General features: G+C 42.6%; 2 protein-coding genes and 1 long non-coding RNA gene across 6 annotated transcripts in view; 1 reads left to right on the plus strand and 2 right to left on the minus strand.

Moving 5' to 3' along the window:
* On the plus strand, positions 24,581-26,037 carry LOC110394990. Its single transcript, XR_002436087.1, has 4 exons — positions 24,581-24,616; positions 24,874-25,008; positions 25,357-25,460; positions 25,586-26,037. It is a non-coding gene; the product is annotated as an uncharacterized LOC110394990 (long non-coding RNA).
* On the minus strand, positions 35,737-107,834 carry FAM49B (family with sequence similarity 49 member B). Its single transcript, XM_021386315.1, is given in 13 exon segments — positions 35,737-36,533; positions 38,951-39,021; positions 39,786-39,912; positions 41,485-41,564; positions 42,717-42,833; positions 42,931-43,008; positions 43,637-43,773; positions 44,647-44,752; positions 46,422-46,543; positions 52,356-52,438; positions 76,992-77,071; positions 107,402-107,465; positions 107,467-107,834. Coding segments are annotated over 13 exon segments (1,482 nt in total). The 5' UTR covers positions 107,820-107,834; the 3' UTR covers positions 35,737-36,469.
* ASAP1 (ArfGAP with SH3 domain, ankyrin repeat and PH domain 1) overlaps positions 135,889-144,179 on the minus strand; it is a 141,443-nt gene continuing 133,152 nt past the window's right edge. For 3 of the 4 annotated variants that reach the window (XM_021386533.1, XM_021386534.1, XM_021386535.1), the window contains 2 exons: positions 140,697-140,819; positions 136,039-138,750 (listed from right to left, as the gene is read on the minus strand). In XM_021386533.1, coding sequence (XP_021242208.1) covers positions 138,676-138,750; positions 140,697-140,819 — 198 coding nt within the window. In that variant the 3' untranslated portion in view covers positions 136,039-138,675. Of the gene's footprint in view, positions 138,751-140,696; positions 140,820-144,179 lie in introns of all 4 variants that reach the window. The other variant, XM_021386536.1, reaches the window with a different exon arrangement.

Consider the following 144,179-nt stretch of genomic DNA (forward strand, 5'->3'; position numbering starts at 1 on the left):
TTTTGACTCCAGACCTGCCTGCATTCTGATTCTCCCACAGTTTAAGCAGAACAGCCCTTGTGCTTGATGTATAAATTTTACTCTTCACAGGCTATACAAAATATTGTTAAGCCTTAAAGAACAGGCGCTACAAGAAAAAGAATAGGCATAAAGCTTCCACAGGAGCCTATCATCTGCCTTAATTTCTTATTTAATTGCAGTATAACTATGCATGATTGAGACATTCCATCCTCAGCAAATTGGTAATTGCAAATAAACAAAATGCTTAAACAGCTTGGATGGTGATCAAAATCTCAGTCCTGCTATCGACTGTATTTGTGTTGTTAAAAGTGTTGGTGCAATATTCATGCATGCAAAATTCATTCAAAGCACAAAAACAGAGAAAAGAGATTTGCTGGTCTGTTAAGTAGCCTTCTTCTTGCAACTACTACTTATGAACATTTTTTCTTCTTGAAAAATCTTTCCTCTTTGTCTGTCACTCAGATCTTTACCTGTTGGCATAGACAAGATTCATTAACACTCAGCTCCAAAAACTACACTAAACTGCAGTAACATTGCTCACATACATTAGACTGAACTTTGTCCATGGGGTAATTGTGTGCACTTCAGTGGGAAGGATGTACAAGATGTGGTCTCAATGTCTGTGTAAGAATGGCTCTTCCCAGAGCACAAAGCCTATGTTCACGGTAGCACAGCCACTGGGGATTCAGCAAAAAAAGAATATAAATGCCAGAATAGAAGAGCTATAGTCCAGTCAAGAGCTTTTTCCAATCTGTAGCTCAGGGTCACTAATCCAATACCTGCTTTCAAGTTTTCAGTTGGTACATTTTAGAAGGGCTTGGATTTCTTTTAAACCAATTAATTTTCCTCCGTGTTTAAATCAGGAGTATGGTAGAAAATGGTACCACCTAGACATTATAGCTGAAAGGGTCTAAGTTACTTGGTTTGAAAAATCTAATCCCAAAGTTTGTATTTCTTTCTATCCTGGCTCATTAAATAAATAAGGCTTAACAGAACCATGTTGTCTGTCAGACAGTTCTTCACCAATAGCTTGAACATGTCAATCTGCATCAATCAAATGTAGGAAAGGAGTAGCAAGCCTCAGAGGTGCCGGATTCCTACAGATTGTCTGGGTATAGGAAGCTAAATGGGGAGTAAGACTTATTAACAACAGCAAGGTCAATAGGCAGTAATTTATTTTAGATGCCAAGAATCCGCTTAAAGGGTACCTCTCATACCCTTCAGTTGACAAACACATAAGAAACTAGGTTTCCTTAGTTATATTGTTCATTATGTTCCTCCATCCATCATGCAATAGACAATACTGAGAACAATCAGAAGGCAAACTGTCTTTTATGTTAACCCAAAGCTGAGCATCTCCCTTCTCTGTTACATTTTATAAATGGAGGAAAAACAAGATCAAGACTGTATCTTACTCACAGTGATAAGCGGCTTTTAACCCAAGTGGCTTTTAACACAAATGTCATGTGACATTGCAGCTACCATTCACACCTGACTGCAGCAAATAGCGAATCCCTTGGAACAAGATGTTATTCAATGTTCACTCAAGTATCAGGTGCTGATCCATAATCAATCCTATCACCAGTAATAGTTTTCTATAGGCATAATTTCTAAATGAAGCCATGTGCACTGCGGTCTCGGTAATTCCTATGCAGAATCTTATTACTTACAGATGAACCACAGACCACAACTACAAGTATTTTTATTTCAGAACTTCAAATAACTAGTCTTCATTGAAATATTTGCCACTGCAAGAACAAACAACCCTATCTAAAGTAAGAAATATTAGACACAAAACATTATTACTCAGTGAGAGACCTCTCTAGGTAACATCACCTGAATAATTATCAGCAGCACCTCTGGTGCTCAGGATTTCAGCAGACAGATGTGTACAGGGGTACTTGTATCACCCCTTGACCTTGTTTTGCAACAGCAATTACTTGTTCAAACAATACACTACTGGAAATCCAGGACACTCTCACAAAAGTGATGAAGCACCATGTCAAGGACATTCAATGCTCGATAGGATTCTCTATCAGTTGTAGAATCCTAAGAGGATGACTCCCTACACTCACAAGGAATTAAGGAGAACTGTCTTCCTTCAGTACTCTTCATATAGACTTATTTGATTATGCATTTTGTTGCTGAGTTGTTATTACTTCTACCACAATTTTGGGAGCTTGTCTGGGAAATGATGCTGTAACATTCCAGGAAGAAATTGCAAGAACAGAAGATTCCTCTTCCTTTCACCACCCACAAAACAACTCACAGGTCATTTCAGAGAAATACGTTTTTGAGTCCTGGGGACCAGTGGGCAGCACTGGAGGGAATTTTCCTGCTTGAGAAGTACTACCTCTTTCAGTTCACTAACGTCCTTCTCCTATATAGAGATATTGGCAGCATTCTGAGAAGTCAGCAAAAATACTCTGCTTCTTGGCTCTGACATAAAATGCAAACAGAGTACGCCAGGAAAAGCTCAGGAAAAATAGCCGAGAAAAACCATGACCGGATGAAACATGCCCATAAATTCAAATGGAATGGCCATGCAGTTTTCTTCAGTTTCACTAAGGTATCTGCAGAAGAAAGACCACAGAATCGTAGAATCATAGCATCATAGAATGGTTTGGGTTGGGTTGGAACCTTTAAGATCATCTAGTTTCAACCCCCTCCTATAGGCAGGGACACCTCCCTCTAGATCAGGTTGCTCAAAGCCCCATCCAGCCTGGCCTTGAATGCTTCCAGGGCAGAGGCATCCACAACCTCACTGGCCAACCTGTTCCAGTGCCTCACAGTGAAGAATTTCTTCCTAATATCTAGTCTAAATCTACCTTCTTATCATCGTGTCATCTATCCAACATAAAAATATCCTTCCTTCAGAAGAAGCTAAGCACTGGTGTGCTACTTTGTTGTAATTATTATCTGTACAACAGAAGGACATAGAGGTCTCCATATGCAAGGGTTTTTTTGTGTTAGATTTTTTATACAAGCATTGTAAGACAGAATATCTACTAAAAGGTCTTTTAAAATAGACAAGATAAACATGGGGAGAAGGATAGCAGTAAAATTTTCTTGATGAGGAGCAGAAGAGAAATTAAGAACTGTCCCCAAAGACATTGCAGAAATCACGTGCAAGGCACTGATGTGATCCCAGCTTCTTGGTCACAGTCAGTAGTAGCTGACTACCAATACAGCAACCACCTGGCCTCACACAATAGCCACATGATCACCCACCCTGACTATAACTCACTCTGTTACACAGATCTCTAAAGCCTAAGAAAGTAGAAAAAGAATAAATTGTCCAGCAAAAACTAAGCTGCCACTAAGTTCTAATAAGAAGCGCTTATTCAAGTTCTCAGATATTTTCTTAATTCCTGCTCCTAAAATTCTTTGAGTACAAGGCCACCAATATTAGGTGCTCACCAAATATTCCTGCTTATCTGCTGTATTACTCCAAACATTTCACTCCCTTAACTAAAATCTGAGGGATCTGCCCATATTCTTCAGGTGACTAGAGCCAGTGCAGTGACTGGACCGACTGGTTCAAGGAAAGCAAGCAGAATTATGCCCCTGAAATACACTTTTCAAAAGGCAATGAGACCATGGTGAGGAGAGCCAAGTTACTTTCTGCTCTGTCCATCCTTGGGGGTTTTGAAGACCCCAGTGGATAAAGCTCTGCTGCTCTGATCTCACAGCTGATCCTTCTCTGAGTAGGAGGTTAGATGAGAAACTTCCTGAAGTCCCTTCCAACCTGGATTTGACCCAGGAATTTACAATTGGGCTGTGTAAGACATTCTCCATCTTACAGAAAATTTATTCTTATTTTAAAGCTGCACTGAATTCTGCAATATGATTCAGTTTAAATCACATCACACTAAAAATGACAGAAATAAGTACGACTTTTCTGTCTACTTAAATTGTATATTAGGCACTAAGAAGTCATTTGTGTTCTTGATGCCTGCAGTGGTGTTTCCAACATCCATCAGATAGGCTAATCACTTTCTAATATCTAATAATTTTTCTGAACAGGTGTACAATTTGTGATAAGAAATTTGATAGCAGCATGGTATACAGTGTTGAAATCTGACCTCCTGACCCATACTGCATCTTGTGCACCCCTTTCTGTCTGCCTGATGTATCAACTCGCACCATCCAGCAGAGCCACCTACAGCATCAAAGCCCAATCCTGCATGTAGGTCTCTGATGCAATATTTGCTGCACAAACCTGATGATCTGCAAAGTATGTGGCCAGCAGAAACCCATCTGCATCTTTTCAGATGTCAGTCAGGGCTTGCCAAGGCAACAGGCCACAAACTCATATCAGAAGTGGTCTTGACTTATGTAGACACTTTAAGACATTCAGGGCAGCCTTATTCTTTCTACAGGGTTTATGAAATGCCTACTAGGAAGCATTCTGAATTTTGACTAGGTTCATTCATTAATAAACGATATATCACAAGAGCACTTAACAGTTCCTAATCATCAAAACATTTTTTTCTTTCTTGTTACCAGACATGTACATGTAATATTGCAAGATGCAGAATATTATTTGACTCTGGAAACATTTCCCAGAATGATATGCATCAACTGCATGGTGCATTTCATTGATGAAGTGTTTGCTGGATGATATGCTATGAGTTGTGCTATGAGCTGTGGCACAGGACTTTAATGCACAGAGTCTGGTTGGGTTCATTACTTTCACAATAGGTTGACAACTTCAAAGTTGACTCAGATCTACCCATGCAATTCTGATTTCAGTTTGCTGAAATGTGAAACCATCATATTTTCTATGGACACAGTTTAGTATGATGCTGCTCTATAAACAATCTGCATCATATTAAAAGAGAGAACATGGGCTGCCAATGTGACATCCTTGACGTTACACCACTTCACAGTAGCTGGTAGCCTTACTGGATACTAATAAAATGCAGGACTTTGTGCACACAGCTGAGAAACAGTGGCTTTATTAGTTATCAATACTCAGCTGAATTGTGGAAACTGTCCAAATGATAGCTTATGCACAGAGATGTGGAAATGTAGTGTAACTTCAATGCTTTTATGAAGTTTAAGATAAGAGACCTGACCCCATAGTCCAACAGTATGTGCTCTGAAGGCTCCTAGGTATCAATATATCCAACTGCCAGGTCTCCATTGTGTGTTTGAGCTCTGGGACTACATAGGCTCAATTTAACCTGCTTGACTTCATTATCTGAGATCCCAGTACAACACGGAGGTGCAGCTTTCCACACCTTCCAGCACACCTGTGCAAAATCACAGATATCAGCTTTGATTTTACAGAGATTGTAAAGGAATCCGTAAAAGCAAAGATATGTCAAGAAAAACTGGGACATCCCAAGGAAATCACATTGTGCAACTATTAAGAGCTAATGATGATCTACAGTCAAGGGTCTGCAAAAAATGTAACAGCACTTAGAGCCACTGCTCTTTCTGTTCCCCTGAGCATTAGAAAACACATCAGATACGCACCAAGAGTTATGTAATAGGAAGCAATAATTTCCGGCAATTTCCACATCAGCATATTATATAATGAACACATTGATGTGGAACTGACCAACGACCAAGCCACAGAAGGACGTAACTTCAGCAAGTGGATTTATAACTCTTCAAAAAAAAAAAAGAGAGCGGAAGAAGAAAAAACGTGTTAGCTCTCATGCTTTTTCAACTAGAAATATTCCAGGCACTCTGCAACCATTGTGCAACATAGTTCTACAAAGCTCCAGGAAGGAAACTGAATGGGTACAACTGTCCCCATTTCATGTTTGTGTAAAGGAAGAGGAGGATTGGAAGTTGTGAGATACTGGAATGAGACTGCAGGAATTTGTACTCTTGTGCCAGTTCAACCAGAAATACTCAACCTGACATTAAGAAAGCTGCTTTACTACACAATTCAAAGGCATTTTAAAAATTTTGATTATCCAGTAAGATTTTCAAATACTCCATAGCTGGAGTCTAGTGGTTTTAAGGGAATTTAGTGCAGAATCTTTTCAGGAATCTTTTAAAAAAATATACCTTTGGCATCTCCTGACTCTGGCACTGGCGGTTTGCCCCAAGGCTACATGGACATTTCGTATTATAGATATATACATATGCCAACTTGAGGTCTCACCGAGTTTGTACTTAGATCTCTCTTTGCAGAGTTGCTAATATTGTCTGCTTATTCAGTTGTCTGTTTGGGTGTTTTCTGGAGCAAGGACAGCCAATAACCTACATGTTTATTCTATGCATAAAATTTATAAAGGAACAACAATTCTATAAATAATAATAGGATGCAACATTAAAAAGATGAGTCCTGTTGTCAGTCTTTAAAGAGTCAACCTCAGCTTAAACATGCTTATTCTCTGGCTCTGGTAATCACAACTTTGCCCATGTGAAAGATCTGATTCAAAGAGAGGGAATATCAAATGGAACAGTTAAGGTTCGTAAATGTCCCCTTATCTCTCTGGGATAGTAAGGATTCCTAGGACAGGCCATAGGAAGCCATAATCACTGAAACCTCAATTTCAGATAAAGTAGAATTCACTGGACTTGATTAACACATGCAAGAGTCCTGGTCCTTCTTCTAGGACAATCAGTGGAAGTGTTGCCCCTAGTGCCAGCAGCAACCAGTGAAAGGAAAATGTCCTTAGTCTTGTGCTTTTTTGAGCAATGATTTCTACAGCCAAGGCATGATGAGCCAGAAAGATCAGTGTATTAGTATTTATTTTGAAATGACAGCATCAGGTTTGACAAGTGATGGACTGAATGCAACAAGTCTTTGATTCTGGCAGGCAATTCTTTTCCAGAGTCCTGAAGGTTACACAAACTAAGAGACAACCATTTTTATATTCAGTCTGCAAGTCAGAATTCCAGGGAAATTGTTTTGTTTTACCTTAAAGTCTTTGGAACATTAAATTTTACAGACATATACACATCTGCTTCCACACTTCTAAGACATTTACAGGTGATCCGACCTCTTTTCAGCCTCATTACACTTACCAGATAATTGCAAGCAAACAATCAGACCCTTTTGAAGGAGAAAAGTATTCAGACTAAGCAAGTAGGATGCATTCTTAATTGGTACATCCATGCACCACTGAATATTGCTTGGGCTCATTGCCACTGTGTGATTTAATGCAGCAGTCTGTACTTCCCCATGTCTGATAGTAACGTGACAAGGGATTTTAAAATGTGTGTGTCTGGGAAGCATAATAAAGTAAAAATACTGGGAAGAAAGCAAGAAAGGAATGTATATTTATAGTAGGTTTTGTACAAGCAAAGCCAAATCACACTTCTAATGAAGTATGAAGCTGGGGAGAGGGTACTGCAAAGCGGGATTTGGATAAAACTCCAGGTAGGATGGGGCCCTGGGCAGCCTGATCTGGTGGGTAGAAACCCAGCCCACGGCAGGGAGCTAGAACTGTATGGTCTTTAATGTCCCTTTCAACCCAAGCCTTTCTGTGATTCTATGAAAAGTACATGGCTAAGGAATAAGAGAACCTGTGGATACTTAGATCCGCTGAAAATGAAGCCTAAGAGTTTCAAATAGGGGACTTAAAATACAGGAATCCAAAAATTGAGATTGCTTGAAGATAAAGTTAGTAAGAACCTTAGTAAGGTCCCAAGTGGATGGGATGTGCACGAAGGAGTGAAATTCAGGGCTCTGTAAACATTCCCACTTCAAACTGGCAGTGTTTCTACACACATTTCTCTCATGCCATGCAGAGCTCAGGAGGTGATATCAGCAAAGATATCCATAAAGCATCCATCGCATCACTGGAGGGAAAAAGAAGGAGCCTGGAGGAGAGGAGACATCTGAGCAGGTGGGAGGCACACAGGAGCAGTGCTCCAGGAGGCATGCCAGTCCAGGGCTGCAGGAGGGGCCAGAAATCTGTAATTCAGTCTCATTGTATTTAAGCTCTGGAATGCCCTGCAGTCTAAGACCCAAAATGTCTCAAAATTTCCTTCAGCTCTCATGAGGACAAAGAAGGTTAACAGCAAAACTCTGGGAATCCCACACTCAGCACTTTGAGTTTTAACAACTGTTAGCTTAGAGCAGCAAGAAGATAGAAAAGACTTTCTCTGTTTTATGGGGAAGAGAAGATGAGGAATGTGAGGAATATTTAATTCAGCACAAGATCTGGTTTCCTCTATTTGGCAGCAGCCAGAAGCAGGAGATGGAGGAGCTGAGAGAAACAAATTGGTCCAAGAAGGGGTTGTTAAGTACTGGAACAGGCTCCCCAGGGAGGTGGTTGAGTCACCATCCCTGAATGTATTTAAAATCCGCTTGGATGTGGTGCTCAGGGACATGATTTAGCGGTGGGTTGCTAGAGTTAGGGCAGTATGGTTAGGCTGTGGTTGGATTTGATGATCTTGAAGGTCTTTCCCAACCTGAGAAATTCTATGATTCTGTGATTCTATGTGAAGTAACATGCCTCCTGCAGACCATGTTCTTCTCTGCTTTCTAATGCAAATGCATCACAAATCAAAACCCATCCCAAATGCCTATAGCAGTGCACTTCCATCTTTTTTCTCTGACATTATTTCTAATTCTTTGGAGATTTGGTGTAGACAATCATGTCTTATATTTCTTCTTTTTGAAAATGAAAGGTCTAAACATGATGGAAGTCAAAAGGAGTTTTCAGCCCTTGATGGGATCTGGACAGCAAACGGCAGAATAAGGCTTTTTTTCAGGGGAAACCCAGCAGGCACTCCATGACAGTGATCAATGGGTCCCAAAGCAGAAAAAGAGAAAGATCAGGAATACTGATCTCATTTGGCATGCAGACAGCATCTTCGTTTTGCTGCATGTCCAGCTCAGTGGCAGAGCGACGAGTAAAGGTCGCCCTGCTGACCCCAGTCTGGATAATGTCCCCATATGGTGCATTGACACACAGACCTGTACAATGAGCTGTCAGGAGGAAAGACTGGACACTTCTTCACATTCAAATTGCACTGTCAGAAACTTCAGACAGAAACGTATTTTCAGTCTTAAATCACACTGCTCAGCACATACTAAAAAACCTGGTGGTTGGAAGGCTTTTTGAGGTCTTCTCTTCATAAAAGAGCATAGAGTTATGCACTAAGTCCCCCACATAAAAATATTTACATATTATAGCTGATACAGTAAGATTAATTGGATGAGATTACGGAGAAGTATAGTATCATTTATATAGATTACTCCTAATAACTACAGAATTACTTCAAGAATGAGATTCTTAATAGGGGTTGCTGAAATCATCCTGGAGAAGTCAATAACAATACAAATATCAATTTTTCATTCACATAGGACAGTCAGGAAAACACGGCAGATGCTAAAATATCTCTCCTTGCTCGCTGTAGAAGGCTGCAGATAAGGAGATACGTGCGTGGTGGCAAGGGCTTATGGATTTCACAGTGAGACAGTGCTGGTAGGGAAAGGGGTGATGGGGAATTCAGGGTGCTTGGAAACCCTAGTCCATTTTTCCAGAAAGCACTCTTTATCTTTGGATGTCCCAAAAGGACCATGACAAACCTTCTGGGGGAGCCCATCCTGAATCCCTGCCTGGCAGGCATGGCCATAGCAGTGGTAGTGCCTCCGTCTCCTGTAGGCTGGAGAAGAGCTCTGTGCCCAATGGCACCAGCCAGGACATTTCTGTTGGAAGAGGAACTCAGGGCGTTGAACACTGGAAGGGCTGAGGACAAGGAGCAGTTTCCAGCCTACCTAAAACATCCTCTGAATTGTGACCATTCTGCATAAACCCCAGCTGCCGGCACGCAAGGGAGAGCAAGGTCCCCTCGGTGTCTTTCTAAATCACTGGCAAAGTCTTCCCAGGAACCGGTCCTGGAAGAGCAGGCTGGAGCCACTTGCACTACACGTTCACTCTTCACGATGATTAACTCCTCCGTCACAGAGAGGGACACAAGCATCCATCTCTGCTCGGCCAACTGGAATCACTGGCCAGCACACCCCACACCATTTATCACCAGCACTTACATGGGACAGACCGACAGCAGGTGCCATTTGTGTCAACATCGCTGCGTGAGCCGACTGATGAATTAAAGCCACTCGGCCCCCAGGCTGCTGGGAGGGTGAGGAGGAGCAGGAAGGATCGTTTGTTAGCTCTCCCTTAGCGCTTGCTGTCTCCTTCAAAGGCCCTCTGAGTAGAAGCACTCAAATCCTGCAGTGTCTTGGGGTCATGGATGTGGGCAGGGTGAGCCCCATAGGGAACAGATATGGATGTTTGTGGATGTCCATACCCAAGGAGGCGGCATGTGGGCTCCACAAACTCACCCCACATCCCATAGCCATAAACATATGGCTTTAAAAGAAGAGTCAAGAAGGAAAAATAATCCCAGAAAATGCTATGATGATTAAACAATTGTCTCATATCCTATTAACAAGGAATCTTTATTGTTCATAGACCAGAGCTGATGGATGCAATAACATTTCTTTTTGTTCTCACAATACAGATGCATCCATCCAGTTTCATAAACTCTCACATTACGCTCAGTTCAACCAGTTCCAGTACATCTGGACAAATACTGATGCAAAGGAGTCCATCACCAGACTCTGTCACACATTTCTCCAGCCTGTTCTGGAACAGTTCTAAGTGACAGCCCATTTATCCCCAGGCTGGGTAAATGACTGCATGAACCACATCTACATGATGCGTCACGTAAGGGTGAACAAAGGAATGAAGTCATATGGGTATGAGGCAGGTCTGACTCACTTAGGATGAGATACACATTGTACCAGAGCATCCATTTGGGACTGTTATTCATCAGTGACGTAAGGACTCCAACTTGTGCAGCATCATGTGCCACATGGGACATAGAGTTCATTAGCACCAGCAAAATTAGGGTCGCCATGGTTCCTAGAGGCAAACATCATGGAGTTCAATCCGGAGCACCGTGTTCCATTCATGGACTCCCAGTGTCTGGCAGGGGAGACATGGCTCAAACAGCAACAGAGGCTGAAGCACTGGTGAAGAAGACTAATGGAGACCCCATAACTTGAGTCTAAAGCCAAAAGCCACTTTCAGAGTCACAGGCTTCCAGCATGGTTGAAGTTGGAAGGCACCTCTGTGTACATCTGGCCCAACCCCTGCTCAAGCAGGGACACCTAGAGCAAGGGGCCTGGGACCATGTACAGGCGTGATTTGAAGATCTCAAGGAGTAGATTCCACAGCCTCTCTGGGCAACCTGTGCCAGTGCTCTGCCATCCACACAGTACAGAAGTGCTTCCTGATGCTTCCAGACAGAAGCTCTTGTGTTTGTGTCCATTGTGTCTTGCTCTGGCACTGGGCACCACTAAAAAGATCTTGGCTCTGTCTTAGAATCATAGAATCATTAAGGCTGGAAAAAAACAAGAAGATCATCTAGTCCAACCATCAACCAATGCCTGTGGGTGCTTTAGACAATATCACTCAGTGCAACATCAATGCTTTTCTTGAACGCTTCCAGGGACTGTGACTCCACCACCTCCCTGGGCAGCCTGTTCCAATACCTCACCACTCCTTCTCTGAGAAGAAATTTCTCCTAATATCCAAACTGAACCGCTTCTCGCACAGCTTAAGGCCATTCCTTCTTGTACTTTTGCTGTTACCTGGGAGAAGAGGTCCTCATTGCACCTCCCTTCAGGACAATAATAGTGTACTGTATCTGCTTAATAATTGCATGTCCTGTTGGGTACTATCATCGAAGATGGGAAAGAAAGGCATCACAAATATAACAGCAAGACAGTTTGTTGTGTGTTCCCTGCAGTCCCTGAGCAGCAGAGAGGCTCCTGTGCACCTGGGAAGAGGCAAAGCCCTCCACGATGCTCTATGCAGTGCCACCTTGGGGTATTGTACAATCCTAGGAATCCTAGGATTCCACGAACGGCAGCTCAATTCCAGGTCGCACCTGGCTTACCCGGGCAGGGACAAACCCCCACAAAGTCGATGCACTCCCCGCAGCCCCACTGTCTTGAGGACGAGTCCTCGATGTCTCCCCATGGGCTCAGCCCAGCCCACCCCCGCCCCCCTTGCCCTCGCCATCCCGCAGCCTCTGCTGCCACCTACAGCCCCTCCGCTCGGGGCCGCCGTGCCCCCGCCGCCTGAATAATTCATGGCAGTGATTTAGCTCGGCCAATTCGCCCTTTTTTGTCTGCAGGTTTAATCATTCGGAGATAAATCGCCCGCATCCCGGGCTTCCCGGACGAGGAATCGTTAGGGGCCAGACCTGCAATTCATTATATTTCGGCAGAGCGAAGGTTTAACTGCTGCGGGGTGGGGTGAAGAAGGAAGGAGCTCTCACAAAGGCCGTGAATTACTGCTGCTAAATACCGCTAATTCCATGCGTTCACAGGAGGAGAGGTTTCAGTTTTTGAGGATGGAGGAGAAACATTAGGTTTTTTCCTGGATTCTAATCGGTGTTTTTATCATTGGTAGAACCTTTCATAGGGATTGTAGTCATCACCTCATCAAATATAGTTTGGGTGAAACTCTTTGCAGGAATCTCAATTGGTGAGATACAAGAGACTGTAATTCTCCTCTCTGGCTGCTCCTGCACCTTCCCTTAAGGGAAGTGCTGCCCTGTCACTGTCAGCAACAGGACCCGATTCTCTCTTTAAATGCCATGCTTTGCTCTTTCCTCCTTAACCTGAAAGATCACAACAAAAAGAAGAAAGTGGAAAAAGGCACATAAAAGAGCCTAAAAGAGGAGAGGTGAGCCCCAGTCTCATGGCCCTGGTCCTCACCATCATTAGAGCTCTACTACGTCAACAAAAATGTCAACAACTTCTGTTTATTACTGACCCACCAAGGTGATGTGCCATCGTGGAGTACTGAATGTAGGCAAAGGCCTACTCAAAGGGAAATGAACCCAGGGGAAAGAAAAAAAAATATCTAAGGAATGACACTAAGCAAAGCGTGTAGGTCTCACAGAAAAGTCTCTCCCCCAGTGAAGAGTAAATGGACAAAGACAAATGCTTTCCCTTCACAAAACAACACCAGGAGTAACATAAAAAGTGAGGTAACTTTGCTAGAGGATCCCTCACACTTGTCTGGCCCTTACCTGATCACCTGCATGCTGTCCCAGTATGAGCACATCTCTGCCAGGTCACAGTACCATCCACTACCATCACAGATGTCAATGCTGAGATATCCCTTTTTGTAATGGCCTTTGCTTAAAAAACTGCATAAGGCATTACTCCTCTCCATACCTGTGTCTGTATCCCCAGAAAATGCTTTCTATACTCTCCATTCAGAATAGGGCTTGTTGCACAGAACTATCTCCCTTACACCTCTAACCAAGACTGCAAAGGCTCAGGCAGCCATTGGATCCTGGGAGATATCCATTGTTGGCAGCCAGGCCTCAGTGAGAGCAGCTTGAATCTGATCCCAGCACTTGTGCTGATTTGGCCTGAGCTGGGATCTGGATCCAGGCACTTGCTCATGTCTTTCTTTTCTCCAGAGAGAAACAAGAGGAGAGGAGAATTTCTTGCCACACTCTCCAAGGCTCTCTTCAAGGCGGCTGAAAAGCATTAATTGCTAGCTGATCTGATGAACTCTGTTTTATCTCTTTCGGTGTCTTAGGTGCTAGAAGGAGATTCTCACCTTTGCAAAGGACAAGTTTCTGGTTTCGCAGAGGTTCCAGGGAGGAGGGAAATGCGTGTCACCTGCAGATGCCAAAGCGTATAAAACAGACACTGCCTACATTCAATAGTAAGAACAAAAAATGGGTGGTTTCAAACGCACTGGAAAAGAATTGGGAATAATGTGCAATAACAACACCAGCAGCACCTATCCAAGTAAGTGTGCTTAATCCATTCAACTGAAAAAAAAAAAAGAACACACAAAAAAAGAGTAATTGCTGAGCATATGTTTTATGCAAATAAAGAAGAACTTCTTTACGGTAAGGGTGATGGAGCACAGGAACAGGTTGCCCACAGAGGTTGTGGAGTCTTCTTCTGTGGAGTCTTCTTCTGTGGAGACATTCGAAAGCCAGCTGGATGCCTACCTGTGCAACCTATTGTAAGGTATCTGCTTTAGCAGGGGGGTTGGATTCAGTCTTTTGAGGTCCCTTCCAACCCCTGCAATTCTGTGATTCAGGTGATCATGAAGATAAAGCCAAGTATCAGATTACATTAACTATCTTCAGCTTCTATTCATTAATGTGAAATAAAGGCTTCAGGGTCAGCGAAAAAGACAACAGAAGAATTCATTGACTCATTTGGCCATATGTATATTGACATTTGTCAGTTGAATATGTATAGAAGATGCAAGGAAAAAAAAGAAAGCTTTAGGGTAACTAGAATAACTATTAGTTGTATATAATAAAAATGTTGTGCCTAAAATACTAAACTTCTCAGATCTTCAATTAGCAACTTCATAACTTTTGCTGCAAGAAATAATTTCTCTGTATTGGAGAAAAAGAAAAGCATATTTTGAACAGAGGGAAGAAATTCTCTCTTATGTTTCTTCTTTGTCCGTTTTATTCTAAAGAGACAGAATTAAGACTTCAAGCCTTGGATTATCAACAATGCTTAGTATTTATGGAGCCTTTCAATATATCTAATTCATAATAAAGCTGTGTGTAATATACTGTGATAAGTCCTTTGCTGATGCAAATTTTCATCACTTCATTAATTCCATGTTAAAAAAGGATTGCCTGATTTTCACTGAGGAGAATGACTGGTCATTCGCTTACCTGGTAGAAAGCTGGTAGGTCAATTGTAGGAAATTTGTCATGCCAGATAATAATACTGGAGAAGTGAGAAAGGCAGATAAAGGCATTTTGCACCTGTAGTGACACTCCAACTAGTCTGGTATGTAATTTAATTACTATATAGTAGCAGATAATCTAATTTCTATGTGCTCTGGAAACCAGCCAAAAGTAAAAAAATAACAAAGGAAAAAACAACATTTATTTCAAGCATCAGATCTGAGACTTAAAGAATAAAATACCAATATTTTCAAGTGGGAGAAAAAAATCCGTCATCAAGGAGGAAAAATGCTTACTCTATTTTTCACCATTTTTCGTAATTTTCCAACTCACATTTGGGCAAATCAAATCACAGGGTGCTTTGGCTCTGTAGAAACCTTCTATGCCAAATATAAAAGCAAAGGTTCCCCCGTTGGAAAAGACATTTGAAAGTGAGCCACATCCACTTCAGTATTGTGGAGTTCTGCACGGGAGCCCGACAGCTGAAGCGCCAAAGATATCTCGGCCAAGTATTTTCGCTTTGGTACAGGCTCTGAAGTTGTCCCACATCTTGCTGGGGATGCCAAGTCAGAACTTCAGTGCGTGTGCATCTGCCTAACATCTAACCTAAACCTCCTCTCTTTTGGTTTAATGGCACTCCTCCTTGTTCCATCACTACTAGAACGTGTAAAAAGTTGGTCCCCTTCCTGCTTGTATGCTCCCTTCAAGTAACTGGAAGGCCACAACAAAGTCTCCCCGAAGCCTTTTCTTTTCCAAGCCAAACAAGCCCTATTATCCCAACCTTTCTTCACAGGAGAGGGGCTCCAGCCCTCTGACCATCTTCATAGCCCTCCTCTGGATCTGCTCCAACAGCTCCACATCTTTCTTGTGCTGGGGGCCCCAGGCCTGGACGCAGTTCTCCATATGGGGCCTCACAGTCAACAACAAGGAGCGTTGTGATGCTGCTCTCACAACACAGTCCTGCCCTGGGTGCACCCCTCAGGAACATAAACTGGAGCAGAACTAGATATGAGTGTCACTACCACACAGAAAAGAAGCTGTCAAAGGATGAAATTGTTCACCGTAGCAAACAAGCAGATCACTTACAAAACCCAAGGCTGTATATACCATTGAAATATAGTGTTTTTTCTTTGTAGAGAGGGAGGCAAAGTCAGTATCATACAGGCCTATAATCTCTGCTTTGACCAGCCTGTCAAATATTTATCTCCAAGGCTATGATTATTATCATTGGCTATTTCTGCTATTTGTTTCCCATATCTGCTACAGATGTCTATGGCATGTGTTTAGCTCTTGCTGGGAAGCTCTTGCTTGCAGCTCCACACATTTCAGATGCAGCCTCCCCAGTGACGTGAGGAGCTCCGTGCACATCTTCCTTCAGATGCCGAACCCACAGACCAACCCACCGCCCCAGCGATCTTTGAACCAAGCCCATCCCTTCAGGGTTTGCACAAACACGTGTGCACAAGTGGGCAGAGAAGCCCAGGGGGAGCGAATGTCTCCCTTCACACACGCTCAGCTCAGAAGGGGATGACAGAGGCCTGCGTCACTGCCGGAAGCGAGCAGCGGACCACAACAAACAGTGCGGTCTGGCATCCCGTTGGAGGTCTTGTGACTGCCATCTTCCCCACAAGACAAGAGTCCCCTCTTTGTGTGTCTGCCCCGTGCTGCTGTGGGGGTCTAAGGCCTGATTCAAAGTGCGCAACACAAGCGTGAAATACAAGCAAGAGCTGGCTGCAATCCAGGGATTCATCTCGCTGCTGTCTCAGCTGTGCCAGTTGGAGTTAGTTACAGAGGAGGAGCTGCAGAACTGCCACAAGAACGGAAGGGGCTGGAAACATCATCTGTGGCGTAAACAAGAACCGCAGTGCCTCAGCCGGGCCGTCTTGGTGTGGGAGAAAGCAGGGTGCAGTTTGCTTGGGCGTGGTCTTCATCCTGGAAGGGAACATTCAGGGACTGCTAATGCAGATGGTGCTGGGGTAAAAAGGGAGGCATTTAAAAAAAATAATCCAAAATATTTGGATTATCATCTTTCTGCAAAGCAGTGAGCCTCTTTCCACCTGTTTCGTCTCTGGCTTAGGCCAGATCACAGGTCTAGACCAGCCACAGGCATGGGCTGATGGTCAGACTAGATAGCGGTCTTTCCAACCTTAATGATTCTGTGATTCTTTGCCTGCTCCTGAAGGCAAGGCCTCCTCACCTACTCTTGGTGGGATAACAAGCCAAAAACAGGTCCTGCAAACTCCAGGCTCAGTCACGAAGCTATTTTTGAACCTCAGACCAGCACTGATGCCATCCCTGAGAGCTGCCAGCACCTAGGTATGCAGATGGCTCCTTGGGGTGAACCATCAGCAGGTTGCAGGTTTTACCAAGGTGGGACAATTCCCTGCCCTACATGCAGAGATTCTGTGAATTCAGTCTGACTCTTTATGGAAGGGGCAGTTAGAATCATAGAATCATAGACTCATTTGAGCTGGAAGGGACCCTTAAAGGCCATCTGGTCCAACTCCCCTGCAATGAACCTTCACATAGAGCAGGTTGCTCAGAGCCCTGTCCAGCCTGACCTTGAATGTCTCCAAGGACGAGGCATCCACCAGTTGGTATAAGCAGGAACATGTATTCTCTGTAAACTCCCATAAGGCACATTCATGTGCCTTGCTGGAAATGTTCCCAGAGTAGGTAAAAAGTGTTTTCGGTTTCTTTATGCCCAGCTCACTGCAGCATCAACAGCCTGCAAGCAGCCAACCAGCCCAAATGTAATGGGCGAGATGCAGACCTCAGACAGCTTTTACAGGCTTTCTTCAGGCCCCCAGACACGTGCCCTGCAGATCCTAGCAGCACTCATGTGCACAAAGCATCACCAGCAATCACGGGCTGGCGTGAAAAGGAACACTTTGACCTCCTAGATGCTTTAAACTCTGTGCAGCAGCAGAGAAAACATATTAGTCAATAATATGATCTTCTTGGGAGACCTAAGATGAAAAAGAGTAAAATGCACCATTTAAGTCTGACAGTTGTTACCAAACCTACACATCTCTCCTTACCTCCCTGCCACTGATTTATGAATCAGATGCCTTGTCCTCGGACAGGCACACATGTTTCACATTGACGCAGGTTTTCTTTCCCACTCGTCTCTGTTGTGGAAACTGACCATTTGAACTCATTAATTTACCATACAAAGTGAGTGTGTTCTCCTAGCTAGTGCCCTACAGAGCTCAGGCTAAGGGCAGGAGAGTGGAAAATACTCTTGGTTTGGGGAAGAATAGGGGGAGGGAAGAAAGCATGCAGAAAGGCAATACTTTAACCCAGAACAACTTGCCTTCTCTTCAGCCACAGCATATGGTGTACACATGACTTGAATGCAGCAAAATAGCTCATTGCTTCACACAAACCAGTCGAGCATTCCTGTAGCTCTGGCAGTAGCTCCCTCAGTCACCATGAGCTTGGAGATGCAACCACCTGCAGCTCTTCCTTACCAGAGGTATCTAGATGACTCCCAGACTCTCACAGATTGTTTTGTTGTGTCACAAGCTACAAACTCTGAAAGCAGAGAGGACTCAAATCAGCCAGATGAGAGCAGATTTCCCTTGGCTTCACCCTCTACTTCTCCTCTCCCTGTCACCCACACACCCTCAGGAAGTCCCACTGGTGGGACACTGGCAGATTGTGAAGAACAATGAGGCTGCTTCACTCTCCCATCTAACAGCACACATTTTGGTACGAAAAGGGGAAGAATTTGTGATGGTGCTGGGGCATCATGCAGCCTCAGAAGTGAAGCACAAGCTCCAGGCTGCTAGTACCCCACTGCTCCCTGCTCCACTTCTCCATGTCCAAGCCCCACCCGAGATCCATCTGCATGGCATCTGGGCCCACCTAAAGGCCTTTTACTCCAACAAGAGGCTAAAGGACGCTCAGAGATCATGCATAATATCCTCCTTTCTTCCCGGAGAAGTTGGTGAAAAAGCAGCATATTTGCACTAACTTCAGACTTACTCTCAGATATCACTGATATTAGAGGTTGGGAAGGAGCATGCTTGTGGCCAACAAAGTAATGGAGGGGAAGAAGCAGCAAAAAGTAATTGGTGGGTAGATGCTCTTTTAAGGAAATACATGTATGGTTAAAAGTAATTTCATGGTCAATAAATCATTTTTTCCAGGAACTTCAGAGGAGAAGACATGTTCATGAAGAACCAGGGAAAAAGCAAAAAAAAAAAAAAAAAAAGCATATACATGTCTTTGTTAAAGCCCCAAACATGAGCAAAAACCCAGTGAACTCTGGGGTTCCCTGTAAAATGTCACAAAACAGCATCTGCCATCTCCAACCGGGATGGGAATGAATGACGTGAAGATGTTCTGTGCTCTTGATTCCCACTGACAGCCCTCTGCAACTGCCTGAAAACCAGGCCATAATTAGTAGCCACACACTGTGGATGGAAAAAGATCCCACCATTACTAGAATGCAGTAAATATTATTTCCAACGGATTTTGAGACACATCCAGAGAGAGAGAGACCTGACTCATTTCTTGTATTTCGTTTTTGGCAGGAAGGAGTGGGGAAAAGGGGCCGGACTCAAAGGGACAAATAGCAAAAGAAAAAGACAAACTTGCCATGCAGAGCTGGACATAGCAGATCACTACGAAGCATGTGGGGAAATCATTTGTGTCCCTTCCTCACCAGTTCACAATGCCAAAAACCTCAGATGATGTAAATTATCCCTTCCCCTCCGACTTCAGTGGCATTGTGCCAGCTCCCAGCAGCTGAGGATGTGACACAACCATTTCTGTGCTCTGTAAACGTTGACAAAGTTATGCAACAATTCAATAAAAAGCATTTGAAAATTAACTGGTTGTGAATTATGTCCTATTTGGGGAATTTACTTTTAAACTCCACATAGGAATTTGAGGTCTAACATCCTGCTGGAATGATGCTGCTGGTGGCACTGGTATTTAAATGAGCCCATAAAATAGGCTTTTAAAATCTTTTTTTTCTCCTGACCTTGTGTTTAAGGCATTAACAGCGGTGGGTGATAAACAGGCAAATAAATTGTTATGGCCAACAAGAAGGGACCATCACCGCCACACTACTGCTGAGCCTGGGTGTTATCTCAGGCAATCAAAACTTTAAAGGGAAAAAGGCAGCTGCAGCAAAACCGCAGGCTGTGAAAGCTGGCCTGTCCTCACACCCATATGGCCACAGCACGCAGGGAGAGGAAATGCCTGTAGTCCTGCCACCAGCCCACACGGGGCCAGCTCTCCCAGCACAGCTCTGTGTTAGGGGGAGAGATATGTGTCCTGCACAGCCCCCACAAATGGAAAATCGCCTGTTGGAGAGAAGGGTGGCTGCAATTGTTTGGGACAAGGTGGACAGGAGGAGCTGCCATCCCCACCCTTCCAACTGCCCATGGCCATTCCTTCTCCTAATGCTGAGATGCTTTTAGCAGAATCACAGAATCATTAAGGATGAAAAACAACACTAAGACCATCTAGTCCAACCATCAACCCGTCACCAACATGCCCAGTAAACCACATCCCTAAATACCACATCTACATGATTCTTGAACACCTCTGAGGACTGTGACTCCACCACCTCCCTGGGCAGCCTGTGCCAGTACTTGACCACTCTTTCTGAGAAGACATTTCCCCTAATATCCAACCTGAACCTTCCCTGACACAACTTGAGGCCATTACCTCATCCTATCACTGCTACCTGGGAGAAGAGGCCGACCCCCACCTCGCCACAACCTCCTGTTGGGGAGCTGATGCCCTTACAAACAAGAAGGTGAGCCCAGCACACCTCCCTGCACACTGTGGTTAAATCACACTTGAAAATTCAGTGGTGAGGAATTCATTTAAACATCTCAGAAGATGCTGGTCTTCACCGTGCTGCAGCACTGCCTTCAGTGCCTGCATCTCTGCAGCCAGACAAATGGGGACTGAGTGGCACGTTCCTGAAGCAGGTCAAAAAACCTGGCTTTATTTTTCTTATAAAGCAGAAATCATAGGGGTATAAAAGCGCTTCAATGACCAGCCAAAATTTGATAGACGTCTAGTTCTCTAATATTCCATTGATGCAACTCCTTTAAGCATCTGCAAGTGAACACTTTCTCCCATATTTCTACAATTGTGAATCCTTTCACTGGAAGCAAAGCTAACCACAGTGTCAAAGGAATTCCCACTTCAGCAACAAACTGGAGGCCCAGGGGGCTCAGTGCAATAACCAAGATAACAGTAGAGGCTTGAGGGAAATAAAAGCCAGTAGTCCTTCCTTCCCTGTGCCAGTGTAAAAGGTATTTCTGTTGTGAAGAATTTTCTTGTGTACTTCTGCAGTACCCTCATACACCTGTGAAATAGTTCTAGGAAACAAAATGATACAGAAAATTCATCATCTATGTTGTTTTCACATGTCCAGAACACCAATGGCCCATCTCTAACATCCCAAAGGGCTAAGCCCTAACTTCGTATACTCACTTGAAGCAAAAGCATCCATTCACCCATCTACATATGCACACAGTGCTTATGCAGAAGGGAATCCTGAACGCTTTGTCTTCTCAAACATCCCCAGTGCTGTTTGTTTGTTTCTCCAATGGCACAGGTTTCCTAGCATGTTACCTCCTTTAGGATAAAGGGAATTGTTGGAGAGCAGCCATGTGAACGAGTCCATCCATTTGTGGATGAAGAATGCGAAGGGCCAGCACCTCCAGCCGGCCAGGAGGGGGCTCAAAGCACTGCTGGAGGGGCATTAATCCACCCCCAGCCTGCAGTAAAAGCTCTGCCTGGGCACTCTGTGCCCCACTTTGCAGCGCTGCAGCCATCCTCCCTCCTTACTGCAGCGACTTCTCATCTCTGGGCTTTCTTGTACCGCACTAATGTCAGTGCCAAAACTCCTTCTCCAAAATCTCTTAGACACAGCCACAATACTTGCCAGATGTCTGGGGGAGCCACTGACTTCACGTGGTGAATACACAGCAGAAGTCCTGCCTTTTTAACATAATGTTTAATTTTAAAATGTTTAATTTCCTCACACCAGCTGCTTGATTTCTCAGCTGGACAAAACCTGTGCAGCTGGGACAAACCTGCTGGGCATGTGAGTTTTGTGCGCAGAGCACAAATGGTGCGGGGCAGCAAAATGCAGTGTCTGAAGGGCTGGGGAGGCTGCTCCAGCCCTGGGTTTTCTGTTTGCACCGTCGTCTCCACTCCAAGGCCTGTGTCCTCAGCCAGCAGATGCTTGTTTAAGTCATGTCAAGATTTTGGCAGGCAGTCTGACATTTTCAGAAGATAAGTGCAGTTAATAGCACAGATCTACTTAATCACTTCAGTCAGGACAGAATGACCCAGTGTCATCTTCTGATCTGATTTATGAAGTGATGGCATCGAATGGTGTAAAGGAACTGGCTGCTACAGTGTCAATGACACGATGTTTCTGCAGTGCTCAAACACATGGGGAGAGGCAGGAGGAGAACTAACGAGGCTGCAGAGACAGACGGTCACATCTTCCTCAAGGGCCCCAGCCAGCCACATTAACATCCCAAGAAATAACACTTAGAAAACTTATTTTCCCCACAGGGAAGAATTTTACTTTGAAAACTTGCATAACTACCCTAAGGGAAAACCTGAAGGCAAAAATAAATAAGGCTAGAGATGATGTACTAATTGTTTCCAGCCTCTCTTTCCTTTTAGTTCTCCTTAGCTACTGTCCAGAGGGCACCAACCCCATTGCGCTCAGCTCACCATCACCCCACTGATAGTTAATAGACATGGCTGGATCCTCACTACGGGGTGCACATGGTCACCTTCAGGCCTGCCCCTTCACAGAAGTGGCCCCGTGAGCTCTTCCATAGACTTTGAGATCTTCATCCACGGTGAGTTGGAAGGGACCCTTAAATGTCATCTCGTTCAACTCCCCTGCACTGAACAGGGATGTGTACAGCTAGAACAGGTGCTCAGAGCCCTGTCCAGCCTGATCTTGGGTGTCTCCAGGTATGATGCATCCACCACCTCTCTGGGAAACCTGTTCCATTGCCTCATCACCCTTACTGTAAAAATCCTTTTCCTTATTTCCTATAATGTAGCGTGCTTCTAGCAGCACATCCATCCTTGGCTGCTCAATACCATGAGAAGCACAGGGCAAGCTCTGCAATAGCCTTTTGTTGGCAACAGTCAAGCAGCAAGACGCAAGAACTAGGAATGCATCCCATCTTCCCAGAACACCATTGTGCAGAAATTTCCTCATAATTGGCCTTTATGGTTTTTTATTAAACCGTGATTAATTTTTACTGCTCTTATTTTTTTTTTTCTCTGAAAGAATCAGTGTGCTAAGCACACAAAAGTGTTTGGAGACCACAATCACCATGAGATTATCTAAGTGGAGTTCTGAATAATGAGAGTCACGCTATTGCAACCACTGACTATTACAGAAATGAAAGACAGAGGGAAAAATATTTTTCATCCCAGTCCAAATACTGCCCTAAAATCTGGAATGGCCTTTTTGTATTCTTGTTTGCTGAATCTTCAAGTTTCATACCATAGAAAACCATGTTAGGAGATCCCTGCACAAGATGCCAGACATTTCCAGGCAGGCTGTACAGACCACAGTGTCATTAATTTAATCTTCTACAATTCGACTCTTCTCCTGACTGAAAAAATCAGTGCTAATAAGGAGCTTTGGGAAAAGAGTGTGCTGATGTCTGATCTCGTATGGACTAATTTTAACCTGCTATCAAACGACTAAGTGGCTCTAAAGAACCTATAAACCCAACAAAGAGATATTTTAAATGTCTCTTTCCCAAACGGTGCTCTCTGCTGATGAAGACATCTAAATGCATGAGGATAGGTTTATGTGCTCCCGCAGCCTCTCCGTCAGGAACGCGGGGAACGAAGGCCAGAGCCGCGTCCCTCAGCCGTGCCAGCCCTGCGCCCGCGTGCATCCGACAAAGAGCAATTTCAGGCAGTCACAGACACTAATAGCATCTGAATCAGCTGTAGCTGGAAGAAAAGAGCGTGCTGCTATTTGCTCATTCGGATAAATTGCCTGCCAGAGCAATAACGGGAGCCTGAAGAAAGTGTGGTTTTAAGCCATAGTTAAGGTGGGTTAAATAAAACCAGTGTGAATAGTCTCATCCCCGAGCATCTCCCTCAGCGCTAATGTGTGGTGTCTGCCTTTCCCTGCAGGGGCTCTGGGAGGCATCCCGGGGGTCACAAGGCGTCCAGGAAACCATTTCCCAACTCTGGGAGCTGCAAGACAAAGCTTTGCTGGGCCACGCACCCTTTTCCCACCTCTTAGCAAACTGCCCATCAAGAATAGCCACCCAGCTGCACTACCCTACCTTAAATCGTGCCGCAACGCCTATTCCACCTGCAGACACTAAGTCACATCCAGGAGACAACAGTTAGCTGAATGAGGATATTATCTTTTCTGAAAAATGCTCTTCATTTTACAACCAGTCAGTTCTTCCACTTCATTTGTCTCCTCTGCTCCACCCTGCATCCCAGCGTGTGACCACTGATCATGTTGGTCTGATCGCCAGAACAGCAGCTCTATTTCTTATCCCTTTCTACAGCCCCTAAAACTATGAGGGCTCAATCTTTAAATCGAAAGTGCTAAGGTACTGCTTGAAAAAAAATAAATGCACAGACACTGTGAGCAGATTTGCAGAAAGACATGGCCAGTTTTGTTTTCTGAATGCACATTTATTGGTATTACAAACTGATGCAGAAATGCTAAGTCATGGCCTGAGGCAGTGATTGAGCATCCAGTGGGAAGGCAGGGCCAGCCCAGGGGAGCTCAGCTGCATGCAATGCAGTGCACCTGTGTGACCAGAAGGTGGATCCTGGCTCCACCCCTTCCCAGACCTCATTTAAGGGTTGGCAGGGTATCTCTTGTGGGGGGATTTTTTTGTCTGCTTGAGGCTTTCTAAGGGTAAGCAGCTCTTTGTGCGTTCCTGCCTGCCTGCTGCATTTGGGCTTGTTCTCATTTGCTGCAGCCAAAGACTTTGCCACCCTGCTATTATTGTGGTACTTTCCATCCCACTATAGGGTTACACAAACACTGGAAAGTGCCAATGTATTTTTTCTTTGAGCAAATGCAAGGCCATCCTTACAGTGAATGGGTTATTCACTGAATATTCGCTGAACTTCAAAGTTGGATTAATTTTCTTCTCTTTTTTTCTTCAGTAGCTTTGGCCACAAAAAGAGAGATACGGGAAAAGGTAGATACAGATATTCGTTCATCCAGAGAAGAGCACAGATCCTGTTTCCCTCCTTGTAAAAGAGGTCCTCCATACCTCATTTCACAATTCCCTCCTGAATAGGGTAATGCATTTATAATACTGCTTGCTATTAATATGTATGAAAATAAAAAGAAGAGAGGAGAGGTGAAGAGGAAAGGGAAGGGAAAGTGGAAGGGGAAAAGGAAAGAAACACTGGAATACAGTAGTTTATCCCAACTAAGTATACTGCCTTAACCACTTTTATGAGAGTGAGAGGGAGCTACTACATCAAGCCAGCTTTTAACACTGAGATCCCTCACTGATAATATCACAGCAAATAGTTTATCAGCAAGATCTCACCCATTACTACCTCCAAACAGGGAGTCTATGATGAAGTTATCATCCTGACAGAACTCAACTTCATTTTCCCCGTCTCTCTCTCTCTTCCCAGTAATAACAGCCCTGACAGAGTGACCAGCCCAGACCACACATGCTCAAGCCTAAAGAGGTGAAGGCTCCTCAAAGGCTGCAGTTGTCTTTTCTTCTCTTGCTACAGTAAGTTATATGGTATGGAAAAGAACTATATATAGGAAAAATTGGTTGTTTCTGTCTATTTCCCAAAACAGCTTCCATTCTTTTTTTTGGTCATCATACAAATCCTTGCTCTCACCCACCCTTAGGTCATTGTGCAGCAGAAAATTGGGATGAAGCTGAAATATGACAACACCCTGGCAAGACTCCAACCATGACTGGGCATTTCAATGAGTTACAAGCACAAGCAGAGTTACAGCACTAAATATCTAAAGTTCATTTTGAAATGAAGTCTCTGGAAACATATGAACTCTTATGGTGTGAGGCATTATCTAACCTCTAATTACAGAGGGAATGGGAGGAATGGAAACTCTTCTGAGATAAGGGGTAACCTTACTGCTTGTTGTGGGGTTTCTTGGAACATCCCTTAACAGCCCTGCTCTGGTCATTGTCAAATGCCTGGGCTAGAAGGCTCACTGGTCTGAGCGAGACTAGATGTTCCTCAATTCCTAGAAAAGCAATTGTAACTTATATTCTGATTTCTATAAACATTGATTTTCTCAATGAAAATACAGAAATATATGATTAGGTATATGAGATGTTTTGCTGCAGGCAAACCATTACCATAGCAATGTGTTGTTTTGTTTTTTTTTTTCCCATTAGGAGTTGCAATGAATAATTTGTCCGTTACAAACATCTGGTTTTTATTTATCTCATATAGACTTCTATATGTATCTAAACAAAACTAGATACAGTAAAATATTTGTGCGTATAAGACAGCTCCTAGTATATGAGACAGTTGAAGTGTAAAAACAGCTCCCCAGCACAGAATTGTGCTCCAATACCTTTTCTTAGCTTCCTTGTACAATTTTTCCATAAAGTCCATAGTATGTACTGATTTATCATATTATCTATTCAATTCACCAAAGCTCTTTATTATTACGCCTGCTTTACTTCTTGTAGCAATCAGAAGGATCAACACGATGGAAAAGGCATTACAAAAGAGGTGGAAGGACAGCGCAATAGCAAGGTGCTACAAGGGAAGGGAAGTAGATCAATCACCTGGATCAGAAGATGCTAGGTTTACAAGGAGAAGCTTCCACCAACGAGGGATCTCCAGGAATAGACCCTTCCTCAGTGCCAGTCAGCCCTTAGATGAGGCCTAAGAGGGGTCAAGCCTGGCTCCCCCCTTCTGGTCACACAGGTGAATTGCCTTCACCTGTGCTCCCACGGCTGACTGGCTCTTTCCTCCAGGTGCTCAATCAGTGGTTCAAGCCATGACTCAGCAGTTCCCATACACTTCTCATTCCTCTTTGTAGTGTTGGAGCCATTTATTGTTTCATTCTAAACTTTTTGGAAAGTTATTTTCAGTACCAATTTTGTAATAGCCATGGCAGCTAATAAAAAAGTCTCAAGGTATCTCTGAATTAGGGTCAGAATGAATGTGAACAGGTCTTGGAGTGAAGCCCCACCAGCATCTATGATGCCAGGTATACCAAAGCCAGGGCAAGACAGATGAAGCAGAAGTCAGCAAAAGGCAGGGAAAGAAAGAGAACTCACAAGTTCAGCAGCAGCAGCCAACCAAGAAGCAAAGATCAACTCAGTGGATTACCTGTGATCATAGAGTCATAGAATCCTTAGAGCTGGACAGGACCTTTAGAGGTCATCTAGTCCAGCTTCCCTGCAATGAACAGGGACATGCACAGCTCAATCAGTTTGCCCAGGGCCGGATCCAGCCTACGGTTGAAAGTCTCCAGGGATGGGGCACCAACCACATCTCTGGGCAAACTGTTCCAGTTGGTCAAGCCTTCTCTAAAAGGGGTCCAAAAGATGCTTCACACAGCTAGGAAGGTTGATGGTGATCCTTAGATCAACGTTTCACCTCTAGCCCAGATGTGTTTCTCTTACTGTAGCAGGCCAAAGGAATTTAATGGCCAACCACAAACTTCCATCCCTCAACATCTAATGTTCTTCTGGTGATCATAGTATGATCTAGGAATGGTGACATATTGGAACAGGCTGCCCAGGGAGGTAATGGAGTCACTGTCCCTGCAGGTGTTCAAGAAAAGAGTGGATGTTACACTGAGTGACATGGTCTAGAGTGGTCACAGGCATGGGCTGATGGTTGGACTAGGAGATCTTAGTGGTCTTTCCAACCTTAATGATTCACAAGCTGTGGAGAAGAGGTAAAGTGAGAAACCAGCACACAGGGCAGGAGCCAGAACAGATCATAGAATCATAGAATTAGCTAGGTTGGAAAAGACCTACAAGATCATCTAGTCTAACCATCCACCTACCACCAATAACCCCACTAAACCATGTCTCTCAACGCTATATCTAAACGTTTCTTGAACACCTCCAGGGACCGCCTCCCTGGGCAGCCCATTCCAGCACCTGACCACTCTTTCAGGAAAGTAGTGTTTCCTAATGTCCAGCCTAAATCTCCCCTGGCGCAACTTGAGGCCATTCCCCCTTGTCCTGTCACTAGTTACAATGATGTGCTTGACCAACCAGCACTGGCTTGGCCCAGTGACACAAACCAAGGCTTTTGCACTGCTAAGAGGCTGCACTGAGCTGTGCTCAAGCTGGAGTAGGACAGCAGTGGATGGGTTTGCCGTTGCTGTTCACAGTGACAAGTCACCTACAAAAAATTCAAAATGTTGACCTGGAACACTTCCTCAGCAGGACAGTCAGCAGCATCAGACACCTCCTACGGGATGGGAAGCAGCATTTATCACCTATCAGCACTCACACCATCTTCCAGAAGAGGATTATTAAAGAAATATCATCCCTTTCACCTAGCCTAAATCCAAACTCCATATGTGTAACGGGAGATTCTCAGCATCCCTAGAAACTACCACAGTGCAAATTTGTCTGCTTTCCCCATTTACAGCTCACCCCATGCTCGGCAGCACACGTTATCCTTGCGCAAAAATCAGCTTAAGAAGAATACCCCAAACTGATCCGTGACTTATGCACACGGACATCACTTGGACTTCAGCCCCTGCAGTCGCCCTCCCGCAGCGGAAGCGGTGCAGACTGCCCAAATTCCGATCCCCTTACGCAGCCCCAGAGCCGCTCTGTGCAGCCCGGCACACAGTACTCCAGCACCCAGCCCTTTGCTCACAAGAGAAACCAAGTGTCAGTGAGGGGGAGATAGCATTAAGCGGGCTAGCTGGGCGCCAGTAGTTTCTCTGTGTGGGATGTAGTCTTGAGTTGGGTCTGTTGTTACCGACACTTAAAATTGAAATTTAAAAATCAGTTTTGGGAAAAAATGCAGCCAAAGTCCCGTCCCAACACAGAGGTGGGGAGATGCAGTACGCTGCTTGCAGAAGTCACTGGGGTGCACAATATCAACCCATATCTGCATCAGAGGTTTTATTGTAAGGTTAATGCTTACCGTAGTGATATGGCAGGTTGTTTAAAAAATAATTATAAATCATATGTATGTTTATACATGTGTGTGCACATACATACATAGCCACTGCTGTTTGCTGCATGAGTCCCTCTATCAAAAACTCAAATTATTTCCACTCGTTTTCCTGGAACATTATTCCTCAATGAGACAATCAGCAGTACTCACATACATACATACATATGTCTATGTCTATACACACTGCTGCAAGAGGCAGCATCCCCAAAGCCTCACTGATGGGACAATCACCTCTGCAAGGGGTGAAGGAGGACAGACACTGAAGATGATGGTGCCCTGTGAGGCTGAAGGTACTGCAGCAAAGAGCCTGATCAAACCTCACCTGCAAGAGCTTCCCATGCCACAAAGACCAAGACAGCATCTCCCATAAGCAAACCCATCCTTGAACAAAGTAATTAAAATGTTTAATCAGACTTTGATTAACAACATATTTCAGAATGAGAGACCCGCAGAGGCAGAACTTTGGGTCAGGGCTGCTGGTTCTGTACACACGTTCCTCGTTGCAGAGCAGACATGCAGTGACACTGCAGCACCAATCGTTCCCCACTTGCAAAGGCAGAGCGGGAAGCAAGTTGTGTTAATGTGTCGAAAGGAGGGGAGAAATAAAGAGAGCAATGGATCAGCACAGCACGCCTTTGAAGGGAAAAGTAATATTGCAGTAATTTATAGAAGGGAGAGGTGGTGGGTGAGACAGCCGCTCTCAGCAGCGTTTGGCCAGAAAACAAGGCTCGGTTGGGAAGAGCATCACTGCCATCTTCAGGACGGACGGGTTCTCTTCGCTGAGATGCAACTGCTTTCCCAGGGCATCTTTTTTATTCGTGCAATACCATAGAAAGCATTTCCTGCAGCTCCTGCCAATGTTCCGTTTGTAGTTATTACGGGCACTCTGCAGAGCAGGGCTTGGTCCAACACCTCTCCGCTTCTGAATTTTGACACACGGGATCAGAGAGACAGTTTCCAGTGTAAGCTTCAGTTTAAGATGCAAAGGGCTGGTTCAGCCCACGTCAGTGCAATATTACACCCTAACAGGCAGCTCTCGCCTCTTCTTCAGTCTTGCTTCAATATTTCACAGGAGCCACCTTCTTCCCCATCTCTTGCAAGATTTTTACAGTAGCATAAGAGATGTGTTAAGAAACGTTTGACACCAGCCACCTTTCTTTCCCTTGGTTTTAAGCCATTATTTGTCTAGCCTGAGCACAGCCAGCCAGCTGGTGAGCCTAGAACACGTTTCTAGCCTGGGTCTCTAAGATGCATCAGCCCAGAGAAGCTGTGGATGCCTCATCCCTGGAGGCGCTCAAGGCCAGGTGGGATGGGGCCCTGGGCAGCCTGGTCTGGTGGGGGGCAGCCCTGCCTATGGCAGGGGATCGGGTGGGCTTTGATGTCCCTTCCAACCCAAACCATTCTGTGATTCTATGATTTCAGACTCACTACAAGCCATTCTGGAGAATAAAAGTGCTAAATTCAGAGTGCATCACCTTAAAAACAACAGTGAGAATGCTAATTATGATAAAGGCAATTGCTTAAAAGCTGGGGAATAGCACAGTTAAGACTTCCACATTACTTAAGCTCAAGACTTTCTGCAAATGCACTCCTACACTGTTGTTAATTACCCCAGTGCTGATCAGAGGTCACACAGGTGGTTATGTAGAGTCAGCTTTACATCACATCTCTCCTTCCCCAGTAACTGGAGGCACGTCTCATGTCCTTTCACGTGATGGGTACATTCCCAGCCACACAGGATGAGCTGGATGGGCACATGGACTCCCTCCCCAAGTCTAGGCACCAGGCTGTCCCTTTGGCCAACATCTGAGCATCACTTCAGCACATCCAACAGGAAGATGGGTCATGGATCAGCACAGATGCACGGTCCCACCCCACCAGCTGTGACTTGGCACTGTACTGGACTCCCATGACTGCACAGCGTGCCTTCTTCTCTCTGGCTCAGTTGACAGAGCACATAGTAACCAACTGAAAACAAACAGAAAACCAACAAGCCTTAAAGGCCAGATCACAGATACCACCTGCAGCAGAAGCTTCTGCAGTTGTGGATGTCGGTGCCTTGGTGATTCACTTTGGATGGTGACGGAGGGGAGAGCTTGCAGAGAGACCTCTGGAGACGTCAGGGTCAAAGATTTGCCACCACTAACAAGGAATCTCAGGGCAGAAGACAAGAATGGGCACAGCTCTCCAATGTCCCGCTCCAACACCATCAGCCACAGCATTCTGTGACTCCCTAGTGCATTTGTCAGATACCTCCAGCCCCTGCCGCCTTGTGGATAAGGCTCAGGCAATCGAGCACAGTATGCCCAGGTCAAGAGCACACTGTCCTTCTAGCAGATTGCTAGAAGCAGATAGCTCCTCCTGCACACAGTAGAGTCCCAGGAGATAGCCCTAGGTCTGTTCCTCAACCACTCCTATGCACAGGAGCATTGCAAGATAACAGCACCAAAGCTTCTCCATATACATTAGACGAATGCCTTTTTTTTTTTTTCTCATTTGTTAACAAAAGGGAAATGAAGTTTGCACGTATCACACAGAAATGGCAGTAGGGCAGCAATGGAAAGGTTGCAGATGAAACTGGCCCTGTGATGGACTATTACTAGTGGCCCTATTACTGATGGACAGTCAGCTGAATATGAGCCAGCAGTGTGCCCAGGTGGCCAAGAAGGCCAGTGGCATCCTGGCTTGGATCAGGAATGGTGTGACGAGCAGGACTAGGGAAGTCATCCTGCCCCTGTACTCAGCATTGCTGAGGCCCTACCTCGAGTACTGTGTTCAGTTTTGGGCAACTCAGTACAGAAAGGACACTGAGGTGCTGCAGCAGGTCCAAAGAAGGGCAACAAGGCTGGTGAAGGGCTTGGAGAATATGCCCTACAAGCAGAGACTAAAGGAACTGGTGCTGTTTAGTCTGGGGAAGAGAAGGCTGAGGGGAGACCTTATTGCTCTCTTCAAATACCTGAAAGGTGATTGCAGTGAGAGCAAGGCTGGTCTCTTCTCACTGGTGACAGAACAAGGGGAAATGGCCTCAAGTTGCGGCAGGGGAGGCTCAGGTTGGATATCAGGAAGAACTTCTTTCCAGAAAGGGTTGTTAAGCACTGGAACAGGCTCCCTAGGGAGGTGGTCGAGTCACCATCCCTGAACGTGTTTAAAAACCATTTGGATGTGGTGCTCGGGGACATGATTTAGTGGTGGGTTGTTAGAGTAGTATGGTTAGGTTGTGGCTGGACTTGATGATCTTGAAGGTCTTTTCCAACCTGAGCAATTCTATGAGTCTATGATTCTATGAGCTCCAGGACCACCCGCACCCAGGACCTTGTGGCCACAGTGCTGCAGAGTAAAGGACAGCACTGTTGCTCCTTGCCATCCAGGAGTTCTCCTTTAGTAGAAGAGATAATAACATCAAGGTTAGAAGACATTAAAGGAAATAAATTGGGATGAAGAAAAAAATAAATGCATTTTGTTTCCAGGTAGGGCTGCAGCACTTTTTTTCTTCTTTTAACCTTAAAGCATTTCCAAAAAAGCATACAAAAGCAAGGTGACAAGCAGCATCGCCTGAGTCAGCACTGCACTGTTGCTTTTGAACAAAATGCCTCTGTGCTGAATACCAGGAAACCTAAGAATTTATTTATTTATTTATTTTTTAAGAGGTAGACAAGAAGAAAGGAGTTGAGAATGAAGAGCTGTCCCTGAAGAATGGACATGAGCAATTCGAAACAAAGGGAATCTTGTGCTTGGTGTCTACTACAGGCCACCCAATCAAGCAGAGTCTGTTGCTGAAGCCTTCTTCCTCCAGCTACAGGAGGCACTGCGATCACAGGCACTTGTCCTGCTGCAGGACTTCACCCAGCCTGACATCTGCTGGAAAAGAAGCATGGTGAGCTGTAGGCAATCCAGGAGGCTCCTGGAAAGCACTGAGGTGAAGGATGTCAGGAAAGGAAGGTAAGGGACTGGCATGGCTGAAGCAGGACCTGCTCAAACTGGAGAGCAAGAAGAACATGCACAGGCAGCGGAAACAGGGACAGGTAACCTGGGAGGAGTATAGGGATGCTGCTAGGCTGCGTAGAGACAGGGTCAGTAAGGCCAAGGCCCAGCTGGAACTGGTCTTGCCAAGGAGTGCAACGAACAAGAAAAGCTTCTACAGGTACATCAACCAGCAAAGGAAAGTCTAAGGCAGCATACCTTCCCCCCCCCCCAGTACAGGCAGGTTGGTTACATGGAGAAGGCTGACGTTCTCAGAACTTTTTTGCTTCATCCTTCATAGGTGACTGCTCTTCACACGCCCCTGAGGCAGATGGGTCGGGAAGTGGGGACTGGGGGACCAATGTCCCTCCTACTGTAGGCAAAGGTCACGTTTGTGATCACCTGAGGAACCTGAACATCCAGAAGTCTATGGGTTCCGATGAGATGCATCCCAGAGTCCTGAGGGACTTAGCTGATGAAGTCACCAAGCCACTCTCAAGCAGTGAAATAGGAGGAGCAAAGCCATATCCCAGATCCACAGCACCACGCTGGATTTAATCACCCTGTTTCAAATACCCCATGTGATAGCAATCCACTACAAAGTCACCTGTAAGCATACCATAAACTTTCAGTTGGCATTACTTTATTCCTTGCTTTGCTAACATGGAGAGCCGCTGCTGCTGATCAGCAAACAGACATTACACAGGGCAGCACATCAGGAAAACAGGAAAAGGAGTGGAAAAAGTTTTGGGCCATTGAGAAAGACCCAAATAAAGGCCACGAGCAAACAGCCTGGTAATGTGGGGCTACCTCTCTGTTTTGATATTAGAAGCTGTCTCACCTCAGAGTTGTTTCCACACACACTTTTGAAATTCGTATTAACTGCAAAATCAGTGTCCTGTGGTTCCACAGAAGGCACCCGGGCTGTGAATTTAACACCTGAGAGAACACAGCAAGAGTTTTTCAGCATACTCCGAGAAAGAACGTAAGGAAAGGGTCCACCCAGAGCAGCTCCCAGGCAGCTGCAGCAGCCCACATCAGAGGAAAATGGCTAACTAGAGCAAAGCATTCATTTAAAGCACCTCGTGCCAGCCATCCTAGTGCTCTCAGACTCCAGGCTACGAAGAATTAAAACACAGGGAGAAGATGAAAGAGTGCTTTTGCAAGGAACATGCAACAAAGCTCAAGTATCAAACACCCAGCAGCACTAGCCCAGAAATGTGAACAGCTGATACCTCATGCAGCAAAGGCCTAATCATCTTCTCTTGGAAGGCTCACATGGAGAGAAGCTCGCTGAGTTGCAGGCCAGCCAAACGGAAGGCATGCCAGCTGTAATCTCCTCTCCCAGCTGTGTACACAGAGAAACTGCAGAATGCAAACACCGGAGGAAAAAAAGGAAAGCTCCAATTATTCTCAGACCACAAGAACAACCATGTCTAAAAGCAGAGACATTGGCAGGGTAGCAGAAAAGAAGAGCTGTCCAAAACAGTCGATGTAAGAAATTGTATTGTTTTCATTCGTAGCCACTGAGGCAGACAAAGAAAAGGAAATCCATGTTGCTAGGCCTTCAATAACAGAGCCAGTCTGGATTTTCTGTCAAATACCCAAGTTATACTTGAAACTTATTCTCTGGAAAATACATTTCCTCTAAAAAGCTTTAATAACAGGGCACAACAAGCATAACTGTTGCTCCTGCAGTTATTAAAAAACTTTCTTCTATAACAATGTTGAGGAGAAACACTTTTTTTCCCCCTATCAGCAATGAACTCAGGAGGGCAGTTACCCTTTCAGATACACACAATAGTTGGTTGCATGCAGACTTGAAAATCAATACAATTCTGGGAAATATATATACATATATTTAAAAAGAAATCAAATCAAGTTCTGTCCTTTCTCAGACAGTTCCAACTATGACACTGCCAAAAGAACTAGAGATTAGTACCTGGTCTAAGTAAGAGAATTTGATTCCTGTATACTGCACAGCACATGGTTTGCTTTCGCTTTAGCAGGGGCTTCTACTAAGAATCCTCAACATTAAAAAAATGAAAAAAATTAAAAGGAAAATCTTTCCTGATGGTGCAGAAGTGTGACCACAAGAAATTCAGCACAGTCACACTGGTATGTTAAAGCTGGAGCTAGCATGCCATGGAAAGTTACATCATTTCTTCAGCAAATAAAGCTGAAGGTGTTCTTGTTTGTCTGCAGGTTTTAAGTCTCTTTTCCAGAACACTGACAACTTGTTTTAAGCATAATCACAAAACAGATACGTACAAGGTGCATTGATGTTTGCCCATTGATGCAAAAACATGCCATCTTCCAGATGTTCTCTCCAGCAGTTTACATTTCTTGTTTTCCCGTCCAAGTTTTTTCCCCTCCCTAAAAGCTTGGTTTTCCTCACCAAGGTTCAACACTCACTGTGGAAATACACTAGACTAGCACCAAGGCAACATTATTTAGTATGTTAAGACGACTCAGATCTTACACACTGTTCAAAAATCCATAGATCTGTAGAAGTTTACGCTAGTATACACCCGGAGAGAAAGTAAGTGATCTTCCCTCCACAGGTATGGGAAGAGCTGAACTGGTAGCTTGATCCAGAACGCCATTCTGACAGTTGTGCAAGCCAGCAGGGGTAGTCAAAATGCAGTTTCTTCAGCAATGTTCACCAGGACCTACACAGATTGAACAGTATTCTTCCCCCTTCAAACCCTGGGGACAAGGAATCAACGGAGAAGAAAGCAAGAACCCTGATACGTGCTAGGTTTAAAGTCTGTGCACTAGACTCTAGTGGTTACTGGTAATGAAACAGCAGAGTTTTCACTATATAAAATTTATAAATTTATTTTTTGTAAAAATCCAAAGAGCACGAAGACATCTCACTCAAAATACCGGTAAATCAAACCACACTTAGAAAAATGAAAGCTGATTTTATTATCTTATCCACAGCCAATCATTTGACATGAACATGCATACGTAATTTTGCTACGCACACACCACAGTTTAACGTTAGTTATTAAAGGTTAAACATACAACATACATCCTTACAAAAATGAGTCAAAATGCAAACGTAACTTTTAAACAAAACAGTTTTTACTCATTTAAAAAAACCTTTGTGTTGGGTACCATTTTGTACAAACACAGTTAATTTAAACAAATCTGCTTTTAGTTTCCTCATGGTTGCACATGAAAATAAGCTGCAATAGAAAATGAAGTCATCAAGGGATTTTTAAATAGCAGAAGTAGGCAGTCTTGCCATGCAGAAGAAGCAATATTAAATATTAGTTTTTCAAAAAAAGAAAAAACCACAAGTTTAAAAATATTTAGTTCAAGTCACAAATCTTTCCCCAGTACAGAGAAATCCAAATACAACGCATAATTAGCTGCCACTTAGGATGGCTATTCTGAAATGTAGAAACTTTCCAGAATTGTAATTTTTGATTTGGCACAGAAAAGAAGTCTGAGCTTACTTAAGAACAAGAAAGTGATTAAAAAAAAAAAAAAGGGTAAACAGGAAGAGAGAAAAAAATACAAAGCAAGAATGAATGAGATAGTAGTTGCAATCACTAAAAAAAAAAATCTGTGCATCTCAGTCATTGCAGAATACTGTCTGTCTACAGCAGGTGCGAGTTCCAGGTAATTGTTATTGCAACATGGATTTAATTTGCTTGGAGGTAGTCTCATCATTCAAATGCTTTGTTGTGTACCTAAGCACAGAAATAAAAAACAAGTTTAGAAGAACACAGAAACTATTTTGTTTTGGTAAGAGAGGCTGAAGCATAACTGAACAAACTGAGTTTAAGCTACAGAACACCCCACAGCCACTGATTATCACCCATTCCCGTTACCAAGAACGCAAATTTGACTTTCTGTTCTGAAAGTGCTATTATTATCAGATCTATACCCCAGCAGCCTTGCACCAAGAGGAAATAAAAAAGCCTCAGCTGGATGTTGGCTCGTGCTCATATGCCATTTCACAGTAAAGTCACATTTCCAGTTGTGAGAGCCAATTATGAGCACTAAGACTGACTCCAAGGTCTCTGTTCATAGGCAACATCTTCCACTAAAACACTGCTTCAGAAATTTTTCTTCCAAACTTTCAATAACAAAACCACTTAAAGATCCCTTAAAGGCAATGGCTTAATTCCCTGTTTACTTAACTAGTTGTGCTAATGACATCTATAAAAGATATATATGCAAGTGTTTTTTCCTTTCTTTCCCTTCAAAATTCTCTAGGGCATTTTTATTTTTTATCATCAGAAAAAACTTTGTCCAATCTTACGTACTGTGCACACTCCATGTCGTGATCTGTGCACAATCCCCGTCCCTGATCTTATTAATAAAAAAATCTTACTCAGCATCTTACTTTACGTGTTAAATAAGCACTTTGATTGTGATCCACAACTGCGCTGATATTTTACTTGTTCACTAGCAGAATATACAATGGCTTGGTTTTGAAAATCATCAGTATAGATTTCAGGACGTTTTGGGAATTTATAACTTCCACATGAGCCCTAAGCTCTCCTAAAATCTAGAGAAGTTATTACACTTGGTATTTTGCCCACGCGTAAAAGCTGAACACAATTTAAGTACCTATAAGAATTTAATTCCAAACAGCTGAGATCTTCCCAAAATCCATACTACCTTCCATTTGCTTTTAAGACACATGATTTCTCTCTTAGAAAACTTCCAACCAAAATCCTCCAAAATCAAAGACAGACTGACTTAATTTCTCATGACATTATCTTGAAATCCCTTCCACCATGCATGCAGAGCAGCTCAGTATCTCTTCCCAGCAATTGCAAACGTATTTTTAAAAAGATTTAAATATCTTACAGAAATGAATCATCACATATATGAAAAACCCAGATTGTCAAAATATCCAGGTAAGTATGAAATGGTTAGTGTGGTGAAATGTCAGCATGACAGCACAGACTAAACACAAAGTAATAAACAATGGAGTGAGGACCTGAACAACCTTTTGTGTACTTTGCTGGGCAGAAAATAAATATTAATACAGTGTTTTCTCCCTAGAAACTTGCTTCCTTTTACTGATTACCATCACAAAGGCTGATTACTATCGTGAGAGGTTCAGAAATGAGTAATCATGGAGTGTTTCTACTCAGAACTTTCCAACAAAGACCAGATTTTTTTCCCCCCATCTTTAGCTAATCTGAAAGAAACTTGCCCAATTAAGCCACCTGTAATACTGTATTATTTCACTTCTTACAACAGCTGGACACGAAGAAAAGGAAAAATAAAACAGTTTCACCATTGATAAGAAAAAGCCATACTACATGCATTCAAGTAAGATCAACTAAAGCTTCCACATTTCAAATGCACAGATGGCCATATCTAATTATAGTTAACTTATACTAATGAATATGGTACTTTTCCAAGTAAGCACAAAAACGAAGCCTTCATCTATCTACTGCATTTCATTATTTCTTGCAAATCCTCTGATGCTTGACACCAATATGAAAACATGTCGAGATACAGCTATATGATCCAATTAGCAGTTTTTAGGCTTCTATACACAATTACTTGTTCATCTCTCTAATTTATGCTTATTACTATTTTTACTCGTCTTGTATATTGTACAAGACACTGATACTCTCACTTCAAGTACCTCTTTATAAATACTTTGCAAAAGCTTTTGGTATGTAAGTAGAAATTGTTCCTCGATCTAATATGTCTGAAGCTATCTGTGAAACACGAAAAAATCGCATTGGATTACTCTCAGACTCTACTAATAGTACATAAAATCATTAAGAGATTATCAAACTACACAGTTGAGGATATGGCCAATACAAACTAATTAGTCAATAATTTTGCCTTCATGTACAATGGCTACTCTGTCACGTACACCTTCACGCTCACTCTTAGCTTTTTACATGCATCAGGTGCATGCAAAAAGCTCTCTTAGAGCAAATGTACCACCTAGCCTTTAAAACACAACAGCTTCTTCATGTGCCCATGTCTCCAAATTCAATGGGAAAAAAGCCTGCAATAACCACATTCACCTTTTACCTCCAACACTAACTGAACACTTCACTGCTGAAAGGAAGACCCTGGACAATTTCTGAAAATTCAAAGATTTCAAATAAAAGAAAAAAAGGAGTACCTGAGAGCATTTAGAAGGCCTTCTACACTGTTAGGAGGCTGGTCTTTAAGAACTTTGATGCATCCTTTCATCTAGGAGTCAAAAAGAAATTTATTTTTTTTTCACACAAATATCTCATAAGCTTACAGAAGTGTTTTATATTATTTGCCAGTGTGAGAAAAGTACTTAAACACTGAACTTCCTTGATATTGGAAAGAAATTAACCTTTCAGTATTCTTATGTTTTCCCCTAACTGAAAAACTTAGATAATTTAAAATCTGTGTATCTTTAGACAACACAACTTTGATGTGAAATTCTGATGTATCAAAACTAAGTACATCTTTGCTTACAATAGATTTATTGAGAACGATTCAGCCAGTGAAATAATGACACGATGACAACTGGGTAATAGTCCATTTCAAATAACCACTAAGCAGCGTACGTTGACAGCATGCATTTCACAGAGTGCTACCAAACAAAAACAAGTTATACCTGAAGACTAGCAAAGAATGAAGCATTTTACAGGAGTAAGGAACAAGCCAGGTGCCACCGTTAATTCCAATAGCTTTGATTTGTACCTTTCAACACAAATGACTGTTCACAAGCATGTCAAGTCATCACCTGAACTCCATCAAATTTTAATGGCCTGACAATAACCACTGTGTATCTGAAGGCCTGTTTTATATTTCTCACTGCTTATGTATATCTTTTGCTGCCAGTTAATACTATCCTTTCACTATCAAACCAAAGGGCACATCTGCTACTGAAAATTGCACTACTAAAATCCACACAGAAGACAAAGAACCTACAAAACAGTTCAAATACTCAAAAGATTACTCAGTAACGAAAAACTTACATCAATTTTTGAAGTTTTGGCAAAAGCGCCCACTGGATGCACGTGGTCATAGAGTATGATGACACCCACCATTACCCTCAGACAGAATGATACTGTTTCCTCATTTGTAAACCTGCTTCTATATTCACTGTAATTGAAAAACATGGAAAATTGTTCATCAGACAAGATAAAGGTAATCCCTAGTACTACCCAAAAAAATATCAAAGAGAAAAACTCTGCACTCTACTTTGCTCTGGTACATCCTCATCTTGAGTACAGAGTGCAGTTTCAGATACAACAATATAAGGACTAAAACTATTAGAGCATCCAAAGGAAGGCTACAAAGATGGGAAAGAGTCTGGAGGGCAAGACATGTGCAGTGGCTAAGGTCTTACAGTTGGGCAACTTGGCAAATGATAAGACATCATGGTGCCCTACAGCTTTCTCACAAGGGGAATGGAACAACAGGACCCAAGGGAATGGCCTGGAGCTGCATCAGGGGAGGGTAAGGTTGGTTGTTAGGAAGAGGTTCTTCACCAGAGGGTGGTCAGGCACAGAACAGGCTGCCCAGACCGGCTGTCACATCCCCAAGCTTCCAGAGTTGAAGGAGAGAGTTTGGACAATGCTCTCAGACATACGGTCTGAAAGTTTAGGTAGTCCTGTGTGGAACCAGAGGTTGGACTCAATGATCCTTGTGGGTCCCTTCCAGAGTAGGGTATTCTATGAAATCCTGCCATAAATCCTTAGAGGAAAGAACAGTTCTGAGAGTTTTCCTTTTTCCTTTCAGCTATCTGACCACAAAAGCAAAACCACTGCTTAGAAAGTGACAGCTGGAAGTTAAAGATTCTCAAATCTAAAACAGCATCCTGCTGCTATGTTTCAAACTTCCCCCTCCTCCCAACAAAGATTAAAACATAACAACTTTGCTTTCAGCATGCCTTATCCTTTCTCCCCTCTACTCCCTAACATACAAGCAACCCAAACTTCTGATGTGGGGAGAGGAGGGAAATGAAAGCCCAACCATAAACTACTTTCTTGAATCAGAAAGATCATTCCCAAACAGAGTAATGATATAAACATTTGGAGATATTAACGTATTTCAAAACATATGTACTGAGGTATTTGGTCTGAACTTCTTTTAATTTGACATCATATCCCCTATCTGGGGAGTTCTACCACTGGGAAATGATTTACATCACAGAAGAAACACAAAGCTTATCTTGACTTTCTTTGTACTCCCAGAGCCTCTCAAATTTAGAGCAGACAATAGACTGTCCTCATGCCTAAATTCATCTTGAATTCCCCAGGCAAGGGCACTGTAACTTTGTTACAGCCTTCAGCCAAGCCAACTCGCGAGGAGATACCATTAAGCAGTTGCTGATAACCTCTCTTCTAGGAGGCCCTAGGCAATCATGCTCAAATGGTATATTTTCCTGAATTATATATGAGAAAACCATTTATAAGAAGTACCAAGAGGCTGTCTAGCTTTCATAGCCATTCTACTTTAAAATATTAATATGTCCAGAAAAGTAGACCACATGATTTGCATGGCTAGCAAAATAAAACCAGTTAGTAGCTAATCTTGACATGAAACTAAGTTGGTAAAAAGAAAACACCAAAATTCCTAGTTAACCAAATAGTTTTCCTCCTTATGAATCACAAGTCAGATCTAAAGAAATGGGTATGATTAATACACAATGTTAGTACTATTCATACTCACGGGGTTTCCAGCATGACTCTACACACACTAGCCATGGTGCTTAAACAATCTGTAGTATTCTCTATTGGTAAATTTTTATTCTGCAAAAGAAGGTAAACAGTTTTGAATTCAATTATTGTGAAAGATTACAATACAAAACATAAATCAAGTCAGTGATCTGTTGGCATGGTAATATGGAGGAATTAAAAACTTAGATACAACTATGGTAAGGTTAGGCCCTGTTGCACAGTTTTGTATTTTTGCTTTTGTTGCTTTGGGTTTCAAACATCACTCTTTAGGTTGCCAGCTATTAATGCAAAGTCTACAAAACTGAAGCCTACCATACCTGTTTTGCTTGCAGAAACGCACCACTGACACTACTGACGTTTAGAAAATTCTAAAGGGAAAAAATCTAACGCATTCTCTAAGGACAGACTTCTTCAGCCAAATACATGCAGCATGTCTTCTCGTGGAAGACTCATTAACTGTTTCAGAAGAATACCTCAGTCACAGAAATTTAAAATGAGAGAGAACTTTTCAAGGCACTTCAACTGTAAAGCACAATGAATGAAGAATTTATTGAAATACAAATACCAGTTTGTATTAGAATTCTAACACAATTAGTTTCATAATATAATCACATAATGCACTATTTTTAATTAAAAATGGTGTCTTCCATTTGAGACAAAACATAATTATCAAGTGTCCATCAGCAAACAACCACTACAATTAAAGTATTATTCATATTTAGATAAAGTGAATCAGGAATGCATTACAACATTAGAATACTTTTCATTCAGGATCCATTCTCCCTCCCATTAATCTCAGTTGACTCTAAATAGCAAAACAGGAGTGCTTTCAGAAGGAGGAAAGGAAGCTGCACTGCAATTCCCTCCCAATTTTAAGCACAAAATCAAACTGTTTCCCTTGAAATTTTATGAAGTTTCTGATTCAAGTACCAAAAAAAAAAAAGCAGACAAACACGCCTATCACCTAGGTACTACTAGAGGGAATCTTTCACTACCAGTGTTGTAATGCTGCCTGCTCATTTCTTCCAAAGCATCCACAAGGTGGCTAACTGACACAGTTTACCTCTACAGCTTCTGAGAAAGGCAATTCTCATTTCTTGAGGGTCCAAAAAAACAAGATGGATTTTCAGATGCAAGATTAAGCCCAGTAGTTCTGTTTCTAAAATGTTGTCTGGCCCTGGAAAGCTTAAGTACATTATCCAACCCGTAAATGTATATTCTTACCTCTGACACAAATTTTGTTGTAGCATCACTTAAGGTTTTCAACATCGGCGTTGCTTCAGCATAAAATAAAGACATTCTGTTTGCCAACTCGTTATTTACTTCATTTTCTCCTTCTGCCTATACAGCAAAAGGAAAGACGAATTCAATTGTTCTGTATATGAAAAACTAAGTAGTAGCATAAAGTTACATTTCGTGTCATCTAAGGGTTACCTACTGGGACATTATTAATCCTCATACGGCTCAGAGTTCTTCTGTAGTAGCTGAAGTCATTCTGTATAGCAGGATTTGTCATCTATGTAGATACGGAAGCAAAAAAGTTGAGACAAACTCCTCAAGAAAAATATAAAGACAAGATTTCATAAAATTTAGTGTATTTAAGTATATTATAATATTTAAGTTTCTGAAATAAAAAGACCTGCGACATTGTGAATGGAGATACACAGAACAAGTCTTTCTTACTAAGTATTCAGATTTTTCAGAACAAGATCTAACAAGAAAAGGAGTAGGTTTTCTAATAGAAATTTGAAATTAATAGGTTGAAAAAACGTTTTTGTGTATTTTATTCCAAGGATCAGACCAATACATTGGTATCATCTGAGCTAAGTTCTTTTCACATTAGCAAGAAAGTACGCGCCCGGCTATTACCAGTAACACCAGCATTATCCCAAGAGATGTGCCAAATTCAACTGAAGAAGCACGATTAAAATGAACTGAAATGTAACAAGTGTATAATGCTGATATGATATTTCTTCTGTATTCCAGTTTAACCTAACTGTAGGTCATGTGAACAAGCCATACATATAGTAGATATCTGAATATTTCCTACATGCCCTATTCTAGAAAAGAACACAACCCAAACTTCACTAAGTAGGATTGTTTTCTTTTTCTAACCTATTTATAAAATTAGACCAAGTTCTTACCTTGAGCTCATCAAATCGGAGGGTAAAGTGAAGAATTTCTGCAAACTGCTTAGCAAGAGCCTGCTCTCGCTCCAGGTGTTGTGTTGGTGAATATGGAGTGCTTGTCAGGGCTCCCAGCAGACCTCTCAATCCTGCCTCTTAAATGAGAGGAGAATGTTTTGCAATATACAACTGCACCTGCTTCTGGTATCTGATACTCTGCACACTAGGCTTAAAATATCAATTTGCCAAAACACCCAGCAATTAATAAAGAGACTTAGTGAATTGTTTCTATGTGTCAATGTCATCAAAAACTGAGACAGGGGAGATTTAGGTTAGATATTAGGAGGAAGTTTTTCACTCAAAGGGTGGTGACGCACTGAAAACAGGTTGCCCAAGGGGGTTGTGGATGCCTCATTCCTTGGGGCATTCAAGGCCAGGCTGGATGTGGCTCTGGGCAGCCTGGTCTAATGGCTGGCGACCCTGCACTCAGCAGGGGGGGTTGAAACTAGATGATCTTTGAGGTCCTTTTCAACCCAGGCCATTCTATGATTCCATGATCATATTTACTTACAAACTGCTATGGAAACTATGCCTAATCAGCACTAATGACAGTGATGAAGTATTTTTCAAAAAGCTTTATTCCAGCTGTGTCAGCAACATGTGTAAGTTATCTTCAAGAAGATACAATGAAATTCAAGATAGATACCTAACATCAGAAGTCATATTTTATTTGTCTATTTTTAAGATAAACTCACACCAAATATCTTAGCACTCTCCCAGGTTACTACAGGGACAGGAGATGTCAAGTATACTCCTATCCTCTCTTCTCTCAGGTATCCACCCACTGAAGTAAGCTTACTTTCACATGAAAAAGGTGGTGCATGGAAAAAATGTGCATGGAAGGGATCTACGCAAAAAGAGTTTTTCTCTTGTAACAAATGGTTGACCTAGATGTGATCTATGTCTCTATATGTCAAGTGTACAAACCTAATGAAGACAAAAAAGTAAGTTCATACCATTCAACTTACCTAGCCTTTGAGAAAATTCATAGAATTTCTTTAGTTTGCCTACTAGTGGAACAACTGCACCCCATGCCTTTTCTTGCAGTTTCTCATCGTTGGGATGCTGTATTGCCTTATATTAGGGAAAAAAAAGAGGAAAAGAGTACGCTTAGATTAAGAACACCTGAGATTTCATTGAAAAACATCTATGCAGAGTGATTTTTTTTTAAGAAGCAGTAATCTAGCTTTCTAAATACTGAGCACTTACTCGTAAAGAGACAAGCCTGCACTAACCAAAGACTATTCCAAAAAGTGCTAAATGTTTGTGTTGAAAATAAGTATCCAGCACAGGAGAGAAAAAGAGTAAAAGAAACAAAAAAACACCTTGAGAAAGTATAAATAAATTGTTAAAAATAAAGCTATTCAGAGTATGAAAATTTACATAACCACATGTAGTTAATTGAAATCAACAACTTCACTTGCAAGCAAAGCAGTTCAGTGATCAAAGCCTCTTTCTAATATTATCGACCATCAATTTCAGAAACTGTCAAGAAAAAAAACCTCAACACATTCACTATGAAATTCAAGCTAAATATTACACGAGAAACATTGTGATACAAGCAGCAACATGAAGATGTGGCATATACCAGAACTTTAAGACATATTCATAGACCTTGTCTTTACAGTAAATTTTCAAGAAAGGTAATACCTTAAATCCAATCTCTCCAAGTTTTTAAGACAGAAACAGGACTTTTCTGCAACTGAAATTTATTAAGAACGCAGAAATAAAAAAGCCTGTAACTCTCTTGCCACATTCTTCAGTCAAGTCTTTGACTGCAAAATCTGTTTCAGTCAACTCTGGACCACAAGTTTCAGCACACTTCTTTCTGGTCCCTAGAAAGCTTCCTTCTGCCTTGCCTACCTCCTCTCAGCTGCATGTCTCTTCCCCCACAGGAACTTCAGCCTTTGGTGCTGAGACACACATTCCTCTCCTCGAACATACTCCTTCCTTAAAGAAAGGAATAAGCCACCTCCCCTCCCCAGGGCTGCACGGGACACAAATACCATTCTTAAACCTAACTTCCGACTTCAGAGAGACTGAATAAAAACCATATGGTACTTATGAAAGCTGAATAGCCCTGAGTTTCTTCAATTTACATGGAGTGAGCAGAGACTTGTGTCTAGTAGGGTTTCTTACAGCACCTTACACTGAGAATCTCCTCACTTTAGGAGCAAAGCAGCCCCTACTCCTGCATCTGAACCAGAAGAAAAGGGAGCTGAAAGAGCATTTAATCCACTTTTTCCTGAAGGTAAAGGAAAAATGGAGTGACATGCTGTACAGAAACCCTGTTTCCTTTCCAAACACCTATGTTAGTAAATAAAAGCCACTTAGAAGGTATTGAGAAGCCTTTTGCATTAGGATTCCCACACATCACTTTCCCAATTAGCACACAAAAAGATGCTGACTTTACTTAATGTTGTATTGCAGTCATGCTGCAATCTTGTCAAATGAGCCACTAACTTGAGAAGAGCTAACCTGGAAATATAAAGGAAACCCATCGCAACAATTCCATAAAACCTCTGAGAAGTATGCTATTACACGTGTGCGTTAATATTACTGAAACAAGTGACATCCATTTTGCTGTTAAAAGGAACATTCCAAAGGAGAAATTCAAGACAGCAATTTTAACGGGCAACATGCTCTGCCAAGACAGCTCCTGCAAGCAAAGTTAAATTCCAGTGGTACTGTTAGGATCAATGAACAATCACAGGCTGTGCACAATCGTAACGCTCTGGCTCACCTCTCGTATTTCATGGCCAGCTCCTCTATATGACTGCAAGTCTTCCAGTATTCCTTCTGCATCCTTTAACACTACATTCACCTGATTATAAATTTCCTTTTCAGATTCTGTAGGTTGGGCATCTAAACAGCAGAACATATTAAATATATATATTTTTAACAACATTATGGAATTCAAGAGGCACACCATCACCTAGGGGACAAATTCTTCATACAACTCACTAACAATTTCTTGCTCTCGGAAGTACTACTGTGTATTAGGAACTCCAAAAGGGAACAAATTGCATTTTAGTAGTTTTTACCCTTAATTTAGCACCTCCAAAATTCCCCTGGAGTCTATTCTGACTTCTTTACTATTAGATTCAGAATAGAAATCCTGGCAGGATGCCTTTATGAGTATTGTGTAATGATAACTGAACCTCACCATAGAGTGCAGTGCAAACTCAGTATACAATAAGAGACTTAGTACACTCACTGCAAATACACTGACAATGGGAATGAACACCTGAAAGTTATCTAGGTATATTGCACCAGGTTATTTTTCTTCTCCCCGCCTCCCCTGCTTGTTATTGGTTGGGAAAGGAGCTGCTGTATCTCTTACTTTTAAAATATAATTAATTCACAACACATTCTTTATTGCACTAACTGTAGAACCAGAGTTAAGAAGAAGATGTAGTGTAAACTTGTTCTCTTCCTCTTTTTTTTTTCCCCTCTTAATCTTAAGGATATACATTGTCTTCCCAGCAGTATATTTGAGTATTTCAGAAAGCTCTATGTGTTTAAAGAAATGTCGCTCAATAGGAAGTATGTTTGGAGAAAACCAAGCAAAGGCTTTAACATTTAAACATAATCACTTAAGTATCTCACACTTGTTTTACATGATATAATTTTTTCTTTTAACTTTAGAGCTTTCATCAGAATTTTAAGTCCTCTTAGACTGATATTAAAAGGTTAATTACCAAAGCTGTTAGTGCGGCTATTTACAAAAAAATAACATTCATCCATTTAAGATGGGCAAAGTATGATATTAAATAAATAACGGATATTTTAATCCAGGATTTTCAATGACAAAAGTCAAGGGATTTATTGTTACTACCCTTGTAACAAAAGCCTTCTTATGGACAATATAGCCTCATAATTTTACATAGTTTAAAAAGCCCAGAAAAAAATCTTAAATGAAAGTGATTTTTCTATGATCCATGTATACAACACTCACTAACGATGATGGAAGTCAGGGACACTTAAGTTAAAAAAAAGAAAAAATCCCAATATCAGTGTTACACAGTAGAAAATCATTATAAAGCAGAGTTTACATCAGAAGAAATTAATTTTCACATGCATTGCCTGTCTGGATTTTGTTTTAATTTTTGCATAATATTTCATGATTTTATCGTTCATCGTATAGAGAGTAGGCATCATTAGCAAGCATGCCTATATAGACTTTGCAACAGTTTAACTGTGCTATTTTGAGAACCATCAAGAATTATCATGGGTAAAATTAAGCAGGTCACTCCTTTAAAAGAAAAAAGAAGTATGTACAAGAGCAGCACATTGATTAGGCATTGAGTAAAAGTGGCCAGTGCTTTTCGGATCATCACAAAGGTCACATTTATAATTTTGAAAGCTGCTGAAGACTGCTGTAAGAAATGAAGACAAAAAAAAATGAAGGAATATAGCAGACAGGTAAGCACAAGTTGACTGGCAGCAGTTCATGCACAAACATGAAATGCTATAGTGAAATACAGACTAAAATGTGAAGTTCTGTAGCATTCCAGATTGTGTTGTTAAATAATGCAATCAAGACTTGCCACTTGGATTGTCTCATGCTGAGAACGCCTCCTGCCTATTTAATTTTTCATTACATTTTTTCTTCACCCTCTCTACTAAGGACAGGCATTTTTCAGCACTGGAGGGTGAGGGGTGGCACAGCAGAAGGGCTCACAGGAACTCCTCCTTCTTTCAAAACCAACAGACAAGAACAGATGTGATACTGTGACCTTCCAAGTTTATAAACAACAATCATCTTCCAAATAAATTACACAGCCTCTGCTGAGCGGCTGGCTATGTATGGCAAGCCCTTTACCTCCACAAGTCTGTTTCACTTTGGATGAAAGACAATTACTGTACTTCGTTTCCATAGAATGTTTCAGGAAACCTAAAGCAATTACTTCATTCGTTGGGAGCGTTCCTTTTATTTTTTATAAGTAACAAACTTCTAAATACACACTTTAAAATCCAGTAGGCACTGGATTATTTCTCTGGCATGTACCTTATTTTGGTACACTTTCAACAGACAAAACTATAACTCGTTTTGTCCCAACTAAGTTCCTCTCCCATCTGTAATTCTTCATTGCCGAGACAAGCAATGAAGAGCTACATTTTTAGTTAGAGAACAGTGCAAATATAAAAAGTAAACCTAACAGGACTGTGGAGTGAATGTAAAATAACTTAGGATGGAATAGGATGGGTTTAAAAAAAATACAGTGTGGAAAACCTTCAAGCTGTGGTGCAGGCTGGCTCAGAGCAATTGGCTTATTGGCTTTGTAAGACACTGTATTGTGAAAAGCCAAGGGAAAAACAGAGAGAAAGGCTCCAGCGAACCTGGAAGCTCCAACAGATGGAGGCAGCATTCCACACACTTGTACCTGAGGACTTAAGCTGTGGGACCTTCATTTGAGTCACCAACTGTGAAACTTGTTTTCCTCACTATGGAGGACACGGAGCAGGAAAGAACAACGTACTTCTGGAATTCATTCTGACAATCGAGAACGAGCAGCCAGTGATGCCAGGCATCCAAACAGCAGCATGAAGGTGCTAACTTTGGGGATTCCCCTGTTCCTCTTACAGGAAATGTAAATTCATGTCACAACTGTATGACAATGCTTTGCTTTTACCTGGCAACATCTCCCATGACAAGAACAAATAGAGCAAACACAGCACAGCATGCTGAGCTGTTCCAAGGCTTGATACTGTTGCCAAGGGAGCTAGCCCCTGGTTACTCAGGGCAGCAATCTCATCTCTAATCCAATAATAAGTGCAGACTGATGTCCTTTGAGCAAATGAGGAGTTAAGTAAATTTTACATTTAATCAGAACATTACTGCACTAAATGCAACATACATTTAGAGTTCAGAATGCTCACACAATAACATGTTAAAGACAAGAGACTGGACTTAAGCAACATACAAACGCTGTCATGTGACCTAAACACTATGAAAATATGACAACGTGTTGCATGCTAGGAACACACATTTTATGTGACTATTTAAAAGCATCTTGGTTGACCTACAGACTAGAGGAAGGACAGAAAATCAGAGTTAAAATTGAATAGTGTTTGCTCTGTAGTATAAAACCAGTATTTTTCTCAGGGAAGAACACATTAAGTCATCTGAAACCAGATGGGACAAAACTCCCCAACATGGCAGAGAGAAATTCCAGCCTGCTGGAGATGAGCAACCCGGTCTAGAGGGAGAAGCCCCTGCCTATATCAGGGGGGTTGGAACTAGATGATCTTAAAGGTCCCTTCCAACCCAAACCATTCTATGATTCTACGAAATTGTTTATGCATCTCTATCATAATGGCTCTGGAGAAAGCCATCTTTGTGGCTTCCTCTGAAACCTAGCCAATGCTTTTGGAGGTAATACAGAATACTTTCAGCGCTAGACTGAGATCACCACTTGCAAGCAAAAGTACGCTGCGGTTTAGCTACTATTCTAATCTAAGTTTGAAAAGGATTGCACTGCAACAGCAGTGATGCCAATATAAGTTCCCCATGTTGTACGCAGCTGTTGAAGTGGTACCGCAGAGACTTTAATAGAATATTTAAAACAATTATTTGTTTCAAACAGCTGAGTTGAATGATCAAAGAAATCTGGAGTTTAACCTGTGTTAATGCAGGGAAAAGCCAACAGCCCATTACAACATTTTTTTGTCTGCCTTATGATAGCCAGTCACTGAAATCATTGCAAACTAGCACCAAGCTAAATAACTGAAAGTCTTGGAAACCAATTTAAAACCTTTCTAAATTCAGCATCTGCATCCCTATAAAGCTTTTCAGAGATTAGATTCTGTCTCTATGCTATTGTGCTAAATAACATTTAACTTGCCTGCTCATTCCAAGGACATACCTGGATTCAAAACCAAAAGATCTAGGCCTGTGTATTACTGGGCCAGGCAGGTAATATAGCACTGGCAAATTTGTTTTTAATACAGAGCTTACATGCTCTTCCCCATAAACATATAATCTTAAGTATCCCAAGATTAAGTGCCAAGTCTTGAAGAAAGATCTTGACTGTGTCAGAGTCAAGATTCTGTCAAGGCAAGCTATCTGAAATAGAGTAGAAAGAAGTATGGGTACATAGTACAGCAGCAGAAACGCACATAGGACAGAATTCAAAATGAATAAAGACCAGTCTAACAATTCAGCCACAGTGTAAGTCACTTAATTTGACTGCGTGTATAAACATTTCATGTCAGCAACCTGCTTATTCTCATGCCAAATCTTGTTCATGCTCAAAACATGCACTTTTAAAAAAAATGTGATGGCTAGAGATAAAAAAACCTTTTAAAAAATTAGCACCAATTATCATCACAAATGACTCTAGAACTACGCCTCTTGTATACCTCGAACTACTGTAGTCCTATTAAACAGTTCGTATTTGCACATTAGGCTGGAGTTCCAACACTCCAATATTCTCCTGCATCATTTCTCCCTACTTCACTATGTCACAACTATTCTGAAATGATATGAAACTTGAAAAAATTCCTAAGCAAGTTTTGTTTTCCAGTTCTTGAACACAGCCCTTGATTATCTTCCTTTAATGGAAAACTTCTATGGCTACTATCATAAAGTAAACTAAATGTTCAGAAAAGACAGGTGATGAAATCAACACTACGGGATAAGGGCTTAGAAACATTCCAACTTCAAATGACCTTAAAGCATAACCATGTTTCTACAAGCATTCCCTTTTATGTTAGAATATAACCAATTGGCACTGTTTCACCAAACAACTGAAAAATAATTTAGGGGAAGGAAAAGATTACGAATCTTGTATTACCCATATCATAATACTTTGTGTTTTTTATTATAGTATTCAGTGTATTTTTGTTACAAGTTAAAATGCACTTGAACATTATTTTTCTTATTTTATGCTAGCTGATGCACAGCTGGGGTAAAGCACATCCCAAAATAAAGTGATTAAACATGCATAGCAGCAGCCAACACCACTTACCTGCCATTCTTAGGCTACATTATATCATGCAACAAAAACTAAAAGCAGAAATACCAACAGCATGTGAACCTTCCCAAGCGCTTGGCATTGATCAGACAAAGATATACCTCTCTTATTTTCAAAAGCAATTTCATCTCTATGCTTGTTGAGCCCCTTTTCAAGGAGGGATGAGGTCTACTGTCAAATTTCAATGCCAAATCAAGTAAGGTTCACATACGCACCTCTACTGTTGTGATGTTGGAGAGCTATGAAGAGCTGTTGTGAGCCCATCAGTATATGCTGCATTCAGCATCTAGAGGCATACTGGAAGTGCACAGAATTAGATTTTGTATTTTGTCTTTCTTTAAAACACGCGTCTCCTTGTAAATTCAGTAGGTCTTCAAAGAAGTCGAGTTCTTTTAAAAATTATTTTTAAAGTTTCAGTTAAAAACCGAATAGAATTTTGCTTTTAAAACGGAAACTGTATCAGATTCCAGCTGTAAAATGTAATTTGAAGGTATTCCCTGAAACAAAGATTTCGCTTTTTAGAAACTCAGGTTACTTTAAAGCAGATTATTACTTTTGTCAAAAGTTCACCGAACTTTTCATAGCTCAGGCATGCAAAGCTGTTAGAAAGATGGCAAAGTGAAAACATACATTTAGTACATGACAAATGCAGTCTACTGCAGGCAAAGAGTAATAGATATATAAAATCATCTTCTCACTTTCAAAATCAAGGAAAAAATTTGGCCCCTGCTCAAGGTCTGTGCATGTCAAAACTTTAAGAAGGTTCCCCATGTTAAGGTACCTGCCAAGACAAGAATGAGAGAAAAGAAAATTTTCCTTTATAAGAAGGAACAGCCCAAATATAGTTGAATGAAGTGGTGGGGAAGAAGACCAAAGAGTTCCATCAGGCATGGACCCGTCCTTCAGGCTCCCACTTTGCCAGGGGGAGGAGAGCCCACCTCGGGGCCGTCCAGCTGGTGATCCCAGAGATGCAATGCAGCTTTCCTGTCAGAAGTGACGTACATCAACATCTTCACAGCCTCCCCTTCGAGAAAGGGGCACAACTCCAATTGGAGGTCTTGTGACTAATTCTGTCCCGGTACACCTTAGCACCAGTGTCCTGAGCAGGAGTACCATACCGAGGGCTAATACCATATTTGCCAGCACTGACATGGTAGTAACACTACAGGATTTTACCTGATGGGACAACAGAGGAAAAGAGTTTTAATTTTGTCAGCTCTCATAATTTTGTCAGGTGACCATTATAGAAAGCTGAATCAAGATGCATCATTTCATTGTGCAGAAAATGACAACACAGGTACATCCCAGTTCTCTTACACAAGGTGCCTAGAACATCTGAGGAGTTCAGGCAATTCTGCATTGGACTTTTGGATGTAAGAACATACATTAACTGCACCATGAATGAGTAAACTGGAATCAGGAGTATTTTAGTACTCACTGGTATATAAGATAGGATTACAGAGAACAACTGCTCAGCACAGATTACCATGGCATACTGACAGAATTTTTCATTGTATGATTACTTGATTTGCAGGCAGATGGATGGACATCACCGACCACAGAGACCCAAAATGACTAAGCACACGAAAAGAAAATTTACACAGTAGCATGATGGTGGCTTGGCTCCTACTGAGAAAAAATAAAACACAACAAAAACACAAAAACAAGGGCAAAAAAAAAACCACATGCAACCCTTTTCCAATTTGCAGATTTGCAACTGAGTCCCCTAGCCTTCATTGCAGCAGGTATAAGCAACCCTCTTCATACCATTTCAAATGCACCAGCTGTGAAGGGCTGAGAGACTTACTTTCAAAATCCAAGAAAAAATGTGCTGCATTGTGGTCTATGTCCCTGGTTAGCACCTTAATGAGATTACCCATGCCAGCAAACCTAAAAATAAAAATGGCAAAATAATTTAGTTCCAATAACCATTTCCTATTATCAGTACACGCCTGGGTTAGCTGGAGCGGGGCTTCCATCCAGGTTTGCACACTGCAGATCCATCACCTTCTGGTGGGAAGTAGTGGACGTGCACTGAACAGTGCATTTCTTCTCTTCTTCTCATTGATTATTGAAAATATGAAGAGTAATATTTTGACAAAAACGCAGTTCTGAATTGCCATATCTTCTCCCTCTTAGCTTAACAGAATTAAAGAATTAAGTTATCTATGATGACTAATTGTTTTGCTGCAACCTACAGCCAATAAAGCCGTTATTACTTAGGAGAAAAGCGACCTTGAAAGTACTAGTCCTGTTTTAAGCCTGATTTTGACTCTCTCCCCATCATCCAAAACAAAATTTGCGAAGTGTCCCAGCAGTAGTAATCTGTGACCAATGACCAGTTCTTCCCATCAAATGAGGTAAAGTTACAAGTCCAACATAAGTTAAACTCTTCCAAAAAAATAGAGAATCAAGTTTCAACAGTTGTTCTTATGTTTGCTGTCACATCGCAGCTAAAAAGAAATGAAAAGTAGGAGGAAAATTAAATAGTCATTAGATTAATCTAGGTCAGATAAGACATTTCAAACACGAGTAGGTTTCTGAAATAAATACCTTCAACAGGATTATGAAAATAACTCTTCATGAAGAGGAAGCCTTTTCAATTACTCTCCAGTGTGCTACAGAAGCTAAAAACACTTAAAATCAGAACCCTGAAATATCAGGAAATCAGTGAGGTACTGCTGCAAGAAAAACTCAAGGTATTATCAATTTAAAATCTTTTGAGAATACATCATCTGTCAAACGTTTGGACTCAAGCATAAAATCTAAAAATCAAGCTTCAAATTAGTTTAATTATGTCAGTCTACCAGTGTCTTCTCTTTTGTCTTCTGCTTTGAAAGTGATGTTTACTTGGAGGGAAGGAGCATGTAAGAATTGTGAGTTTATGAGGAATTTAAAAAAAAAAAAAGTAATGTGATGCCTAAACAAAATGTCTGGCAAACCAAGTCTTCACAACCTGTGCTGCCAGATTTCTTGTTTCTTAAGAAAATGCAACTGGTGTACAAGAAAAACCAAGCCATCAGAAAGTGACTGTTTTTTCAGGATCCAAAAGATTCAATACACGATCAACAAAAGCATGAGAATCAACTGTGAATTAACCCAAGATTTTTGAAAATTACTCAGGGCCAAATCAGTAACACCAATCTAACAACTTCTGCAGAATGACCAAGCAACAGGTACAAATCCAGATTTGTAAAAAAACAACTTTGATTACAGTGGTTTCTGCTCATAAAATTTCATCACTGCATGTGCTCCTTTTTGCGCATTCAACTTCTTCCTTCAAACATCAGAAAATGCAACTCCTGTTTCAAAGTCATTTAACTTCATTCAGAAGTCTGATCAGATATCTCAGCCTTTATTTCAGGAAGTTTCAGATTACGATGTTCAGTTGAGACTCATCTTTAAAGAAAATTATCAAAACAAATGCTTTTCTACAGCTTTCTATTCCAGAGCTTACCAAGCAGCTCTGTGCCAACACTGTGTAAACAAAAGGCACCAGAAAGCAGAGAATTACTTCTCTGCATCTCACAAGCGTATTCTGAAACAAAAGACTGAGTCACTTGGCCCACACCTCAACAAAGACATTCATAATCTGGAAAATGCTAAAATAGAGCCATTCTTAAACACTTTCAACAAGGGCACTACAATAGAGAAGAGAAGGCTCCGGGGAGACCTCATTGTGGCCTTCCAATACTTGAAGGGAGTGTATAAACAGGAGGGAAACAATTGTTCACGAGGGTGGACAGCGATAGGACAAGGGAGATGTAGGTTAGATATTAGGAGGAAGTTTTTCACACAGAGGGTGGTGACGCGCTGGAACAGGTTGCCCAGGGAGGTTGTGGATGCCCCGTCCCTAGAGGTGTTCAAGGCCAGGCTGGACGTGGCTCTGGGCAGCTTGGTCTAGTGGTTGGTGACCCTGCACTCAGCAGGGGGTTGAAATGCGATGATCTTTGAGGTCCTTTTCAACCCAGGCCATTCTGTGATTCTAATTACAAGGTGCCTAATGCCAACTGAGCCCGTAGATTCAGATTCAAGAGCCAAATCTCAAGCAGTGCCTGAAGCACTGCAATTCCAATGTTAACAGAAAAGTAGCAAATAAAAGTAAATTGTATTAAGAGCCTAAAGAGAACTTAAGCTACACCTAAAGCTGCAACATCCACCCATCCATGAAAATATTTTCAATACCTCAAATTCCTCTGTGCAGTTCTGCCTTTATTTTGATATTAACCAGTCTCACACCAGATTACAGAGTCATGCATGTGGTGTAAATACTGGATAACATTACTTCTGAATGTCAAATCAGGAGCAAGCTAGTACGGTTACAGAAAAGTATATAGCTACGGCAGAACAGCCCATCTGATTGAAACTCTACCACTTCCTAAAATGGGGTTAAGGGGTCAGGGACTCAGTTTTGCCCTACAAGTACTTTCACTACGGCCTTCATCTCCCAGAAAAGTTCGCTTATGTCGAGACATCATTTATTTTCTAGGAGTATGGTTAACCAGTACCGAAGCCTAGTGTGAAACAACAAATATAAAACAGATCGAAGCAAAAGATGTGACTGATCTACCGAATGGCAACAGTTGGTGAACCATCTCTCTCAGAAAAGGAGAGAAATCGAAGATGAGAATAAATTGAACTATGACAGCAACAAGATATGCTGGAGGAATACAAAGGGATGTAAAGCTGTACGTACAGGTCTTAGTAATACAGTTCTTAACAGAACTCTCTTGTGCATTAACCGTACTCAATCAGTCTTAAGTCTATATAAAGGCCAAAGCCAACAGCAAGCACTACCACTGACTGCGCTTCCTATCCTGCAGTTTGGCTTTGTTGCAGTGCCAAGCAGCTAACCTAGAACTGGAGGTAACTTTTGTGAGCATTAACACCTTCACCCACAGCTTCAGACTGTCAAGCTCAGTCAAGTTTTGTTACTCTCATTCAGAACAAAGTTCAGTTATAAACCAGCATATTTCTTTTCCCCCTCTTAGGGGTCTTAATTATTACCTTTTTAAAGCACATTGGTCAAAGGTAACTCATTAGGAAAACCAGCAGTTTAAGATTCAGTAGATCAGATAACTGAAGTTTCCTGTTGACACAAATCTATTATCATAAAATCAGAGTAAAAGAAAACCACGTTCCTCGTTTTGGTCCAAAAGCTGAGCATCCCTGTGAAGCTGCCCAGAACCCTCCTGGCACGCTGTGTGCGCCAGCACAACACGCGAGCCACGTGGACAGGTTGTGGGAAATCAGAGCATTAGCCAAGAACATGGGTTAAACTTGACCTACTTGCACAGAGTAAGACATACGGAATGCCACATTTGATTACAGTGATTTGGCCCATTACAGCCTTGTGGGGTTGTATGATTTTGAGTGTAGTGTCATGATCAGACAAGCGGAAAGCAAAGGCATATTTTCAAAACAAGTCTTGCACGCACGCCCTTCATGCTGAAAACATCTCTGACACATTTCAATATTTTTTTTCCTAATCTAAGCCCAGGGGAAATTTAATAGAAAGCCACAATGCAGCTTAATTCAGGCAAGCACCAAAGACATTTCCCCCCTCTCACCTGAAAGAAAAAGAGTACATTAACAAAGAACCTGTTTGCAACTGGTTAACAACTGGAAAACTTACTCATTATCAGATGTAAAATACTAGAAAGACGATCACATGACATTTTGGATTTTGCTTTGTTCTATTAGACAAATAGCAGGCTTCCAAGCTAATAATAAGTTAAATAAACAAATGTTAGAAAAAACACAATTGCTAGCATCAAGGAATGTTTGCTACAAGAAAATACCTGTTCTCCTTTTGAAAAAGATACACTATTCCCATGACTTCTTTTAACAGAATTTTAGACTGAACGCTCAGAGCACCAAAACTGTACCCTGTCAAAACCTTGCATCTGTGCTCTGGAGTTCAAAGGAGGAAGTGAAGCACAACACTAGATGCAAAGTACACAAAGTGCAAACATTTTCTTACACCGATATAAAATTTTCAGTCAGATGTACGTGGTACAAAACTCCCACCTAAAATTTTACCAAAAATCTTTCTAAGTGAATGATGCAACGTGAAAAATATAATATTACAGTATGACACTGAGCACTACATATGAAGCTACAGACTTAGCGCTACCTCAGACAAAAACCTAACTGGATGTCTCCCTGCATTATTTCTCTAGAACGATAATCCCATCAGCCCAGCAATTGTTTCAAGGCTTTCTGAACATTCTCTGCCTACAGTATCTGGGCAGTAACAGGAAAAAGCCAGCGAATAAGTGGCTGCCCGCAATAGTGGAATCCAAGAAAGCCCTTAGCAACAAGGCATGAGCTCGCGAAGCGGATGGCCCATTGGATCAAGTGTTATTTTCTACTCCAATGAAGCAGTTAAGCCTTGCAGTCATTGAGAATACATCTGCCCTCAACCTTAAAAGCCAGCAAAGGCTGCAGAGCTGGAAACAGGCTTGTGAACTACACCACAGGAATCGCTCTTTTCAGAAAGTCTTCATATTTTCCTTGGATCCAAACGTGTTTTTCCCAGTCTAATGCAGATTTATTCCTCCTCTGACCAGTGCCAGGGAAGTATAAATACCTTCTGACACAACCTAATCCCCACTACTGTTAGTGATCATGGTGCTTAAAGTAATTAAAATACCTGGCATTAAACGAAGTCCTAAAATAACACTGCCCAGACAATAAATAATTATTGAAGTAATACTCATTATCACTCAGCCCAGAAAAAAAAAAAAAGACCAGTAAGTGAAAATTATTAGGTTTAAATTCAGAAGTCTGATACTAGTTGTTTGAAATGAGCTAGATTTTGAAGATGGTCTCCAATTCAAGATTCATCATAGCTACAGTAATGTTATTAATATCAAGTGTATCAGTTTGATACTGACATCTGGATCTTGCTGTTGAATCAAACACATGGAAAGTGCCACTCCAGTCACCAGTTCTACATAAGACAAGCTATTTCATTCACCACTGGACAATTTCATCAGAGAGCATTTCATTTGTTTTATACAAACTGTTGCAGCATACTTCAGTCTAAACTTAGGCAAAGATCCACATACTGCTTTTCACTCCTGACCTCTAGTGGAGATTCTTCAACATATCACTAAGAAGTGAAATCAGCCAGACTTTTTTCCCCTGATAAACAGAAAAAGACATACACCACTCAATTTCTGGGGTTTGATAACTGTAAAACAACTTGTACTAAGAAACAAAAGTGTTTTTTTTTTTTATATGGTAAGGAAGTATTCAGGCTATTTAATAAAAGCACAACTTAAAAGGTGTCCAGAGTTGCCCCTGATGTCAGGTCTTCTGGCTATAGTGACTTTGGTACAATTTGGTACAAATCAACTTCAGCTGAAAGCGAGGCTACTTTTTGAAGATCACACATCATCAATAAAGCCCATTTTCTGAACAAAAATGAGTTAAAAATCTGTTATATCAGGAAAACGGAGCCCTGCCAGGGAAAACAGTCAAGTAAAAAAGGCACACATTCCTTGAAACCAGAATTGTAAAATATGGTCAGGTCAGTGTTTATTCAGTCCATTTTTCCATTTGGAGGAAATCAAGGGAAAGGCACTGAAGATTCTGCAGTCCCTCTAGAAAAAGCAGCCTTAAAGCCTTGTTGATTCAGGAACATTTTAGTGGCACAACCGATACTGCATAACTTCGTTATTTTATCAGGTAAGCATGTCATAACATTTCACAGTCAGACCTAATTTGCTTCGAAACATTACTCTTATTTTAAAAGCAAACTGGACTGAGAAGGGGAGAGACTCGGCTCTGGATAATCTACTCTGGTTTATTCTTTGGTAACTGAGCAATCCTTCCAAGAGCAAGTCTAGAGATAAAAAAAAAAAATCATTAGATGCGTTTCCCTTTTTCAACATAAGTCAGACTGCTTTCAAACGTAATTCTGAGAAACACAGAGTTTAATTTACTTTACAACTGTAAGGAAGAAAAAAAGACTTTGTTTACAGCTATTTACACTCGAGTGCAGTTCACACGCCGCTTTGCAATCTTAGAAGTCTTCTGCAGCGCCGCACCGTGTCCAACAGAGGTCGCTGCCATACAATGTGATTTGCCAGATGAGGGGACGCTCCCAACAAACGCGCTCACACCGTCTCAGCGCCTTCCCTGACTGGGAGCCAGCAATTCCCTTCCGGCCCAAATACTGCACTTAACCAGCTGGGACTACCACGGCCCAATTGAGGCTACCAGGCTGTGGTTTACGTAGTTCAAGAGCTACCAAACTCCCTTTTCTTCACCTTCTCTCCCTCCTTCCCCCCCAAAAAACAAACCGAAGACAACCCCACACAGCTGAAATACAATCTGTGTGTTAAGCCCTCCTCCTGCCAGATTTTCATCTCAGTATAGAAAAAAAAAAGTACTACAAAAACACCAAGCCTGCAAGTTTTACTTTTTTTTTTTTTCCTCTGGACAACACTTAAGATATTTTCAATCTAACTTCAAAGTCCAAAAGAACTGATCCACCACATTTTAGTATACCACTGGTGAACAAGCATTCTTCTGCAATCCTGTTTTTAATTGGGAAATGTGTTTGTTTTTTTTTTCCCTCAAAGTAACAAAATTCCCATCTATGTTAATCAGACTGCCATAGACTTCAGTACACAAGCTGGATGAATTCCCTCTGATGCTCTACTAAACTGCCTGGCTACTACTGCCATCTAATGTACTGCTGCAAGGAGTACACTCTGTTGCACTGCTCCTTAGTAATGTTCAAATTAAACATTCTGTTTTGAGCTCGACTCTGAACTACTGCACAGCACCCCTTCAGTGCCTTGGCTCACATCTTCTACACTAACAACGTTATGATATTACCTAGGCATCAAGCTAATGGATATAAATATTCTATTACATATTCTATCTCAAAAAGATGTTTTGGGCACGCCAGTACTGAAATGCAAATCTTGTGTGCATGGAGCTGATGCGGACTGTCAATTTGATAATCCATTTCAGTGATACACTTGCTCTGAACTCCCAAGGAGGAAGAGAAGCCCTCTGGCCTTCCAAATCACATAACTGGAAAGATAGATCCGTGCACTTCAGGAAAGCTTTCTGATTAGCCTGTAGAGCTTTCTTCCTCCAAGACACCAATCAGACAAAGTATGTTTGCAGAATATGGAAGGCTAATGAAACACATCAGGTTCCTGATGGTACAACAGAGAAAGACTAGCAGAATGATAGCCCTTCCTGTCTGTTTTCAGAACAGTAACAAAATCAGACAAGTCTTAGGCTGGAAAAAAAAAAAAAAGATCCCTACATGGTTCAAAATTACATGAGAATTCTTGAAAGACCAATTTTCTGCAGCACTTACTTGATACTTCCAGCCAGTTCAGAATACCTCATGAGGAACAGTATCAACTATTTTGCTGAGTCTGGATATTCTCTTTCTCCCCTCATTAGAAAGCGAGCGTAAAGATGCAAGTCACATTTGGTCCAGACTTCTTTAGCTGTACATCTCTATTGTACGCTCCAATCACGCCTCGGAGTTGTCTGCAGGGGGATGTCTTCTACTTTGTGGTGATATCATACAACCTGCAATCCACTAAGATCAGTACAAGTATGCAGAATGCTACGTGCAGATCTGACTTCCTGCACCAGTGAATTCTACAAATTCGTACCAACTTGCATCACAAAACGTTCGCTCTGATCTGAACTGAAAGGGAACTAAAGTCTCAAAATCAGTAGGTACTTCAGAGGAGGCCCTCCATGGTTTATGAGAATGCAGAAATAATTTAACCTTTTAGGGGAGGACTACAGATTACAAAAGATCTGTTCCAGTGATATGGCTATAAGGAAAGGTATCAAAGTGCAATTAACCGAACCAGTCAGGTAACAGGTAACAGTAATCCAACTAACAAACCAGCTGGATTGCCAATTTGCTTCAATTACTCAAAAGAGAGCTTTTAAAGCAAATTAAGAGAAACTGTAGGATAAGAGGGAAGATCTCTGAATAAACAGAATAAACAGACAAAGAAAAAGTGATAAATTCCCACAATGGAGAGAAGTCACTGGAGGTCTACAAGTAGCAAACCAATATATTGGCAGACGACCAACGAAGGACCAGAGCAGCAAAGGGAGAAAGTCTGCGACCGATGCTGCTCCTCAGGATAGCAAGGAAACATGCAGCAGGAAATCACAAAAGAACCTCACAAGGCTAGTGTCACTTGACAATGAAACCTAATTGTGGAAGTATAAAGTGATGAATCCAGGGAAAAACAATTCTAACTTCATACTGAAGATTATCAGCTCCAAGTCGGCTATTACAATTCTGGAATGAGACCTCTGAGTCACGTTCAATTTAGATAAGGTTTGCACATAATCAAGCTCATGAGCAGCTAAAAGAAACACCAATTACATGTTCAGAAATAGGGAACATCATTATGTCTCACTATTGAATCAGCAATGTACACAAGGAAATTCTGGTCCTTAAATCTCCTTAAGGATATGGAAGAACAGGAAAAAGTTACTGAAAGAGCACACACGATCAAAACTCTGGTATGACTTTGATAAAAGAAACAGCTTAGCTGTTAAATCCTCATCTGAACAAAAAAATTCTGAATTGGGAAAAAATACAGAACTGCACAATCACTAGAGATATGGAGAACACAAAGGTGCAAAATGCAGACTACTAACATGCGCTAGTTACACTGAACAAAACTAGAAGAAACCAGGCTAACAAGCTGATGGCTCACTCTATGCATGTGAATTCACGGGGAGAGGGTACTAGAAGCCTGCAGCAATTTTAAGGGAAAACAGGTACATATCCTGAACTGAAAACCATAAGAAACCTGAATATATTTAATAATTACATCTGACTCAAAAATACTTGATCTGAAAATACTTATACATTAGAACTGTCACTGATATATTCTCTCCTAGTTTACGCTCCTAGTTTCTAAGCATCTGCTTAGATTAAAGGTTCAAGTTTTACTAGATTTTCAGCTTCACCTTTTAACCTTATTCAGGAAGTGCCATATGGTTAGGTTGGTCTCATTCTTTGAAGCTTTCTACAATCTCTAGAACTTTACCACTGTTATCTTACTGCTGTTTTCCCATTCAAAGTGTTGCTTGGGTAGGGCTTCTGCCAGTTCCTTCAAACCCCTTACACTGCTGATTCCCAGCTGGTTTAAGATGCTGTCAAACATTTGGAAGCCACTTTGTCTCAGCACAGCTGGAAAAGGTTAAAACAATAGTCAAAGACACTCGATTTAAGGCTGCTGATGTGCCAGCATCTCTGTTAGTAAGGAATTTCCCTTCAACACCAAAAATATTGTTGGATCAAAGAAAATAGAAGTTTCTTGCCATATGCTGTAGCTGTTCTCTGGACAGCCTTCCTCCTGCAGGCAGTACCATTCCCAGCAGCACCCCCTGAGCTTTGCTAGCTTTGTGAGATGCTCACCTTCCTGAGCAGCTGAAGCACCATCCTAGTAGAGGAATAAGTAAGTGTGAAAAAAAATGAACAAAAGCAAGAGCACACATCCAGGAGGAAATAAAAGGGTGATTCCTGGGGAAAGTTTACTTGGCCAGACAGACCCATGGTCTGACTGGATTTTGTGACTTTTACACAGTACACTTTGCAAACATACAAATGCTCTAAAGGTTTGCAATGGTTGAAAGTGCAGCTTTGCTAACATCCTTATCCATGACTTTGGATGTAAATGCTACCAAGTGAACCTGCTGCTACTGCTAGTACTAAATGTTCTTCCACCCATCTGCAACATTCCTTGCAGGCTGTGAAAATATTACTGCCTGCCCAGATCCTAGACTCATTCTGTAACTCTAAAGAGGCAAGACAGTTGGCCAGAGGGACTGTTTGACCTAGCATCATCATGATCTCTCCTAAAAGCTACAACAAAAAAACGATACAAATCTCAATACAATCAGCGATTTTGCAAAACAATTATTTCAATATATGGATCAGGTATGAAAATCAGGGGCAATTATTTCAGTGACATATATAGTAGCTTATATTCTTCATTTCTCAATGGGTCATCAAAAGTTTTGGATGTGGAACTCAAATGTTGTCCACTATTGTCAACAGAATTGATGACAAATCAATGTAATCATCTCAGAATTCTGCGAGCTTTTTGCTGACTCATCAGAAGTGTAAGGTAAATAAATCCTAATTCACATTTGGTAGCACTACCTTTCCAATGTGACAGATAGCTATGCTGGCACAGCACAATAAACATGGAGTATAATACAAACCTCCATGAAGTAGCTTACATGATAAGTGGAAATAATAAAACAATGTAAGGGAAAAACCTTCATGAGCATATGCCACCACTTCAGTCTTATAAACCTCCTCAGAGTTCTGGTTTCTGGCTTAAGGCATGTGGTTCAGAAAAGATTTGAAGTTAAATAGTAACATTAATAAAGACAAAAATCAATATTGGGAAAAAAATAACGTTATTTCTGCATTCAAATTTTCCAAGAACTTTAAACATGATCTTCCAAGATAAGCTCTAAATAACAGAATGGCTTGTGTTGGAAGGACATTAAAGATCATCCAGTTCCAACCCCTCTGCCATAAGCAGGGACACCTTCCACCAGATCAGGCTGCCTGGGGGCCCCATCCAAACTGGCCTTGAACGCCTCCAGGGATGGGGCATCCACAGCTCCTCTGGGCAGCCTGTGCCAGCACCTCACCACTCTGAACAAAGAATTTCCTCCTAACATCTAGTCTAAATCTTCCCTCTTTTAGTCCCAAACTCTTCCCCCTTGACTCATCGCAAATGTCACTGAACTACACGCTAGAAATCCCTTTTTTGAAACAATGAGATTTCCTCACATTGCTACAGAGAAGATTCTTCAAATCGTTACTACACTGTGTGGTGAGGTACTGTAGGAGCAAAAATCTGAACACTTGCAACATATTTAGCATCTTCAACCACAGAGACATACATATGGCCAAAACAACCCCAGGCAACACTACAAGCCAGGAGCAGAGTGGCTGAAAGACTGGGTAGAAGAAACAGACCTGGGAATATTGGTCGACGCTTGACTGAACATGAGCCAGCAGTGCACCCAGGTGGCCAAGAAGGCCAACGGCATCCTGGCTTGTATCAGAAATAGCACAGCCAGCAGGAGCAGGGAGGTGACTGCCCCTCTGTACTCAGCGCCAGTGAAGCTGCACCTCAAGTACCACATTCAGTTTTGGGCCTCTCACTACAAGAAAGACATTGAAGCCCTGGAATGTATTCAGAGAAGGGCAAAGCTGGTGAAGGGTCTGGAGCACAGGCCTTATGAGGAGCAGCTGAGGGAACTGGGATTGTTCAGTCTGAAGGAGGCTCAAGGGCGACCTTATCGCTCTCCACAACTCTCTCAGGGAGGTTCTGGTGAGGTGGGAGTTGGCCTCTTCTCCCACATAACTAGCAATAGGACTAGAGAGAATGGCCTCAAGTTGCACCAGGGGAGATTCAAGTTGGACATTATGAAAAACTTCTTCTCTGAAAGGGTGGTCAGGTGCTGGAATGGGCTGCCCAGGGGAGTGGTGGAGTCACCGTCCCTGGAGGTGTTCAAGAAGTGTTTAGATGTTGTACTGAGGGACATGGTTTAGTAGGAAATATTGGTGATAAGCCGATGGTTGGACTGGATGAACTTAGAGGTCTTTTCCAACCTTGGTGATTCTATGATTACATATTAGGCTAAAAATGAAAGTCTTTCAAGAAAACATGACAATTTTGCAGAAGTAGCTTCTACAGCTTGGCGAAAATAAGTACTTGAAAACTACTAATATTCAGCACAGTTCATTTTCCTGCCCATATAATATGATTTTCATTCAGGAGAGTTTTCAAGCAGGTTAACTTTCAGTTCTTACCTACAGCCAGTGCTGCACTCTGTTCTTGTCCTCCACTCTGTTTCAAAAGAAAAACAGATTATGAAAATACATTCTTTTGCACCAAAATCTTCAGTGTAATGCTAAGCAGTCCTGCAAAAGCAAACATGCATCTGTTTCAGACATTGCACTATTCTTCAGAATCTACTTCATAATTATGGTTCTGGACCCATATACCACTTTGACTTTAGAACAATTCTGCATTCTCATTTTTTAAACACAACTTTCAATCTGTAGGCATATAAATAAGGAACACAGTCATCTGGCAAATAACTTGTTTCTAGGAAAATAGGCTGCTGGTGATAGTTAATTTGAAAGAACACATGCCGTAACAAATTTAATTACTAGAAGGTCAAAGCCACAATACAATATCAGTGGAAAAAAATTGGATTTAGATTCCCCTAAATTCCACTTACTCTAAGTAACTTTACAAATCTTTTTTTCCCCTCCCCATGACTGTAGACTGCTGAATTCCTACAACAAAGACAAAGCAACAAAAAACAAAACTGGCAGACATTCATTATGTACAGGTCAGAGCTGAACACAATTCATGTTAACAGAAATCAAAACCACTCACACCCAACAAAAAATGACTTCAAAAAGCTAATTTCCTGAAATAAGAGAAAACTGATGTAAAAATCAAATAGAAAAAGAATGCTAACATTTAACAACACAGAAGTTTCTACCTGAAAACAGATTTTTGTGTAGTCAAGAACACTGGTTAAGATGATTTTGGCTGAAAGTTAATTAAGTTCACTGAGCTATTAGCAATCAGGACAAGTCCAAACTCATCAGAATGACTACACTATACAAGTAAATATGAAAGTAACAGTAAAAAAACAAACACTACAGCAGCAAAGGCAGGGATTTTTTTTTTAAAAAGTTTCCTAAAAGAGTTAGCTGATTGTTATACACATGCCTCTAAGCTTCCAACTGGTGCAATTATTAGAAAATCAAGATGTAAAGAGCTGATCAATTCTTTCCACACAGAATATTGCATTTAGAATCATGAGCACTTAACGCTCTTAAGAAAAGTGTGCCAATGCTCAGATAGCTTGTCCTGAAGGCTTCAAGAGAAACAAGTGAAAGCTGATTATTAACACACACGGTCTTTCCAGGACTCTTACAATAAGGAAGGCAGAAGGACAGACATTTAGAGTCATTAGGCAAAAGGGAAACAACTAGCAAAGCTCTAACTCTATTAGATCAGTACTAAATAACAGACAAAAAGATGCTAGCACAGGAATCCAATAACTGGATTCCCATATTTTTCACAAAATTAGAGAGTCTCATAGCTTGCAACAGACCTTCTATATCACCAAATTCTACCGTCAACCTGACCTATGGAGTCCCATCGCTAACCGTGTCCCTTAGTGCCACATTCACAGGCCTCTTACATACCTCCAGGGATGGGGACTTCATCACTTCCCTGGGAAGCCCATTCCAATGCTTGCACACCTCCTCCATGAATAAATTCTTCCCAAAATCCAATTTAAACCCCCTCTGGCAGAACTCAAGGGCATTTCCTCAAATCCAGATACCCTCCTTACTGCAACCTCTGTTCAGTTACCTGTAGAGAGCAATAAGCTCTCACCTCAGCCTTCTTTTCTCCAGACTAAGCAGCTTCAGTTCCCCCAGCTGCTTCTCCTAATTCTTGTTCCCAGCTGCTTCACCACACTGCATATTCTCAAGCAGCTCCACATTCTTCTTGTAGTGAGAGGCCCAAAACCAAATACAAATGCAAGGTATGGTCACACTAGTGTCACATACAAGGTGACAATCCCCTCCCTAGTCCTGCTGGCCATGTTATTTCTGCCAGGATCCCACTGGCTTTCTTGTTCACCTGGACGTGCACCAGCATCCTCAGATCCTAATTTAGTATCAGTCAGTATGCCTTCATGCAAAACAGACTGAGTACATTTGATGTCATGAACTTTGTTTATACTGGCAAGCTGACAGTTATGAAATTGTACAGTGCGAAAATCAAGTATCATGCAATACTTAAAGTTTTAATGTTTGCATGAAGCTATACAATAAAGCACAGTCTAAATTAGTAAGGACTAGATTTGTACATCTCTAGTAGTCAGAGGGGAATCATCACTGAACATCCATTAAAATGGCAGGACATCAGATTAAAGGTGTGATGGATTCCTTACGCGATTAAATTTGTACTTCAGATGCACCTCAGTTCAGACGAAAGAGTACCTGAATAAAGAACTGCCAGCTGTCAGCTTCAGAAGGCATCACTTCCATTCTCCCACTTAGTGGAGATGATACATGAGCTCTCATCTGACCGTGATTCTCAAGGTTTGGATTTAAGACTGATACAGAAAAATACTAACAGGCAAAAGATAAGGCATTTACTATACAATAGGTAGTGAAAAAATTCAGAAAACTATTACCTCATAAAGCCATAAAGCTTAAAGCACAATCAAAGAAAGCTCACACAGAATTCCCGTACTTAGACGAAGCACAAGGCACCCAGGCTTTAGCGTTTTTCAGAGAACAATCCACTTTGCTACCTTCACAGAGAAAAACGTTGAAATTACTCATTTGAAGTTCAAGATCACACTGGGATTTTCCCTTGCTATGTATTGCCTGCTGGGGCTTTGTGCAAGCCAGAGGTGGACTGCGGTAGGCATATTCTCAGTCCAGGAACGTAAGCTACCCATCACAGTGACCAGAATAGGACCTAGCTTGAAGACAGCATTGCTCAGGCATTATGCACACACTCCTGCTCTACTGCTTCAGTTACAAGCTTGAAATTAACTCCAAAAACTGGTTTCTCTTAGAACTGGAAGTATACATCAAAAATATGAAAACAAACGCAGTTCAATACAGAACTGCAAGTCAAATACATCCCACATGTTGTGGGTATTAAAAAAAGAACAGTTAGAAATTTTTAGCAATAAAACGTGATTTTTACCTCAGTAAAAATAACAGATGGCTACGCTGTAGAAAATCAATCACAGCTAAGATCACGTTTCAAAAAGTTTCAGAGCATCTGCAGATGAACCCAGATTCAATGTTAGGTGGACACGAACTCTGCTAAAAACATGAACATGATGCTAAAAAGATTCTGCTGAAACTGCACGGCAATCTGCAGTTGTAGTCCATCACTGCTACATTTTTATATTGGTTCTTCTAACAAAGCAAACCCAGTAGTTGCCTGCTATAAAAGCACCTTTCTGACCTCAGGCTCTTGAAAGCAGTTGGGATCTTTTTTCTCTGTTCCTTCTCTATTATCCCTTTAATGCTAACCTGGATCTTTACAGTCCACGAGTTATACTAAGCCCTTCACAAACACACAACATTTCTCACTACTGTTTGACACTACTACGTATTACTTGCTACTCTCACATCTGTATGAAGCATATTTCAAGGCCAGGCTGGATGGGGCTTTAAGCAACCTGGTCTAGAGGAAGGTGCCCCTGCCTATAGCGGGGGGGTGGAACGAGATGATCTTAAAGGTCCCTTCCAACCCAAACCATTCTATAATTTCATGACAGAGATAGTAGTCTGATATGAAAGCTTTCTTGGACTGTGCTAGGCACCTGCCAAAAGCATGTGAAACACTTTTTGTCCTCTCTTCACTGAGAAAAAAAAAAAGAATTAATGCCAACATAACTGATAGGCTGTGCAACCATATTAGCATTGAGCACTTCATCCAAACATCTACAGATTAAGCTCAGGCTCACACGCTCATCTAGAAGCGTAGTTGATTACGCAGCACCTCAGCTTCCTTAAGGCTTAGTCCAAAGACTTGGCTTCAAGTAGCGTTGCAAAGAGCTGGTTTGCTTTGAATCAAATATTTCGAGGAAGTTGAAGTGCTGCACTATAGATTCAGAAGGGCGGGGTTCAATGTTAAATACATAAAACTTTTCAGCCAAAAAGGGAAGATTAGCAGACAATTGAGGTGTACAGCATAACGATATATTTACATACATACAAGACTAACATTTAGTATGAAATTTAGTATTTCCTCCATTTACAAGTATGCTTCCCACTTTGACTTAGTAGTAACAGTAAAATGAACTACCCCACACTTCATTTCCACATCACGTAAAAAGTTCTACATAGGAAAATAAAACTAAGTTCAAGTCCGAGTACAAAGGATCTTTTACCCAAATGAAAAAGTTAAATTCCTAAACAACCCTTAGCACTTCTCTAAGCAAGTGAGGATATTCAATATTAGACGTTGAGAAAGCCAAGTCAGGGCTTTTAGGAAAACAGAGATTGGACTTTTAGAGAAAAAAATTGAGTTGGGTGTGGGGGAGCATGGTGTAGGTCACAGGAACTGTTATATTCCAGGTTGAGCATCTGTATGTTATACTGCAAGAAGGGAAAAGGGGAGGTTAAAAAAAGGCACGTAGTTGAGTACTGAAGCAAGTCCTGTGTCTAATAGTCAATTATACTAACAACTGAAGTGCTTTTTCTGGTGGCATATTATGTCCTGTATTTCTTTTGAACTTCCCTAAGTTTAAATCCTGAAGTTGTAGTACCACATATTACACGCAAGCAGAATTTTGAAGAGATATCTAGCATTCATATTTTCCCTCCCAGAAAAGAATTCAAGGTATTCAGTACCTTTATAACATTAAGTGATGTTGCTGCCTGCTATCTACTGCACATCTAACTTCCCTATAGCTACTTAACATTGCTATTTTTCTGCAATTAATGCTTCCTTTGAAGTTATACCATTAACACCCATTTGTTAAGTGTTCCTGAATACCAGCCAAGTGATTCAGCAGCTCTCTATGTGAGCCATACAAATGATACAGTTTTCGTTTTTTAAATGTGACAGTTTAAGAGAGAGTTCTGACTCACTAGTATCACAGTAACAGAAACAAAACCGTACTCTGTCCCAGGAAGTTTGCAGCGACACTCATATGCTTGCATAATGAAAACATTAAGACAAGAAAAGGTCAAAAGGGCCTTTCCTTTCGAAATTATTTATTGGTAGCATGTTATCAGCTCTAAGCAATCCAAAAACCCCTAGCTCCATTCAGTAACACTTCAACAGAAGGGACCCCCCCCTTTTTTTTTTTTAAAATCATCTAGACTTCTGAAGAAAGTGGTTTACCCTAAGTATAGAACTACACTAGGACCACATCAGCAGAAGGGAACTTCTATCATGAAAGGAAACAGAACGACTTCACAACATCTTTTTACTGATTTTTTTTTTAAATGAATTTTAATTCATAATTCTCAACAGTATTAGAAATTGAGAGCTGAACTTCTAGAAAGTGCCCCAGCAGGTAGATCCGCAGGATGAATTCAGACCAGAGCAGATTAGGCTGGAACTACAGAAGTACCGAAGGCAGCATTCTCTGCTGCTCGGATGCAATGGATTTATTTATTCCAGATTAAAAGAAAACACACTTTAATCTTGAAAGTCATTCCAATAAAAACTAGCAGCAGTAAACTGTGCCACATGCTTTCCTCAGACTCAAGGGGATACCTAAGAAGCTCGCTTTAACTCGTCCCCAAACTCTCCAGTACTGCCCACTAAGCAATGCTCAGTAGACACTGCTGTCAGAAGCTACTCTCACGCACAAGCCAGAGGCAACACCACGCAGGAGCCCGACCGAATGGCAAAGCCCTGGAAGTGCAGTCTGTGGTGCTGGCAATGGCCACAGCAGCTCTGCCAGAGCAGCTGCTGCACCGTGCTGAGAGTCCTGAAAGCACCTCTGGTCTGCTCAGCTCCGCCTGCAGTTCCACCTCATCTTCTGTACTGAAAGAGCTGTAACAACTCTTACAGCTAAAATTAAAAATAAAGGAAGCTTATCAGCTAAACAGTAATATTCTACTAACAGAAGATCAGGATTACTCCAATAAAAAGAAAAACATGGGTGATCATATGCCAGTGAAAACTGATAAATGAGAATACTCAAAGCAACCATATCAATCACATCTGTCCAGAAAGGAAGAATCTAATCAGATCGTTTTAACCTGTGACCTCAAATGTTTACTGAGCAGCATTTAAGATGAAAGCATGCACAGAAGTTGCATAATGGAAGGTAACAAACATAAGACAGAATATGGGAGCACTGAAGTCTGGGCCTAGCTTGTAAGGACTGCTACGGCATTAAACAGCTTTATCTAATAGACAGGGATAAAAACAAGGAGCCATAGGACAGGGTCATAATTGCTGCACTGTAATTTAATGATACTGAGCAAAACATTTCTGCTCAGTAATTTCCAAAACTACTTCCAAGATGAGATAAAAGGAGGAAAAAAGCTGCAGCTGTGGCCAGGCAGTAGGCTGAGCATTAACCCAGTCAGAAGGAATATACGTTAGGAATCCAGCTAACCTAAAAACTAAAAATTTCATTTAACAAGCATCTAAAAGTCCTCCTATAAGTCAGGAAGTGAAAAAAGCAGCATCTGACATCAACCTAACAGAAAAGACCCTATAAAATGTAATGTGAGATCTCCATCACCAGCCTCAACAAACAGCTTTTCATTAGAGCAACATTTGGCCTGAAAAAAGTTTACATATTTTGCAGGTCTGTTTAAAAGCAACTTTTTGAGAAGTCAAAACAACCCTTAAATTAATGACTTCGGTTTGAAAGTTCATTGAACAAACAGAACTAAACAGTTGGTGTTGTCCTGAGTGATTATTTACAGGTGAAGAAAAACAGCAGCTTCACCTTCATAAACAAAACAGCACAGCTTGAGGCTCCAGCAGAACACGGGCCGTGCTACACAAGCCTTTAATTCAGATTCAAAACTCACTTCTTTTTCAGCTTACTCTGCTAAGTGCTACAGCAAGACTGCTACATGTAAAGTCAGAGTATTCTGGAACAGCTCTACGCTTGATGAGTCAGAAACCTGTCACCGATCATTTGCAGGTTACTGCCATCTTCATTCAAGGTTTTAAATAATGGTACATCCACTGTAGGAGAAAAGATACCACATTATGCTGCATCAGCACAGGCAGACTTTTAACATTCATCGCTGATGGGTACCTGGTAAGACTTTAACAACAAGATTGCACACAAGCGTTTGAGCCTTCAATCTATTTCCATGCTATTGCAGCCAGCCATATTAAACAAGCCACATTAAACAAGCCCTAAGATAAAATCCAGCAGACAAACAAGCTCAGTTAGGCTGAAAGGAATTCCACCAAAATATTTTCTAAGTAAGGGATAACATAAAAGATGTGTGTACCTCACCACCATTTTCTTGGAAAAAATTCAACAAACCCACCATCACACAGACAACAATTCAATTTGAGCTCAGACGAACTGCAAACAATTTTAAGCAAACCTACCACAATACCTTCAGAGCAACACTACCAACGGAGATTTTTTTAAAAACTTGTGGCTCAAATGGGAAGTAAAGGTGGCTTCAGTCATCAGACATTCATTTTTCTTCATGTATTTACAGTATACGACTTCATTCTGATGGATTATTCTTTCACCCTGGCGCTTCTCACATTATCCTACTGCTGCGATCCGGTAGCTCTGCCGTGAAAGCTTTTCATGCTACTCACAAGCACTCGTAACTTCACTATCTCTAAATTCCTTACATGATGTTTTCCTGAAATGGAAAACCTTCTGAACGAATGCATTAATAGCTCCAGATTTTTTTTTTTAAACACCTATTTCCTTGTTTAATCAAGGAAACATTTGGCACTGACCAAAACAGAACAGAACATTGTTTTCTATCTCTAGCAGCACATTTAAGTTTAGCGTAAACTTCCTGACAGTCAGACACACAGAAGTCTATAACACTACAGCTGAACTCAACAAAATCCAGCTTCTGGATCACATCCTTCACTACTAACCTTTTGGAGGCACACAGGTACTGGGACAACTAGAAAAACTTCCTCAGTTCTTTTCAAGCCCAGGGTTTTCCTGCTCAACCTACTGGAGGAAACATGCTTTAGCGGTGGGGGGGGGGGGGGGAGATTCAACTCCAGAGGTCCCTTCCAACACCTATGATTCTGCGATATTATGAGATTTAAACTAAACAACAGAAATAATTACTGAAGACATTTTAACATTACCCACAAGCAAGCAGAACATATGAAATTATGTCAGCCAGACAAATGCTACTCTCGTAAGAGCTATACAAGCCACAAGAAAGTGTTCTCAAAATTAATACTAAGGCGACACGTATGCATTTGCTTCCACTTTGCAAACATAATACTAAAGGTGTTTCCAAATTTATTAAAATTAACATAAACGCTGAACCTGTTAATCCACAAACAGCACAATATCAGTGCTGGGGCAGACTCCACAACACACTGAACACTGCTCAAAACACCTCCCCATTGTCATTCCACTGTAATTACAGGGGAACCATTCTAAGCTGCACAGAAAGATATGCAAATTTTCAAGCACATAAACAAATTCAAGCTGCAGGTGAGAGAACACAGCTATAAATTAAGAATGAATAATTATCAGAGGTTCTACTTCAGAAAAATCTTGATATCTATCTTCTATTCAGAACAATTGATACTCAGAAAAAATAATCCTTTACGAGGTAACATTCTGAAGAAACTATCGCCAGAAAAATAAGGCAACCACTATCATGTTATACGTCCTTTAGAGTCTGTGATAATGGGCTTCTAAAATACAGCCAAAAGAAAACGTGTATCTAGAACAATATCTGGATAAAATAGGCACATGTGCCTCTCATAGAGCCACTTGGAATGCACCACACTAAGAAATATTCAGTCAGCTGCGGGTATCTCAGCACCAAGATCCAGCAAGACAAAGACACTCTTGCCCAAGGAACGTGGTGGTTGTAAATCGCATTCTCTCTTCAGCATATTCCCAGAGCCGGGGGCCGAGCTGAGAACCGGGTCAGGTCTAAAATGTGCTACAGCTCAGCATGTTCTCACCCACTACCCTCCCAGACTAAAGTTAATGCTGGAAACAGTGAAATCAAGTTTGCGCAGCACTACCCCTGAGCTAATAAATCCTGCTTGGTCCTAAAGGAAATACTGAAGGAAGAAGACTGTTTTACCACAGCCATAGACAAAGAGCTCCATTCTAGAACCAGGCAGCTTCACTCAGCACAGCCATCCTGTTTTAAGTTCTCTTGGTAAGAGATGGGAGTGAGGGGGTGGGAAGGGAAGCAGAAGTAAGAAAATGGACAGATGGCCTCTAGCAATCCCCTCACTGCTAGGCCAGTAAGCTTTTCAGTTCGCTGTATATGGCGAGCTATGCACTCAAATTTAGGCAGACATGCATAATTTGTTCATATCATAGAATAGCTTAGGTTGGAGGGGACCTTAAAGATCATCTAGCTCCAACTCACAAGCTGTGGGCAAGGCTGCCAGCCACTAGACCAGGCTGCCCAGGATCCCATCCAACCTGGCCTTAAATGCCTCTAGGCAAGAGGCATCCACAATTTAACTGGAAGACCTGCTCCAGTGTATCACCACTCTTAGGAAATTCCTCCTGAAATTTAATTGAAATCTCCTCTCTTTTAGTTTAAAACTATCCCCCCTTGTCCTAGTGCTTTCAGTCCATGTAAAGAGTTGGTCTCCTCCTGATTGTAAGTTCCTTTCATTGCACTGGAAAGACTGCAATGAGGTCTCCCCAGAGTCTTCTCTTCTACAGGCTGAACAAACCCAGTTCACTCAGCCTTTCTTCATAGGAGAAGTGCTTCAGCCCTCTAACTATCTCCACAGCCCTCCTCTCGCCCCTTCCTAAAAGCTCCACATCCTTCCTGCAGCGGGGGCCCCAGGCCTGGACAGAGTACTCCAGGTGCCCTCATGAGTGCAAAGCAGAGCAAGACAGATACCTCCCTCACTTTGCTTTTGGCCACCCCACTTTTGATGCAACCCAGGTTACAGCTGGCCTTTCTGGCTGCAAGAATGCACTGCTGGCTCAATGATTATCAGATAGTAGCAGTACAGTTCAAAACTGGTGGTAATAATACAGTGTTTCAGCGTGTCAAGCTGTGACATGCTACAACCACATGTACCTTCTGCGGTAAACTGAAGGCACAAAGCCGTTTTAAACTGAGAATATGGGAAGAAGTTTCATACACATTTTAATGTCTGAGGCTACGTTTTTTTTTTTTTAAACACAGAGCTAGGCACAAAAGCTCTTGAAAGTATAGCTCACAAATAGCTGTAACATGCAAACCATCTTTATACAAAAAAGAACTATATGAAGTCAAATGTTTTCAGTATGTCATTTCCATCAGATGGACATATATTAATGATATCAAACTTTTAAAGGCATATAAGATCAGTAGAGCAACAGGATGAAATATGCTCAGTCAACCCTGGTTATTAGCAAAAAGTACACAACACAACTTTATATTACCCTCAATTGTTTATAAAATTTAGGTAAATTAACTGGTGCAGGAAGCTGAATAAAGCATCTGTAAATATTTGGGTCACAGAAGCTTAATGTTTCCTTACTGGCTAAGATACTGCTTCTTTTCACATTCATCCCTGGATCCAGCTGCTCACCCCATGCTGAGATGAGAAATGTCTTTGGGTTTACTCAGCCCTATAGCTCAAAAAGTAGGATTAAACTTGTATAGAAGGTATATAGGAAGTGGTAGTTGGAGGAAAATTGAATGCAGGTGTAGTTTACATCTCGTGGACGTTTCCCCCATACTAAAGACTATTACTTCATTCACTGAGTATTTGAGAAGCGAGATGTAGACCTAGTACATCCTCTGGATGCATATGTGATTTAGCTATGTTAAGTCACACCCACGTCCTAAATTCTCTGGTTTCTTTATGACTGGCTTATAACAGCATGGCTCAACCCCTTAACTTATGGGTTGACAAACTGTTAGCAAGAGGTTATAGCTCTTCATCAGTGATTCTTTTACTGTCCTGAACCACAGGTAACCTGCACGTAGTTTTAAATGCCTGCGAATTATGGTACATCGTCAGTTACATTATCATGTGTCATTTCCAGTAAAAACGTTGCCTCATTGAACACCCTTCAAATCATTTAAAAAACACTAATGACATTTTCTAATGTCATTTTCAAAGCACCTGGAAATTTCAATTAGCATGCTTAGCATGTTCAGCTTCTAAATCAGCTTTCTTTAAAGTCTTCTTTTTTTCCTCTCTCTCAAAGCTCTGGAGCATTAGATTTGAAGTCTCAGTGTTTGCACTATCACACTTCAAGTAAATAGCTCTGGTAAAAAAAAAAGTACAGACACATTGTATTCGCCTCAGTGGAAAATACAAAAAAGACAATGTTTAACATCCCACCACAGACAAAAGACTCCTCTTTTTCCTCTACTACTGGAAGAGCAGGAGTTGAGTCACTTTGCATTTTATTTGAATATCTGCATGCTCTCCACCAATATTGTGCCTTTTGTCTGGTAAGCTACAATTAAGCACAGAAGGATTATTTCATGGACTACTTTCTGCTTTCAATACATCAAAGTAATTTGTACCTCTTGTCCTAGGATATTATAGAAAACACAAATAATTGACAAGCAGACATCTAAAAAAAAGGTTTACCAGTTGGTAGTATCTTCTTGCAATCTTAACGGAGAACTCCTCTTCCCCAGGTTACCAATGCAGCAGCCTGTCTTCAGAATCTGAACAAACAGAAGAATACCATTAAAACTAAACAATACACAGCACTTAAATTACACCAGTCAGTGCAAGAGGTAAATCGATGTTAATCCTGTGATGCCAAGGAACAAATGCAGTTCTTTAGGAATCCAAATAAAACAAAGCACTTGTAATTTTATGGAACTGACAGTACAAGCAAATAAAGAGGCATCCTGACAAACTCTTCTGTGAGTCAGTAAAGTAATTAGCTATCCGTGATCACAAGCATCAGAAATAGAGCATTACATCTCAGCATTACTGAGCTGACTTACATTTATTTGCAGCATAGAAAAGTAGGTCTCAGTTCATACACAGTATCATGTACTGCATATAGGAAAAAATGGTTCATGAGTAGTTTTCACTCGTTAAAGACAAATATGGTCAGTAACAGTATTTACCTTTTAGAACTTACTCTAAGATAATTTTCAAGTAAGAAATCTAAGTAAAGTTTCTGGCTTAGAAATTTAGTCTTGCATAGTACAACAGAACAGCATTTCCTATGGGAATGTTCCATTGAGATCTACTGCAGGTGTCTTTTGGTTCATTTGGAATAGGTTTATACAAACATCCACCTTTTTATACTGCAGTAACTGCATGATAAACTAGCCAAAATGAACACCTTTCCATTGTGGTATTACGTAAATCTGTTCCATGTGAGGTTTGGCAGGCTTCTTCTGTTTCAGGGATTTCAGCAAACGTAAACATTTAAGTGTTTTCACTTAACCTGCCTCCAGAAAACCCACTTCAGCTCCTATTACAGGCATTGCTCCTGCTACCAGAATCCACCCTGTCAATATTTCACACTGGGGTTCTTGTAAGGAACAACCCTCCTATTTCGTACCTTAATTCTGTTTGTTCAAATAGCAAAGTCAACTACGTTCTGCAGTGCATCTGTTTTTAGAAATTGGTTTACAAATTGTTTTCAAAGAGACTTGGTTTAGAAATATAAAATTATCATCACGTCAATGACATCTGCAGATCCAGCTGAAGAGGTATGAAATATCCAATGTTCATTTGTACTACTTCAGCTATCAGCAGCTCCTTTTAGATTACATAATCCTGACTAATGAGCATTTAGCACAAAAACACACTGCTCTGCAGTGAAACTTCTAATCAAAAAAAGCCATAGAAGTACTTATTTGCCCCAGCTTGAGAAGGGGGGAGGGAAAGGGAAGAGCTCTGCAGTACAGAGGCTTTGGGATGATTTTAGTTTTATGAAAACTATCACCAAAAGTTCCTCCCCTTTTCCCACAAGAGAATCCTGTACCCCCAACAGGACCATTAAGAGAAGACAAGGAGTGTAAGGATCAGTAGGAAGTCATTACGCAAAATTTAACTGATAAATCAAATGATCTTACTTCCATCCTGAAGCAAGTCTGCTGCAACAGTTCAAAAATTAAAAAAAAAAGAGTAATGTTATCAATGAGAATTTTCGCCAATTTGTGTCAAAGGCAAAATGAGCAGGTGCCTTGGAAATTAATGTTTTTGTTTTCCCTGCAAGTGTTGTTGCATAAAGTAGTAATTTATTTTCTTGAGGGAAAAAAATCTAAAAAGGTATCCAGGACACCCTACTCACTTTGTAAAAGCACTGGATTTGTCTCAACAATTTTTTTTTTTTTTTTTTGAACTGCCCTATTCTGGGGTTGGAAACAGATAATCTGTAAGGTCTCTTCCAAGCCAATCCATGGTTCAGTTTAAATCATGGCTCCTCCTGCCAAAGAGCTTTATAAAGTCACCAGTTCCTGACAATTTGGTTACAAACCCCTGAATGGAAGCCATAAGGTCTTATACTCACATGCTGCTTGGTATATCACTGAGCAGAGCAGCACGGGTCCCTGCCTCACAACTGTATCTCGAAGTTCTTGTGGCTGAATGACCACTTACACAATTACAACATGCGTAATCTCATTCAGCACTCAAATACTTGGATCCTTCTACCCTGCTATACTACAGTAGAAGTTGCTTCTTATTCAGTACCAGAGAATAGGCTTTTTTCAAGCATGACTGATTATTTCATTAAACCAAAAACTTGTTGTACTTCCACGGGACCAACTCACAAGTCAGCACTTTCATCAATTCAAACTTCATTACTACTTGAAGCAGCATGCAGGATTTTATTTTACCAAAAGCTATATTCAAATCCCCCAGAGACCCTCTCGTCTCCCAACCCCATGCTTTCCCTGCACAGCCCAGCAGTGCTGCTCTCCCGCTCAGCAGCTTCCACACTCCAGCTTCTCCCTGACAGCCGCTCCTGCATGCTGCCCCTTCAGCAACAAGGGGGAGAAGTGCCAGGAGTTGGAGCTCAAGAGCAATTCTGGATGGGAAGAGGCAGAACAGCAGCAGGTACTGCAGAGCAGACAGCTCACGGAAACATCTGCTTCCATAGGAACTATGTGATCTCCTGGTGCTGGGCAAAGAATAATGTCTGGTGCCATGTGAGGAAAGGCACCGCTGTGGGCGTGCATGACTCTAGCAGCTGGGCACTACCACACAGCACAACAGCAGGGGCTGATGTGAGGGCATGCACAGAGCTACTGATGTTTGGTCCCGACAAACACATGGAAAAAAAATCTCAAGAAAAAAATAATCAGAGTACCCTATGCAAGACAGTTTGCAGAAATGCTGTGGAAAAACAACTCTTACTGCCAGATAGGGCAGTTTTTAAGCAGGGACTTAATGTTATCTTTACAAGTTTTTCCAGTCTTTGCTACTATTAATGCAGGAGTCACAGATCAAGAGCACACCGTGTCACAGCAGGCTCCAAGTGCTCACAAGCAGGTAGCAGGGATGGCTCAGGACCACGGGGAAAATGAAGTCCGAGTGTTTCCTTAAATTCTGCACAAGCTGAGAGCTGCCAACCCAACCTCACGCACTCCAGTTCTCTGCCTTACTCTGGTCAGATGCTTACTGACACTGCTGAGGTAACAACCTGGAACAGCTTGAGCTGCCATTTCTGTGATTAGCAGTTTATGCAGCACATTCAAGAGCCCATAGAAATGTGGGTTTCACAGCTTTATGCAGCCAAGTAATTGCAGATAAAAAGCTTTGTCTAAATTACGTTTAGGAATAACAGCACCTAGCATTAATCTATATACCCAACACTGTTGTACAGAAATGAATCACATTCAGAATCATTACGTTGCACTCATCCCTGTGTTTGACTTTGCTTAGGCCCAAATGTAGAAAGCACAGAAGACAGCAACAGAGATTTGAGGTGAAAGCCCATCAGCAGCGTGTCCAGAGAAGGGCAACAAAGCTGGTGAGGGGTCTGGAGCACAAGTCTTGTGGGGAACAGCTGGAAAAGCTGGGACTGTTTAGTATGGAAAGTAAATGGCTCAGAGGAGACCTTGTAGCTCTCTCTAACAAGCTGAAAGGAGGCTCTGGCAAGGTAGGAGTCAGCCTCTTCTCCCACGTAACTAGCGATAGGATGAGGCCTTAAGTTGCGCCAGGGGAGGTTCAGGTTGAATTTTAGGAACAATTTCTTCTCTGAAAGAGTGGTGAGGCGCTGGAACAGGCTCCCCAGCGAGCTGGAAGAGTCACCGTCTCTGGATGCGTTCAAGAAATGTCTAGATGTTTTACTATAGGACATGGTTTAGTGGGGAAATATTGGTGGCAGGTGGACAGTTGGGCTAGATGATCTTGGAGGTCTTTTCCAACCCTGATGATTCTAAAAGACCTTCTTAAAAAAAAGGCAACACATCCAGAGTCGTATAAAAACAGGGAAACCTGTACATGCTAGAATTTGTATGGATAGCTTCCACAGAAAACAAAACTTGAGAACTTGACTGGTCACTTAAATGACACAAAGTATTTTTTTTTTTCCTTTCCAACTTACATTACCAAAACAAAAATTTACAGTTGGAAGAGGAAACTGTCCTGCAATTTTACGAATTACTGGTCAGGGAACTATTAAAATAACCCCAGAAGTTGCTTCTACACAGCTAGAAAGGTAAGTTCTCATTTCCCTGCTTTCAGGAGAGTAATGAAACTGTTTAAGATCAAAAGAAATGATACTAAAACGAGTAGTCAGAGCTTCAACCGGAGATCGTGCAGTCAGTAACGATGGTCCTAACACACAATACATTGTGACTAAAGTGAAGATTATTAATTTGTGAAGATAAACTAAAGTTGAAAAGGCAGAGAAAAAACACTCATACATCACCTTCCATTGTTCCCACGGCAAACATTTGGCACAGGTTTAAAGCATTATCAATCCAAGACAATGCATTAATTGAAGTGTAGTTTACCATATTTGCCACGCAGAACCCTGACCAGCTTTTCCTCCGTTAATTACTCTAAAGTAATAGAAAAGAGTTCCAAGTGTACGCACTTTCTATGATTCTCTCTCTCCTTTCAGTGTTATATTTCTGTTTTCAAACACCATATTTGGCATTTTGAGCTCAGCAGAGCTGCATGGTTTAGCCACCTTCCCTTAAAATACAAGTTCTCAAAACATCTTGAAGTTGGAGGATCTGAAGAGAAGTATAACACCTTTGTCAGTTCCCCCATTCCACTAAGAGGAACAGCACGTGCTCAAGATTCAAGAGTTTGCTGATGCTTCAGAAGATTTGACAGTCGTCAGATCCTTTACCTTTAAGCCCTCACTCACCCAGCTAGTTGGAGATCAGGAGCCTGTGCCACAATTTACCGTAAATGCACCAGCAGAAACAAAATAGACCTCGCATTTAACATAAAACTGAAACTGTAAATACCAATTTCATTTAACCATACAATGAGCATATTTCTTTATTTCACAGAGAAATGTGGAACTGTAAGTACAACTGTACAGATAGGAATCAACTGAATATTCTGACATGAGAAAGACTGTTTAACTTGGAAGAAAAAAAAAGTACTTTACTGTTCCCCTTCAAAATAGTTAATCCTCACAGAGCAACTCAGCTCCTTAGAGTGTCCCTACACAGAGGAAGACAGACAGAACGGAGATGAAGCATTCCCCAACTTCCTTATAAAACAAGTTTCCAGAGCAAGATGAAAAGCTGCAAGTTTATGCACACACTGAAACAACGCAGACATGCACAGAATCATAGGGGTTGGAAGGGACCTCTGGAGATCCCAATCCTAAAAGCAGGTTCTCTACAGTGGGTTACACAGGAAAGCATTCAGGCAGGTTTAAAATATCTCCAGAGTAGAAGACTCCACAGCCTCTCTGCGCAGTTTGTTCCAGTGCTCTGTCACTCCCAAAGTAAAGAAGTTCTTCCTCATGTTCAGACAGGACTTCCTGTGCTTCAGTTTGAGCCTGTTGTCCCTCATCCTGTCACTGGGCACCACTGAGAAGAGCCTGGCCCCACTCTCTTGACTCCTCATCTTTAGGTATTTGTGTTGATAAGATCCCCTCTCAGATGGCCCACAGCAACTGTGTCTTACGCCGTATGTTTTCTGTATGTTATCACAGAAACATCCTTTCTACTATTGCTGAGAGGATGGCTCTTGATACAAGACAAAGGAGGAGGACATACAGGAAGAGAAAACTTTGAAGATTTCTTCATTCTGAAGCAAAGCTGTCGCATCTTCATACTTTAGATCTCAATTATTGCATTTGCTCTTTGATTATATTAGGCCTGGTCAATGGACTGAATAAAATACTTTGTTGAAACTGGGAATTAGCCCATAGGATGAACACTGGATCTTAATTTTTCTACCCTCTACAGAGGTAGAATAAAAGAAGCTCTGTACGTGACATGAACCAGCAGACCAGCACAACCACTACTGACTCTACTTAATGGTTAAATATATAAGCAATCTACAAGAACTCTTCCTAAGCAAAGTTTACAGCAAGAAGATTGCAGTTGCTCATCCAGGCTCCAAAGAACAATTCCAGTTTTGCACTAACAAAGATCCACTGTGAGTTAAGGCTAGAAGTGAGGACTTTCCCATGCCATAAAAATTCCTTCTCACCAGGCTGTGCTCAGCCTTTCCTGGATCCACCCCTCCAACCTCTATTTGCAAAGCGCCCCAGCTCCAGCTGAGCGAGGCACCCGCCTGGCTCACACATCAACATTGACTTCAGGACTCTGCAAACAAATTAGAGTTAGGCTTCCCATGTGCTACAGTCAGCAGGTAACTATGCAAAAGAGCCTGCCTCCTTTGCATTAGGCGCAATTTAAGAACCCTTACTATTGAAAGCAGGTAGCAGGGGATAGAGAACATACTCTGAAGCCCTGGAGCTGGATATCTGATCGGTATATCCTTTTTTTCCTGTTTCCTAATCATCTGGATTTAGACAAGCTTGTTAGTCTACAGAAAACCAGGCATTACTTCAAGCTCTTAGCCATGTTTACAAACCTAACTTTCTCTACCCGATGTTTAAGTAGTCCAGGCTCTTAGCCCAGGTGGTCTGAATGATGTTTTTAGGGTTCAATATTTAATTTTTTTTTTTTTTAAAAGATACCACAGTGCTTCTGTTTGCAACCTTGAGTAGGAAGTCTCACTCCCAGAAAGCTGTTGACAGACTGTCTCAGCTTTTACATCCGCTTCTCACTAGACATTAAAAGCAAGTGGACTCCTATGCTACACAGGAAATCTGATGAACTTTAAGCCGTTCTTACACTCTCACATCCTCCCAAAACTTCAGTCTGTATCTACAGACTAAAGGACCTTTGTTGAAATCATAGTTGGAGGAGCTATCATCTTCAGAGGCTTCAACCCACCTTTCCTCCATATGATACATATGTTACAACCTAGGTCAGTACAGGAGTTCTACACTTTTTCTACACAGTTTTGTACTGGAGTTAAAAAAAAAGTATATGAGGACAATTCTCCTGCAGAAGCGAAACACCAGCATTCAAATGGTCACATGCGTTCTACAGGCTGCAATAAGGGAGTCAGCTCATCTTTTCCAAATCAGACCATCTCTGGAATAGCACATAAGTAGAAAAAAATCTACTTTTGTTTACAGACTGGTCAAACCATAAGTTTTGTTGCTACTGTAAGGCTAGAAATACTTGTTTCAAGATTAATACCTTCTAGGGTACAGAGCTCTTCGTGGGGAAACGCAGTAAAAAACCAGAAGTTAAATACACACAGGAAAGAAAGGTACTTTACCTAATAAAATTCATGTTGGAGAGTCAAGCCCAGCAAACATTTTGGTAGATGCAAAGTTGCTACATGTAACTAAGAGAGCAACAAGAGACCTACAGCTCCTCTGCATCTACTTACCATTACTTTTCCAAGTGGATGCAAGCACATACAACAAGACTATACTCTGTACAAGCACTGTGTCCACTTACAGGACCATGCATTTCAAGACTTAACGGACTGACAGGAATAAATGGCACTAATCATGCATAACTAGACTTGAATTTAAAAATGCCTAACTTTTGCAGTTTCCAAATTTACATCAGGGACTTCATCTGCAAAGTGCTTTAAAGCCATGTGACAAGTGAGCTGCTCTATAGGTGAAATGTGCCCTAGGCAGCTCCAACATGAGAAACCCATAGGGCCCTTACCCACATTACCAACCAGAGGAGAGGCGGTACCGCATATGAGCCAGCGTCCAACCCAACAACAGGCACAGCCTCTCAAGCTCTTCAGAAGCTCGGTGTCTAGAGGAGTGTTGCTTGTATTGTGCAACACACGCCCAGAAGCAAGCTCCAGCTTGGCAAGAGGTGCAAACAGAAGTGTGCACATGCACCGTACATGAATACCTTCTAGGAAGAAACTGGATCTGTCATGTGGTGCTGTGTACTCATCTGCTCAAGGACTCTGATTCAGTGCCTGCAGAGCTGTACAAGGACTATGATTCAGTGCCTACAGGGTGTGTTGGATTTGGTACAGCTGCACTGATTAAATGTACACAACAGACATGCCTGGCTGCTGACAGGGAAGGGCTACACACACGCAGTTAAGAGCGCTCAGAGAAGTCAAATCGTGCTATATAGCCAGCTCTCTTTGCCTTCAGATTCATTCAGTGCAACTACAGAAATCTTCTGTTTTTTTTTTTTGTTGTTGTTTTGTTTGTTTGTTTTTTTTTAAACGGAGCCTCAGAACAAATGAAACTTGTTAACTTCCACGATAGGCAGGATTTAGCTCAAGGCTTGTCACGCCTAGCATGGGATAGCACAAACATTACCTACTAGGGAATTATGTGCGTTGCCATTCACGGACTCATGCAATTCATCAGAGACATCTCACGTGGCACAGACGCTGCAAAAGAACTGGGTGATTTACTGGTGATCCTCCGGCAGAACTTCCTATAGCAGGAACTTTCTGACACAGCAGACGTTTGCCACCAGTCTCAAACTATTAGAATACGACACAAACAAGACAGAGGAAGCGAAGAGATACACATAACTATAGATCTCATTAATAAGATATGCTTGTCACTGGGCCTAAGCTAGAAAATTACTTTAGCATTATGGTACTGTCACAAGCATCACAGAAAAACTAGAACAAGGAAGCTGACTTTACAAGAGCAATGTCAAATCACTTTGGCCAATGAAGTGCCTTTTAGCAGCTTTCTTCAGTCTTTCAATAAATACGGCTTTCACAGATTTAGAAATATTTTGATTTTGCTTCGTCTCTTATCATCCAAATATAGAAATGGATGCTGGCCTTCTGGGCCTGTATCTCCCGTATCTACCGGGTAATACGGTTATATACTTAAAAACACAAATATCGGCAAAAGTAGTATTAAAATTTGACTAATATCTACCAGGTCTAAGAGAAGGAAAGGTTTTCACTTGGCTACACTTTCAGTCAATGTATAATTGCAGAGGAAAATAAAGAGGTTTTCACAGATAATTGTTAATCTTGCTTCTATCTTTCAGATACCTTGTTTTTAGGAGCCACTGAACTCCAGAAACTAAGAGCACAGTAACTAGACAAAATGCACGTTGATAATTTGGTTAAAACTTTTCCATTGCTTTCAGGTAATTACCACTGCTGCACCTGCCACCCGCAGTGAGGCTAATGTACAACACCAAGCATCGCAGGACTTCAGTTAAGTCTTGGAACTCTGCTACAGCAGAAAGACGCTGGCACAGGTAAAATCGGACACATCTGGAAGGGGCTAAGCACAGAACAGGCCGTTTGCTGACCCTTCAGAGAGCCACTGAGGATACATCGCACGAAGCACGCACACAGGGTAACTCTGAGATCTCTCTCCTACTTCACGTTATAAGAAACAAGGTACTGAAACAGCACAGCTCCAAAAATAAGATTCTGCGTTTCTATTTTGCTACAAGCATTCAGGTGAACTCTCACGCCTCAACATGAAAAATAACAGGAAACCTAACCTGAGATTACAAATAAACATTAAAAAATACAAACGAACATATTACATACAACATACATGAAAAAAAAAACAAGTTTCATCTAGGTCAACCACTACAACACTGGTGGTGGTTGTTGGATTATTAGAGGAGTGCCTTAAAATGTTAAAAAGTAATTGAAAACTAACATTAAAAACTTTTATTAGGACAAATTTCTAAGATCAAGAATGAATGCAAAAGTACAATTTTAATTTTACTAGGTGTATCACCAATACTAAAAACCATATATAAATGAAATTGCTCCATGGGCAAGCCCTAGATTTAAAGATAAGTTTGTGTAAATGTTGAGCAAGACTCAAACCGTGAACAGGATCCACCGCCTGCACCCTTTCCTGTATACCACAAGCCTGAAGAATGAACCACCCCTAAAAACACAACCAACTTCTTGGCCTTGTGGTCATCCAGAGCACAGTCAGGGCTCACGAACATCAAGCTTACAACAACCAAGAGCACAGCAGTACAACGACAGAAGTTACTGAGCAGTTCATAGAAATGTGGCAGTGTTCTCAAGATCGCAAGCAGTCAAGGAACCTGGCAGGAAAATAAAGCAGTCTCTCGCTAACCCTAGGGTCCATGCTGTGATCCTAATAGATGGCAGAGGCCATCAGCTGCTGCACTTTCTTTGCTGACTTTGAGATCAGCAAATGAAGTGCATATTCCATTCCTGCAAGTAACTTCCAAAGCAGCACCTTAAGGCATAGAATTTTCCCTGGATGGCATTGTGTCCTACTAACACTGGAAAGGAGCACCACACAGGAAGGCCACTGATGAGAACTGAACTAACTCATGTGAGTTGTAGGAAACGCCTGTGTTTGTCAGGCAGCTTCTCAAGCCTCATTCACTGCTTCTGCACAGCTACAGCACCAGGAAAGCAACCCACAAGTGGAAGCTCAACTACGAGGAGGCAGCTTCATTATTGCCATAAATTCCACTGTACACATTCATAACTTTGATTATCATAAGAAATGTCACAAACAATATTTTACAGACGCTTGGTTTCTGCAACTGAGCACACTGCTGGAAACGCCAAAGAGATGCATCAGCACTAACTTACCTCAAGGACCACTGTTCTGAAAAGGCACAGCAGGGTAGGGCTGAGCTAACAAGACACTTAGTGGGGAAAAAAAACCACCAACTGTTCTACTAGCCAGCAAGAGCTGCTGCCCAAAGGAGTGCCTCAACCTTTTTTCCAGCTGCAGCTCTTTCCTACTCTGTCATAAGCCCATATGCTGTAAAGCCAAAGGTAGAATTACTGATCTCATTTTCTTTTAGACTTCTGTGTCTCTGGTCAGAGCAGCTGAATGGCAAACAGGTCACCATTCAGCACCCCACTTCAAGAAAAATTACGTCCCATTTACGCATAAGGAAATGGAAATTTGAGAGAAACACGAAACAAGAAGAAGCACTCAAGTCCAGAGAGGGGCACAAAAAGAAGAGACAGACACACGGACCTCCTGATAGATACACCTTGATGTACAGACAGAGATACCGTGATCTGCTCTACTTTTCCGAATGCTTCTGTTGTTGGAACGGTTTTCAATGTGGAGTCACAGCACCTGACAGTATCCTGGAGTTCCACAAAGGCGCTGTCACACAAGAGCTGGAAAACTTTCCATTAAAATTGAATTAATATTTCACGATACCAATTTTAATGAAATGCCAGTTTAGTCCTGTGTTTTGCTAAGTGAATAAATTGCTTGAAAGGCATACTAGTTTTGTATCTTACAACATCTTATGCATTTCCAATGGAGAGAAAGAAACAACCCTGAACAAATCTGTGTCAAGACACAGTTGTTCAGGGCTGTTTCTTCTTTACTCTACATTTCACTCAGCCATATCAGTAACTTCCACAAGCTGACAGAAACACGTTCTACAAGGGAACATAACAACAGTTTGGTGTTTTCATCAGAATTTATAACTGCAATTCATCACAACTGAAGAGCTCCCTCCAAGTTTTTTTTTAATGATAAAATATTTTGATAGCTTATGAGTTAACAACAGTTCTCAGTGATTTTGTGTCGCCGTTCTCCAGTCTGTCAAGAGCAAATTTTATCTATCATCAAGCTGCACACTTGCCCTTACCATGCCCCTCTGATGTACAAGCATTGTTATCAGAAATACTCCTATCACTAAGGCATTCAGAAGTGTTGCAACAGTTCAAAGTTGCAGTTATAAACAATCTTGGCATACAAATTTGTAGCTTTCAGTCTTTTCTTTCACTTGCACTCGTGCTGAAGAATAAAAGCTTATTTCTGTCCTGTGTACTCTAAGCTTAAAATGCTGAGTATTTTAAGAAAAAATGAGCACTTCTGAAGTAATTGATCTTTAAGACTTTGTTTCTGCTTTCAAAAAACTCTAACCAAGTGCATTTTTCCCCATTTACAAAATAGATACTCTAAGAGTTTACTAAAATAGACAGTTACTGTAATTTTGAGAAACCAAAATCTGTCCACACATACAGCCTTGGTTGTTTTTTTTCCTCCATTTGTGGAAGCAGAGCACAAGCAGTCCCAGATGCAGCAATTCTGAGCATGCATGTACAAGTAACAGCCACCTAAACCCAATAATTTCCACCCTTGTTATTTGGAAATCAGTGAGCACCAATAAAGCTGCCAAGAAACCCAAGCCACAAGGCTGGCTTTAGTTTGGAAAGACAAGCAAAAACAAATGGACAAGAAAACCCAACCCAAACAAACCTGCCCCTGAATTATTTGAAGTGATCAGGCCAAAATAACACAATTTTGGGAGAAATCTGTGTACTGAAGCTTCACACTTTACACCAAGGCCTTGTCCAAAGTTTCAGGAACAAATCAGTCAAATGACCGATGAAGTCAACATGGAGCTTACCCAAGGCATTATGGAAGAACAAAGAGGTAAGTGCAATTACCAGCCTTGCTCTTATAAATCCTCAAACTCGGACCCATTTAAAACATTATGTTATACAGCTGGACTGTGCTAAAAGTGAAATGCCTTCTTCTGTTACTTTGCTAAAAGAGGATGTTACTACCTACTATCTACTCCTTCGGTCCAGATTAATCTGCTTCTGTTTTAGAACACTGGTTATTCACACAGTCTCCATATAGCTATATTCATAAAGAATTGCAGAGAAGTATTCTTTACTGGTAGGGAGATCTTGGCAGATAGTTCCTTTCCACAAGTAAAGAGAGATGAAAAATAATCAAGGAATGCCACTGCAGATGCTTTTAATGTTGAGGTGGCATATGAACTATGAAAGCAATCTTCTGTGTATATGAACACCACTAATTAGCAAAAGGTTTAATGAAATACCTCCTCAGAGCTGAGGGGAATCTCCATGCAAAGAACAGGACTGAAAAACAAGAAAATGGTATAAATGCACAGAATTGAAAGGCAGGTATCAAGGCCATCGGTCCCATCTTACTTCTGAATTCACACTGACAGTGGAATTGCTTGTGACAGAGATCACAGGATCAGACTTCTCTCCTAACTTTTATGTAACTCATTTGCCTTCACAGCCCCGAAGGGAAGAGAGCCTTTAATAGGCATTTGCAAGACACTAAGCAGTTCCTTGTTTAAAGCTGTTCTGTTATCAGACCCGAAACCACCTGTTTCCACTCCCCACAGAAAAAAAAAAAAAACAGTTGGCCAAAATCACCAACTTCTAAAAAAATTAACCATCTAAAAGCCAGAATGATGCTGGAATTGCCTAAGACAGCTGTAGACGTAACCCTTTCAAGTCTCTCATTTACCAAAACTGGATTGTTAAGAATTATTGTTGCTTCTACGTTGGTCTGATATTGTCAGAAACCTTGAGAAACACAGACCTAAAAATATTGTTATGTTAATTTGCAACTTAAAAACTAAAAAACCTTGAGAAGAATTGCTAGAAACATTTAAGTTTAGAACAACCGGACAGTGATGGTGGCATGAGCTAATACCAACCACCTTATCACTCATCCTCATTATTTTCCCAGGGAGACAGGAAGACGCACATTTTATTGCTGTAGAACACAAGAAGGTTAGTTGTAAGAATTAGCAGGAAATTAAAAGAAATAACTTGATAAGAATTTGGGGGGGGGGGGGGGGGGTGCAGGTTGTTATACCAGGAAAACAGACAGAACTTTTTTGTTAGAATAGGATTGTAACCAGTTCCAGTAAAGCAGGGGTGGTTACAGGTCCAGTAGTACTCTGCCTTTTTACTGAAGCCAAGCTCTCGCCGGCTTCTTGAAGAACATGGCATAACGCACGAGTCCTGCCTGTCAAGCATTCTTGCACAGCTTAATATCTGTGTACACTTAGAGCTTCTCTTCGTCTTTACCATGAAAATAATCTCAGCTTTCTTGTTAGCAACTTTCATCAGCCCCTTTTCATTTGAAAGGCTTTACCATTCATACAAATAGCCATGCTTCAGAGTAACCTCACTCGCAGGAACACTGCAGCCCTGAACTCACAACGCATGACTGCCAGTCAACACATCACCATTACACACACTCAAAGAGACTTCTGTTTAAATATACATACTCAATTCAACACAGTTCCTCACAGCTCCTAAGTATAAATAAGATCTCTCCTATTCACCTTGTCCTTTAAACACTGTAATAGCACCAAGACTGTAAATTCCCTGAAGTTCCTCAGATGGTACGGTTGCACCAGCAGGAACACCAAGCTCACACAGTGAGATTGCCTTATCTTCTGAGTTTCCAGACCAGAGATTTATCGTCAGCTAGTAATTTTACTCATTTAAAAGCCTTCCGGTCTATCTCCCACATTATATCCCTAGTTAATGTAACTTCCAGCTATATCATAGAAAGAAAATACTGTCTGTTCTCATGAGATAGATCCAATTCAACAATGTTTAATGAACACTGAGATACACAAGAGGAAAAACATAGTATGACAGTACACAGAGAAAGAATTTGCTGAAATATGTAGAACTAAAAAATATTTTACCAGGCACCACTTGTAGCACTGTCAACTACTTCAACAGGAGCTAGCACAACAGCCTGCTGCACAGTAGACTGCATATAAGTGCAGCCATGCCCTACTCATCTTAATACGCACAAAAAGCTCCTGCTTGGCAGCCAACATTCTTTTAAGCTATAAAAACTGTTATTAACAGCTATTTTTTCAACCAGATTACTGTTTTGGTTACTCATACAATTTATGCCAGTGTTAAACTAAGATGCAGTTTAGGGTTTGGTCTGGGTTTCTTTGTGAACATGAAACCACTACAAAGATAAGCTACTCAATCATCGTTAAATTAAGCAGTTTGCCAGAATTAACTATGGAGGTCAGTACTCATCTCCAGTTCGCTCTGAGGCAGCAGGACAGTAAAACATCTTAATGACCACAGTGCAGAGGCAAGCACAGTTGGAACAGATTTCCGACGGGATTAGAAGCATAGCACCATTTTAAATCAGATCTGAATCTGAAAGAATGCACAGTTTAACCTCCCAGCAGGTCTCATTTACTAATACAAAATGCAAGTCATTAAAACTCTTGGATCTTCAGGATATCCTTTTCCCACTAACTGCCAGCATCACTTATGGCTACAGTTTCCAGCTATGCCACTTACACCAACAGCACAGAAAACAAGAAGCAGAATTAGCGTGTGCAGCAGAGTTCAACTCTGGCTTACTTCAGTACATCTTACTGCCTTTCGATGTCCTTCCCGTTAGGACAAAGTGTTCACAGACTTTAGTCAGAGAAAGGTTAAGTTCATTTTGATTTAGTTGTATTGGCATATTCAACTACGTGTTCATTAAACTGATCCCCCCTTTCTGACACTAAAGGAGCCTAGAAGGCACATCAGTGACTAAAACACACTGAACCACATCGCACTTTTCTAGGTTGATCTGCTGATTCTGATGACCTACTCACCCTTAGCAAAACCAGACGGAAACTAGTGATTCAGACTAGGAGCGATGAAAGTTTGCAAATTCAAATCACCATCCTATAAAAACTCCTTAAAACAAGCTTTCCCAAGCCACCACTTACTGCTGAGAGGCACCCTAAACTACACGTAGGGCTAGTAGCTTTGGGAAGACATAAAGCCACCGAAGTAACTTAAAAAAAAATCTGTGACGCAGTATTTGAATAAAAACAAGAATCACTTCAACAAAACCAATCTGAACCAAGCCTGCTAGAAGTAATGTCTCATTTTCAACCAGCAAAATAATTCCAGTTTCGTGCAGACAGTATCAACAATTGAGCTTTACAGTATTCATGAAAGGGGAAGAAAAGCAGAGTGTTAGCACTGGAAAGTAACCACCCAATAAGCCATGTGTTATCTTCAAACTAAGCAGAATTGTACAATTCCAGACAAAACAAGACTGTTTAATGCTGAATAACATTAAGAACAGCTCTCTGAAAGCTGCTGTAGCTGCTAATCGGCAACTACGTCCTTCCTGCCCCCACCCCTGCCTCGGCACTATGGGCTTTGCATGAAGTAGAGAGAGAATTTTTCCCCTCCATTCAGCAGGTTAATTCGAGCTTCTGCTGAATGCAGTAGCAACAAGACTAAAGGAAGCCTAATTTCATCACAAAGTTTGGATTTGCGGAGCAAGAGATGCTAGCTAGTAGACAAATGAAAGCCCTGTGAGGAAAAAAAAAAAAGAAAGATATGTATCTGTATATAAACAGCCCCACATCGGTAGCTTTGCAAAGCCCCTCACACACAAGACAGTGGAAAGTGAATAACCCTTTGGCATCTTTACTAACAAGGAGACTACTACAGAGGGATACTTAATTCTGATTTAGGACACCTCTGGAAGCAGCTCTCAAGGCAAAGGGTTTCATACCCAGTGCACTTTATCAAGGCAAGGCAGGTTTCCCTCCTATGTTATTTTTTGGTGTTAAAATGAAACCTCACAATTGATATCACAACCAGCACTAACTTCAAATACAGTGATTTCCAGCACTGCCAAGAGAACAAGTAGTGAAGCGCTCTTATTTTTACAGAAGTTATAAATACAGCATCACTTAAAGATGAGTATCTTCTTCTTACTTGAAGGATTTTTTTTTTTTTTTAAACCTAAAATAATCTTTGGTTTCATATTTGCTAAAAACAAAGGACAAACCCAAGTCCTTAACTTTAAAGAGAAAGTTAAAGGATTTTTATATTGCAGCACAATCCTGCCATTGAACTTGGACAACTATCAACGACACTCACATTGATAGAGCCCAGATGAGGGTTTTCTGGCAAGGGAACAACAGACCAAATGATTCACACCAAATGTCCACCTAGCCCAACAGCAGGTATTTAACAAAAGATCCTTATTACTCTCTCAAAGGTAGTTAAAAGACTTTTTGGACCAGAAGTTGTATCTGCCTACTGAATAGCTAGGAACATCTTCAGACTCTTCAGCCAACACCGACAGCAAGTGCCAAAGTTAAATTAGTTACTGCGTAAAAAAAAAAAGTCTAATTTATTTTAAACCTACTGCCTGATAACTGGATGTCAGCTTCACGTTCCATGAAGAGCTATTCATTCCCCATTAGCTTGAGCCATGTTATTTATTTTATATACCTTTATCACATTACCTCTCAAGTGCCTTGAAATCAAAGCCTAAGGTAAGTGGGTTAGTACCCTATCTCTTATGTTTCAACATTTTAAACGGTTTTCAACATCAACTCGGTCTATGATTAGATTTTATTGAAAGCAGGCACATATTCTAATTCACTAGCCAAGAAACTAGGTCAGCCATTTTCTGAACACCACACAGACTCTCTACAAAAGAAAAAGCTGATGATGGTACAGTAGTGCACTTTTAGTGAAGCCCCTCTTCTGCCACTTACTCCCTTCCCATCTCTGCTTTCCTGAAGCTCTCTCTCTTCACTTCGTCTATTCCTTAAAGAACAAACTTGTCAAGCACCAAAGCAGATGAAGAATAAGCTCATAGGGTCAAAGTCCTGTATCAGCCATTCAATCGTATCACAACTTCGTTTGCACACCAAAATATTGGGCATTCCCACTTTCCTCAGCTGCACTGAATGCTAAGAGGGCTGTTTGCACGGTCGTGCAAGCTTCTTCCCTGCTTGGAAGAGCTACCAGTTGTGCTTTAGAAATAACTAAAATTCTGCCTCCAACAGACAACTTCAGGTGGCAGTGTTAAAGGCAGTTCAGAGACTGACCAATGCTTAGCAAGACTTCCTTGGTCCAGCTTGAGGAGCCATGTTCTGAAAAACAGCAACATTAGTTCAGCTTGTTACTGGCATATGCTATGCATGAAAATCCACTTCACACCTTGCCCAAGGAGCTGGTAGAGCTAATGCTCCAAAGTCACCAGGGTGTTGGGCTTTTTTATTATTTGGGATTTTACTGGTTTCTTCATTGTAAAGCTGCACTTCAGAACACCATTCACTGTGTACAGACCTGCAAATGAAAGTGATTTAGAACTCTATGAAGAAGCAGAGCTAGTGCCATTGCTGCCCTCCTGTCCACAGCTCGCCTGCTTGCTGACGTGTCAGCTGAACTGGATCAACCATCTCTGGCTCCTATCTGACAGCGAGCAGGGTTCACGGCACCCTGTGGTGTGTGTGGAGCGGGGGAACAGGCCTCCAGGCTCCTACAGACTCAAATGGTTTAAATGAAGGGGGGGAGATGCTTTTTGTTTTATTTGCATGCAAGATGGCGTTAACAGCTACGTCTTTTTCATAAAGCCAAGACCATCCACACAGCTATGCTTTCCTTATTTCCCATGAGCAGTTTCACATTTTTTAGCAACAATACTGAGCCCTCTGCAAAGGTCTGCTGTAAGCTCAGAACAGGAGAACAGCTACATTTCATTCTTCCTTCCTTCAGTAAAGTTGAGTCACATCCTTAGGTCTCCTTTTAGAAAGCTAACAAACCATGCTGAAAGAAAAAAATATCTTTAATGGAAAAGCTTCACATTCAAGAGAGCACAGCACTGACACAGGCCACAGTTGAATTCCCTGGCTCATTTTCCACCATGACACAGACAGGAGGAGCGCACACCTTTTTTCTTATCAGAAGCAAAGCCTGCCCCTCTTCACAGACGGTTTCATCAAAGGATTTCACAGATAAATGAAAGGCTTTAACATTTATTAGGAGTGAATTAGTGCAAACCCATTCCTTCTAATTACTTTGTTAAAAACAATCCTCATGTATAGAAGAAAGCGGGAAGTTCAACTACCACAACAGAATGCCTTTCGAAAGAGCAAGTTCAGTATAAAATCAAGATATCCATTTGTTTCCTTCAGTTCCTCTAAAACTTCAGATAAAGTTTTTATCCTATTTTATTTTAAGCTGTGACTGCCAGCAGAAGAAACATTCCTTGCCTTGTTTCTTCCATTGCACCAACACAAACACACTGGGGTTAACATGGGTAGAGTCCCCTTGTTTGAAATTTGGACCAATTTCCCAAGTCAATTTGGAGCAGAGTAACCGGCACATGAACTGGGACAAGCAAAACTATTAAGTCAAAACAACTAAGTTTAAACCTTTGACGGCTACTTCTATTCATGCGATACACTGTTATAATTCATTTCATCAAACCAAAATGGACAGACCTCCTCAAATCATCTAAATAGTGTACTCGTATCATCAGAACAACTCAGCCTTTGGGATTCACCTTCCAATGAGTCAGCATACGGTCAACGAGACACACAAATTAATCACTTTCTTATAAATGTGATAGCTGGACAGAACTGATCCCATTACCAGGCAAACAGACAAGGCATTTCCATCCTTCCTGCTCTGGACAGGTTAAAGGCCCAGATGCACCACTTCACCCTCGGTACACACTCTGGTTTTCTGTAAACTGCACACAGATATAGATCAAACTGATACATGTAAATCAACCGTAATTGGCGCACGGCTCATTAAGCATGAGACAGTTCCGGGGCTGCAACTTTCAGAGGTATTTTCCAAATTTATTTCTCTGAAGTTATTAAACAACAATGCAGCACATTTAAAACAATGAGCACACTATTTCTATTTAAAGATGAAATCAGTGCCATTTTGCAAGGTACACAGTCAATTATTTGGAACAGGTGCTACAGTGAAGGAGGAAGTGATCACTCAGTTTCCTGTGCTGAGGACATGGCTACTCTGTTAGAGATCAACTTCCGCAAAAGTTCTCTCTTCATCATTACCCTACTGATCAAGAGTATATAAAAAAGCCGTCTAAACACTCAGGCCAACCACATTTCCAGAATTACTCCCATGTAACTCAGAACTTTGTTACTTCCTGATCTTCATAATGACAAAGAAGATCTGCATCTTTCAGCAAGTATTATCTACAGCCTGTGATAAACACTATTTATCCATGTTAATGAAAAAATAGGATACTGAATTTGCTTCTACTGCCATTAGAAAAGTTTGAGTTATTGACCTTGAAAATCAGTTTCAATGAAAAAGCAAAAATTATCTTTTTTTTTTTCCCCTGGAAGCACTGTTTTGGAAAGGATAAGAGTATCATAAACCCTACTCAGACCCAAAAGGAGCATCCGTCTGAAAACCAGACTCCTACAGGCACAGTCCGCCGCAATTACAAGTACTGAGAAACCCTGAGAACCACAGTGGAAAGGAAAAAGTCCCCTCCAGCTCAACACGCACAGACGTAACAGAACCCATCCGGCCTTCTGACCAGACCTGCCCTGTGTGAGGAGCCAAAGAGCAGACCCCAATGAGTACACTTCCATCTCCAAACCCGCGCGGTCAGAAGGTGGCAGAAATAAAATCAAAATGGAAAGGTCAAAGACAAAATTCAAACTATTTCCTTTTTCAGGCAGTTCTAGCCTCAGTTTTACAGAGCTGATTACAAGCATTAACAATGTCCAGTGAAGGAAGCGCCTGGAAAACAACCAGGCTTATCACACTACCGAACTAGCTACTGCAAGCAGCAGTTACTCCAAACATTTTGTTGCTAAGAATATAAAGAGGAGAACAAAGCAGAGAAAAGTGTGGCGGGTCAAAAGGAAAACACAAAGAATGTTCCCTATGCCAGACATTTCCTGAGGTACGAGCAAGAAGAACGTTCTAAATAAACGTCAAATAAAAGAGGATTAGAAAGGACAGAGCAATAAGAATGAAACTACCCAACCAGACATGAGACAAGTGCATGAAGCCTACCTTCCAGTTACTTCTATTTCACTGCCCACAAGCAGCACAGACTTCAAGTTTCCATTCTAAGATCATCCTGTAATAGCAGTCTCAGCAAGTTACAAAGCTCGGCACAGCTGACAGTAGTAATGAAGAGATGATGTTATGGACAATAACCAGTTGATGAAATAAAAAAAACACTTTTATTAGGTGCTCTCCTTCAGTGAAGGGCAGCAGATGGAGTGGAGGAACCAGAGCTCCGAGATCTCCTAAGGAAATGGGAAAAAAAGGAATGCCTTAACTAAGGCAGCTTTAAATCAAACAAAAACCAACACAAGAGCGTCCAAAGTATTTTGAAGAAATAGGTCATTTATAAAACACTATCCTAAATAAGAAAGATGACTATTCAGCCATCTAACAAGGATTTTATTCATTATCTTCATTTTTTTCCTCTGAACTTCTAAAGATGAACTGAAACACTAGCTTTCATTAACACTGAACACTGTGCTTCAAAGAAAAATATATTTAAGAATCACCATAAAGCAACAATCATGAGAAAAAAAAAATGTTACTAAAAGTACCTTGTGTTGTTACACGAAGTTTCTCCTGTTTACAAACACACCACAAAAATGAAACACTATCATTTGCTGAGAACAGCAGTTTACCAGGACTAAAGCAAGTATCTGTAGTTGTTTTTTTGTTTGCTGTTTGCTTTTCCAAAGCTCTGATTTAAAACCAGGAACTAGACCAATCCTAAGCACAACAACTGCGCTTTTCATTTTAAAGAAACCATTTGGCTTTGGTACTAGGACTGAAGATGATGCTCCCTAAGAGAGCTGAAGCTTTACAGTTGTGGAAATGAAAATACGAATTACTTGAAGGTATGAAGTGATTTTTAGTTCTTTTTCTGAACCTATTACATATACAACAACAAGCAGTACCGAATCATCACGGCAGTGGTGTAAATCTGACACACTGAAAATTGTACTTTATTGCAGTCAGTGTGTTTTATTTCCTAACAGCTGTCAGCAACGCACAGCGTGCTCTGGTGAGCGTACACACGCTTGTTCCCTGGCAAAACGGATCTGCCCTCAACAGATGGAACAAAAGCATAAGCGAAGCCTATATCAGTGGCATGGCAAGGCAGAGGCCTTAAAATCACTTAAGCATTTTGTCCAGCAATTAAAATATTAGTTTTCTAAAAATACACGTGGTTCTACATCAGCTCAGGTTTGTTTGGGCTCCAAACTGCCCTCCAGGAGTACTATATTAAGATATGGCTAACTATGCTGCACAGTATGTGGACACATATGCTAGTATGTGCGTGCATGTCTGATGCCTATGTATTTTTATCTATATGTATTTACATACACACAGAAAAATAGTTACTCTCCGTATATCTGTAAGATACCAAGTGTATTAGTTTATCGCATTCCCATCCTCTCTTGACGGATGGCTGCTGGGGTTTGTCTTTTTTTTTTAAAATGAAGTTTTATAATGACTGTACTTCCTCTTCTTTTTTTGGGCTGCTACTCCCAGCTCCTGCCTGACTCACCCACACGTAGCCATGCTTCAGCATGTTGCACTTCGTGTTCCTTTACCAAGTGCCACTACAATTCTTACTTGAACTGAAGATACTTAACCCGCATAAATCATCCACAGAAGTGAAGGTGGGTAGAGCTGACAGATCACATAACTAAGCACACAGAAAACCTGCATAAGGCCAGAAAACAGCACCCAAGGCTCTGATTGTTTAAAGTTTTTGTTTCTGTGCCCTTTACAAACATAAACATTACGTAAACATGAAAGTCCCTGTATTTGCTTGTCACATAGCCAGTATCACATCAGCAGCCAGCTGTGCTTCTGAAAAGCCCGGAGAACCATCTGAGTTTTCAGATCAAAACTACTCACGTGATCATTTCCTCCCTAACAGGGCACAGAAATTTCCATGCTGAAGACTCAAGATATTCATTGCCAGTGAACGCAAAGCTTTCAAGAGAAGCCTACAGCCAAAGTGCTCCTAGCCCTGCTAGCTGCAGCTATCGGCCAAACATTAACTGAACAAAAGCCAGCACAGTAGGCCTGGCAAGAAAAGGCAAAAAACCACAGCTCCATCAGAGAGGCTGCTGTTCTTTTCTTTACCCAGGAGTAAACTTTTTTTCCTCTCTTTAAAATACTATGCAGCTTTCTAACCAGGATAAGCTACATTCATAGTACTTATCTTAAGCAGAAGCTCCCCAGGCAAAACTGGATGATGAGTTAGTAGGAGGATCCAAAAAAGAATAGCAAAGGCGTTTTACCCTTCCTTCTAGTGACAGAATAAACAGATACGGCTCTTCTAAGAGAAACGTGAGAAGCCACAGGGCTCTACAAAACAGAAAGCGCTCGCAGTTCCTCCCTTCCCGTGGCTACATATAGCAGGGCTGCCTATCACATTAAACAGCTAAGCAGAGCAACGTGGAAGACTCAAACAACTGAACAATAAAAACAAGCTCATCCCTCCTTCCTCCACCACAGAGGAGAGAAAGGAATTGGTTACCCCAAATTCTGCTAATAAAGCTGCACTACCACCGTGACTTTGCCATACTGCCTGAATACTAACAGGTATCTTTTTACAGCACCTGAAAGTTTGACCCTTCAAGTTCGGCCCTAAAGCTGCGTGCCTAGGGTACAGCCCAGGAATGCAGGAAACAACGCTATCTGTATCCGTATCAAAAGTTTGTGGGAGTTACTAATACCAGGGTATGAGTTCTTGAGAGCCACACAATGTCAGAATTAATCCTTCCTCATTTCTCTGAGCAAGCAAATATCCACTTGCGGAAAAAATAATACTAGAAATAACTCTGCCTTTCTAGCAAAATGAAACAACCCCGTTCTGTGCCACAACAATCTACAAGACTTCGCTCACTGCCACATTCTCCAACTCAGTTACAGTGGCTATAAGTCCAAAGGAACAAAAAAGTCTTAAAATGGAATCACAGCAAGAAAACAGCAGCAAATCTGATAGCAATGTGGCTGTAATATGTAAACTATTCTAAAAGGGCTCAGGTTCCAGTCATTTCTAGCCACGCATGCAGAACTATCTGAACTTCTCTTCTTCTTGCCTTTGCTCATGTGTAAAATAGGAAGCAAACCACTTCCTCATCTCACCAGGCCATTCCGGTAACAAATAACCATACAGAAAACAGCACCAGACTATCCAGAGAAAATTAATTACATTTCTGGAGCAAGATTTTATGAGAATATGACAAGATACTCAAGGACAGAACAAAATGAGCATTAGCCACGTTGTCCTCGGGGGTTAAGCAGGGGTCCTAACTGAAGCAATAGAAACAGTTGCGTAACCAAGGCTGCCTTCTGAGTACTCTATCCCCAACCTCACAGAAAAAAATACAGATATATACCCATAACTAGGAGATGAATGCAGTCAATCCGTCCTTGTAGCTAAGTGGCACGTGAATGGGATCAGAACCATATGCTCCCTGCACTGGTTTCTATCACTTCACCACATATGAGGCTGAAGTGGTGAAGACATGCCATCTACCAATGGTAGGAGAGAAGACTCAGATGTTCTATTTAACTGTTGTCCATTCCCTACAGCTTTTCTGACCCTAGTTTTTCTCCCAAGATATCCTTGTCCAAGAGACCCAAATCTCTCTTGCTTCTCCCGTCAACTCTTCTCTTCCCGTATTTTCTTTGTCCAGCAATTCCCTGTTTCCCTTGATGACCCCAGGCTGCTGAGAGACAGATTAGCATCTCCTACACACCCCCTCAGGCAGTGCCTCACTGACAGCCGTCACACAGCCCACCAGCTCCCAACTCTTTCTCTCCACTACCTTTTGAACAAGTTGTCCCCACTCAGTCCCAGACTCCAGTTCTCACTTTTTCCTACTTTCAGCTCAAAATAAGCTGCTCCTTCTCCTAGCTTACTGCTAACACTCCTCACCTCAGACACAATCCCCATCCAAGCTCTTTTTTTCCCCCCATATTGCTTGACTGGACCAACATTTATTAGAATATGAGTTTTCATGGGACTGTAACGGAGTCAAAACGAGGCATATTCTGTACTAGGAAGGGGAAGAGGAGCAAAGCAAGAGACACAAATCCTGCAAAAACACCCTGCTGCAGGCACACCAGAGCTGTTTGAAGAGCTGTCAAAAAATTTCAAGAATACAGTTAGAACATCTGTTCCCAAGTCTCACATTTGGCAGCTACTGAAGTACTTTGACTGAAATTCTTTTGAACACCTGACACAATATTAACATCAATATATAACAGTATTTGCTCAAAGTCTTAATCAATAGCATATTATGCTGCCATTTCCTAGATGTTACTGCCAGTCTCACCTGCAACAATTACCTCCTGGGACACAACTCTACCCCACACTTATTAAGAAGTACTAGAAGATTCTCTAGGACAAGCCTGAATGTTGCTAAAACCAGAAATTTCTGGAAAGAAAACAACTTTTGATTTGTTCGGATGCTTGAAAGTTCTTGGAATATCATCCTCTAAACTTCAGGCTAGGAGATACCAACTAGGTCACATTATCCTGGTACTACTGCTAAGAGATGGGTTCAGTTCTGAACGCTGAGATGCAAAGGTAAGCCCTGCTAAAGCAGGGGAAGTACTACTTCAGCGTTCTCGAGAGTACAATTTCAGTCAGTTGCATGTGAGCACAAAAGCACCCAGTGTAATAAACCACAAAACTATTATTACAATGCAATTGGCTGTTTGACTGACAAACATCTTTTCACAAAACACAAGCAGGAAATCCGAACACAAAATCAATTCAATACTGTTGACTATCAGTCACCATACAATGCTCTGTCTTGTCCATATGATCCTCATCTATGCAAGAGGTCAGCAATTTTACCTTCAAGATGAACCTTCATAAAGTCTAGTGGTTACATATTTCACTTCCACATTAAGGAACAGTTTCAAATAACCATATGCCTCAGCACATAAAAGGTGCAACAAAAAGAAATGAACTGGCTTTTCAAGCTCTTGCCCAGAACATGCTTTGTGAGAGCAAAATCTCTCAGGCAGACACTAAACAGAGAGGAAGGTTTGGTTTGTTTTTTAAGAAACAGATCTATGAATGTATTCTAGTCATTCTTTTATGTTCATTTCAGTCTATCGGTGCCTTTGAACAGACAGCCTAGAATTCAAAAAACTACACTTCTTGCACTAAGAAAAGATTAATCTTGTACATCAGCAGAAGCAAGCACCTCGTTGTCCAACACAAAGATTTCCTTGTGTGTGAGATGTTACCCTCTAGAGTGCTACAAATCCAAATAGAGAACCAGTAGTCTTCCAGTGCCACACCTGACTGGGAGCACACTCAATGACATCTGACTTCTGAAGTTATACAACTGCTAGATCCACTTGTCACAGAAACAGGGCTTACCAGTCAGCTAATTTACAACTCGGGCTCCTAGGAACTCATCTATTACCTTGTACAGCACACCAGAAGTTACTCACCCTAACGCTTCATTTAATTTAATCATCTAGCGCTGAAGGAGAACCAGAATTGCCTCCTGGCTGAATTTAAGAGGCTTTTGAACTGCTCCAGTTAAACAGAACTCGCTCACAGAGCAGCCTCGTGCTACCAGAGAATGGTTAAGTATGCAGGCGGATGTAAAAAGGGCTTTTAAGGATGTATCTAGGACAGCCTCCTGCCCCACTTCCTCATACATAAAATGACTGCTGGTACAGAACTTCTTTTGCCTGGTGGTCACCAATTCAGGTGGAGCATATGTTGATGAGAATCAGCCTTCCAGACCAACGTATTAACTCCTACAAGATGAGGCTTTAGGGTTTGGTGTGGGTGGCAGACAGAAGGCCTGTTTTGCAAGGCAGGCTATTTTAGTAAGTACAGCCACACCAAACTGAATGCACTCAATCTCGCAAGCTAAGCTGTCCCAGACCCAATTACTATTTGCATAGAGACCACCTGGGAATCCCAAGTGCTGCAGATCTATAAGCCAGAGCATCAGTCAAACACTTCGCAAATAAGACCACAAACCATAGTGTACTTCCACTAAAACAAGAGGAAAAAAAGCCTCCTATAGAAACATTATGAGAGGAAACCAGTTTTTATATACTTGGAGCTAGTACTTATTTCAGAGACGTTCAGTCTGATTTTTCCTACAGACCCATAATGATTCTGTGTAGCTGAAAAAACACTGACTTTGCTCAGTCACACGCTACTTCCCAAATGCAATATTAGAATTTAGGATGGAGCAAATGAAGTAGACGGAACTATTTCCTGAAACACATGAAACAGTGACAGAACACTAAAAAAAGAAGTCTGGTACCTCAAATCATTTTTAGAAGTCATAACTTCATGACTAATCTTTACATTTCTGGAGTTAACCAGAGATAAAAATCATTAAGCATTTAACTAAGACCGTATGATACAGTTGGCAGTAACAGCAAATGAAGAAGACAGCGTAAGCAAATGACAAAGGTTGGAAGAATGGAAGGACACTGTCAGCCTTTACCTCTTATCTATGACTGCCTCTGAACTACCTTGAAACTCAAGAGCAAAAGGCAGAACGCACCATTTTACTTTCACCTTTCAATTGCTTTGCCTGCAACTGGTTTCACTGTCTCCACAGTGAAGGTCTTCTCTGCGTGTCAGGCTTTCACATGACAGAGGAGACAAAATGATAGTTCTAAAAAGAAGAATGCAATTGAAACCACAGGAGACGGGGAACACAGGAGAAAGCGCTGTAACTAAAAATACTTCCAGCTTTACCTAGTCAATTCTAAAGCTATTCATTGTTTGTTGGTGGTTTCTGCTAAGCTCTGCTGTTTATATAATTGCAGTACTTCTACCTCCAATCGGCACTGGAACTGCAAACGTAAAACACCACCGATATAAGACAGCCTGTTACTCTCAGCAAATTTCAGACCACTTGAAACATTCTGCCAGCTGCAGCAGCCAGCTCATGGCACTCAGGAGAACATTCCTGAACCACAGAAGAGAAACTGAGGTGAATTTATAAAAGATCCTGAAATCGACAGCAATCAAACAAGCCACTGTCTCTGTACACATGAAGAGAAAGGTAGACTCGTATCAGAGGTGTTAAATTATCCAATGACAAGGAAAACCATATAAATACTCTTTACAGATTATGTATGCACGGATTAATATTAAAGAAAGACTTATAAAGATTAAATCAACGGTCCTTCCGCACAAGCGCTCTTGATACATGCACATTAATGGGTGTTGAAAAGATGTCAAGAGGTACAGACAACTGGTCACTGCTTACAGCTGCAAAACGCTCTGAAATTAATCTTACCCTGCCTGCCTGATTCACCACTTCCAGGTGCCAGGGCTATTACGTGCCAGCACTTAACTCCTTGTACCATCCCCTCATGGTCATCCCCTTGAAGCCATTCTGAGAGACCAAGGGGGACTCAGCCGGACCAGGACAACTCCCAGGAAGATCCCTCATCTCTGCATCCCAGCGCTAACCACAAGAGTGCACCGCTGCCACTCAAGCCTTGCGGAGATTCAGCACTTACGTTCACTTGGGCTTCACACCTTACCTGCAGCACGTTTTCTTAGCAACTAATACTCCAGGAGATGCAATTTCACAGCTTTGAAGATGTATTTTCATTATTTTTTCTAATAAATCTCATATTTATTTATAGTATACTTCAGGGTAGTTAACATGAGCTTTAAGAGTCAGGAGTGGCGCTTCTCAACTTAAACCTGTCAACATCAACGAGAACTCTTGCTGTAATTTCAAGAGAGCAAGCTTGCAGGAAGAGCAGGCAAAGGTGATAACCTTGACTTACTTTAGCACTATTACTTGAGAAGTAACAACAACCAGAACTCAGTGACTGCTAAAAAACAAATCTGACTTCTTGCATGTAAGTTTTACCTTTCCTTTATGATTGTTTCCATCCATGCCCCTAGCTGGCAGGCAACAACACAACAGTGCTGCAGGCAGCCTGCACATCTGTATTTTCCTAGAGCCAGCGTGGAGGGGAAAAAAACCTGCATTTACATTTACCGCATCTAAGCAGGTACAGAAGCCCAAAGTGGCCCCCTACACATTATTTTCCAAATGACAGACGTCTATTACCGTATCATTCAATAATGCAGTACTTAGCAACACAAATATTCCCCACCCTTCTGTCTCTTTATACAGGTGTCCAGTAAGCATCATTCAAGGCGTCTGTTTACAGACTTCTAATAAAGCTCCACATACCCTTCCCTGAACTACTTTAAGTACTGCATTCATTTCAAATTAATGCTTCTGCTAAGATGTATACTAGCTACCACTCTAGTTACATAGAGCCATAAGATATAATACTTTTTTTTAATATGCAGATGTTACAAAAATGATACAAAACTCAAGAGAAGGAACAGAACAGTTATGTTTGCAAGAACAGAGAGCCAGCTAACACCGTGTTTCTAGAGGGAGCCAGGCTCCTGCAGGAAAGGTTTCAAGCGAGGAGGCAGAGGATTTCAGAAGAGTCTTTCAATAATCACTCACCTCAGGTGGCCTCAGCTAAACTGCAAACAATGAGGAAAATCTAGAGCACCTGATGACAAATGGGAGTTACATAACACAAAGGCTCATATTCGTTCCTCACTTTCATACAATGGCAATGCTTCATGACAGAGGTATTTTAGAACTGATTCCGGGATTGTTTCCTTCTACTGTCCCTATTCTCTGACAGCTAATGTAGGCAAGAAGAAACCTCACAGTTTGACTTCAATAAAACGCTATCTACACTTCCACTAAAAGCTTCTGTTTCAATAATGCAGTGCTCTCTGTATGACAAACAAAAGCCATTCCTATTTCACAGAACAGTAGTGCTTTATTCACATCGTTCGGGTTTTTACCATTACCCTTACAACACAGAGTTGAAGATGTTTTTTGAAGCCCAGCAACGCGTCTCACTAGAACAATATACGTCAGGCTGCAACTGACAGGTCCGGTGCAGGTTCCAACTCTGACAGCAGAACCTCTGCTGTCCAATACCCCTACCTGCCACAGCCACTACAGAAAACACTCATTTACTGTATAGACACGACCCAAGGAATCGGCACAAGGAAATAAAACTGTGTAAAAAGGAAAAACAAAGAAGTTTGTGGAAAGCAAACTTTGCAGAATTGGTAATAGGGCAGACTGCTGTATTAGCCGCAACGTTCTCCAGGCTTAAGGATCAACACGTGTGTTGATGTGACACCTGTGTTTCCACTTTACACCATGAGAAAAATCAGAATGACGGACATAAGAGGTGAGACACTGCTATCACACCTGACAGAGCTGCCACACTGACATCCGTGTGCAGTGGAAGAGGAAAAGAGGAAAACTCCTCGTGAACTGCCACAGCCAGGAGGCTCCCGGTTTCTTTCTCTGGGATGTGCCTGTGAAGAAGGCTGTCGTATTTTACGACCACAAGAAGATATTACACCAGACTGCAAACTAACAAGACAGAACCGAGTTGCACACGCCTGTACTCCCGAATCAAAATTCAGACCAAATTACAACGTGATTCTATCAGCCGGTTAACGAACAGATGAGAATCACCTCTGAACCGCCGTATTCACCTCATCCCGCGGCGAGGCGGCGGCCGCCGTACCGCACCGGGGATACCCCGTCCCTACGGGAACCCGCCCCGGTGCGAGCGCTCCGCTCAGCGCACGGCCCGCCGCACGCGCGGGTGGGAGCCGCCGCACGCCCCCGCCGCAGGTTCCCCCGCCTCGGGTTCCCCCGCCGCGCCGCCGCTCCAGCCGCCCGCAGAGCCGGGCCGGCAGCCCCGGGGCCGCTCCTCGGACCGGCGGGACGGGCGCAGCCCCGAGAAGTTGCGGAGGAGCAACAGATGGGACGCGGCACCGTCCCCTCCGGGCCGCGGCGGGAACGTGCGGGAGGAGGGGGTCGCGCCGCCGAGGCTGAGAGGCGCGGAGGTTGCGGCGAGCCCGGCCCGCCCTCCCCGCACGCCGCCGCACTCACCGAGCCGCCCGGCGATGCGGACGGAGCCGGAGCCGCCGCCTCCCTGGGCCGGGCCGGGCCGGACCCCGCGCAGGGCAGGGGCGGATGGCGACAGCGCCGGAGCCGCCCGCGCTGAGGGGAGGGGGGAGGAGGGGGAGGGGGCGAGCTGCAAAGCACCACAGGGGACCGGCCGTGCGGGCGGGCGTGCAGTGACCCGGATGTACCGGCGGGGAGGAGCGCGGAGGGAGGGGCGGCATCCAGCAGGTGACTGCGCACGCGCGCCCGGCTGCCAGCGCACTGCGCATGCACCTGCTTTGACTCCGAGTGTCTCAGGCAGGGGCGGGGGAAGCGAAACAGGAGCGGGCGGGTGAGCCAGCCGGCCGTAGGTCGCGCTCCTTAAAGGGGCCGTCGGGCTGCAGCCCGTTATGGGGACAGCCATCTTCCTTACAGCTCCCGAGCTTTCTCTGTAGCTATCTAGGCTCCAAACCAAACCTGTGTGGGGGCCTGTAGGAACGAAGGGCATTCAGGGTATCCTAGCCAGGAGCCCTCTGCCAGGCCTCACCACCTCACAGCCTCCTGCTTGCAAGCACAAGGGACATATCTATCTATCTATCTATCTATCTATCTATCTATCTATCTATCTATCTATCCACACACGCATGTATTTATCCTGTCCATCCTGTGAGGTGGCTGCAGAAGCAGGAGGACTCCTGAGCTCACCCAGAGGTACAGCACAGCCCAGAAGGCCAACCGTATCCTGGGTTGCATCAAGAGAAGCATGACCAGCAGGTCGAAGGAGGTGATTCTGCCCCTCTACTCTGCTTCTGTGAGACCCCACCTGGAGTACTGCATCCAATTCTGGGGCTCCCAACACAAGAAGGACATGGAGCTGTTGGAGCAGGTCCAGAGGAGAAACATGAAGATGATCAGAGGGCTGGAGCATCTTCCCTACAAGGCCAGGCTGAGAGAGCTGGGGCTCTTCAGCCTGGAGAAGAGAAGGCTCCAAGGAGACTACAGCAGCCTTCCAGTACCTGAAGGAGGCCCACAGGAAAGCTGGAGAGGGACATTTTATAAGGGCAGGTAGTGACAGGATGAGAAGAAATGGTTTTAAATTGGAAAAGAGTAGATTTAGACTAGGTATTAGGAAGAAATTCTTTACTGTGAGGGTGATGAGACACTGGAACAGGTTGCCCGGCGAGGTTGTGGATGCCCCCTCCCTGGAAGCATTCAAGGCCAGGCTGGATGGGGCTTTGAGCAACCTGGTTTGGAGGGAGATGTCCCTGCCTATAGCAGCAGGTTGGAACTAGATGATCTTAAAGGTCCCTTCCAACCCAAACCATTCTATGATTCTATGAAATTTCAGCTGGGAGCACCTCAGCCCAGGCTTTTGGCCTCATGTGCGGAGAGACAGCCTCCAAGCCTGGTAACGGCCTTCCTGGGCTAAGGGTTAAAGCTTAACACCCTGAAACAAAAAGCCAGCAAGACATGCATCACACCTTAAGTCAGCTGTGTGGCTTGCTTATTTATTTTGTTAAGGCCTGACTCAGGGGTTTTAAACATTCACCGTGGGCAAAACTGTGATGGGAAAGAGCATAAAGCTCCTTCTTAGTGAAAAGCAGGATTGCTGACTAAAGTAATGCATACATCTCCTCCCAGGTGGGTCATGTTTTAAGATGTAAGCAAAAAAAAAAGGGAAAAGTTAAATCCTTTGGTGAGCTCTGAGCTGCCAGAGCCTCCTGCAGAAGGAACATCCAATGGCCAATATCATGCTCTCCATCTCCCATAAAACAAAAGGTATGCAAATTGTGTTAAGGAATACAAAATGTACTTCAATGACATTCTGTTCACTGACTTAGGTAATTTCCACATATACACTTAATGAAAAAAAAATAAGTTCTGAATGTTTCACTTTTTCCACACCCATTTCATCACTTAGGTTGTGGTGTCAATGAACACTGAACATCATTAAGGTTGGAAACGACCTCTAAATCATCTAGCCCAACCGTCCACCTACCACCAATATTGTCCGCTGAACTATGTCCCTCATTGCCATGTATCCATGTTTCTTGAACACCTCCAGGGATGGTGACTCCACCAGTCACTCTGCAGAGGGAAGCTCACCCCGAATTACCTCTATTTCTAATTTGCAAAAGCAGGAGGATAGAATCAATATCCTGTTTTCAGGCCTGCTTCTATAGGAAAATTACACAAATACACATGGAGAAAGAAAAAAGTTACCTGGAATTTAGACAATTATTTTCAAAACTTTCCCATGATGTCTCATCTGACCTTCATGTTGAACAGCTGAAGAAGCCAAAGCTCAGTTTACTTTACTTTTGGTAAGACTGCTCACCTGATCCATATAAAATAACCACCTCACTATTCCAAGAAGGAGCAGGACAGCCAGCAGGAATGCACAGATACAACCAAGACAAAACAGTTGGCTGGCTCACCTTGAAACCTCACACAATCAATCTGAAGAGAGCCACACGCAAGCCACCTGAAAGTCTAACCACATCAGCTGCTTTCTCTTCTGAAGCCAAATGCCAGTTTGAGAACTGTAAAGTAACAGTGAATACTGAACTCCCCCAAACCCACTTTGACAAAGATGAAAAATGGAAAGGACTTCAGAGATTTATATACAACAATGTATTTCTCTTCTTTACATTTTCATAGCTGTATATATGTTAACTTAAACTGATAAACTCAGTTACTTGGTAGAACATAAGAAATACAGCTTTAATAAACTAAAAAAAAAAAGTATTATGGATAAAATAATAGCCTCCTGGGATGCAAAGGATGCAGGCTGTGAGTGCAGTTTAGCTCTAAAATCTGCCTGATGCAATCAAAAGAATTCACTCACTACACTGTAAACTGCGTTCTCAAACAGCGTTCAGAGAACACCATGGCTGGTAAACCACGTTCCTAATTGTCTGCTGCCTCCACCAAAGCAGGGAAAGTGCTCAGAGAAGCCTGGGGGGCTGTTACAGGTTAGCGCAGATTGAACAAATAGGTGAGATGTCCAAGAAGATATGAAAGAAGATTTTCACGGCAGAAGTTTATGAGCAGATTGGCAGAAGACCAGAAGTCCTAGTTCTGCTTCTGTTTGATTTGTATAGGTGGATAGGCTGAACTGAAGTGCTTGACGTGACCTTTCACTTCTGCTGCAGGAAGAATTTTTTGCAATCAGCAGATGAAAAATCTGCACTGTAGGAGATGTATGCAGCCTCCTCCCCAAGACGCTAGCAGGTCACTACCACATTTTCTCTTGTCTCTGTAGTCAGCAGTCTGTGTGCCAGGCAAGGAGAGATCCAGGTCCCACCAAGCTGCGTTCAAAGGAAGCAGAATCATGCTCCAAGTTTATGTTGGACTCATCATCTGCAGGTTTAATGCACCTCTCTTACAGAGAACTTTGTTCTGTTATACAGAGCTAAGGAAACAATGTAGCCAGCCTCAGGAATGAATGAGTTTTGATGTTCATGACATTATACATTGCTTGGGGTTTGGAGTGTTGGGGAGCAAGGGGAAGGGGAAAAAAACATCCTCTACTACTGCTACTATAAGCAGTTTTATAGCAATATTTACACTTTAGGGCTCTCTCAAATTTTAAGGTACTCTTGAGTTGGACCTCTCACCTTTCAAGAGTACGAGTACCCAGAATCTAAGCATTAGCAATGCTTTCACAGCAGCTGCATACTAAGACATCCACATCCCACATAATAATTGAAGCATAAAAATTACTGAACAATCTGGAAAATGTTGCATGACTTAAAAACCCACTAATTTTCTAGTAGTTCTGCCTTTGATTTTAATTTCTTAATTGCTCCTTCTGAATAGAAAATGACTTTACCGGGTTATTACTGCAGTAAATATTAAAAAAAAAAAAAAAAGATGATATTTGCCAATTAGTATTGTAAAATTAGGAGTGGTAACAGACCAAAGTGCTCCTGTGCTCCTAAATGCCCGTAGATTATTTTGTTAGTAGGAGTATTGTTGCCAGGTAAGTAAACTGACCCTTAGGAGAGAAAATGGTCACAGCAGGCTCATAGAGCAAAGATTATTAAGCTCCAAATGCACTACTGGAAATGCACATCTAGTATATGCATGTGTATATATATATATGTACCAGTGACAAAAGATGAATTTATTTTAGATATAGACAGCTACATAGATAAATTAAAACAGAGAAGCAAAGCTGCCCTTGGGTACCACGCACAGTTAGAATAATTCAGCTACTTTTGGGCTTAATGGTAGCCTAGGGGGGAAAGTCCAAAGTAAAAAAGGAAGTCATCTTCTCTCATTTGTATTCAGCAGAGACAACGGCCTGCACTGTCCATTGGCAACAGCATTGTTTGTCTGGTGGGGGAACAGCACTAACTTTTCCATTCTGTGGATGAAAATGGTAAGCATCCCATATCCATACAGATATATGTACACATACATTTCATCTCTAAAGAGACAAGATTTCTTACAGCAACATTTCAAGACTGGAGAACAGCAGCAGCTTTGCAGAGATCCTTTGTTACACTGCTGTGTTTCATAGCACCTTTCAGATCATATAAAGCTAACATCAGGTTCTGCCCTCCCCCATCCAGATTTCTTCACCTTCGATGAGGGATTGCAGAAGCAGTCACATTCACACTGCAGCCCTTTAGGGCTCTCATTTTAAGTAGCAGAAATCCTCTGACATAAATGTAGCTCTTCAGAAATATAAACAGTTGCAACAAAACATGGATGATCAACATAAATTTCAAAACAGCACAGACAAAACAAAAAGTCAAGGTCAAATCGTTCTGTGCTTACAAGGATGCCCGAAGTGCTTCCAGATACTGTAAGAGCAAACAATTACAATGTTTTACACTTGCACTGAGACAAGCACTTGCAATCTCTTTCCCCTCAAAGGTCATTTTGATATTTAAGTGGCAGGTGGAGAAACCAATGCATTTCAGTTCTGTCTTTCTACACTCAACAAACTTGGAGAAACTTAGAATCATAGAATTGTTTGAGTTGGAAGGGACTCTTAAAGGTCATCCACTCCAACTCCCCTGCACTGAACAGGGACACCTACAGCCAGAGCAGGTGCTCAGAGCCCCATCCAGCCCGGCCTCGAGTGTCTCCAGGGATGGGGCATCCACTGCCCCTCTGGCCAAAAGCTGACTGTATCCCAGCGCTGTGCCCCAGTCACTTCACATGACTAACTACGTGAGTCATCTCCTCTTCTGCCTCTACAAAGTCTGAGCTTATTTTCAGGCTTTCTCATCTGTTGATGCAGTTGCTCCCTGCAAATGATCAGCATGGCCTCTTGGTGCAGCATGCTTCAGATCTGTAACACACGCTCGATTAATGAACAGCTCCTTTAAGTCAAATGACGCAGGAGAGTTCAGCGTTGGACTGTGATCAAAGATAATGGGGATTTTATAAAATAAAGCTCTTTTGTTTTTACCTTTTATTGCCTTTTCTCAGCAATGCAGCTTACCCATATAAGACAAGGAAGCAAAAAGAGGAATAAAAAGAAAATGGCAGGTGTTAAGCCTGCATTAGAAAGAAGACTGTAGACCAGTAAGCATAAGGGAAGGTAGAAAGAGGAACTGCAGTTTCTATTTTAATCATATTTTATCTCTGCTGAAAATTGAAAGAGAAATTATAGTAATACACTTGCTACAGAACAGAGCAGAACACAGCATTAGATGCTGAGATCTTCAGGCATCTTTTTTTTTTTCTTTTGTGAAATACAGAATTTCTTTACTAGCCAATGCATGGATACCACTGTGCTCAGTACTTTGAACAACTGCAGTGCTGAAAAACTCTGTTAGCAAACTGGTGAGCTGGACAGCAAGAGGCCTGCCAAGCAGTGGGGACAATCCAGCATTTCTAAGGTCAGCATTATGGCCACTGACTGCAATTTCCAGCTTATGGCACTCAGATGTCAAAAAAAACCGATGCACTGGCTTTTTGTGATCTGTTCAGCAAAAGCCTGCTCCGATTCACTCAGTGCAGTGGCAAAGCAGCAATCACTTCAGCAGGTGCTGGGTCATCACTTCTCTTCATCTGAAGGTACCCAAATGACACTGCACTTATTTACTCCGGGTGGCAGCTAAGAATATTTAAGTGCTTCAGTAGGTCAGAAAAGGCTGCAGACTCAGGGTGCCAGGTGCTTCACTTGACTTCCCATCAGCCCTCAGTCGAGTCAGTTCACAAAACAAAGCTGACCACCAGGACCACCATGGGAAACAAACACTGCATCTGAGCTGGAAGCTCTGCACCAGCCTCTTCCCTTTTTGCACAGAATGTTTCAGGTCAATCAGCAGTGTAATAGTGTTCCAGTTAATGGACAGAATCAATGTTTCAGAGAACAGGAAAGGCAATATTTAAGAAAGCTAAACTGCTTCATTACTCTCTGGAAGAGAAACCAATTTTTGTTTGATTTTAAGCAAAGGTAATTGTGCCACCCTGGAGGAAACAAATTTTCATCGATTTCATTGAAAATTCTACCTACCTCGGGAGCATGACACCAGTATTTTACTTTGATCGCATCATTTATAGCGGTCATCACAGGTTTTTTTCACTTTTTTTTTTAAAAATTTTTTTCCCCCTTTTCCTAAAGTGCTTAACCCAATTGTCATTAGAAACCTTTAAAACAGCATCTGGTTCATAAGTTAGTTTTGGTCTGTATCAAGTTATTACCAAGGGACACTGTCAAGAGACCATTTCATGTTGTCTCAGCTGATCCCTGTGCTGCAGTGGCAGTTAGCTTCCTCTTTGGATCACAGGGAATGCTGAAAACTTTCAGCAGGGAAACTGGTAAATTAATTAAAGCACCTCAGTGAAAGGTCCTGGAGAGTCAGTCCCGGGGAGGCCAATTTCAGAATTCAACATATGAATGCAGACTTCACAGCATGAGAGCGTAAGGCACTGACAGGAGCAAGGACAAGCTAAGGTCCCAGGCTGCATTCCCTGCTGTGGGTCACCTTAATGCCTGGTGGCATGGCCGTGATCTGATGGTGCTCAGCACTTCAAGCCCACAGGGCTGCAGTGCCATTTCTGAGGCTATTCTGTCCTTGTAAAGATCTGGCTGTTCATTCCCATCTGAAATGTAGCATTCAGTTTAGCTGATCAAAGCTTGGGACTGGTTTTGTAACATCCACTTGAACTACCATAAACTTCATTTATGATCTGAGTGATATTAAACACAAGGCTGCTGAATAATGAAAGAAAAAAAGACAACAGTTTAGTTATTGGCTCACCACCTGTATCTCCCTCTTTAAAATACTGTAATGCTACAGTCATCTGCTGTATCTCATTATACCATGATATTCATGCAGCACCATTGTGCTCCTGAAAGCAACAGACATTAAAATAATTGCAGTGTGCCCAACTGCTGAATGTAAAAAGTACTGAAGAGGCCCCTTGCACACATTTTCCTGTAGCCCATCCGACAGCAACAGAGACCATACTGCTCATATAAGCAAAAGTCTCTCTAACTGCAAAGACAAATGTGCTAGCAGAGGAAACAGAAAGCCAGGACTTCTTCCCATACTGTAATCAGTGGGGGACAGACTGGGAGCTGATGAAGGCTGCAGTAAAACAAAGCATTTAGGCATGCACTTCAGCACTTGCTTTGCTGAGCAACAGAAACCCTGCACACCAGACATCTTTTTCTTCCATTTTCCTGAGCATGAACATGGCACCTAGGGCTAAGTCTAGCACTAAACGCAGCTGTGTAATATTCGGTTAGCAAGAAAAGGGAGTAAAGCTGACACTGCACATTTCAATTACTTAAGCATATTCTGAACTCACTCAATGAATGGAAAGATAATATTCTTTCATATACAGTTGGTAAACTCCTCGCATGGGCTGGGAAACATTCTGCTTACACCAAGCTGGATGCAGTCCCACCTGAGATGTGTGGATTCCTGAGTCAGAGCTCAGGTACAGTTTGGTATTGATCAGAGTAGAACAGGCAGCTTCCTACAGTAACCACATTGCCTCTACAGGAAAGTGTCATAAACCGTTTTTTTAATAGGTAGTCATGTGCTCCTCAAGCCAAAGGATTCCTGTCTCAGGCAGCAAATGAGCTACAAAAGTTAAAGAAGCAAAACAGTCTTCTCCTGTGAGGCACCAGGCTGTAACTCAGAAGAGCTTTGAGCATTTTCCTGGCCTCGGACTTCTTGTGCAATATTAAATGTGAACACTCAGTAGACTGTCAGGGGTACCAAAATTCATACCATTAAACTTCAGTAACTTCATAAGTAAAAAACTAAGTCATGCTGTTGACACGACCTTTTATTTTTTAATTCCATCTTATTCTCTTCCAAGCAAAGGCAAATAATAACTGCTTCTCCATGCTTCCATTATGTTTCCATTTTTATTTTAATCCTAATTGTTTATTTGTTGAACTTTACTTTTAAAGGATGGGAGGGATGGATGTACGTCAAAATAACACGTCTATGGTTTGCTCAGAGAAGACTGGCAGGGATGTGAAACGATCAGGGGAACCACGTGGGAGCAGATGAGCATAACTCCTAAGTATGCATGCTTCTAAGTGGTTTTAATGGGGTCACTGCTGTCCTAAGGCATAACACACCACAGGTTCGGATGACAGACTCTGGCTCTGAGCTTGTCAAAGATTCTGCAGATGGGTTTAACAAGCTTGGGTTTAGCACAGAGGGGACTGTGCTCAAACAGGACCCGAGTGCGGCCAGATGGCCAAGAGGGGGATGTGTCCCCACCAGAAGATTGAGTGGTGACCATGAAAGAAGACTGATAGATTGCTGGGTGGGAAAGGCATCATGCTTGGACAAAGGTTTCAGAAGAACAAATGGATGGCTTTAAAAAGGCTGCAAAGGGAGGAGACATTAGAACATAATGACTGTCACTGAGAAGGAATGGCTGCAAGTTTATTCTGCAATAAACATTTAAGTTATTCAATGCAGGACATTTTAAAACCTTCCTCACACACCAGAAGTTCAGCTATTCTATCCAATGATATAGTTTTCTCTTTTCAATATTGTATGTTCTTCTGTTATTGCAGATAAATACAGAACATACATATAAATTAGGAAGCTGCACATTGGATGGATAACGTTCAGCCACCTAGCAGCCGGGAACTCTCCTCCTTCAGAGCCTTTATCACAACCACATCTGTGGAGCCTGTTCTCTCTGCACTACAGTCCTCCCAGCAACAAGACACCGCAGCCAGACATCAGAGAATTTTGTTAGAACTAATCACTGATCAACGTCTTGGAAAGGCTTTGTTTAATTCTGAAAGGTGCTGACATGCATACACATGCACCCAGAGCTTTAGGATAAATGGATTAAAAATGTGGTCACACGAGGTTCTTCCCCAGGGAAAAAAAATACACAAGTATTTACAAGTCAATAAGGTGTGGGGGTTTTGTTGTTGTTGCTTTTTCCTGTTTACTTTATGTAATCTTTAAAAATGCTTAATACACTGCTTGGGAGATGCATGTTTCACTTTAATGCAGATTTAACCGTTGCAATTCATTAATTGACTTTTATGTTCCCATTAAATGTTGCAATCAATTCAGTCTTGATACTCTAACTCTTTTATCTTTGCTATAGAAAAGCTCTATTAGCTTTACTTGGCTCAAAAACAATACAGTGAACTATCGTCAATTATTAATCATCTGTTTCCCCTTCAATAAGGCTTTTTGGTCCTTTACTACAGCCTGATGATATATTTATTTGGTGTGTAGGGATTGGAGCAATACAGCGCTCTCTCTCTCTGGGAAAGGACCCAAAAATAACTATCTACTTGATATCAACCCAAGGGATTTCCTTAGGGAATGCAAGTATCATTTCAGGGCAGGTCATCAGTGGTGTAGAGAAATTGGACAAATCTGTGTCTGGGGAACAGATGCCTCAGGGTTTGTAAATGTGCGAGGGAACCTTTCCCCTCTCGGTCACCAGTTCAGATCCATCGAGCACAGCTCTGACTGGAAGCTATTAAACATCTAATGAACTTCTGGGGCCTCCTAAAGCAAGGAGTGGCATTCCTATCAGACACTTACTTACATCTTGGAGCCGCTCCTACTCAAACTGCAATCTCAATAGAAATACACAGAGACAGGAACTGAATGATTCTTCCAGGAAAATAACATGGCAGACTGAAGAATGTTTCATCTGCTACATGCAGAAAGCAGGCTTCCTCTGGGCTGGCACTCCAGCTTTAGGTTTACTACCACCCCACCCTGGCCTTGAACACCTCCTGAGATGGCATCCACAACTTCTCTGGGCAGCCTGTTCCAGGGCCTTGCCACCCCCTGAGTGAAGAATTTCTGCCAAACATTTAACTTAAATCTCCCCTCTTTTGTTTAAAGCCATTCTCCCTTGTCCTACCATTATCCACCTGTGTAAAAAGGTGGTCTCCCTCCTGTTTATAAGCTCCCCTCAAATACTGGAAGGCTGCAACGCGTTTTCCCCACAGCCTTCTCTTCTCCAAGTTGAACACCTTGCACTGAGCCTTGTTAAACCTCATTAGGTTCTTAAGGGCCCATTTTTCAAGCCGGCCCAGGTCCCTCTGGATGGCATCCCTTCCTTCTGTTGTGTCAACTGCACCACTCAGCCTGGTGTTATCCACAAACTTGCTGAGACTGAACTGAATCCCACTATGTCATTGATGAAGATGTTGAAGAGCACTGGTCCCAAAACTGACCCCTGGGGGATGCCACTTACGACCAACCTCCACTTGGACATAGAGCCACTGACCACCACCCCCTTGGCTGAGACCATCCAACCGATTCTTTATCCACCTAACAGTTCAGCCTTCAAATCCATCTCTCACCAATTTAGAGATAAGGATGTGGTGCGGGACCATGTCACAAGTCCTTGCACAAGTCCAGGTAGGTGACATCAGTTGCCTCTCCTTTCTCCTCTGATGCCATCACACCATCATAGAAAGCCACTAGATCAGTCAGGCACAATCTGCCCTTACTGAAGCTACGCTGGCTGTCTCAGATCACCTCCTCATCTCCCATGTGCCTTAACATCTCTTCCAAGATGATCTGCTCAGATGTGAGCCTCACTGGCCTGTAGTTCCTCAGGTCTTCCTTTCTCTTTTTCTTCAATATGGAAGTGATGTTTTCCTTCCAGCGAATTTGCCTGACAGCCACGACTATTTGTCAGAACCTTTTCTCACAAACCCCATCAGAAGGACTCAGAAGACTTGCAAACCCACACTTGCAGCATCTTGGATCTCAGGGAAGATAAAGGAATAAAGAAGATTTTGATTTCATGTTTGGAGGGCAGCTCTGGGAGGCCTGGGACTCCAGAACTGTTACACACCGATGCAGGTCTCCCTGCACAAAGAGGAGACAAATGCTGAGCACTGCAACCACAGATCACAGCTGGTGATGGGAATTGGCAAGAGACCAGGGAATTCTGGGAAGCATAGATGGCCTGCAGCAGAAGACAGGGAACTGAGTAAGGCTCTCTGACACCGAAGCTCTTTTATTCAGCTCCTGGTGCTTTTCCATCCTGGCATTTGGTTTCTGTGATAGCGCATGGGAGGGACAGCATGGTGCAATTTTATGGTGTGTTCTCCTAGGTTATGTTGGCACTTATTCAGGTAAACATGCCTTAGTGCAGGCTCCAGTCCACTATGCCCCTGGGTTGAAATGATTTGGAGCCACACTGTCTACCTTAGCTGGCTGATAGCTCATTGCAGTTGCCTCCATGTTTCATTTGAGGAGGAGGGGACTGAAGCTTGCCAACTGTCCTCCTCCCTTCTTCTAACACAAGCCAGAGCTGTGCTGAGGAGCACAGATTAGCTGTGGCGAAGCCCTGCGGGCCATCAGCACAGCTGCAAGCAAAAGAACTCATGACTGGGCTCACAGCTCTGTGGTCCAGTATAAGAACTGGAAAAGCTGTAACTGGGCACTGTGGCTGCTGCTCAGCTACAAAACCTCAGACGTGCCCCGATGCCCCAGTTTCTTCACATCTTTTTGAGTGGAAACTCTTCAGGACTCTCTCTGCACTTCTATGGCACACAATTAAACTGCTCAAATTCATGCAGTGGCTTCTGGATAGTGTGGTAATATAAACTGCAAAGAGCATGCAAGTTTCCACGGCGAAAAAAAGCAAAAAGGTATGAGGAAAGACAAGGTTTTCTGTAACGCTCACCCTCTTTTGTTACCACTATGTGCAAATCTAGCTATTGCAGTCCATTATAATCAACTATCTTGCACTCGGTGGCAGGTGAAATGTCATACCTCGGGGTAAATTTTCACTGCAGTAGGCAGAGAATTTGTCCTTTAAACACCCTTTGTATTAATGGGAAATTGATCCAGCAATTTAAACGCCAAGAGATACAAACGTGTCTTGTGGGACCATTTTCAGAAGTGTTGACATTTTGATTCATAAAATGAGACATTTTTAAAAACAAATGCAAATTCATTTCATTCAGGATTTGAGGTCAGCTGGGTGCTGGAAGAGAAGTGTGCGAGGAATGTTTAGTACATTCATCAAGTGTCTTTTAATGTCTGTATACTCAAGGGTTTAAAGCGACATCAGAGAAACCGAGAGCAATTTCTGACGTTCTCTGTATTTACTGGTGCATCTTCAGATGAGGCTGGAGCCTAAATTCACGTATTTTACTTGCAATAGTGCTATTTAGGGCAAAAGAAAACTTTGAGATAAAGGATCAAGTTTTGGTGACCTCTAAAAATACCTCTTCTGCGTGCTTTTATCTCCAAAGAGCCCTGATCCTGCTGAGCAACACCTGGGGGATTTGGCAGTGTTTTGCTGATGTCAGTTCAATCCACTCCAGGACTGGAGCCCAGAAAAACAGTGTACAAACCAAAACAAAATGCACTAAGATGAGGCAGCTCATCTGGGTCCCAGGCAGGGCTCTGGCCGCTCTTCCAGCACAGCCATTATTCAGCACATTGTGCAAAAGACAATCTAAACAGACATTTAGGACAGATCCACAACTGACTTGCAGACAGTGAGTGGCTCAAAACTTAACTTCACCTTCTGAAGTCTGAGCGTTGGTTTGGGCTCCATCCTGCAGAAGAGGGGAGGACAGCTCGGGAGACTTGGCCAACTGGCTGGACCAACTACCAGCACCTTGCTTTGACCAGCATGTGGACTGAACTGGCACAGCTGCACAACAGGCTAGATGGGGGCAGAACACAGGGCTTGTTTTCCACCACGTAGGGGAGAGAAAAGGCTATGATCTTGCCCATGAGGAACCAGCAGAGGAGAATAAGTGCTCTGTAAGTTCCCCTCCAAGGTCCCCACTGCCTTTCCCCAAAGGTGGTTGCATTTCTGGGAGCCACTGCTCAGAGGAAGTTGCACAAATTTGGGCTCTAACTGAGAATGATACTTTCCTCACAGACACATGAACAGCAGCACCCAGCACAGTCAAGAGGAAGCGGAAAAGCCCCAAACCCTATGCAATATGCAAATGACCTTATTCAGCTCTATGAAAACAACTGCCCAGGAACAACCCCAACCGTGCGCAGTGGTTCGTAACTGATCGCCCATGATCTTTTTGGTGGCTTTGCACTAGAAGAACTCCAAGGGACAAGCCATGGGCCTTCTGCCCTTCAGCACACTGCTGGCGTGGGCAGAAGTTCAAAGCTGTCAGAATCAGGCCTTTCCCACAGGACATGACATGGTCACTTGAGCACAGTATTTTCCTCCTGGACCCTGACCCCTTCTCTTGCTGCCTCAGACTGGCCGCTGTGCTGCTGGACTCTGCATCAGCTGCACCATCTCCTGAGAGCAGCCTGCAGAAACATGACAACATACTTTAGCAGCACTCCCAAGCTGAATGTCACTAAGTGTACATTGACCAATTGCTTCTCACATCAAGTGATTAAAAAAAAAAAAAATCCAACAGAACCTCAACAAACTAAAATAAAACATTTTTTTGTATGCATGGCAACTCCAAGTCCTAGACATAATCACACCCTGAAGGCATTATGATTCCTGTGACATCCAAGGATACAGCTGGGTAGCAGCAGACCTAGAACAGGTGCAATGGAACCTAAAGCAAGCTCTGCTCATAAGAGCGATGGCAGTAACACCAATAACCAGATGTCCAATCAGCTGTGGGTATACAAGCAGTCCTGGTACAAACTTTGCAGCTTGGAGCCATTCCTAAAACAATGCATATCCTTTCAAAGCAGGGAAGAAACTTGGTCTCAACTCCTAGAGATTCAAGTGGGTTCTTCATTCATGGGGAATTTGACCAATGTTCCCATCTGACAGGCTGATGTAGGCCACTGCCAGTGAATCTCTGTGACGCCCTGGGAACACTAAAAAGAGAACACTGACACATACAGTAAATAGTTCCTAAGGCCTCTATGTAAGCTGGATGCCAGACAAACCTACTGATGTACTGCAGATCATATTTGGTCATTCAGCCAGTACTTCAGAAGGAGTTTGCCACCTTAGCTTTCAAAGGCAGGAGCACTTGCCCTGATCAGTTCTGCATCAGGCAAAACAGGATGTCACAGAATCATCAAATGGCTTTGGTTAGAAGGGACCTTAAAGATCACCCATCTCCAACATCCTGCCATGGGCTGGTCACCACCCACCAGCTCAGGCTGCCCAGGGCCTGAATCCCTCCAGGGATGGGGCATCCACAGCTCCTCTAGGCATCCTGTGCCGGTGCCTCACCACCTCTGAGTAAAAGAATTCTTTCCTAACATCTAACCTGAATCTCCTCTCTTTCATCTTACAATCATTCCTAGGATTTGGAGCTGCTATTTGTTTTCACTTCTCTAACTTTTCCTGATTTGCCCAGACCTGCCATCATGAAAACCCAAACCCATCATCCTGTGTCTCTGGCAAGGCACAGGGCTGCAGGGGGACACGGGCCTAGGGCACCCTGTGACACGATGAATGGTGGGTGCCATTTTGGGCTGGTCTCTCAGCACTGCCCAGGCCCGCCACAAGCCTCCATCACTGCCAGAGGTGCTGGGCAGGCTGTGGGGCACGCCATGCAGCCCTGCCCGCTCCTGCACCCCATGTGTCTTTGTGGCAGAAAGGTGACAGAGCAGGAGCAGGCCTTGCATGTAGGACTGCTGGCGGCTGAACCGCCTGGAGCTGTTCTGTGAGGCAGCTCCTTGGTTCAACTGCACTGGAACAACGCCAGTGCTTTGAGTAAACTTTTCTAAGCTGCAGTAAGGCATTGTTTAATTTCGATTTCCAAGTGACCTCCAATTCACTTGGAGGGAAGGCAGAACATCCACTCCCAGGAGTTCATCTCCTGGCCAGGGCTCTCGCTGCCTGCTCGCAGCTCTGTGTTCCAGCTTCCCGCTGTCCCCCGGCACAGTTCAGCCACCGAGCCCTGTCTGTATTTCAGATTTCTACAGTTGTAGACTAACTGCAGCTCTCCTGGCTCTGGGTTTCAAAATCTTCCTGCCTCAAGCACATACACAACCCCCCCAAATACACAAACACGCACACACAGAGCTGTACGTCACTTCTACCAGTAGCGCCAAACAACTTCACCACCACCTTGCCACTACAGCTCCCACCCCAGCAATTCAAGATCCCTCTTTTCTTATCATTTTCCCCTCCACTGGGAAGCTTCCACTCTTTCCTAGCAGTCTATTGCCCCCCTAACTCGTGCAAATAAAACTGTTTGCATGGCTCACACTGCAAGTGAAAATGATGGCAGGATGTAAAGTGAAAAGAGAACCTGGCAGGAACCAAGCAGACCAAGAGTTATTCTTGTAATGTGAATTATTTCAGCAATGAGTTTATACTGCAGCCCCATTAATAGCAACACAGTTACAGTGGTGGAAAGTGAACCACATCTGGGGAAATGAAACAAGAGCAAGCGTGTAGGGGACACTTCGCTCGCCCAGGAAACGAGAGGTGGAACCAGTCCCCATGCGGGCTCTGGCTATGAGTGACCCCGGTGTGGTGCATCCATTCATGGCAGTCAGGCAAATGAACTGGAGTGGCAAAAACACCAACCATCGCTGACACTTCACTTTGGCACAGTGTTAGCAGTTTTTGTGTAGCTCTCCATTAACTACTGGCAAAGCTCTGCAGAGGAGAGAGGCTGCAAGGACACAAGCGGGACAAGGCAAAGGAAGTGCAAGCTGCAAACCTCTGCCTGCCCTCCTCAGCAGTCAGCTGAATATTAATTCTCAGCTTATTTGCATAGCCACAGATAGGCCTGTTCCTTCTAATTTTAGCCTTTGCCTAATTTAAACCTACAGGCATGCTATTTTCATGGGGTTTTCCTCTCTTTCTGATGGATTGTAAACTGTCATACGCACCCTGCATAGTTGAGAAATTGGTCTTGTCCAAAGGGAAGTGGGAAACTTTTGTTAGAAATAAAGAAATGGAAAAAATTACCCATTAAAACACGCTATTAAGCTGCAATGTGCTGAGCTGAGGAAAGGAGCGAGGCCTCCAGCCTGGCTGCACTCTGCTAGGTGCCTGGGCTGGGGCTGGAACATGCAGTCTCACACTTGACACGCAAGCCAGCCTACTGCCCTGCCTTCCACAGCTGCACACACACAGACATGATGTGAACTCACACATGGCCATCCTTCCTCTAGAGTCTTCACTCCCTCCACCCTGCTTCCCATCACTTGCTGGTCTGTTAAAGGGCAAGAGGAGCAAAGGCATCCCAAAGCCCCTCTCCTTGCTGCCCACCTTCACACAATCACAGCATGGTTGAGGCTGGCAGGGACCTCTGGGTCCATCTGGCCCATCCTCTGCTCAAGCAGGGACACCCAGAGCAGGCTGCCCAGGACCATGTCCAGGCGGCTTTTGGAGACCCCACAGCCTCTGGGCAACCTGTGCCAGGGCTCTGTCACCTGCACAGCACAAAAACGTTTCCCAGTTCTTGGATGGAACCAGCTGTGTTCCATTTTGTGCCCACTGCCTCCTGTCCTGGCACTACTGACAAGAACCTCTCTCAGTCTTCTTCATGCCCTCCTTTCAAATATCCATAGACATTGATAAGATCTCACTTAGTCTCCTCTTCTCCTGTCTGAACAGTCCCAGCTCTCAGCCTTTCTTCACAGGAGAGATGCTCCACTCCTTTGACCATCTTGGTGGCCCTACACTGGACTCTCTTTAGTACATCCAGGTTTCTCGCCTGTACTGGAGGTCCCAGCACTGGACACAGCACTCCAAGAGCAGCCTCAGCAGAGCTGAGCAGAGGGGAAAGGATCCCCCAGACACATGCAGGTATTTGCTCCCTGCTTCTGCGCCTCCTCTCACCCACAGATCCATTTCCCCTCTCCTGCAGAAGAGAGTTGACGGAAAAGTGTTGAGCCCGCCTGAAGAGGCAGTGATCCTGCACAAAAAGGGTACATGAAAAACTGGTAAGTGCAAAACATTTGGGAGAGGAAGCAAGTGGGTGGAGGGAAAAGCCTGGAGTGAACAAAAATCAACAAATAATACGTTGAAATATGAGCACCGAGTGCCCAGTATGGGTGAAAGGACACAGAATTTACAAAATACTATGCAAATACGGGTACTCTATGCAGACATATGTCTAATGTATGCTAGGAGCCAGGAGGCTCTCCAAGCCCCAATGGAATTATGCCATCTCACTAAGCACAGACACAAATTTTAGCTGTTATTAATAGACTGCCCCTGTACGTTTTAATTTGGTACTTTCAAGTAAAGAACTTTAAAGATAATATTTTTAAAAAAGGGAACTGTTATTTCTAGAACAATCAAGCAGGAAGCCCAGCTCTGCTGTCTGCTCTTGATAGAGCAGTAGTTCCTTAGTTAAGATTTCTCCCAGTCAGATGGAGCAGTGTTCAGACCTAGGGACACCATTTCCAGCATATCAGCCTATTCCTAGTGCATTCCCAACCTGTAAAACCCTCCATCCTTGTCCTTGAGGAACAAAGTTGTCAGTACTACAGTTTCAGTAACACATGGGATCATAGAACAGAATCACAGAATCATTAAGGTTGGAAAAAACTGCTAAGATCATCTAGTCCAACCATAAACCCATCCCCACCACTGCCACTAAACTGTGTCCTTCTGTGCCACATCTACATGATTCCTGAACACCGCCAGGGACAGTGACTCCACCACCTTCCTGGGCAGCCTGTCCCAATGCCTGAACTCTCTTTCAGAGAAATTTTTTTTCCTAATATCCAACCTCAACCTCCCCTAGTGCCACTTGAGGCCATTACCTCTCGCCCTGTTGCTGTTAACTGGGAGCCTTCTAGCAATACCCACAAGATATGCAATAAAGGAAAAGCAAAACATTACAGAAAGTGGACTAATTTCTCTAGCCAACCACAAATAACCAAACTAGTAAATCAATGAAAAGGTCTTTTTTTCCTTGGAGGATAACAAACTTGACTACAAGGGACTGCAGTCAAACCCAGGCCCAGTCTGATTTCTGAGATCAGCCCATGAAGGCTCAGCGCACACTGGTGAGCAGTCAGTCCCACAAGTCACACCTCTAAACAGTCACCAAGCCAGCTGCCTGTGTGCCACAGCCGAGCAGAGGGAGCAGTCACCAGGTAAACAGCAATTAAGGCATGCACACACAGAACTGTCCAGCTTTGGTTGGAGCTCAGTTTCTTCCACATACAGCAGTCAGATCCGCAGGGATTGCCTGCAGAAGGGGTTGTTCCACATGCAGGAAGGCCGCCTGCGCCATTTTAAAAGAGTAACAGAAGTGACCAGAGCATTGTCTGTGCATTATTCCCCAAATTTAGGAGTGGAGGATTTCAAACATACACGCTCGACCCGGCACTGCTGCCTCCGAGGCTGCTACGCAGAGAGCTCTTGGAAAGCAGCGTCTGCTCCGCGGGTTACAGTGATTGCTACTGACAGGTTCTTCATGGTATCACAACAAATTAGGTCACAGATTAGATTTTCATAGTGCAGATTACATCTACTGCCTCTGATTTTTTCTTAAATAGAGCCGTAGCCGAGAGGTTTGGGCTCAGGACTGGCAACAGGGCCCCCCCCGCATCAGGCTGAGACAAAGACTGTCCTAGTGACACTCATACAACTCCTCCTTCGCTGCTGCAGTTAGGAGGTTTGATATTCTTCCTTTATACCCAGCACGCCTTTGAGAAAACAAGAGTTTGTTCACTAGATACCCTGGGGTAGATCTTACAGCATTTCTGCAAAGCAGATATGAAAAGCAGCATTTTTTTTTAAATGCTTTTTTTTGATGATAGAAAAACATCTGGTACCACATAAAAAAATGCTGGGAATGGAAACCAAAGCTAGATTTAACTCGCCTCATTCCACAAGGTCACACATACACCCCCCCTCTGAGCATCTCCATTGCAGAAAGAAAGAAAATTAAGGAAATAAATTCAAGTGTCCCGTATTGAAAATCCCAAACAAATACCCGAATAAATAAATAAATAAACAAACTCAGGGTGAAAGAGTTTTTAAAAATATACCCTGCATGGACCGTGAAACAGCTCAGGAAGCAAAAGAAAACCCACGCTACATCCAGACCCACACAGCGCAGTGCAAAACAAAAGGTTCTGAAGAGCTGGGCAACTGCAGGCACTGTGCAGCATGCTCGCTGCCCATCACAAAGCACAGCCTGGCTGCAGCTGGGAAATCCCTGCTCCAACAGCTGCACTGCAGAAGCCTGGGCTGCTCCAAGGCCACTTCTGCACCTATGGCCTTGCTCCTGCAGAATCATAGAATCATTTGAGTTGGAAGGGACCTTTAAAGGCTATCTAGTCCAACTCCCCTGTACTGAACAGGGACACCTACAGCTAGAGCAGGTGCTCAGAGCCCCATCCAGCCTGGCCTCGAGTGTCTCCAGGGATGGGGCATCCACCACTTCCCTGGGCAACCTGTGCCAGTGCTTCACTACCCTTATTGTACAAAACTTCTTCCTTACGTTCAATCTAAATGTCCCATCTTCTAGTTTGAAACCATTTCCCCTCGTCCTATCACAACAGACCCTACTAAAGAGTCTGTCCCCTTCTTTCTTACAGCCTCCCGTTAGGCCCTGGAAGGAGCGAGGCTGCACGGCAGTCGGAGGCCTGGTTCAGCTCCAGGTGGGACCGCAGCTCCGCATGCCTGCAGCGATGCAGCTGACAGGCCAGTTCACAGCCATGGTAAGCACTAAAGGAAAACTTAAACCAGATGATCAGGAAGATAGGTCTCAGCTGGAGCTAACTTCAGGGACAGACACTGCAGGAATGACCTTCAGCTTACAAGAGCAGTACCACGATGGGATTGCATTCCTCAATACCCTTTGCTTGGGTGCACAAGAGACCCTCTGGAGCACACATGCAGCCTCAGCCAGTTTGTGCCTGTGGAGCAGCCCAGCTGTGTGCTGACCAAACACTGTTTGCAGCAGATGGAAAAGAGCTCTCTTCCTGCTCTGAGTGAAGAAAGAGAAGCAGCACACGATGTTCCCCAGCACAGGTTCGCACAGGCAGCGCTCAGTCCCTTCGCCAGGTGCCAGTGCTGCTGCCCGAACCCCACAGCTGTCACTCCAGAGTGATCTTACCCCTTGCTTCAGCAAAAGTTCTTCACAGGAAATAAGCCTGTGCTTTCAAAATGCTCTTGTTCTTCCCCAACAAGCACAGGAAGTGTCTCAGCTGAACAGCGGCCTTTATTCTTGTGAGCACCGCTCAGCCTCTGACACCTCCGAGAAAAAGAAACACTGAAGAGCAGCCATGCCCTGCACAGCCCATGGGCTGCACGGAGCCTTCAACGGCCCACAGCATATCTCCTCCTTATGCTGCTGCAACATTTAGAGCCCCAGAAGGAAGCCTCATTATTTTTTTTCCTCAAGCGCCCGTGTACAGTGTACATTATTGAAAATCCATTGTACGTGCTCCGTGCTGAACAATCTGGACTATCGATCTCGGTTAAGGAGGCAGTGCCCCACACAGCTCCTCTGTGCCCAGCAGCACCGGGATCTGGGCCCTGAGCGCCCAGGAGCATCCCTGCCAGTTCCGCTGAATAACGCAGCCAAGCACTGAAACAAAGACGGTGTTGCATGGAACCCCACATTTCTTCAGAGCGCTGCTCGCCTTGGGGTTTGGATGAAAACGCAGCATCTTTCCATGAGCAACCACATGCCTAAGGAAACACCTACTCAGATGTACCCCTCACGCGCTTCAGGGCTCGTCTACGTGAAAGAATGATTCATTCCTCAGAAATTTTTAAATAACGGGAGGGTGCTGCAGCTGGGCGCCCTGCAGCCGGTAAGCGCCACGGGTTGGGGGTTGCTTTGTGCCGCTTCCTCTCGATTTCACCACGAACCCTTTTGAAACGCCACCATTTCCTACGAGCGAGGGTGGTTTTCGCACAGCCCCGCTCACGCCGCGCACCGGACCGAGGAGCCCCTCACGTCCGCGCCGCGCCGGCCGGGGGCCGCGCTCGCTGCGCGCTGGGCGACAGGTGCGACATTTGCACGAACGACGGCGACTGCGAAGCCCGCAGCCCGGCCCCTGCCCTGCAGAAGGGGATAACCGAACCCAGCGCCCCGGCAGCCAAACGAGGCCACGGCCGCCGCTCTGAACCCAGCCGGCATCCATCGCAGGTGCAGGATGGGACACCGCGCCGTGGCCTCCTCCCAGCGCCGCGCACCGCGGCTCGGTGCCGCTCTGCCACAGCACGCGCTTGGCTTCCGAGCGCCTGGGAGCGGAGGGGCTGCCGGGCCGGAGTTTGTCCCTTTTGACGCGGCGGCTGCCACGGGATCAGCCCCGCTCCCCTCACGCGAGCCCCTCGGCACGGCCTCGCGGCCGCCCGGCACGCAGGGAAGCGGAGGGCTCGGCGCCCCGGGGCCCCTCCGCGCCCGGGGAGCGGCGGACCGCGCGCACAGCCCCCGCCCCGCGCGGCCGCCGCCCGTCCCTCAGCGCCCCGCTCCCCTCAGCCCGCGGCCGGCGCCTACCTGGAGCGGGGCAGCCCAGCTCGCAGCCCGGCCTTCCGCCTCGGCTGCCGGCGTCACTGCCACAGGTTGGCTGCCGGCGGCGGGCTGCGAGCGCCGTGCCGCATCGCTATAAAAGGAAGCGGCGCGGGGGGGAGGAAGAGGAGGTCCCGGCACCTCGCTCCGCCGCCCGGCTCGCTCCCCGCCGCCCTCGCACCTGCCTCGGCCCACCGAGGAGGGACTGCGAAGCCCCCCGGCCCGAGGGGCAATGCGAGCGGCCGGGTGGGGCGCGGCCTCAGCGTGCGGCTCAGCCCCCGGGGCCGCTTCGCAGCCGTGGGGCAGCGGCTCGCCCTCCGCCTCGGGGGCTGCTCTGCGCCGCAGAGGTCCTGCAGCGGCCCCTCGGCCCGGGGCTGCCCTTGGGAAAGGCACTGAAACGGGGCGAGGAGGAGGCAGAGGCTGACGGCCTTGCGGTGCCCAGGCTGGGACCACAGCCCCAAGCCCTGACCAGAACACCCCGCCAGAAGCCTGCTTGGCTTCCCTGCCAGGAAACCGTCCCAGCCTTGTCCCGCTGCTCCAAAGCATCCAAGAGCTCTGGAGCAGCACAGAACGTGGAGGCAAGCAGAGCCATCCAGCACCTGCTCACTGTTCTGGCCCCTGAGGCACCTCAGTGATACCTTTTAGCCTGATCCTCCCAGCCTAACCAAAGCTGAACTCTTCCTTCAAACCCAGGCAGCTCCTTCAGTCTCTGGAGCTGCTCTGGCATTTTGATGTGGATAGAATGGATCGAGATCTGGACAGGCTGGATCAATGGGCTGAGGCTAATTGTACGAGCTTTAACAAGACCAAGTGCTGGGTCCTGCATTTTAGTCACAGCAATCCCATACATTGCTTCAGGCATAGGGCAGAGCAGATGGAAGGCTGCATGGAGGAAAAGGATCTGGGAACGTGAGCTGACAGCTGGCTGAACACGAGCCAGCAGTATGCCCAGGTATCCAAGAAGGCCAATGGCATCCTGGCTTGTATCAGAAATAGCACAGCCAGCAGAACAGGGAGGTGATCATCCCCTTGTACTCAGCTTCACAGAGGCCACACCTCAAGCATTGTGTTCAGTTTGGGGCCCCTCTCTACAAGGAAGACATCGAGGCCCTGGAGCATGTCCAGAGAAGGGCAATGAAGGTGTAAAGGATCTGCAGCACGAGTCTTACAAGGAGTGGCTGAGGGAACTGGGATTGTTTGGTCTGGAGGAGACTTAAGGGAGACCTTGTTCCTCTCTACAACTCCCTGAAAAGAGGTTGTGGCGAGGTGGGGGTCGGTCTCCCAGGTAACAACGATAGGACTAAAGGCAATGGCCTCAAGTTGTGCTAGAGGAGCTTTCAAGTTGGATGTTAGGAAAAGTTTCTTCCCCAGAAGAGTGGTGAGGTGCTGGAACAGGCTGCCCAAGGAAGTGGAGAAGTTACTGTCCCTGGAGACACCAGGTACCAGGTTCAAGAACCAGGTAGATGTGGCAGAGGGGTGTGGTTTAGCAGGCACAGTGGGGAAGGGCTTGTGTTTGGACTAGATGATCTTAGTGGTCTTTTCCAACCTTAATGATTCTATGACTCACACAGTTTCTCCTTGGTTTCATGCCAACTGTGGATTGCATCTTGCTTGCAGTAGGGAGGATTCACCCAGGAGCCAGCCATCCCTATCTCCACTGACCAGGGGAAGAGCTGTTCAGGGTGCACATGAGCTCTCCTTCCAGCAACAGATGCTGTTGTTCTCCTGGGCCAACCAATCCATTTCAGAAAGGGATAGGGATTAGAGAGGCTAACACCTCCTAAGGTGATTTCTTTAAATGGCATTTTTTCTGCCTGGCTTTACTGGCAGCAGTTGGCAGGGGGTTCTCTTGCCTGGTAGCCTCAGCAAGGCTTTGTGCTGCAGCACATGGCTCTCTGCAGTGGCCACAACAGCTACAAATCCTGAATACAGTCCACAACAGATCGAAAGGCAGCAGCAAGGCTGGAAGCAGAGCTACAGACTTTTTAGCAAGGTCTGTTGTGATAGGTGTTTTGAAGTAGAGGGGAGTTCTTCCAGCCCATAATTTATTCTGCTTTTCAGCCCGGTTCCCTCTGAATCCAGGCAGGAAGAAAGGACAGGAGGAGCTTTTCTACTGGACCTGGTAGCATCTCACTTGGTCAGACCTGGCAGGAACACAGGTGCCGAGCTGGATGATCCTGAGCAAAATCCAGTCTTAAGGCAACTGTTTCACCCCTAGCCTGGTGGTAACAGAACCCCATAAAATGAAGCAGGTATGGGGCAGACCTGGGCCCTATGCCCCACGTGCAATGGATTTAAAGGCTGTGAAGTCATGTAGAAGGACAGGGATGCCACTCCTGTGGCTAAGCCCCAAGCCGGGCTCTGTGCAGCAGCAGCACCTCCTTGTATACAGCCACAAGCTCCTGCTCACACCACCTCAGGTGCCTTCTGCTCCCTCATGGTGCCCAGATGGTCTGACTGCCATTACTGCTACTAAAAGGTCTTGCTGCTTCTGGCAGATGAGGGACCCTCACTTCTCATCACTTGATGTACATCATACTTGAGTACTTGAGCTCTAGGGTGAGTATGTGGCCCACCTCAAGGCAGTGCTCAGAAGAGAGCTTCTGACCCCTTCAACTGATCTTCATGTCAGTGATGGAGTCCTGATCTTTCAAAAGGGTCCAGGATCGTGCTTGTACTCCTTCCCTCCAGCTCTTCTACTCTTGTATGCTATCCTCTGCTGCACACAAAGCAATTAGATTTGTTCTAATCAACTGCAGAAGTCTTAGAAGTCCTCAACTTCAGTTCATGCAAAGCTCAACACTGGCAGCTCCTTGTTCTCCAGCTCTCCTAGCTGCTAAGATTCCCACGTCAGCTCAGCATTCGATAGAGGCAGTGTAAGCATTTCCTCTCCAGTGGCTTTCTACAGAGGTAGCCTGACTTCCTATAAGGACGACAGAGACTGAGGAAGATCCTGGATCATAAATCTGCCTTTCATCCCCACGCTCAGAACTACCATGACACCCCACAAGTTGCACTGCACACTTTTTTCCACACAATGAAATGTCTCAGCTGAAATGCAAGCACATGGCGGGCACTTTCAGGAAGGAGCTGCTTACTGCTTAGGGGCATGTGCACACTCACCACAGCAGCAGGGATGCAGAGGAAGGGAGGTAGAAAAACCATTACTAAGCCTCAGACTTGAAGCTACAGCACGCTACTCCTCGCTGTTTTAAGTTTACGGACAGCTGTAATAAATTCTTCATACAGTATTTCCTGGGAATCAGACTGAGGAAATCAGTTACCAAAAAACAAGTTAATGCTACTGTGTGGACTGAATGGAGGTAAATATATTGAAGTAATGCCTGTGTGCAGCCATAGGGCAGTCCTGAGTGCTCAAGGGTGAATCATTTACACAATATGGCTGCAAAAGAAAATCAGATTTCTGAATTTTTGGTGGTAACTGAAGCATCTTCAGGCGTCGGGGAAAAACGTCAAGAGGAAAAGGATCTACACACAAGTAACAAGCAAAGGATCTTCAGCAACAAGTAACAAGCGTTAAGGGGAGAGGTGGTTTCTAGTCACCCAGTGCCTGAACCAAGACCAGACAGGCAGAAATTGCACAGTTGCATTAACTGCATTTCAAGTCCCAGGTAAGTCTGCAGCTTGTTCCAAACACTCAGCTGCCAGGCAGCACAGCGTGCCATTGACTAGTTGCTCTTCTGCTCAGGCGAGGCTGGCAGATGTGATGGCCATCACAAGTTGTCCCTCACCCCCACTACCACAGAAGTCCGGAGCAGACGCCTGCCTCACTGCATACACCAGGGTCTGTTCTGCGATCCACAGAGGAACAAGGCAAAGCCTGTGCAGTGACATGCTATCAGTGTTAGTACTACTTGAATGCCAGCTGACAAGAACCAGCCCAAACTCATGGGTCCCATGCATGCTGCCATGCAGGGGGCTGTGAGCTGAAGTGCAAGCTGACAAACAGCAATCAGCTTCTCTAAGAAGCAGCGTGAGCACTCTCTCAGCAGATGGCCGAGCTCTACATCATTTTCAATCATTTTCTCTATAGCCCTGAAAGTATCATTAACACAACTTGAAATAGTTTGCATCAGATAAAATTTTTGGCTTACAGCTATATAGATGAGAACATCTTAACAGTCCTGTGCGCATTCTGTATTGATCCGGAAAGCTTCTGGCTGTGTTTTAGTAGGGCTAAAATAAGTGTCTCATAAAAGCATCCCCAACAGCCTTAAACTCAAGAGTGAGCTGGTCAGTTGTGTGTAAGAAACTAAGGTCTGAGGCTGAACTTTATATATTAATGGGACATCTGCACCCATCACGTTCTGGTTTCCCAGTGCCAGTTACCTGGCTATAGAACGGTAGAATCATTTACATTGCAAAAGATCCTTAAGATCCTCAAGTCCAACCATTAACCTAACACTACCACCACTAAACCAAGCCCCTTAACACCATGTACGCAGATCTCTTAAACACCTCCAGGGATGGCAACACTGTCTTCTGTGGTTTCCTTCAGAAGGAACACCAAGCATGCAGGCAGGCTCAGAGCCTACCCAGCGCTTCCTTGGGTCTGGGGATCCAGAACCACAGAACACGCAGCAGACAAGTCAGTTCCCCTCCCTCCTGGAACACTTCTCAGGTGTGTCCCCTGGGGTTAGGACTGTGATGCATTTAACCCACAGCGTAAATACAGCCACAGGGACAGCTTTCCATTAGAGGCTCACCTGCTTTATTAAAGCTATGTTGAACAAAAGGAGAAATCACAACGGATCTTTTAAATGCGTCTCAGGAGAGAAGCACAGGAACTGTTGCACCCCAAGGTTTTGGTGATTTTTCAAAACAATGCTGTAAAGACATACAGCTATAAATAGTACTCCTTACTTATTAGACGTCATAGCAAGCCTCTCTATCTAAAACTGATTCATTATCCAGGTAACACTATTGCTTTAACTACACATGTGAGAAAATATCCAAGGTAGCAGTCCACTGTAAATACATCAGCATTTCCAACATGTTAGTATTGAATACCCCTGGTTTAGGAGAATGGTAGAAGTAGCTTCCTGTGAGGAGTCAGCTTTCAACTTCCAGAATTAAGTGGAAGCCAACCAAATAAATATTTCCTAATGAGAGAGAATGACAGAACAAATTTGTTTGTTTAGGAATCAGGAAGGCTGAGCCAGTTTGCTTACACACCAACTAAGATGACTCAGTCGAGACCAGTGACAAAAAGGTCATTAGTGAGTGTATTCAACCATTTAAGTTCAGGTTTTTTACAAATAAAACAAATTAATTAGTTGAAAAACTTCAAAATTTGCAGGTGAGTGGGAGAAACAGAGGCAATGAGATGCTTTTTTTTATGTGATGCATGGTCTACAGTTGTAGGCTGTGCTGTAGGAGACTGTTACACCTACCAGCAACACAACTGCTGCACCAGAGAAGATCGCAGCATTACGCAGCGTTACCTGTCCGGGCCGTATGGCCTAAAGCTATAAACCTGGCCCAGCGTAGTGTGTTGGGAAGGCTGGGAAAGTTACTTTTTATTGGCGCCCAAGTCAACTATCAACCGGAACTACAGAGTCTGGGGCAAGGGGAAGCATCTGACAACAATTAGATCCTACTTATCATGTTGAAGCATTTGGTATTTTGAGGGAAGAGTATTTCAGAGCTTTGGTATATTTAAGATTTGTGCCACTTTCACTGGTGTTGACTACCAGTCTCTGTTCAACTATGAGCCAAGTTTGCCATGAAAAGAGCGACCAGGCTGAAACTTCATAAACCTGAACATCCAGGGTATTCTCTGGGGACAAGCTTGTCTTGGCCTCTTCAGCCCCAAGTAGTACATGAAATATCTACCTCGATTTTGGCTTGCAAAAGGAAATTATGTCACTGAAGAACAAGCAATAGAGGTAGGACAAAGACTGAGGTCACTGAAATCAGTAGATCTGAATGCTAACATCTGAAATACTGCAACAGGGTAAAAAAAAATGAGCACAAGCAGAGTATTTAACTAGACTGCTTCCTGCTCTCCCTCCTCTGTATTTCACTCCCCCTTCTCCAAAACATTTAACCTTTATAAATCAAGAAGCACAAAACTAACTGAGCAGAATATTCTATGAAGAATCAAGGCTATGTACAGAGCGCAAGAATCTATCTTACCACAGCAGTCTCCTGAGCCCTGTGCTGTTGCAGTTGCTACTTTTGATACAAACCAGATCTGATAACTCTACACACCAACTTTTCCTCTGGCTAAAAGACGAGAAAGTAATTTCAAGTGACTTGTTGGAGCAGCTGGGTGTTAACTGAGAAACCTTCAAGAACTGCGTCAGAAACTCCACATGCTGGATCAGAACTAAAACGCAAAGCAAGAAGGTCACCTCCGTGCAGGAGAGGTTAGTACTGCTTGAGTCCATTTGAGGGCTGCAGGTGGGTTTGGGAATCCTGCTCATGAAGTTGGAAGGCAGCACAGCCAACAGCCAAGCTGGGCCGCTCTTTCTAACCTGAAGGGCCAGCTCTAGTGCACCGGGCTCCACACAGCGCCTACTGAAGCCACAGAGAAAGCACGTGGAAACCCATGGGCAAAGTAAGTGTTTTGATGCTCACTTCAGTATGTAAAGTTTTTCAGATAAAGGCGACTGCATCCATATTTACCAACTGTTAAACACATTTAATTGCATTATATAAGGGTGCTTTATATTCAAGAGAAAACATGTCAAGTGTTGAAGTTCTACCTGCTTGGAATCCAGACTTCCTCCCTGGGCGGTATTCCAGTTGACAAAAGGGCCTTGTTCAGATATCTGGGATCAACTGAATACATTTATTTAAAAGCAATTTTAAATATTAAAAAAGTAGAAATTAACACATACAGTACTCGAAAAACTGTCACATTAAATACATGTGAATAGACATGTGTACTGATGTTTTACCTTAACATTCAATGAGAAGTCAAGATTTTAACTAGTGGCACAACCAGATCTGATTTCTGTACATGTTGATGTACTATGTAATAAAAAAATAAATAGCAACTGTTGTTCAACAGTAAATAAGACATCATCTGCAGAGCATACTTCCCCCTCGGGGGGCACCTTCCCCTGCCCACCCCCCAGCCCCTTATCAGCTAATTTTCCATAAAGATTTAGACTTTCCAAATACTATGTCATGTACAAAATTGCAGACAGTGGCTCATTGAGTTCAAATATAATACTGTACTTAAACTCAAGCAATATCATACATTTTCAGATTTCTTATGACCCACAATAAGCCAGAATAAACAGAACTATTGTTCCCGATGGAACGCATTTAATTTTATAAAATGCATATGTATACTATTTTAAAGAGCGTAGAAAAGAATAGACATTTGATTCTACATAATTTTACATGCCTAGATTTTCTCTATATGGTTTGCTTTTATCAGTTTATTTCAAGATCATTTAAAAATACAATTGACCACAAAAGTGAATAGGTTTTGTTCTTTAATGCAACTTAAAACATTGTATTAATGGTTAAAATGGAATGCTAAATAAACGCTAATCCTGATTTCCTTTCCATAGAAAACAGAGTAAAGTCTGAAATACTGGAACTGGTAATACTGAAGATTAGATGCCAGCAGGCTCGCTCGCTCCTTGTGCAATTTTTTTATTTCTGTTTTTAATAAGCTTTTGCCGTGAATGATAAAACCATTAACAGTTGATGTATTTGTTTCCATTTTTTTTTTCCATTTGGGGTTTGGACTGTTCTTTGTTTCCATATTAACCACAAACAGAATTAAATATTCACTGACTACAGTCTAGTAAAACTGAATTAAAAATGAAAGCTCTCAGAAAGCCTGAAATGTGCTGTTATGAAATGAAAATCTTTCCATGCAGCCAAGACAATCTGCTTTGAAATAACAGGGCCAGGTGCCGAAGCCAACATAACATTGAATGCAAGTAATGCAAAGCTACGTATGAAAGTTATGGAACTTGCTACAGACAAACCATGGGAAAAACACACAGTTGCATTATGCATCGAAGTTAAAAAAAATAATGTCAAAAGTAACATAGGAAATGAAAAATTTTTGGTAATACATTGAAGTGTTTTCTGGCAATGCAACTTTATACCGACTTTCAAGAAACCTCAGGTCAAATGCAGCCTTTAATGATTTTCCTACAAATTAGCTTTCTAATAATAATAATATTAATGTTTGCTAGCTGGTGCTTTCAATTGAGACTACTGCAGCCACCGTTTGGTGAACTCTCCTAAAAACAACTCGATTGTAATGTAATCTTGTTGTAATCTGAGTTACATCACTAATGGCCTGATCAAATGCATGAAAGGTCATATTAACTTCCACTTTTCAAAGCAATTGAAAATAATTTAAATTTATCCTTATACCACCACTTAAGAAATTTTATTCAGATAACTAACTTTTAGCGAGGTTGAAGACAGAGGAAAAAGAACCCACAAATCATTGTCAAAGAGCCAATTCAGCTATAAACAAATACGGTTGCAAGCTCACATTAATCTGAATAACAATTAAGTTTAAATGTTTTTTCTTCAAATGTAGCTATATGACTACAGTACTACTTTTGTACAAAGGCAGGTTTCAAGTAAGCATCTAAATGCATGCATAATGTCAACAGCCAACGTTTTATATAAGTCCTCGGTTACTAAGAATTCCGTGAAAGAAACCAGCGAATTTCACATATACCTACTAAAGTACAATATGACTAATTTTCATTAAAAATAAGTTTTTGAATGAAATAATTTTGTAACTTTTCATAGTGAGGTAATATCACAGGGGAACTGCAATCACAGTTTGGCATAGGTCCACATAATATAAACATGAAATGCCGTATGCACACCATAAAACATTACTGTTATCTGTAAAGTCAGTGAATATTTGTCTTCATAATTACACTTAACTGAGCACTATATTAAATAAATAACGAAGTGGGTTTCATAGCTGTAAACTGCATACACTTATAAACTGCAGACTGATTTATAAATTGTCCAAAACCATTCACTCATTCTAACTTTCTGCTAAGTGTATATTGAGAATACCGAGTTATTAGGAACAGTCATTTCTGTACAGTTACACGGTTGATGGAGACCACCTATGTTTGGAAAGCTGGCAGTTCATACGTATTTTTAACAGCATAGACAGAGATGTAAGTGCTAGATGCCGAGGATGGCTTCAACAAACCCAATAAGGCGTGCCAGGTTCCAAGGCTACCATAATACTGGCAAAGGCAGAATAACACAGTATATTTACAATACATATAACTCAACCTCATGAGGTGAAACTTAAATGAATTCTTAATTTGTAACAGCAGCTATATATACAATTGTGCACAGGATTACAGGGAGGCAGCAGCGTTCGCTTTTGCTAAAAAGCCCGTCTTGCAGGAAGAATGTGCAATGCTCAAGTTCGGGGTTTTTTTATTCGTTTTTACTAGTCTGACAGAATGTGCACAAAGGACACTGGGAAGACCCCTTTCCTCTCTGGCTGTCCTTCAATGTGTCCAATCTGCAACACAGGAGAAACAGACAAATAAATGTCCATACGCACATACAACATTCACAGATAGCATCAACTCTATTCAAAACCAGCAGAACTGCATAGATGCTGTGGGGACTCTGCAAGTTCCTTGACGGTTTAAGCCATCCATGGTTAACACTTGAATTAGTGTAAAGGAACAAAATAAAACCATACAAGCTTATAAATAAGACAAAGCAACTGCATCTAAAGAGAATGAAACAGCTACCGCTGAATTTAGAAACCTACAGAGGCAATACACACCATTGAATTTCAAGAATCTCCCCAAACAGAAACCTGACTTTCTTTCACCGATGGACTGACTTGCAGTAACAAGTCACATATCTCTCAAAACCATTCATCTTAGTTAACTGCCTAAGTCCTAAACATCTCACGTGTCTGCTCACAGTAGTGAAGTTACTTTTGATCAACTGCATGCCTGGATAGGTGAAATCCTAGGAAAATTTCACTTGCAGTGATAGAGGCCCAACTATCTTCCTCAATCAGTTACTATGACTTCTAATGGTTTATGTGCATACCAGTGTTTTTAACAAATAACAGCATTATTTGATTAAGCACCCTCCATATACTATTTCTTAAGCACTTTGCATAGTAATCATTTATAAGGAAATATCCAAGCAATCTCTAACAAAAATGGCAGTTCCTATCTGAACTTTTCATTATTAAAAAGCCTTATTATCAACAACTGTCCAACTGACAGCACTGGACTAGTACTCTTGGTTGTCCACACTCTCGTCCTGCTACAGTGCTGCTCATTACTTTCAGAATAACGTACCTCCTTCCTCTGCCATGAGCGAACAAAATGGGAAGGGGAAGCGTGCAGGGCTGGCCATTTCCTCTTGTAGAGCCAAATTTTTGAAGCAAATGAGTCAACGGCCCTCATTTCCCTTCACAGAAATGCTCAAACTGGAGCACTTCATGGAATTTGTCAGGCACGTGGCTTTTTAAAATCCCTGGGTACTTCACAAACAGGTTCAGCAACTAATGAAGGTATAATCAAGGATTGGATGATGCTGCTAATACAGCAGCTTTTCACTGCACACTGCTCTTCTGATAGCATCTTTTCAGCCAAAACTTTTCCGCACTTAAACGTCCCGCTGAAGAATGGAAGGAAACTGCGTAGCTAGGACCACGGCAGCTAGGGTTGCATTGCACTTAGATTAGGAAATGATAGGCTGTGCTGCAATAAGAATTTGTTTTAATCAAACCTGGATTAAATCTGACTATTTTTCCCCAGTAATAGCTCTTAGGTAGGGAAGTATGAGGTAGGAGGCAGCAAGCAGTCTGTCAAGGGAGGGCTGGAGCCTCCAAGCAGGGCTGAAATAGCCTGAGGTTAGCACTAAAAGAACCAAAAATACGCAGTCTAGAGAAGGGCTGGTTACGATACAAAACTATGCCACAGGAGAGAAGAAAGCGTTGATTAACTACCTCTCATTTAGGGAAGAAAATCAGCAGCTTACAGCACTAATTACAAAGTTTTTCAGGCTCCCAGCAGCCTCTACAGTTAAAACTTAATGTTTCTGCAGTAGTGGAGATAATTACACAACTCATTTTTCATGGTAAGTGTAAGCATGCTAAATGGAGTGATGACATGACACCATCTCTTTATTTGATGGGAGGCTAGGGTGCATTAGTGTCTGAGTGTGTAAATACAGATGTGTTACTAGGAGCCAGTGATGAAGCCAAACCTAGCCAGGATGGGGCTAGTGGACTCCTCAGAAGAAAAGACCCTAAAAAGGGTGTCTCCTCTAATACGAATTTAAATCCTGGGTATTAGTTCATACAAACTCTCCCCCCTCCCCTCCTCCAAATAAACAAGCAATAACAAAAAAACACAAAAAAAATTGGATAAAAGAGGCTTTCTTTTAAAAGTCATAAAGTAGTGATGTGGAACTATAAGAGAAAAAGATACGTACCCACCACTCTTGGTCCTCTTCCCCAGTTACAATAATTACTTCTCCTTCAACAAAGGTGAGCTCATCATCATTATCTGCTTGGCAGTCATAAATTGTCTTCACTCGCCTAACCTTGTTCTTTCCCTAAAAATACAGCAAAGTTTTAGATGGAAAACACGAGGGAGACAGGAAACATATTGTATGAATTCTGCCTTTTAGTTCTATTTTACAAAAAGGTGAAGACCCAATTTCCTTCTCTACAATCAAGGCATAAAATAAAAAAAAAATTCTACTGCAAGGATTAAAAAAACAAGAGAGAAAGGAAGAAAAGATCTACACAAGTCTTTTTTTTTTTTTTTTAAAGATTCAGAACTCACAAGAAACTTTAACGCTAAGCACGCTGCTTGAGCTTCTTATACTTCCTCCATCAGAGCTTAAATAATGTCTTCACATTCCAACCCACCACCTTTTCTCCTATCATACATGATTAAACCAAAAAAACCAACCCAACAAACAACAAACCTCAACAAAAAGCCCAAGAACAACACACCTTCTCACTCAAAGGGTGGTGACGCACTGGAACAGGTTGCCCAGGGAGGTTGTGGATGCCCTGTCCCTGCAGGCATTCAAGGCCAGGCTGGATGTGGCTCTGGGCAGCCTGGTCTAGTGGTTGGTGACCCTGCACTTAGCAGGGGGGTTGAGACTCAATGATCTTTGAGGTCCTTTTCAACCCAGGCCATTCTATGATTCTACGAATGCCACCACGTGAACAAACTGAAATCCAATCTCCTTTGTGCATTAAAAGAGGGAAAGGCTGAGGAAAATGCACATTTAAATCCCAGTGCTTCTTGCAGTTTTGGAGTCTAGCAGGAAAACAGTGTTCTTCGATTTCAGATGTGCTTATAGGAATGCATCAGGAAATTTTTTGAATGACTTTCAATCCAGAGCATTAGCAATTTCTTACTCAATAATTCTTAACTTCAGATGGCAGTGCTATTTTGTGGTGACAATACAGAGTACATATTCTCACAACTCTGCTGTTCTGCATCCAAGTGTTTTCTAGGTCATATTTTGCTGCATACTGGTAATTCACATAAAAAAGCCTGAGCCATGGACTCCTCCCCAGACATGTGTTTCTCATGGCAGGAAAAATGCTTTAAATTATTTCCAAATAGAGTAAGTAAGCAACGCTAACAGAAATATGCTGCTACTTTATATTCACAGAAATACACTGCCTCTTCATATTCCTGTATTTTTATATTCTATGCTTCTTCAAAAACTACAGCTCCTCTTTGAACAGAGGCAGTCAGATAACAAGAACACCAACAAGAGCAGAAGGAGATGAGAAGCAGAAAGGTATGAAGGAAAAGTCAGCAGGTTTAGAGGGATTTGTGCCAGAAGTAACTTGACAGAGGAAATTTCCTAGGGAGTCTTCTCTTTGCTGTTACCTTCCCATCTGAAACACCTCCATGTTCATGCAAAGAAATGCCCACAGCTCAGCAGCAGAACAGGCACGCAGCAAGTAGCACTCACATTAAAGTCAAGTTATAGAAAAATAACAATTATGTATGTAAGGGGCGATGCAGTTAACACAACATAAGATTGGAAAAATGGATTATTGAGACAAATGAACAGAAATACCTTAGGTGAAATTTGTATGAGATCAAAGGACTTTTTCTGTCTTTTTTTTTCCAGCAAGGATTTACAGCAGCAAGAAGTTACTTCAAAGAATGCTTTCTTCTTTTTTTTTCTTTTTTAAAACAAATTCAGATAATTTGAACAAAAATCTCAACTATCACAAGGGACTGGAATGCAATATTAATATGGATGTTTGGAACCAGTCCCTGCTTTCAAGTCCAGAGAAGCTTTGCAAACTAAGAGAACTTCCAACTGATGCTCCAGCAATGAAGGGAACCAACTTCTGCCTGATAGAAATTTCCCTTCAGTCAGGAGAGCAAAGAAAGTTACATTCCTCCAACCTTACAGGTCTGTAGGCAACTCAGCTTGTAAGAACACACAAAAAATGCCTGCAGTTGCTCCTGGTTCTTGTTAGCATCACAGATGAAGGTTTAACATTCTGTTCCTTTCACCTGTGAGAAAGGAGAACTCGAGCCTGGGGTTCTATTAACCTTGGGAAGGTTTACAGAAGGATGGGGCTGAAGGAAGCACACGTCTACCAGAATAGAAGCTGGGGCACTGGTGTGTAAAAAGTAAAATGAAAGCAAATCCAGAACACGTCATTTGGAACTATACACACACACACAAAAACAACAACAAAAAACCCCTCACAATTCCGCATCTAAATATTAGTACCTATTCAACAGTATATTTTTTTCTTCAAGACCAAACAATAATCAGCTACTGTGGTCATTAAATAACCCCTCCGCCTTCCTATTTATGCTCATTGTTTAAAAAGAAGCATTTTGTCTCCTTTATGAAAGGCATACACACACATAAAACCCTCAGGTGTTCAGTGATATTTCGCAAGATCTCAGAATAAGATTTTGATTCAGATCTTCAAAAATATCCTTTCCATTCCTTATATACCACCAATATTTGTATTTATACCTAATAATTTTGAACAATTGATTTTCTACAAATTGCAACGCAGGAATTTCTGCCAATTTTTGCTTTTTTTTTTCCCCTCAGTGGCTAGTCAAAATCAAGACTGCAGTACCACAGGCAGTGCTGGCTGCTGTCACAGGACTTAATGCGCCATGATGCAGCATCCATCAGCTTGTGCTGAGAGGACACAGTGACAGCCTGAAGGCACAAACACAACACCTTTAAGGTGAGCACCTGCACGCTGCTGCTTGAGAAGACTGCAGTGAGCGCGCATGCACACAATAATGTGTAAAAAATTGCAAAAATAATTATCACGGATGTATCATTAATTAGATCACTTCCAAACAGTGAAATGATTTAATTTACTGCATATACAAAAATGGCTCAGTTTGGAGAACGCTGAATTTTTACTCGTGATTTTTTTGCACAAAATAGGAGAAAAGTTTAAACACAATATCAAAAAAATCAAACGCACTGCTTGCTCTCTTTCACTGTATTAGAAGGGAACAATGGCTGAGAATGCCCAGTGTCATTTGCTTCCGTATATTTAAGTACATAAAAAATTGTAGTTGCAGACGCCTTTTGATCTTCGTAACTTCTTTCACCTAATCTATACAACAATCAGGAAATTCAAGCAACAACTCTCATTTTCTCTTCCAGCAGGAACATACAGAGGAGTCAATCACACAAGTCAAGCAGAATGAAGGCTCTGCAGAGTGTTCTTTCTCAGACAAGCACAAAAAAGGAGAAACTCGCCCTCTGCTTTCACTACCAGAACGGAAGTCGCATTTCCTTTCACATAACTGCTTTGCATAGCCAATTTGACAAGCAAAAACATCTCCTTTTTGATGTATTCTTAATGATGAAAAATCCTGAGAGCACTCTGGAGTTTCATAAAATGATTTCAATATACATATGCATGAAGAAACCTCTATTGGA

The sequence above is a fragment of the Numida meleagris genome, chromosome 2 (assembly GCF_002078875.1).
Source record: "Numida meleagris isolate 19003 breed g44 Domestic line chromosome 2, NumMel1.0, whole genome shotgun sequence".
Taxonomy (NCBI): domain Eukaryota; kingdom Metazoa; phylum Chordata; class Aves; order Galliformes; family Numididae; genus Numida; species Numida meleagris.